The sequence below is a fragment of the Equus asinus genome, chromosome 2 (assembly GCF_041296235.1).
Source record: "Equus asinus isolate D_3611 breed Donkey chromosome 2, EquAss-T2T_v2, whole genome shotgun sequence".
In the NCBI taxonomy this organism is placed as follows: domain Eukaryota; kingdom Metazoa; phylum Chordata; class Mammalia; order Perissodactyla; family Equidae; genus Equus; species Equus asinus.
In genome coordinates, this window is record NC_091791.1 from 99798157 (window position 1) to 99937359 (window position 139203).

At 48.8% G+C, this 139203-nt stretch overlaps 7 protein-coding genes and 1 long non-coding RNA gene across 18 annotated transcripts; 2 read left to right on the forward strand and 6 right to left on the reverse strand.

The window, feature by feature from the left end:
* Nucleotides 1–12388: 12388 nt before the first annotated feature.
* PRC1 (protein regulator of cytokinesis 1) lies at nucleotides 12389–41493 on the reverse strand. 5 transcript variants are annotated; one of them, XM_044761111.2, is made up of 15 exons: nucleotides 41311–41493; nucleotides 27156–27288; nucleotides 26812–26934; nucleotides 25112–25345; nucleotides 24864–25034; nucleotides 24232–24381; nucleotides 23488–23635; nucleotides 22542–22678; nucleotides 20186–20281; nucleotides 18953–19099; nucleotides 18629–18739; nucleotides 16141–16251; nucleotides 15460–15559; nucleotides 15018–15059; nucleotides 12389–13438 (listed from the first exon to the last, which is right to left on the reverse strand). In XM_044761111.2, exons 1-14 carry the CDS (start codon nucleotides 41319–41321, stop codon nucleotides 15040–15042), a joined length of 1692 nt encoding a protein of 563 aa, XP_044617046.1. In that variant the 5' UTR covers nucleotides 41322–41493; the 3' UTR covers nucleotides 12389–13438; nucleotides 15018–15039. The 5 variants fall into 5 exon arrangements, with proteins under 5 accessions (XP_044617046.1, XP_044617017.1, XP_044617039.1 ...); XM_044761082.2 differs by having other exon boundaries at nucleotides 15383–15559; XM_044761104.2 differs by lacking the exon at nucleotides 15018–15059.
* Nucleotides 25404–28886, forward strand: LOC106832044 (uncharacterized). The gene is made up of 3 exons (XR_006521204.2): nucleotides 25404–25528; nucleotides 25892–25938; nucleotides 28776–28886. It is a non-coding gene; the product is annotated as an uncharacterized lncRNA (long non-coding RNA).
* Nucleotides 41494–44615: 3122 nt separating the features above from the next.
* On the reverse strand, nucleotides 44616–62958 carry VPS33B (VPS33B late endosome and lysosome associated). The gene is made up of 23 exons (XM_014842589.3): nucleotides 62458–62958; nucleotides 58920–59000; nucleotides 58501–58562; nucleotides 56919–56968; nucleotides 56655–56722; nucleotides 53160–53205; nucleotides 52014–52108; nucleotides 51610–51714; nucleotides 51096–51192; nucleotides 50796–50873; nucleotides 50520–50593; nucleotides 50148–50234; nucleotides 49865–49955; nucleotides 49570–49644; nucleotides 49246–49310; nucleotides 49066–49120; nucleotides 47791–47837; nucleotides 47081–47213; nucleotides 46378–46451; nucleotides 45788–45889; nucleotides 45523–45598; nucleotides 45299–45415; nucleotides 44616–44987 (listed from the first exon to the last, which is right to left on the reverse strand). The coding sequence occupies exons 1-23, from the start codon at nucleotides 62551–62553 to the stop codon at nucleotides 44908–44910; spliced, it is 1854 nt and encodes a 617-aa protein (XP_014698075.1). The 5' UTR covers nucleotides 62554–62958; the 3' UTR covers nucleotides 44616–44907.
* Nucleotides 62959–67258: 4300 nt separating this feature from the next.
* On the reverse strand, nucleotides 67259–72712 carry NGRN (neugrin, neurite outgrowth associated). Its single transcript, XM_014842588.3, has 3 exons — nucleotides 72488–72712; nucleotides 72016–72126; nucleotides 67259–68357 (listed from the first exon to the last, which is right to left on the reverse strand). The coding sequence occupies exons 1-3, from the start codon at nucleotides 72649–72651 to the stop codon at nucleotides 67745–67747; spliced, it is 888 nt and encodes a 295-aa protein (XP_014698074.2). The 5' UTR covers nucleotides 72652–72712; the 3' UTR covers nucleotides 67259–67744.
* A 166-nt stretch (nucleotides 72713–72878) lies between these two features.
* On the reverse strand, nucleotides 72879–83510 carry TTLL13 (tubulin tyrosine ligase like 13). 4 transcript variants are annotated; one of them, XM_044761154.2, is made up of 15 exons: nucleotides 83267–83414; nucleotides 82531–82801; nucleotides 82133–82173; nucleotides 81617–81735; nucleotides 80108–80238; nucleotides 79701–79857; nucleotides 79164–79307; nucleotides 78707–78792; nucleotides 78160–78391; nucleotides 77496–77689; nucleotides 75890–76075; nucleotides 75413–75593; nucleotides 74943–75122; nucleotides 74046–74364; nucleotides 72879–73662 (listed from the first exon to the last, which is right to left on the reverse strand). In XM_044761154.2, the coding sequence occupies exons 2-15, from the start codon at nucleotides 82788–82790 to the stop codon at nucleotides 73406–73408; spliced, it is 2487 nt and encodes an 828-aa protein (XP_044617089.1). In that variant the 5' UTR covers nucleotides 82791–82801; nucleotides 83267–83414; the 3' UTR covers nucleotides 72879–73405. The 4 variants fall into 4 exon arrangements, with proteins under 4 accessions (XP_044617089.1, XP_070351138.1, XP_014698072.2 ...); XM_014842586.3 differs by having other exon boundaries at nucleotides 72882–73662; nucleotides 77505–77689; nucleotides 83267–83510; XM_070495037.1 differs by lacking the exon at nucleotides 83267–83414 and having other exon boundaries at nucleotides 80108–80370.
* Nucleotides 83511–85730: 2220 nt separating this feature from the next.
* On the reverse strand, nucleotides 85731–94133 carry GDPGP1 (GDP-D-glucose phosphorylase 1). 3 transcript variants are annotated; one of them, XM_044761199.2, is made up of 4 exons: nucleotides 93703–94112; nucleotides 93337–93372; nucleotides 88242–88298; nucleotides 85826–87188 (listed from the first exon to the last, which is right to left on the reverse strand). In XM_044761199.2, exon 4 carries the CDS (start codon nucleotides 87177–87179, stop codon nucleotides 85989–85991), a length of 1191 nt encoding a protein of 396 aa, XP_044617134.1. In that variant the 5' UTR covers nucleotides 87180–87188; nucleotides 88242–88298; nucleotides 93337–93372; nucleotides 93703–94112; the 3' UTR covers nucleotides 85826–85988. The 3 variants fall into 3 exon arrangements, with proteins under 3 accessions (XP_014698069.2, XP_044617134.1, XP_044617145.1); XM_044761210.2 differs by having other exon boundaries at nucleotides 93337–93455; nucleotides 93703–94101; XM_014842583.3 differs by lacking the exon at nucleotides 93337–93372 and having other exon boundaries at nucleotides 85731–87188; nucleotides 93703–94133.
* A 58-nt stretch (nucleotides 94134–94191) lies between these two features.
* Nucleotides 94192–97783, forward strand: CIB1 (calcium and integrin binding 1). Its single transcript, XM_014842585.3, has 7 exons — nucleotides 94192–94460; nucleotides 94565–94599; nucleotides 95702–95810; nucleotides 96720–96870; nucleotides 96985–97103; nucleotides 97189–97277; nucleotides 97523–97783. The coding sequence occupies exons 1-7, from the start codon at nucleotides 94410–94412 to the stop codon at nucleotides 97542–97544; spliced, it is 576 nt and encodes a 191-aa protein (XP_014698071.1). The 5' UTR covers nucleotides 94192–94409; the 3' UTR covers nucleotides 97545–97783.
* Nucleotides 97784–98027: 244 nt separating this feature from the next.
* SEMA4B (semaphorin 4B) lies at nucleotides 98028–134226 on the reverse strand. Of its 2 annotated transcripts, none has more exons than XM_070495054.1 (15): nucleotides 134209–134226; nucleotides 122509–122734; nucleotides 108247–108410; nucleotides 108011–108073; nucleotides 106273–106371; nucleotides 105567–105678; nucleotides 105190–105303; nucleotides 104901–105052; nucleotides 103830–104011; nucleotides 103542–103692; nucleotides 102315–102525; nucleotides 102099–102214; nucleotides 101667–101833; nucleotides 100521–100606; nucleotides 98028–100258 (listed from the first exon to the last, which is right to left on the reverse strand). In XM_070495054.1, the coding sequence occupies exons 2-15, from the start codon at nucleotides 122621–122623 to the stop codon at nucleotides 99519–99521; spliced, it is 2472 nt and encodes an 823-aa protein (XP_070351155.1). In that variant the 5' UTR covers nucleotides 122624–122734; nucleotides 134209–134226; the 3' UTR covers nucleotides 98028–99518. The 2 variants fall into 2 exon arrangements, with proteins under 2 accessions (XP_070351155.1, XP_044617118.2); XM_044761183.2 differs by lacking the exon at nucleotides 134209–134226 and adding an exon at nucleotides 133385–133584.
* Between the last annotated feature and the right edge of the window lie 4977 nt (nucleotides 134227–139203).

Here is a 139203-nt window from a genome sequence, read left to right on the forward strand (position 1 = left end):
GATTTTATTATTTCCTTTTTCTCCCCAACACCCCCGGTACATAGTTGTATATTCTTCATTGTGGATTCTTCTAGTTGTGGTATGTGGGACGCTGCCTCAGCGTGGTTTGATGAGCAGTGCCATGTCCGCGCCCAGGATTTGAACCAACGAAACACTGGGCCGCCTGCAGCGGAGTGCGCGAACTTAACCACTCGGCCACGGGGCCAGCCCCTGATCTCTCCCTCACTTTTGAAGGACAGTTTTGCCACATACAGGATTCTTGGTTGGCAGTTTTCCTTTAGCACTCTGAATATTACAGTAGTTCCCCCTTATCCGCACGAGATATGTTCCAAGACCCCCAGTAGATGCCTGAAACCATGGAGAGAACCAAACCCTACAGATACTGTCTTTTTTCTATACACACATACCTATGATAAAGTTTAATTTACAAATTGGGCACAGTAAGAGATTAACAACAATAACTAATAATAAAATAGAACAATTATAACAACATATTGTAATAAAACTTACTGTAGATGTTAGCAACCTTAGCGCAGGATTTTTTTTCTTTCCTTATAAAGTTGAGAACTTTCACTTTTTCCCTTAAAGGAAGCATTTTACAGCTCCTCTTTTGCATGTCTTAATTGCGAGCAGCACTACTATTGTGCTTTGGGGCCATTATTAAATAAAATAAGGGTTACTTGAACACAGGCACTGTGGTACTGCAACAGTTGATGTTATAGCTGAGACAGCTACTAAGTGACTAACAGGCAGGTAGCATATACAGTGTGGATATCCTGGACAAAGAGATGATTCATGTCCTGGGCAAGATGTAATGAGAGTTCATCACACTGCTCAGATCGGCATGCGGTTTAAAACGTAGGTGTATTTCTGGAATTTTCCATTTGATGTTTTCAGACCATCATTGACCACAGGTTACTGAAACTGTGGGAAGCAAAACCACAGATAAGAGGGAACTCCTGCGTGAGTCCACTGTCTCCTAGCCTCCAAGTTTCTGATGAGAAATCTACATGTCTTATTGAGGACCCTTGTGTCTGATGATTCGCTTCTCTCTTGCTGATTGCAATGTGTCTTGGTGTGGGTCTCTGAGTTCATCTTACTTGGGGCTTATTGAGCTTCTTAGATGTTTATATTCATGTCTTTCTTCAGATTTGGGCAGTTTTCAGCCATTTCTTCAAATATTCTCTTTGCCCCTTTCTCTCTTCTCCTGGGACTCCCACAATGTGTATGTTGGTTTGCTTGATGGTGTCCTATAGGTCTGTTGGGCTCTGTTCACTTTTCTTCAATCTTTTTTCATTCTGTTCCTCAATCTCAATAATTTCCATTGTCCTATCTTCAAGTCGCCAGTTCTTTCCCCTGCCTGCTCAAATCTGCCTTTGAATTCCTCTAATGAATTTTTTTTTCTTTTTTAAGATTGGCACCTGACCTAACATCTGTTGTCAATCTTTTTTTTTCTTCTCCCTAAACCCCCTCCCAGACATAGTTGTATATTCTGGTTGTGGGGCCTTCTGGCTATGCTATGTGGTATGCCGTCTCAGCATGGCCTAATGAGCAGTGGCATGTCTGTGCCTAGGATCTGAACCGGTGAATCCCTGGGCTGCTGAAGCAGAGCATGTGAACTTAACCACTCAGCCACGGGGCTGGCCCCTTTTTGGGTTTTCTGTCCCTTTAATGATACTTCCATTTTGTTCACACATTGTTTTGATTTTCTCCACATCTTCCTTAAGTTCTTTTAGCACGTTAAGGACCATTGTTTTAAAGTTTTTGTCTAGTATATCTGCCATTAAGTCTTTTTTCAGGGACAAATTCTGTTGAGTTACTTTTTCCTTTCAATGGGGTATACTCTCACGTTTCTTCATATGCCTCGTGATTTTTAGTTGAATACCAGACGTTTGAATCTAGTAATGTGGTAACTCTGGAAATCACTTCTCCCCTTTCCCCAGGACTTGCTGTTTTTTATTATTGTTTTTATTGGTGTAAGCTGTCTCTGTACTGAGGTCAGCCTGAAGTGTAAACTCAATGTCTTATGTCTTTTCTGAGCCTTTCCTTGGGCATACACGGTCACTTTCTAATTTTCCCCATATATGTAGATGTTCTTGAATGTCCTAGTCTTTAATGTCTGGCTACTGAAAGTAGAAAAGTAAAAAATGAAGGGGGAACAAAAGGGTGCCAGTCCTTTAAATCTCCTGGAAGTTACTTGAGAGGGGAGAGACTTGTAACAATGGAGGGAGGTATGACAACGATGGCTACCTCTTTGTCTACACCTCTGTGATCAGAAGCAGCACAGTTTCCTGATATTTGGAAGACAGGTTCCTTTTTTCCCCACCCTGGCTCCAAGCTGTTCCAGGAACATGTGTACAGCTGCCTGCCATGTGGCTGGGTTAGGGGATAGAGGATGGGTAGTCACTACTATGCAAAGAGCTGAAATTGCCCCACATTGACCATAATTTACCATCCAGGCCTTCCCCTAGAAGTTGCAAGCCTTCAGCAGACTCCAGAGTCCCAAAATAACTACATGAGATTCTGCCAGTACAACTGTTGTCCAGGTGGGGAGACAGATTCCTGGTGCTTCCCACTACACCATCTTCCCACAGTCCTCTCCAGTGGTCATTTTCATTGTTTCTGATTTTTGGTCATGTGTACAAGTTCATCTGTGGAATATTCAGAATAGAACTGGTGGGTCAGGCTATCTTCAACTTTACGAGATAACTATATAGTCCCACCAGCAATGTAGGGTTTGCTGTGGCTCAAACATCAGGTGTATGTGCAGCGGTTTTAATTTGCATTTCCCCCAATACTAATGAGGTTGAGCAGCTTTTCATTTGTTTATTGGCCATTTGGAGTATTTCTGTTGGAAAGTCCCTGTTTAAATTTTCTGTCCTTTTAAAATTTTCTGTATTTTTCTTCGTGAGTTGTCTTCTTTATATACGTTAGATACAAGTCTTTTAATAGTTATGGGTTCAAAATGTCTTCTGCCATTTTGTAGTTTTTTTGTCTCTTTTATGGTATCTTTTGGTGCTACCAATTTTTATTTAAAATTTGTGTGGTACTTTGTGCCAGGTAATGGTCAAAGTGCTTTAAAAATATCAACTTATTTTGATGAACTTAAGCTCTTAACGTAGTCAGGTTTTTTTTTTTTTTTAATCTGTAAGGCCCTTTATTACCAACATTTTAAACATTGAATGATGAAAAGTTTCAAACATATATACAAATCTATATACAAGTAGAGAGAATAATACACCGTGGACTATTCAGCTTTAGCTATTTTCAACACATGGCCAATCTTGTTTCACCAGCTCAGATGCCTCCATCCCTTCAGCCTCACTTGTACCCCCACTGGATTATTTTTAAAGCAAATCCAAATCATACCATCATTTCATCTGTATATACTTCAATATGTATCTTTAAAATATAAGGGCTTAAAAAAACATAAAATCATTATCATAGCTAAAAATCACTAACACTAATTCCTCAATATCATCAAATATTCAGTCAGTGTTCCAGTTTCCTCAAGTGTCTCATAAATGTTCTCTTTGCACTTGGTTTATTCAAATCAGGACCTAAACAAGTTCTACATGTTACATTTGTGAGATATGTCTCTTAAATGTTTTAACTCTGTAGTAGTTACACTCTTAATTTTTTTTCCTTGCCACTTACTTATTTCTTAAAAAAACCAGGTGATTGATCTTAAAGAAAGTCTGGCATTCTGGATTTCCCTGATTCTCCGCATTGTGTCATTTAATGTATTCCTGTATCCTCTAAGGGCCTTTATATTGTCTGTTCTCATTCTTCTTCCCTCTGGCATTATGTTCTGTATTCATTCATCACTCAACAGATATTGCACAGTTAGCAGGTGGCAGACATGGCACAGGGTACTGGGGATACTTCTTTGGCCTTTTTATTTTTTATTTCATTTTTTGAGGAAGATTAGCCCTGAGCTAAGATCTGCTGCCAATCCTCCTCTTTTTGCTGAGGGAGACTGGCCCTGAGCTAACATCGGTGCCCATCTTCCTCTACTTTACATGTGGAATGCCTTCCACAGCATGGCTTGATAAGTTGTGTGTAGGTCTGCACCTAGGATCCAAACCAGTGAATCCTGGGCCACCAAAGCAGAACATGTGAACTTAACCGCTGTGCCACTGGGCTGGCCCCAATAGTCTAGTTTTTATCTGTCACCACATACGTGTGCCCCTTTAAATGTAGTCAAGTTTATCATTTCTCCTTACAGTTAATTTGTGTGTGTGTGTGTGTGTGTGTGTGTATGTGTGATTTAAGAAATTTTTCCTGACCATGGGGTCTTTAAGATACTTAAAAATTTGTTTTTTTTAAAGATTTTATTTTTTTTTCCTTTTTCTCCCCAAAGCCCCCCAGTACATAGTTGTATATTCTTCGTTGTGGGTCCTTCTAGTTGTGGCATGTGGGACGCTGCCTCAGCGTGGTTTGATGAGCAGTGCCATGTCCGCGCCCAGGATTCCAACCAACGAAACACTGGGCCGCCTACAGCAGAGCGCGTGAACTTAATCACTCGGCCACAGGGCCAGCCCCCCAATTTTTTTTGATTTTAGTAAAATATACTTTACAGTTACCATCTTAAGCATTTTTAACTGTACGGTTCGGTGCTATTAAGTAGGTACACACTGTTGCATAATCATCATTACCATCCATCTCCAGGACTTTTCATTCTTTACTGAAATTCTATACACATTAAACATTAACTCCTCGTATTTCCCACCCCCAGCAACCACCATTCTACCTTCTAATTTTTATCTTTTTTCAAATGGCTAGCCAGTATTCTCACCCTCAGTGATTGGAGATACCACCGTTATCACATGTGTAAGTTCCGTATGTGTTTGGGTCTACTTCTAGACCTTCTCACCTACTGGCTGTACACACTGTGTTAGGTAGGGAAGCTTTATAGTATGTTTTATCCTGATAGGGCTTGTCCCCCTCCCCCTTCTGTAGCCCAGTTGTTTCTTACTAAGTTTTGGGAGTTGTTATATATTTTAAATACAAGTCCTTTATCAAATATGTGATTTGCAAATATTTTCTCCCAGTTGGTAGTTTGTCTTTTCATTCTCTTTATGGTATCTTTTGCAGAGCAAGTTTTAAAACTCGTTAAAGTTCAACTTACCAATTTTTTTCTTTTATGGATCATGCTTTTGATGTCTTAACTAAGAACTCTTTGCCTAACCTAATGCCACTGAGTATTTTTTATGTTTTCTTCTAAAAGCTGTCTAGTTTTACATTTTACATTTAGATCTTTGATCTATTTTGAATTAATTTTTGCATGAGGAGTGAGACATAGGCCAAAGTACTTTTCCTGTTGCACTTGAATATCCAATTATTCCAACACCATTTGTTAAAAATAACTACCCTGTCTTGCCTTTGCACCGTTGTCAGAAACCAAGTGACCATTCTTGTGTAGGTCTTCTTGGACTCGCTAATCTGTTCATTGATCTGTTTTCATCCTTCCACAGAGAAATACCACACTGTCGTGATTGCTATAGCTCTACAGCCAGTCTCAAAATTGGTAGGCCGAGTCCTCCAAGTTGGTTCTTTTAAAAATTGTTTGGCTATTCTAGTTTGAGTTTCCAAATGAGTTTTACCGTAAATTAATCTTGATCTATAAAAGAAAATCTCTTCCTGGTATTTGGATTGGAATTGCATTACATCTATGGATCATTTGGGGGAAGAACTGACATTTTAGTATGTTGAGTTTTCCAATCCAAGAACACAGTATGTCTGTATATTTAGATCTTTCTTTCATCAGTATTTTGTAGCTTTCAGCATATAGATACTATACGTGTTTTGTTTGATTTATACCTAGGATTTCATTGTTTTGGAGTTATTGTAAATGTTACTGTTTTACAAATTTTAGTTTTCACTTATTGATTGCTAGTATGTAGAAATAAGGATGATTTTGTATGTTAACCTTATATTCGATGACCTCGCTAAACTATTAGTTGGAGCTTTTTTGTAGGTTCCTTGGCATCTACTGTCACATTGTCTATACATAAAGACAGTTTAGTTTCTTCTTTCCAGTCTGCGTGTCGTTTCTCTTTCTTCTTGTCTTCCGCTCTGGTTAGGAATTCCAGAACAATGCTCAATAGAAGTGGTGAGAGTGGACCTCATTGCCTTGTTTGTGGCCCTTCTCTGTTGTGGATGATGTTACCTCTAAGTTTGCTTTGGTAGATGGCCTCTGTCAGGTTAAGGAAATTCCCTTTTGTTCCTAGTTTTCTAGAAGTTTTTATCATGCGATGTTGAATTTTGTCAAATGCTTTCTCTGCATCAGTTGATATGATTGTGTGGTTTTTCTCCTTTGGTTTGTTAATATGGTGGATTAGACTGATTTTTTAAAATTATATTTAATTCACATACCATAAAATTCATTCTTTTAAAGTACATAATTCAGTGGCTTTTAGTAAATTCACAATGTTGTGCAACCATCACCATGATCTAATTTCAGAATATTTTCATAACCCCAAGAAGAAACCCTGTACCAGTTAGTAGTCACTATTTATTTACCCCCAACCCCTGGCAGCCACTAATCTGCTTTCTATTTCTATGGATGTGCCTATTCTGGACGTCTCATAAATGGAGTCATACCACATGTGGCCTTTTGTGTCTGGGCTCTTTTACTTAGTGTGTTTTCAAGGCTCATCCATGTTGTGGCATGTAATATTAGTACTTCAGCCCTTTTTTGGCTGCATAACATTCTACTGTATGGATATGATACCTCATTTTGGTTATCCATTTGTCAACTGACGGACACGAGTTATTTCCACATTTTGGTTATTATGACTAATATTGTAAACATGCATGTACGTATTTTTGTGTGAACATGTTTTCAATTGGGTATTAATACCTAGCAGTAGAACTGCTGGGTCCTATGGTAATTTAACTTTTTGAGGAAATGCCAGGCCGTTTTCCAAAACAACTGCAACATCTCACATTCCCACCAGCCATGTAGCCTTGATGGCCAGGAGAAACCCCACTTCGTCATCTTATATTGTTATATATTTTTGGATTTAATTTGCTAATATTTTGTTAAGGATTTTTGTGTCTATGTTCATGAAGGATATTAGTCTATAGTTTTCTTCTTTTGTGTTTCTGTGGTTTTGGTATCAGGGTCATTTTGGCCTCAAAGAGTTGAAAAGTGCTCCAACTACTGTCTTCTGAAAGAAATTGTATAGAATCGGTGTTATTTTTTAAATGTTTAGTACAATCCACCAGTAACACCATCTAGGCCTGGAGATTTCATTTTCAGAAGGTTTGCAATGATGGATTCAATTTCTTTGATTGCTATAGGACTATTCAGATGATTTCTTTTTGTGTGAGTTTTGGTAATTTGTGTCTTTCAAGGAATTTGCCCATTTCATTTGTCAAGTTTCTGTGCATAGAGTTGGTAGTTTTCACTCATTATCCTTTTCAAGTTGGTGGAGTCTATGGTGATATCCCTTCTTTCACTCCTGATATTATTAATCAATCAGTTTTCTTTTTTTCTCTTTGTCTGGCTGGAGATTTACTGATTTATTTTTCTTTTAAGTAGTTTTTGGTTTCATTACTTCCCTCTATATTGTTTTGTCTTTTCAATTTCATTGCTTTCTGCTCTTAGTTTACTTCCTGTCTTGTCAGGTTATTTTGCTTGTCTTTTTGCAATGTGGAAGCTTAGATTGTTGAGGTGAGACTTTTTTTAATATAAGCATTTACTATTATAAATTTTCCTCTAACCATTGCTTTAGCTGCATCTCTCAAATTTTATTGTCATTCATTCAGTTCAAAATATCTTCTAATTTCCCTTGAGACTTCCTCTTTGACTTATGTGCTATTTAGAAGTGTTATGTAATTTCCAAGTATTTGGGTATCTATCTTCTGAGAGCTTTTGTTATTATATATATATCATGGTCAGAGAACATAGTTTGATCACTTCTGAGTTTTGTTTTGTTGAGGAAGATTGTTGCTGAGCTAACATCGGTGCCAATCTTCCTCTGTTTTGTATGTGGGACTCCACCACAGCATGGCTTGATGAGTGGTGCCTAGGTCTGTGCCTGGGATCCAAACCTGTGAACCCTGGGCCACCAAAGTGAAGCATGTGAAGTTAACCACTACACCACTGGGCTGGCCCCTGATCATTTCAATTTTTAAAGAATTTAAGGTTTGTTTTATGACCCAGAATATGGTCTGTTTAGGTGACTATTCCATGTGCACTTGCAAAGAACGTGTATTCTGCTGTCACTGGATGGATTGTTCTACAACTAGGTCCAGCTGATTAATGATGGGATTACATTGATTATTTTTTGCCTAGTTGTTCTATCAGTTACTGAGAGTGAAGTCTCCAACCCTAATTGTGGATTTGTCCATTTCTCCTTTCAGTTCTGTTTTTAGGTGCATAAACATTTAGAATTGGGACATCACTGAAAATGGTGTAGGGAACTCCAGGACACCGTGTCTCCACAAAAGCACCCACAGTAGTCCCCCTTATCCACGAGGGATACGTTCCAGGACCCCCAGTGGATGCCAGAAACTGGGGCTAGTACTGAACCCTAGATAGTTAGTTGTCCCTTGGTATCTGCAGGGGGTTGGTTCCAGGACCACCCCTCCCCGCCCCCAACCAGATACCAAAATCTGCAGATGCTCAAGTGCCTTAGCCCTCTGTATCCATGGGTTCCACATCCACAGGTACAAAGGGCCAACTATATATACTATGTTTTTTCCTATACATACATACCTACAATAAAGTTAAGTTTACAAATCAGGGACAGTAAGATTAACAATAACTAATAATAAAATAGAACAATTATAACACTATACCATAATAAAAGTTACCATAGATGTTAGCAGCCTCAGTATATGATTTTTTTCCTTTCCTAATTAAGTCGAGAACTTTCACCTTTTCACTTAAAGGACAGACTTCTCTGGCGTATCCAAATTACCAGCATCACTACTCTAGTGCTTTGGGGCCATTATTAAGGGTTACTTGAACACAAGCACTGGGATACTGCGACAGTCAACCTGATAACAGATGGCTACTAAGTGACTAATGGAAGGGTAGCATATACAGCTGGATGAAAGGATGCCTCACCTCCCGGGCAGGACAGAGTGAGATTTCATCACACTACTCAGGACAGCATGCAATTTAAAGCTTATGAATTGCTTCCCATCTAATATTTTTGGAACACAGCTGACCATGGATAACTGAAACCGTGGAAAGTGAAATCGCAGGTAAGGGGGGGACTACTGTAAGGAGCTGGCAAAAACTCAGAATCAACTTTTGTAGAACTCTAGAAATCTAGTCAAAAAGTTACAACCACCAGGGGAAGTCTTGGTGAAGAAAGCAGCTGCTGCTTAGCGGTAAGAATGCCATGGTATTTTAAATGGCCCGCCTACCATCTCCTACACTCCATACTGGCAGGGGGGTGCTATGAAGATGAGAGCTCACATTTCTGGTGCAGGTCACTAGTACTAGAGGGAGGAATATGGTCCTTAAAGACCTGTGGTTGTGGGTTTCAGTGTATCTGGCAGCTCCCTGAAGGATCATCACAAGAGCTGGCCTTTGTTTCTCCAGACTCAGTGTTCCCAGGGCTGGGCAGCTTTTGCCGAAAGTATTTAAAGGCACAAGTACTGGCTGCAGCAGCCTGGGCAAGGGACTACAGCTGAGACAAGCAACAGACATACAGAGAACCCGGGAAGAAAGAGGTTGGGAAAGGAGAGATGTAGGAGGAGAGGCGTTTTAAAGCTCCCACAATATACTGGGGAATTGAGAATGCATAACACATGCCCAGGGCTGGATATATGCTCAGAAGTGCCTGAGTAAACACTAAGCTTCACTTTTGGCTAGCCTTCAGGCTCCACAGGAGCAAGAAGTGAAGACTAAGGCAGAGTTGTAAAGAGCCTGGCTGAGCCCTGATGGCGTGCTCCAACACAGAGCCAATCTGTAAACATCTGAGTATTTTTTTCTTTTTCATTTTTCTGTTAATAAGTGAGTTTAGCAAGGTTGCAAGATACATGAGCAATATACAAAAATCAATTGTATTTCTATATGCAGGCAAAAAACATTGGAAATTATAATTTAAAAATACCGTTTATGATAGCATCAGGAAATATGAAATACTTAGGGATAAATCTGATAAAGATGTGAAAGATCTGTACACAGGACCTATAAAACCTTGCTAAGAAAAACCTAAATAAATAGTGATATGCCTTGTCTGTGGGTTTGTCATGTTAGATCTCCCCAAATTAATCTACAGATCCAATGTAATCCCAATGAAAATCCTTGAAGATTTTTCTCTAGAAATTGAAAAGCTGGTTCTAAAATTCATATGAAAATGGAAAGAATCTAGAACAGCCAAAATAACTTTTAAAAGTACCAAGTTGAAAACTAATACCACTTGATTTCAAGAATTAGTATAAACCTACAGTAATCAAGACAGTGTAGTATTGGCATTAAGACAAATGCATCAAGGGAGCAGAAACACATCTACGGATGACTGATTTTTGACAAAGGTGCAAAGGCAAGGCAGTGGCGATAGGACACCCTTTCCAACTAATGGTGCTGGACACCTGGACGGCTGTGTGCAAAAAGAATGGGCTTAAAGCCATACGTGGAACCATACAGAGACAGATACACACAGAGCCACAGTGCATCACAGGCATAAACGTAGAACCTAAAACTTAAAACTGTAAACTTCTAGGAGAAAAACCTTTACCAGTTTGGATTAGGTAAAGATTTTCTTAGAAAAATTTCTTAGAATTTTCTTTTTCTTAGAAAAGCACGATTCAAAGAACAAATGGACATTATCAAAAGTAGACCTCTGCTCTTCAAGCACACTGTTAAAAGAATGAGAGGAAAAACCACCGACTAGATCTTTCCAAAACATGTCTGATAAAAGGACTTGTATGCAGAATAGAGAGCTCTCAAAACTCAACAGTAAGAACACAACCTAATTTTTAAAATGGGAAAAATAGTGAATAGGTGCTTCACCAAAGGAGAAGGATGGCAAATAAGCATGTGAAAAGATGTTCAACATGAACAGTCATTAGAGAAGTGCAAAATAAAACCACGAGATACCACTTCAGATTTCCTAAAATGGCTAAAATTGTACAGACTGACCATACCAAGTGTTGGAGATGGAGAAACTGGAACTTTCATACATTACTGATGCAAACGTAAAATAGTCCAACCACTTTGCAGAACAGTTTAGCAGTTTTTTAAAAAGTTAAACATACACTTACCATACGTATGATCTAGCCATTGCACTCCTAGGTATTTATTCAAAAGAAAAAGAAAATATATATCCATACAAAGACTTGTACTTGAATGTTCATAGCAGCTCTATTTTTTTTTTTTTTTGCTGAGGAAGATTAGCCTTGGGCTAACATCTGTGCCAATCTTCCTCTGCTTTATATGTGGGCTGTTGCTGCCACAGCATGGCCGACAAGTGGTATAGGTCTGTGCCCAGGATCCAAACCTACAAAGCCATGCTGCCGAAGCAGTGTGCGCCAAACTTAACCACTAAGCCACAGGGCCGGCCCAGCAGCTGTATTTTTAATAGCCAAAAACTGGAAATAACCCAAATGTGAATATACATAATTGAATAAACTGTAGTATATCCATACCATGGAATACAACTCAACAAAAAAAAGAAATAACTAAGGATACAAGCAACAATGCAGATGAATCTCAAAATGATGAAATAGTCAAAGAGTCAGACCCAAAACTAATACCTATTATATGATAAAACTAGAAAATGCAAACTCCTCTATAGTGACAGAAAGCAGATCAGTGGGGGGTGGGGGTGGGGCAGGGAGGGAAGACTTATAAAGGAGCAGGAGGAAACTTTTAGGGGTGATGGATGTTAAGTAACTTGACTGTGGTGATGGTTTCACAGATGTATATACTATGTCAAAATGTATCAAAGTATACACTTTAAATATGTGTTTTTTTAATACTAAAAATAAAGGTTATTAAGAAGCCAGGCAAGCCTTACCCTATAGAAGTTAGTCCTGTTAATGATAAAGAGTAGTGAAACCAGAGGTTTCCTTAACACTGCCTCAGCCTCTTTATACATCAGGAATTAGGTTTTTTATTTCTCAAAAAAAACTTCTCTCAGAATATAAGATGTTCTTAAACGAAGAAATGCACAAAAGAATATAAAAATCACACTCCCGACTGAAAATTTCTTATATGTTCTTTTAGCCTTTTCTGTTTTCCGCAGACCAAACCAACCAAAAAGTGATTTGGGAAAAAAACCAAACACCACAATATATCTTTCTGAAATGTAAGTATACACATTTTAATTTATTCTTAAGAATATATTTATATTTTAAAAACAGGACCTGTATACGTATGACTAAACAGCATGGCTGACAAAGATCAAGTCCACACTGGTAAGCTTTTGAGAACCATTTAATGTGCTGACAGAAGTAGTGGCGCAGACAGGATAATAAATAGTGCTTTGGGGAGAGCAGTAGTGATCGACAGGATAGGTCAAGAAGGAGCCTCTTCGTGGACGCCACAGCAGGAACAACTCCCCAGTACTGACATGTGCAAAATTCCAGATCTCCACGACAGAAATGGCCCAACCCATCCAAACAGTGTCCCAACTTGGCTGGCAACTGCAGGGGACAGATGAACTCAGGCATAACGGGCACAGGGATGGGGGACAGGACCCAGAGAAAAACTGAAGAACTCGAGTTCAGACAAGCACGTGTGTTCACATACACATGCCCCCACCAAGGGCACTGCACTATATAACAGAACTGTACACAGTTTAACAAAGGAGCTCCCAGCCGCCCCATCACCTCTTTGGCTGTCTCAGCTTCTGACATGCAGACATCCTCATCAGGTGGAAGGCTGTCGTGTGGTAGGGACAGGCCTTTAGGTGAGAGCAAAGCTATCATAGCTATAGCATTAACTGAATATCTCTAAACAAAAAAGATATTAATTGCTAATTATAAGTGTACAAGCCAAAATTACTTCATGTCCCATACCCCAAGGATGGGCATAGTCAATCATTTTCCTACACAATGGTGAAATAAAACAAGCCCTTGATCGTGCTTTAGCAAGAGGAATTATGGGGCAGAAAAAGAAATTAGATTCAATATGCTAAAATTTGCACTTAATGCTATGAACTAAGTTTTAATGTGTTTGTTGAATCAAAATAAAACCAAGTCTCTAAGGACCCACTAAGCCTATTATGGAGTTTCATCTGTAACACTCATTTACTTCTGTAAGTTAGGCCCATGGTAATGGAACCTCTCGAGGCTTTCAAGGACACCTAAATTTAAGAAAAATGAAAACCACCCCTCTCTAATTAGGTCCAGTCTTGGCACAGGAAGCCACAGCTGGCTGACTGATCAGGGCTTCTCAGGACTGGATGTTGGTCGAATTGAGGATTCGAGAAGTAGCATCAGATTTGGAAGCCTTTGAGAGTTCTCGCTGTTGAGAAATAAATAACATCAGTGGCAGTACTGCCCCTCTCATGCACGCCCTGCCCTTGTAAGCATGGGTGAGTGTCAGCATGAGGTCCCTGAGGGCTGCTTCCCTGAGACAGAGGTCCCTAGCCCAGCACAAGCTGTGTTAGGAACAAAAGGTGAGGGACTCTGACCATTCTTAGTCACGGATTAAGCGTGTGCACATATGCCCTTGACCGTTTCCTCAGCCGGTCCATCCTGTTAAACCCTCACAGACAAGCAATCCCTTATACTTCACAAAATACTCTGTTGTCAAGCTAGGTGGGCAACAAGCTTTGGTCTTCTGAGCCCTTTCTAAAACAATGGGCCAGACCATATATCTACCAATCCCTGGGGCTGAGGGCCTTGTAACCTGCTGGTGATTTGATCTCATGCTGGAGCACATGGTATAGAAGCAGAAGATAAAGCATGAATGACCTTTGAGAAAAACTGATGTTAGTAGCGGTTAGTCTACTGGCTTTCGTGCTGCCTGGTGGCGTCTACCAGTCATAGCAACCAAAACCAGATGAACCTGTCTAGGCCTAGCCAGAGGCAAGCAGGTACATTTAAGCCCCAAGTGGATGAAATGGGGCTTGGCTGAGCAAGTGAAAAAGAGGAAGCTGGACCCTCTGTCCAGCAGTCAGCTCGCCAGAGTGTCACACACCCACTTCTATAGGTAGAAGCACATCAGTCCTGTAATTTGAGAAAAGTGCCAGCATGTGAAGCTAGCTTCAATGCTCAAAATGAGCTATCACCATGGGCAACTGTCCCATTCTCCATCACTGCAGCAACAGGAGAGCTGGCGCCCTAGGCTTTACTCAGTATCCCCGCAAGGGTAAGGAGCAGCTTACCTCTCAACAGAAAGATACGAGGGAAGAGGGAACACACATTGTTAAGTAAAGAGCACTGCAGTTAAGTGTTAGTAAATATGGACTAGGTTACTAGGAGCTGAAGAACATTCTGGAATTTCTTTCTTCCAGTGTCTCTCATATGCTTTTGCAGCTCAATGTGGTAGAAATAGGCAAAGGCAAGGAAATGAGTGATGGCTAGCTCAGAGTAGACGGAAAGTTGGTGATTAGCCCCGAGGGGTTAGTAAGGCATATACTCCAGGAAATAATCAGCACACAGGTCAAGGACCTCATAGGCAGCACACAGCTGGGGCTCCCCTCCCCACGTGATGGACCTCTGTTCTTTCCAGCACATTGGAGGCCTCTGATGTCACAATTGGGGAGGGTGAAGGTTTTCTGTTATGAAATAACATGATAAAAAAGCTTTGCCTGACTTTAGGTGGGGCTGAGAATCCAATTCAAGTCTGAACAAATTTTCCTGTTAATCAGCAGGTTAGTCAGTCTGTTGGAACTTAAGCCAGATATTTATTATTTTTGAAGTCTGTATTAGGATTTTCTGCTTCCTTTGTAAAAAAAAAAAAAAAAAAAAAAGGGTCTGTGATAGTACAGCTGAGATTATTGGTTAGTGTAGCCCTGTGCCCAGATGGAAATGAAGCCAGCAGATGACAGATCAGTTTGGAAAAGGGACATGGGACATGCAGGGGTTGCCATACAGACCTGAAGCCCAACAGTGGAGCTGTCAGAGAGGGATGGATCCTTCTAAGAACAAAGAATTAAGACAATTACCAAGAACTCCACCAAGAGAGCACAGGGCAGCTGATCAGCAGGGTCACCTCCTGCAGCCAGGGAATGGTATTTCTTAAGCAGAAGGATCCAAGGTAAATGTCTAGTTGCTGCTGCCTTCTGTCCTATATACTCCCCTTAAACCACCCCCACCCCACGCCATGGTCAAGGCAGGAAAGGGATTCTCAGCCTCCAAAGAACCGGCCTAACTAAAAAGCTGGGTGCCCTGGGGAAGATACCGACTCTGCCCCAACTGTGTGCTCCCCAGAGACTGGTAGATATTAGAAAAGGTGAATTACCGCAAACTCAGAATAGGTGCTGGCAACAGAATTAATGCTGAAGTTGCGCTGGAGAGGGGCCGAGTTGGGGTACCCACCACTCAGGATGCTGCCATTGAGCTCCAGGTTCTCCTTGTTGGCTCCATGCCTACTGGCATGGGGTGTTTTTTTTCCTGAACAGCTGGAAGTGACAACTGGCTGCAGAGAAAGGAAAGACAGATCAATGTATCATCCTTATAATGACTACAACACACACACATAAATGCAAATTGTCAAAGGCTGATACCATCTTTATATTATTCATGTGTCTGGAATCCTGTACTTCTGGTTTAAAGAAATACAAATTCTAAACGATCTGCAGAACACCTGTCTTGAGCACAGTCTGTAAAATACTTGAAAGACTGGACGCGTTTTAGCACATACTCCCCACCATATGCGAGAGTACCGGACTGTGTCTAGTGATCCAGTGTCACTGGGCTGGAACCCACATGCAGGGACTCCGCTCAGCAGCAACTGAAGACTAGACTTTAAACTGAGCCTAGGGGCACCATCACCTGCTCTTGAGTGTCCCAGTTACACCCCGTGCTTCCCTGATGCTGGTGGGGCTCAAAAGGACCATTCTTTTTCTGATTTAGTTTTTTGACAGATTTGCTAGCTTACATCTGTCATCTCAGCATCTCAATGATAACTGAATCTTAGAAACTGGAACAGATAGGTGGGGCCCCTGGGTAAACAGGGTGGGACAGTGCTGGGGATGTGTTTGTACAGAGCACACTAACCTTGCTGCCAGAAGGTGGAAGTCGAGACACAGGAGAGCGGTAGATCGTCCCCCCAAAGATGGGCCGAATGCTACTGTTGGCCGTAGCATTGGACATGGTGGTAGTGTTCAGCTAAGGAGAAGAATAGAGATTACTGATGTGAGTTACATGCTCAGCAACCCATCCCTACACTACAGAAAAACGAGTATGGGAAGCAGTCTAAGAAAGATGGGTTTCCATGGGGAATCGCTTTGAGGAAATCTGTGAAAAGTGTTCACAGCCTATTTATATCTAGCAGACGGAACTATAAAGTGACACAACCATTTTGTTTTTCAAAGTTAAACACTTAGCATATGACCCAGCCATATCACTCTTAGGTATTTACCCAAGAGAAATGAAAGCACATATCCATACAAAGACTTACACATAAATATTTATAGCAGCTTTATCTGTAATAACCACAAAACTAGAAACAAGCCAAATATCCATCAACAGGCAAATGGATAAGCAAACTGTGGTGCAGTCACGCATTGGAACACTGTTCAGCAAGAAAAAGTGGTGACCTATTGATACATGCAGCAACAGGGATGAATCTCAAAAACAATTATGCTAAAGGACAGAAGCCAGACAAAAAAGGACATGTAATAGAGCCAGCCCTGGTGGCCTAGTGCTTAAAGTTCCGTGCTCTCCACCTTGGTGGCCCACGATCATTTGCTAGTCATGGAACCACCCCACCTGGCTGTCGATTGCCATGCTGTGGCAGCAGCTCACACAGAAGAACTAGAGGGACATACAACTAGGATATACAATCATGCACTGGGGCTTTGGGGAGAAGGAAAAAAAAAAATCTTAAAAAAAAAAAATATGTAACATATGATTCTATTTATGTAAAATGTTAGAAAATGCAAACTAATAAATAGTGACAGAGCGAATTTGTGATTGCCAGAGGCTGAGGGGGAAGGAGGAGAGGAGGGGGAGGCGGAAGGGAACACAGGCATGAGGAAACTTCAGGTGTGACGGATATGTGATCATTGCCTTGATTGTGGTGACAGTTTCATGGTGTATACATATGTCAGAAGTTATTAAATGTTGTGTCAATTTTAATAAAGCTGTAAAATTTTTTTAGTTAACTCTAGGTGGATTAAAAACCTTAAAATGGAATAGCAAAACTATTAAAATCGAAGAGACAAACTAGGAAATAACAATGTAGAAAAATATTTGTATGGCTTCAGGTCATGGGTAGCTTACTTACAAGGTACAAGAAGTACAAATCATAAAGAAAACAGACTAAAAACATTTTTATTATATTAAAATTAAGAACTTTCTGTTCACCAGCAAGACACCATAAAGAGTAAAGAGACAAGCTACACAAGACACACACAAGTACTGCCAATGAGCATGGCAAAAGGTTCAACTTCATTAGTAATTAGGGAAATAAAAACCAAAATCATGAGACATTACTTGATACCCATCAAATAGACAAAAATTTAAAAGTCAAGATTTTCATCACGTGTTGGCAGGGACTGGAGCCACCTCGACACCAAGGTACTACCACTGGGAGCATGGATGGGTACAACCCCTTTGCATCACTGATGGGAGGGTTAGTGCTGCCAGGACTTGAGAAGTGTGTGGATACAGCCCTCTTGAGAGCAAGGGCTGGCTCACTTATCTCTGTATTCTCAGCATCCAGCACAGACGTTCTCAAACTTTTAATTAAAACACACCTTTCTAGAATTGAATTTTAGTGTTTTTAAAAGTTTATTTTCATAATAAAAAATTATGTGTTAAACTACCTAATATCAAACAATATGGAACTAGTTTAATAAAAGTGTGTCAAGAGGATAGAATATACAGCTAATAACGAGCATACATTTGAAGAAAGTTTGATGCTATAAAAAAAATCACAACCAATACCAAAAAGGCAGAAATCAAAATTATATAATATGATCTCTATTTTGTAAAAACACATTATTTTTAAAAACCTTTTTAAAAAGCAAGAAAAATACTCTCAGTGGTTCTCTTAGATGATTTTTTTAAACATTTCATATGTTACAAAATATGAGTTGAAGAGGGAAAAAGGAAATGATGCTCCACTTCCTTTATCAAAGAAAAAGTTAAAAAAGGAGAAACTCCCGATTTCCTGTTCTGGAGATTCAGGAGTATTAAGTATTCTACTTACAAAACATGAAAGTCTTCTTTCACATAGTACCATGGTCACTTGTCGGAATTCTGAAGGTTTATCATTGCAGAATGTTGGCAGGTACTGGCCCCCCTAAGTTTAATCTGAGGACTCAACAACTGGACACATCAAAGCTGGCCATGCCTGACAGTCACTGTCCAGTCTTCTCAGGACTAAACTGCACTCCTCCATTCACTCTCTCATGTGGACTCGGCCTGGGAGGCCAGGATAGCCCTTCCCCATCTCTGCAGGACAGAAGGCAAGAGACAGCCCAGAGCCCTGTCCTCAGCAATCCCTCGTCAGTAGTGGTCCACAAAGCCTCACGCTTACCTTGCGCACTTTGCCTGGCGTGTTGGGTGCCAGGCCTCGCCGCTTGTTGGGTGTTCGAGGAGCACTGCCATACAGCATCTCTGTCTCTGTCTGCTTCTTGTTCTTTAGTTGCTGTGTGAAAATCAGAAGCAATAGTGATAAATCCCAATAAGAGAACAGGTCTGAGATGGGAACAAAAGCAAGGCCAGAAATCTGGTGCCAAGTCTCTGCAACCAGAGCTAAAAAGAGCTGCGGTGGGCTGCTGCTTCCCCAGCCCAGATCCCTGGCAGATGCTGGGCTGCTCACATTATTATCTTCTCCTCTTCGCAAATTGTGTTCACTTACTCTTTCCTGCTTGGCTCGCTCTTTCTCTAGTCGATGCATCTCCCACTGTTCTGTCACATACTCCATGAATTTCTGCCCATTCACCACAAACGCTTTTGAATGCTCCTGTTCCCACATGTCGATCCGTGCCTTCAACTCCTCTTCCAGCTGAGCCCAGACACAAGGACACGTTAATTACTTCCAATCTTTGGTATGAAGCCCAAATGATTCTCCCAAAGAATGGCTCCTTCCTCCCAAGAGCATCATTAGCCTAACTTCAGGTAGCTGGACCCATGGAGGTACAGGTCAGAGTGGCCAGAGATCAAAGCCTAGGGATGGTTCTTTCACAGTACACATGAAGGTGGGAAAAGGCAAGAACCCAGACTCTGCCCACTAAGGTTCTGGGGCCTAAAGCTGGAGGCGGCACTGGGGAAGATGGGTGACATGAAACAGGCAGTGGACATTAGGAGCAGCACTACCTGGGTTCCAACCTGGAAGCTACCTCTCACTGGCTATGAAAAGGGGGCAAGGTACTTAAGTTCTCAGTGCCTCAGTTTTCTCATCTGTAAAAATGGAAATAATACCAACCTCACAAGGACGTTATAACGATTAAATGAATAAATGGAAAGCACTTTGAAATAGTACGTGGCACTTAATTTAATAAATGCTGTTATTACCAAAATAGAGAATAGGAACGAAGCCCACAGCACTTTAAAAAGCTTGCCTTGGGTTACAGGCTGAACTGTGTGCCCCAAAAGTCATATGTTGAAGTCCTAGCCCCAGTACCTCAGAAAGTGGTCCTTTATTTGAACACAGAAGTAATTAAGTTAAAATGAAGTCATTAGGGTGGGTCCTAATTCACATGACTACTGGTGGCCTTATAAGAGAAAATTTGGACCCAGACACATAGAGAAGGAAGACCATGTGAAGACACAGGGAAGAGATAACTACCTCCAAGCCAAGGAGAGAGGCCTCGGAAGAATGCCTCCTTGCCAACCTTGATCTCAGCCTTCCAGCCTCCAGAACTGTGAGAAAGTAAATTTCTGTGGTTTAAGCCACCCAGTCTGTGGTGCTTGGTCATGGCAGCCCTGGAAAGCTAATGAACCTTCATATTCAGTTGCTTATACTAGGAAGGCCTAGTATAAGCTTCCTATCTTTGCCTAAGCTTTGGAAGAGAAGAGTTTTGTGGCAAAATGAGTCAAAGCTGCAAATATACAAAAAGTGAAGTATTTTGGAGCCAAGCAACAATATTACCTTAGGGAGTGTTTTTTGGAGCTTCGCTCGTTGCTTTTCTTCTTTTAAAAGATTTCCTCCACGATTCGTAAATCGACTTGGATCTGAAGCTTTTCTCTGTGAAAAATACATTTTTTTTTTTTTGAGGAAGATTAGCCCTGAGCTAACTACTGCCAGTCCTCCTCTTTTTGCTGAGGAAGCCTGGCCCTGAGCTAACATCCATGCCCATCTTCCTCTGCTTTATTTGTGTGACGCCTATCACAGCATGGCTTGCCAAGCAGTGCCACGTCTGCACCCAGGATCCGAACCGGCGAACCTGGGGCCACCGAAGCGGAATGCGCGCACTTAACCACTGCGCCACTGGCCCGCCCCTGAAAAATACATTTTAATTAGCATAAACCCCTAGACAGAACAATTACTTCTGCTATGATGCCTTGCTCTCATCAACTGATAAATATTATTAAGTAGACTTTCCAGGAGTCTTGCATCCCATCCACTCTCAGCAGTGAGAAATGGTGGCGTTCTGAAGCGGGGGAGCGGAGGGTGAGCACTCCCGGGAATAGGCAAGATCATCCACTGGCGTGCAGGAAAACTGCTGTTTCCTTTTCAGTCTAAAAAGTCTAAGACAGGCTTCCCTATTTAATGCACAGTGTCGCTGGTCCCTTCCTTGGTTTGGCTGTCAAAAGGAAATGAGGTACGCAGAGGGACAAGAGGGGGTTCTACACTCGGAGAGCTTGGTGGTGGCACCCCTACTTGCCCCCTTACTTCTGGCATATTGAGACAACGCAGCTTAAATTAAGGGGTTTGCCCAGTTAAGGGGTTTATAGATAATCTGATATTTATGAAATTAACCCTCAAAATGGACAAGTAAAAAATGTAAAGTGGTAGGTTTCTTATTCTTCTTTTGTTTCTATTCTATCATATATACAGTATATCAGAACATGAGTATATAACTTGTAAATATAAATTAGGTCTCTACACTCAAAAATAGGGTCAGATAATCAGAAAAGTTTAGAAACAATCTTGACAATTTGAGGGCCAAGCTTGTAAAGAAATTCTATTTCCCTTCCAGACTGCTTGTTTGGTGACTGCTTATAAATGCTCACTAAAGGGGATGGTAGTTTCTTTTTTCTTAAATACTGGCATGTCTACAAAGGTTCCTTATTTGGCTCTTTATTGACATTTACTACTCCTGCTGCTTGCTTTCAACCAAAGTAAAGAGTCACTGAAGACTAGGACACCTGTTCTTAAACAGCTATAAGATTTCAGACAATTCTCTCCACTTCTGAGTCCTAGTGTCCTGCCTGTAAACTTGTGGGAGTTGAACTCAGGATTCTAAGAAGGCCCCTTTGAGCTCTAACAGAGAATGAGTCTCCTTGAATTGTGTGCCCTACATGCCTCATTTGCTTCATTCTAGTCCCAGCCCTGAGCTCTAAAATGCCTTGGGAACCAGTATATGCAAAGTCTATCAGAAGAAAAGGAATTCAGAGTAAAAACATGTGCCCCCAGGGCCAGTCCAGTGGCCTAGTGGTTAAGTTTGTGCGCTGTGCTTCGGCGGCCCAGCGTTTTGCTGGTTTGGATCCTGGGTGCGGACATGGCACTGCTCATCAGGCCATGCTGATGCAGTGTCCCACATGCCACAACTGGAAGGACCCACAACTAAAAATACACAACTATGTACCGGGGGGCTTTGGGGAGAAAAAGGAAAAATAAAATCTTAAAAAAAAAAAAAAAATAGTACCCCAATACCCAGACAATGTTCTATGAAAATAGCCAAAGTTGGAATGGTAGAGAATATTAGTTGTGTGCCCCAACACCCATTCTTTCTCCTTTCTTAGTAACAGAACCCACATTTACCTGTGGCAGCAATTCTCCCAGCCTCACCAGCAGCTGGTGTGCATGTAAGCAGAGGTGCTGTGAGGAGAGCCTGGGAGGAGCCCTTAGTGGGGCTGGAGGGGCCACGCCTTCTGTGTTCTTTCCTCTACCACGCTGCCTGAAGTGCTAAGGTGGGAGCTTGGGAGCCACCCTGGCCCTGAGGATAAGGCCCACACATTAGTGGGAGGGGAGCCATGAGAGGGAGAAGCCTGGGCCCCTACTGACTGTGGAACTGCCATACCTCCCCTGCACTACTTACCTCTGGACTTTATGTAAGAAACTTCTACTTTATTTAAGCCATTAATTTTGGGTTTTTCTCTTATATGTTCCTGCATATACAAGCTTAACAAATACAGATAAGTTAGCAGTAATTCAGAGATTTAATACCAATATGGTATTAGAAACTGGTAAGGAGCAAAGGAAACTGGACTCAGACCCTAACCAGGGCATGGTTTCTGAACACTTTATTGTACTCTAAGGAAAACAAAAACTAGGACACTACCTCAAACTCTAAGAAGAGCTTCCAGCTTTCTTCCCATTTCTGGACACCTTCAAAGAGTTCTTTGTGAACCTCATAGTAGTTTCTTAACCGCACAATCTCGGCATCATGGAGTTGGAGCAGATTTTCTGTGTAGTCCTCTGCAAGATATAGGCCCAGTAATTTTAAAAAATTCTTCTAGTGTTTAGTATCCCACTTTACTAATCCTTTGTCCCCCTAAGATGGAAATATTTTTCTTCCTTATAGTAAAAATGGTACAATAAATAAGTCTATATTATGGATAGTAAAAGCCAGGTTTGTCACGATCAGCCTGGGAGTACTAGGGACTAAAGGACTGGAGTGTGGACTAAAATGATTCAGATTCTCAAACCTCTGTCATCTCTTGCCTTGTCTTAGTTTCTTTCATATTGTCCCTTTCTACCCTGCCCAGTAGAGGGTTAGGTCACAGATAATGTCCAAAAACACTTGTTGAATTTAGTAAAGACAGCCTTACATTTATATTCAGTTCAGGTCAGACCAGAATTCCACTGGGCGCTGGGCTCCAACTCTGTGGGCTCAAATGTGGGCTCTGCCATTGACCTGCTTGCTGTGTGCCTCTGGGCTAAGTTGCTCAACATTTATGTGCCTCAGTGTCCTCATCTGTTGATATGAGGATTAAGTGAGATCCTATTGTTAAGGGTTTGACACTGCATCTGGCATAGAGTAAGCACCTGGTAAACTTAAGCTTCACAAGTACAGGTTACAGTGATATACTACTTCAGAAATCAAGAGAGCCCTTGTTTCCTAATAGCATGTGCAAATGGTTCTTTGTACAGGAATGGCAGTTTATGCTGAATGGCTTGAAAAGGTGGCTATATCTGTTCAGCAGAGGAAATACTTCCTGGTGAATGTATGCACTTGTAAAAGACAAGTGAGCAGGCCAGCTGAAGACCACCGCTTCTATACTAACCAGAATAGTAAGGGGCAAAAGCGTTTCTCTGCTCCTGGCTGTAAAAACACTGGTCCCAGTATTGAGCCAGCTCCACTCGAATGGCCTCAATCACTTTCTTCATGTTTTGCATCTTGAGTTCTTCCAACCGATCCACTTCTAATTGCAGCTGAAACAAAGAGACCTGTTAAAGGTGCCTGTCATGCTTTTATATTCATGGAGATTTGCAAAAGTTTCCCCCTCACCTTTTTTTTTGTGCTGGGAAAGATTCGCCCTCAACTAACATCTGTTGCCAGAGGAACATCAGTTCCTCTCTCTCTTTTTTTTTTCTCCCCAAAGCCCCAGTACACAGTTGTATATTCTAGTTGTAAGTCCTTCTAGTTCTTCTATGTGAATCGCTGCTACAGCATGGCTACTGACAGACAGTGGTGTGGCTCTGTGGCTAGGAACCAAACTCAGGCCGCCGACGCAGACCACACTGAACTTTAACCACTAGGCCAGCAGGGCTGGCTCTAAAAGTTCCCCCTTTTCAAATAAAATTACAACACAAAGCCACCGGGGTAAATCAACACTCTATAACATTATAGGAGCCAGAAATCTAAGAAATGTACACAAAAGATAGAAGATGAACAAGCTATTGCCAACTTTCTCTGATGCTTGTATTAAAAACAAACTCACTCAAGGCAGAAGCGGTAAAGACATCAGACTTGACACAGAAGCTCTGCTCATACAGACTGTGGACCCAGCGCCTGTTGGGTTTCTTACCGCTTTCTTGACCTTGGCCTTTGACCCAGTCATAACCGTGGCCACAGCTTCTCTCTCTTCTGCGGGTATCTGCAATCTGTCCCAGAGCTCTCGGATCTGAGCTCGCAGACCCTCACACACTGCTTCATTTTGTGACTTTCGCATTTCTAGCTGTAGCAAAGAGAGCCGTGGTTATAGCAAAGGCAGCAGCACAGAAAATGCTAGCCCTCTGGCCTCCCACAAAGACAGTCTGGACCCACATGGAGAAGAAGCACTTTTACAAGATTGTGAAGAGCCGTGTTTTGATGACTTCTGAACACCAACTGTAAGGCTGTCATTATAGTAGGATCTCAAACCCCAAGACTTGGATTAAAATTTTGAATTAAAAAAGATTTTTTTCAATTAAACACTAAGCTAATTCACATGACTATTATTTCATCCAAAATTTCAATTTCACATTCTTAGAGGTACATACACATTTTTTGTTAAAAAAAAAGAAAGTCAAGTTTGTATATCATATAATACTATTTTATCGTCTCTCATTCTCTTCAGTTAGACTGGCTCCTTATTTAAGACTCAAGGAAAAAAAACTCGATTTTTTCAAATTGCTGGAGATGCTGGAGATCCCAGGCCGTAATCTGAATAGACCTTACCTGCCGCAGCAACTTCTGTAGTGTTGTAATGTTCTCCAAAGACAGGCAAAAGGCATCTTCATCTTCACACACCACATCTCTTTCAAAGCTGGTGTCTGGGGTGTGATCTAATTCTTCCATACACAGTATGATCTGTCTCTTTAGGTTGACAAACTCCTCATGCCTGGACGCCTATAAAATAAGATGATTAGGAGCTACGCAGAGGAAAGTGAGGCGACCTTTGAGGAAGTGCGAATGCAGCAGTATACCTTTGCCTGCCTCAGTGTTGCCACATGCTGTCTGAACTGGCTCAGCTCTTCTAAGCTGGGAACCGAGGTGCTGCCAACATCATAGTGGGGCATGCAAAGAATTTCACACAGTTCCTGATCTTGTTCTTGAAGTAGTTTCAGTTCCTGTTTTCTCTCCTTTTTCTGTTTTCGCATGAGTTCTACCTGAGTGCGCAAATCCTTTTCTAGTTGCAGGATGGTTGTCTCTCCTTCTTCCTGGAATATAAGACAATGTACCACTGTTCTAAGGTTCCAGGTGGATTTCTTCCAAGGAAGAGAAGGACAACGGAAGAAGGCTAGGATGATGGACTTTTAGTTAAACTTACAAATAAGTCAACTCATGGCCAACAGAATATGGCACAAAGAGGATCCCCTAAGGAAAGCATCTAATAAAGAAAGGTACCAGGGCACTTTGCAAGAGGTGAAAATTGGTTGGAAAGCTTGCTTTGAGTCGGCTATAGGGTATTATATTTAGCTCGTAACTAAACGCTCAACCTAATAATCCTAAGAACATCACCTAACGAGTAAAAATTTAGTAGTCCTTGCTCTACTCCTAACTGATGAACAGAAAAAAAAAGTGGCAGTTCTATGTCCTATTCAACACCGGTGAATTAAGAGCTCTCATGTAATTTAAGGGAGAGGGGCTACTGTACACCTAACCTCTCATTAAATTTCACATCGAAATTTAAATTTAAAAAAAAAGTCCAAATGAAACTATTTGTCCAAAATCAATGATATTTATGCCATTTCTGTTAATTCCAGGAAACCCCACTGATGTCATGGTCTGCCTGATTGCTCTTGGCTGCCAGGTATGAAGTGTCCTTAACGCTTTAAAAGCAGTCTCCCTCCTAGGCTGACTCCATCTAGATATCTAGGCAGTTCTTCCTGTAACAGGGGGAGGGACCCAAGAACCTTATGGGTGCCACACCAGCCAAAGTGTGCTGTCCCTGCACCCACATCTGCTCTGATCACCTTCCCACACTCCACGTATGTTTTCATTTTTAGGATTCCAACACTATTTTTACTGGTTCTCCCCAGGGATATGTTTTGGGGCCCCATCTGTTATTCATTTCATCCTTGTTGGTGTCCTCATTTAAGCCCCTGACTTGTGCTGGGCCATAATACAGCAACCTCTCAGCTAGGTCCACGGTAACTGTGGCATGCTCTGAACTTGCCCATGCCCTCCTGATATCCAGCTATGGAGACATTTCTTCTCAAGTAGCCATTTTGGCTGGCTCAGTGGTATGCAGCTTCTGGATATGAAAAAACCCACAAAGGCAGGTTTTTGGGTAACTTTCCCTTGCATCACTAGTTACTTTTGCTTCCTAGGTGGTTCTTTTCATTTTCGTTCAAAGAAAGAATAGTATAGTACCATCTTGCCTGGCTTCTCCTCAGGGTTAAAAAATTTTTATATGCCCTACAAGTTGATAGCCAAAGAAAGCTTGTTTTTGATCAAACCATTGCAACACTTATTAGCTTCTTCACCTCTCAACAGGGTGGGCAACCCTTTACATAAGTGAACATTACTTTGCTGGAACTAATTAACCAGGCAGCGTGTTTCCTCACTTCTCATGTCCAGTACCACCCTACCCTACAAAGAAACTTTCCACTTGCAGCCCTAAGTCAAAGCTCCTTGCTAAATCTCAGACTCAAGCAGGATCCCCGGAGACCCGACCAGGTACCTGAAATGGCTCGACATGTAACTCGCTGCACAGGGTGTTCAGCTCTTTTTGACAGATGGAGATGCTTTTGATGAGCCTTTCCTTCAGGCTTTCCTCTTCAGCAATCATCATATCCAGGAGGTCCTACAAGAGAAAAAACAGTCCTATAAAAATTTAAGGCCAATGGGAAAAAAAAACCCAAACCAATAAATAACACCAAAACCTTCATAAATACAAATTTTTAAGAAAGGAATTAAAAACAAACAAAACCAGAAGAGCATGTGACATCCTAGTGTCACTTCTATATGCTATCTCAGCGATCTTACCCCGTCCCACTGCAAAGAGCCCAGTATTTCTCAACTCACCTTGATATGTTTCTTCACAACCTCGGTTCTTTGTAACCGCTGGTCCTCTGGAATCCCAATTAATTCCCATATTTCCCGAAGGTGATTCAGGGCTTTCTGGAGACATACTATGGACTCCTCTGCCAGCACCTCACTGAAAAGCAAAAGAGAAGTCAGTTACATGAGCCAGTGACTCCAGACTAAAAGAAGTATTTAAAGGAACTAAATAAACTAGTTTCTCAATGGCCTCAAGGATAAAACAAATTGAAAACAAGCATTCAGCTTAATTTATCTTTAACCACTCCCCTCCACTTCTCTCTTAAAACACGACAACACTGGCACAGCAAAATTGAGTATCATATTATATTGTGAAAATTCAATCTTCCTAATAATACTCAGAATCTGGACTTTCATCAATGACTCTACCTAAGCAGTATAAGAGAGAATTATAAATCCTTTTTTTTGAGGAAGATTAGCCCTGAGCTAACGTCTGCCGCCAATCCTCCTCTTTTTGCTGAGGAAGACTTGCCCTGAGCTAACATCCATGCCCATCTCCCTCTACTTTATATGTGGGACACCTACCACAAGTGGTGCCATGTCCGCACCTGGGATCCAAACTGGCGAACCCTGAGCTGCTGAAGCAGAACATAACCACTGCACCACCAGCCAGCCCCTATAAATCCTTTTGTTAAAAAAAAAACGGGCCGGGGGCTGGCCCCGTGGCCGAGTGGTTAAGTTTGCGCTCTCCACTGCAGGCGTCCCAGTGTTTCGTTGGTTCGAATCCTGGGCACGGACATGGCACTGCTCATCAAACCACGCTGAGGCAGCATCCCACATACCACAACTAGAAGAACCCACAACGAGAAATATACAACTATGTACTGGGGGGCTTTGGGGAGAAAAAGGAAAAAATGAAATCTTTAAAAAAAAAAAAAAAAAAACGGGCCGGCCCCGTGACCAAGTGGTTAAGTTTGCCTGCTTCACTTCGGTAGCCTAGGGTTTCACAGGTTTGGATCCTGGGCGCAGACATGGCACTGCTCATCAAGCCATGCTGAGGCAGTGTCCCACATGCCACAACTAGAAGGATCTATAACTAGAATATGCAACTGTGTGCTGGGGGGCTTTGGGAGAAGAAGAAGAAGAAAAAAAAAGAAGATTGGCAACAGATGTTAGTTCAGGTGCCAATCTTTAAAAAAAAAAAAAAACCAAAAAAACAGGAGCTTGCCGGTGGTGTAGTGGTTAAGTCCGAGGACTCCACTTCAGAGGCCCAGGGTTCACTGTTTCAGATCCCAGGCGCAGACACACACACCACTCATCAAGCCATGCTGTGGTAGGCATCCCACTTATAAAGTAGAGGAAGATGGGCTTGGATGTTAGCTCAGGGCCAGTCTTCCTTAGCAAAAAGAGGAGGACTGGCAGCAGTTAGCTCAGGGCTAATCTTCCTCAAAAAAAAAAAAAACAAAAGAAGAAGAAGATGGCAAAACTACAGTGAAAGGAAGCAAATTAGCTGCCTGGGATCAGGGCAGGGGATCAAGAGTAAAAGAGCACAAGGAGACGTCACCAAGATGGCGGAGTGAGTAGTCTTCTTTGTCTCTCCCCCTTCGAATCTACAACTAATTGGACATTCATTGGTTAACAAAGGCTATCCATATAGCACCTCAGGACGCCTGAGAGACCTGTGCTGCTATACATCGGAAGGCTGATGGACTTCCCCCCGGGAGGAGGTGGAGATAGGTGACCCACGGACAGCCTAGTACCTGCAAGTGACTTTCTTCCAGTGGACTCCCCCATAGCATCACCACGCACCAAGGGCAGGAGTGTTTGCACGCCGGCGGAGCGACGGTGGAAACAGGTGACTATAGCCCTACCTAAGCCCCTCGCTATTACACCTAAGCCCAGGGGGAAACTCAAGGGTCCTGCACCGGCGGCAGGGAAAGCCTCTACTCACCATTAGCGGAGAGGCTCTGCCTGGCATTCAGAACACCGGGAGGCTTCTGAAGAGGAGGATTCTGAGCAGGGCAGCAGCCCGCCAGCCGCAGCCAGACTCACAGACTCCGGCTGTCTCCCAGACGGGAAAAGGGCCTCCTGGAGATCCCGTGGGAGTGCTCTGGGGCTGGGTGGAGTTCCAGCTGCCAGTTTCTGCAACCCAGGGGGAAACTCCAGGGTCCCGCACCGGCGGAAGGGAAAGCCTTCACTCGCCATTAGCAGAGAGGCCCTGCCCAGCATTCAGAATGCCAGGAGGCTCCCAAAGAGGAGGATCCCAGGCAGGGCAGCAGCCCGCCAGCCACCTCTGGACTCACAGACTCTGGCTGTGTCTCAGAGGAGGCAAGAGGCTCTACCCAGAGATCCTGTGGGTGTGGTTGGGGGCTGGGTGGAGCTCCAGTGGCCTGGCTCCATGCCCCAGGGGGAAACTCCAGGGTCCCACAGCAGCCTCAGCGAAAGCCTCTGCACAGCACTAGTGGAGAGGCCCCAACCGGCAATCACAAGGCTGGAAGGCCCTGGGGCAAAAGTAGCACAGCTAGGTGAGCTAATCACAGACTGCAGAAGATACCTATAGCTCTGCTGTGACCTATAGTGGACAAGTGAGATTTTGTGGGCTCTGACAGTGACAGAGCTGTGAATATAGGTGATCCTGCTCCCGGCTGCTGGGAAAGCCCATAACACCACTGCAGACCCCAAGGAGGGAGCACGTCTAGGTGGTCTGCAACAGTAGGCACCAGCAGCCCAAAGCCCCCTTGCGACTGCCCCCACAGCTGAAGAGGGACCCCACAGGACCACTGTGACTACGAGGAGGAGCCCAGGTCCAGTCAGCAACAGCTGACAGGGTTCCTGGTTGGTGCAATCTAAACAGCTGCTCCCCCCCACATACCACTAGAAACAAGTGGAAGCAGTAACTAAACTCTCTATGTGGAGGCACAAATCCACGCCATCAAGCAGTATGAAAAAATATATTAAATCTCCAAACCAGAAGGAAAATGACAAGTACCTAGAAAACAATCCCAAAGACCATGAAATCTATAACCTAAATGACGATGAATTCAAAACAGCCATTATTTAAAAACTCAATGAGTTAAAAGAGAATACAGATAAACAACTCAACGAATTCAGGAGCTATGTCACAAAAGAGCTTGATACTATAAAGAAGAACCAAGCAGAAATACTGGAGATGAAGAACACAATGGAGGAGATTAAGAAAAATCTGGACTCTCTGAACAGTAGTGTCGATAATATGGAGGACAGAATTAGTAACTTGGAGGATAGGAATATAGAAATGCTGCAGACAGAGGAGGAGAGAGAACTAAGACTAAAAAGAAATGAAGAAACTCTCCAAGAATTATCCGACTTAATTAGGAGATGCAACATAAGGATTATAGGTATACCAGAGGGAGAAGAGAAGGAGAAGGGGGCAGAAAGCCTGTTCAAAGAAATAATGGCTGAGAATTTTCCAAACCTGGAGAGAGAGATGGAACCTCATGTGACAGAAGCCAATAGATCTCCAAACTTTATCAACGTAAGAAGACCAACCCCAAGGCATACAGTAGTGAAGCTAGCAAAAGTCAACGACAAAAAGAAAATACTAAGGGCAGCCAGGCAGAAGAAAATAACCTACAAAGGAACCCCCATAAAGCCGTCAGCAGATTTCTCAGCAGATACCTTACAGGCTAGAAGAGACTGGAATGATATATTCAAAACTCTGAAGGACAAAAACCTGCAGCCAAGAATACTCTACCCAGCGAAAATATCCTTCAAATACGATGGAGAAATAAAAACTTTCCCAGATAAACAAAAGTTAAGGGAGTTCATTGCCACAAGACCTCCTCTTCAAGAAATGCTCAGGAAGACCCTCATACCTGAAAAATCAAAAAAAGGAAAAGGGTTACAAAACCCAGAGCAAAGGAGATAAGTAGAAGGAGAATAACAGAAAGTAGCAGCTCTCCATCAGAACAGGTTAGCAAAAGTTAAATAAAACATTAAAGATAAAAGGAAAGGAAACACCAAGAATAAAATCTTGTCATTTTAACCACAAACTCACAACACAAGAAGGAAGAGGAAAAAAAAAATCTGACAATAACAACCTAGAAGGGGAAAAGAAAAGGGATGGAACGTTTTAATTTAAGGAAATAAGAGGCTATCAGAAAATGGACTATCTCATCTATGAGATGTTTTATACAAACCACCTGGTAACCACTAAACAAATAACAAGAATAAAGACACAAATTACAAATAAGAAGAAAGCCAATACAGAAATTTACCTACCTGAATTAGTAATCCAAAAATCATGGGAGAAGAAACAAAGGAAATGCAAGAGAACCTGAAAACAAGTGATAAAATGGCAGCGGGAGGCCCCCACATTTCAATAATCACTCTGAATGTAAATGGATTGAACTCTCCAATCAAAAGACACAGAGTGGCAGGATGGATCAAAGAACAAGACCCAACAATATGCTGCCTCCAGGAAACACACCTCAGCCCCAAAGACAAACACAGACTCAGAGTGAAGGGATGGAAGACAATACTCCAAGCTAATAATGAACAAAAGAAAGCTGGTGTCACCATACTTATAATCAGACAAAGTAGACTTCAAAGTAAAACAGATAAAGAAAGACAAAGAGGGGCAGTATATAATGATAAAAGGGACACTCCACCAAGATGACATAACACTTTATATATATATATATATATATATATATATATACGCACCCAACACAGGAGCACCAAAATTTATAAAGCAACTCTTAACAAAACTGAAAGGAGACATCAACAACAATACAATAATAGTAGGGGACCTCAACACCCCATTAACACCAATGGATAGATCATCCAGATAGAAAGTCAACAAGGAAATTATAGAATTAAATGAAAAATTAGACCAGATGGACTTAATAGATTTATATAGAACACTTCATCCAAAAACAGCAGGTTACACATTCTTCTCAAGTGCGCATGGAACATTCTCAAGGATAGATCATATCTTGGGAAACAAAGCAAGCATCAATCAATCCAAGAGGGTTGAAATAATATCGAGCATCTTTTCTGATCATAATGCTATGAAACTAGAAATCAACTACAAGAATAAAGCTGGGAAAGGGGCAAAAATGTAGAGACTAAACAACATGCTACTGAACAAATAATGGATTACTGAAGAAATTAAAGAATAAATCAAATATTACCTGGAGACAAATGAAGATGAAAACACGCCATACCAACTCATTTGGGACGCAGCAAAAGCAGTCCTAAGAGGGAAATTCATTGCAATACAGGCTCACCTCAATAAACAAGAAAAATCTCACATAAGCAACCTCAAACAACAACTAACAGAATTAGAAAAAGAAGAACAAACAAAGCCCAAAATCAGTAGAAGGAAGGAAATAATAAAAATTAGAGCAGAAATAAACGATATTGAAACAAAAAAGACAGTAGAAAGGATCAATGAAACAAAGAGTTGGTTCTTTGAAAAAAATTAACAAAATCGACAAACCCTGAGCCAGACTCACTAAGGAAAAAGGAGAGAAGTCTCAAATAAATAAAATTAGAAATGAGAGAGGAGAAATCACAATGGATACCAAAGAAATACAAGGGATCATAACAGAATACTATGAAAAACTATATGCCAACAAATTGAACAACCTAGAAGAAATGGATAAATGCCTAGACTCTTACAACCTCCCCAAACTGAATCAGGAAGAAAGAGAGAATCTGAATAGACCAATCACAAATAAAGAAATAGAAACAGTAATCAAAAACCTCCCCAAAAACAAGAGTCCAGGAGCAGACAGCTTCTCTGGAGAATTCTACCAAACATCCAAAGAAGATTTAATACCTATACTTCTCAAACTATTCTAGAAAATTGAGGAAGATGGAGCACTCACTAACACATTCTATGAAGCCAACATCACCCTGATCCCCAAACCTGACAAGGACAACACAAAGAAGGAAAACTACAGGCCAATATCACTGATGAACATAGATGCAAAAATCCTCAACAAAATTCTGGCAAACCGAATATAGCAATACATCAGAAAGATTATACACCATGATCAAGTGGGATTTATACCAGGGACACAGGGATGGTTCAACACCCGCAAGTCAATCAATGTGATACACTACATTAACAAAATGAGAAACCAAAACCACATGATCATCTCAATAGATGCAGAGAAAGCATTCGACAAGATCCAACATCCATTTATGATAAAAACCCTCAATAAAATGGGTATAGAAGGAAAGTATACCTCAACGTAATAAAGGCCATATATGACAAACCCACAGCCAACATCATACTCAATGGACAAAAACTGAAAGCCATCCCTCTGAGAACAGGAACAAGACAAGGGTGTCCACTTTCACCACTCTTATTCAACATAGTACTGGAGGTGTTGGCCAGAGCAATTCGGCAGGAAAAAGAAATAAAAGGAATCCAAATAGGCAATGAAGATGTAAAACTCTTGCTGTTTGCAGATGACATGATCTTATATATAGAAACCCTCAAAGAATCCATAGGAAAACTATTAGAAACGATCAACAGCTATTAGAAACGATCAACAGCTACAGCAAAGTTGCAGGGTATAAAATCAACATACATAAATCAGTAGCATTTCTATACGCTAACAATGAACTAACAGAAAAAGAACTCAAGAACTCAATCCCATTCACAATTGCAACAAAAAGAATAAAATACCTTGGGGTAAATTTAACCAAGGAAGTGAAAGATCTATACAACGCAAACTACAAGACTTTCTTGAAAGAAATTGATGACGACATAAAGACATGGAAAGACATTCCATGCACATGGATTGGAAGAATAAACATAGTTAAAATGTCCATACTACCTAAAGCAATCTACAGATTCAACGCTATCCCAATCAGAATCCCAATGACATTCTTTATAGAAATACAACAAAGAATCCTAAAATTCATATGGGGCAACAAAAGACCCCGAATTGCTAAAGCAATCCTGAGAAAGAAGAACACAGCTGGAGGCATTACAATCCCTGACTTCAAAACATACTACAAAGCTACAGTAATCAAAACAGCATGGTACTGGTACAAAAACAGGTGCACAGATCAATGGAACAGAATTGAAAGCCCAGAAATAAAACCACACATCTATGGACAGCTTATCTTTGACAAAGGAGCTGAGGGCCTACAATGGAGAAAAGAAAGTCTCTTCAACAAGTGGTGCTGAGAAAACTGGACAGCCACATGTAAAAGAATGAAAATTGACCATTCTTTTTCACCATTCACCAAAATAGACTCAAAATGGATCAAAGACCTAAAGATTAGGCCTGAAACAATAAGTCTTCTAAAAGAGAATATAGGCAGTACACTCTTTGACATCAGTTTCAAAAGAATCTTTTCAGATACCATAATTCCCCAGACGAGGGAAACAATAGAAAGAATAAACAAATGGGACTTCATCAGACTAAAGAGCTTCTTTAAGGCAAGGGAAAACAGGATTGAAACAAAAAAACAGCCCACTAATTGGGAAAAAATATTCACAAGTTATTTATCTGACAAAGGGTTAATCTCCATAATATATAAAGAACTCTCACAGCTCAAGAACAAAAAAATCAAACAACCTGATCAAAAAATGGGCAGGGGACATGAACAGACATTTCTCCAAAGAAGATATAAGGATGGCCAAGAGACACATGAAAAGGTACTCATCATCACTAATCATCAGGGAAATGCGAATCAAAACTACACTAAGATATCACCTTACGCCTGTTAGAATGGCAAAAATATCCAAAACCAAGAGTGACAAATGTTGGAGAGCCTGTGGAGACAAAGGAACCCTCATACACTGTTGGTGGGAATGCAAACTGGTGCAGCCACTATGGAAAACAGTAAGGAGATTTCTCAAAAAGTTAAAAATAGAAATACCTTATGACCCAGCCATCCCACTACTGGGTATCTATCCTAAGAACCTGAAATTAGCAATTCCAAAAGTCCCATGCACCCCTATGTTCATCGCAGCATTATTTACAATAGCCAAGATGTGGAACCAACCTAAGCGCCCAGCAACTGATGATTGGATAAAGAAGATATGGTATATTTATACAATGGAATACTACTCAGCCATGAAAAAAGACAAAATCATCCCATTCACAACAACATGGATGGACCTTGAGGGTGTTATCTTAAGTGAAATAAGCCAGGCAGAGAAAGACGAACTCTATGACTCCACTCATAGGTGGAAGTTAACATATAGACAAAGAGAACTGATCAGTGGTTACCAGAGGAAGGGGGGCGGGGCACAAAGGGTGAAGTCGTGTACCTACAACATGACTAACAATAATGTACAACAGAAATTTCACCAGGTTGTAAACTATCATAATCTTAATAAAAAATTTTAAAAAATGGAAAAAAAAAAGAGCACAAGGAAACTTTTTTAGGGTGATCAAATGGTTCTAGATCTTGATGGTGATGGTGATTACATAAGTGTATGCAATGACGAAAATTCAAACTGTATATGTAAAATGAGTCGATTTTACTGTATATAAATTACACCTCAAATCTAAAAGAAAAAAAAAAGGGAAGTAAAAGAAATAACTAATGTGGAAAAACAACAAAAAAAGTTGGGAGAGGGGCCGGCCCCATGGTCGAGTGGTTAAGTTCTCGCACTCCACTTCGGCGGCCCAGGGTTTCGCCGGTTCGAATCCTGGGCGCAGACACGGCACCACTCACCGGGCCATGCTGAGGTGGTGTCCCACATGCCACAACTGGAAGAACGCATGACTAAAGATACACAACTATGTACCAGGGGACTTTGGGGAGAAAAAGGAAAAATAAAATCTTGGGGGGAAAAAAATAGTTGGGGAAGAGGAGGAAAAAACAGAGCAAAAGAAGCCAGGCAAGCAAGCATATATTACTATGTGATTCCATTTATATAAAGTTCAAAAACAGGCAAAACTAAGCCATAGTTTCAGCAGTCAGGATAGTAGCTGCCATTGTCCTGGGAGGTGGTGACTGGGAGAGGGCACAGGAGGGCTCTTTACACTGATGAGTGCTGACTTGTGAAAATCCACTGAATTCACACTTGATATGTGCATGTTTCTGTATGTATGTTATTCTTCAATTACAAAAAGTTTATTTAAAAAAATTATTCATTGTTTATCTGAAATACAAATTTAACTGGGCACCTTGTTTTTTATCTTAAAAAATGTTTAAAAATGATAACCATTAGTCTGCTTCACATAACATTTAAAGATTAGAGATTTTCTCTCCTTTCTCTGGTACAACTGGATAACAAAGAGACTGCTCTGATGCCAGAGAAACTAGAGTCTAGATGTTTTTTGCCACTAGTCAGCCGTGAGGACTGGAATAAGTCACATAAGCTCTTTGTGTGCTGTCTACAAAGGATGGGGCTAGAGACTCTCACTGGCCCCCTCTCTCTCCCAGTGTATTCACTGGTTCTGTCAGTCACCAGCCAGCCTAGATCTCCAAGAACATCAGTTTCTCCAGAGGTTTTAATATATTCACATCCGAGACATTTCTCTAGCCAAAAAATCCCAATTTAAAGGTTGCCTGTCCTAGTTGAAGAAAAGCTTTTGCACAAATACCAGTTGCCTATACCAGATGGCTAATATCAATACCCAGATAATGAATAGTCTTTAAAAGAATTTACTGTACTCCATTCATTTTAGAAATATTAACAGGTTATTAAGGCATTTATTTAATATAATCTCAATTAACTAAAGTTCAACCAAAGAGCTTCCCCAGGTGAGTAATCCCTTTGCACTTCAATTTTAAGACAGAATGCACAAATCAAAATCCTAAATTTTGCATTTCATTAAAAATAACCTACAGAATCTAATCTGTGGTCAGTGTTCAATCTGAATACAGAACCCTGGTGTTGAGCCAGACCAGCCTGGGCTCTGGTCCAAGGGTCACTACTGCAGAGAGTGCTCTCCAGTCTGCTCCAGTTTGACTGGCCCAGCCCATCCTGGCCAGTCTCCACAAGACAACTAGGCTGTCTGTCCAGTCAGGTCCCTGCTGAACCACTCCCCTCAGGAAGCAGAGACTCAATCACCTTCAAAGGAAAAGGCCCTCTAAAACATCTCTCCAGGTTTGTCTCTTCATCTCTCCCACCCTGCACTCCCCAAGACTCCAGCCAAGTGAACTTCCTAAGCATTGCCTCCACAGTGCCTGCACTCAGCCATGTGTAGCTCTCAGTTTTTGATGCCAACATGCTTCTGCACATTACCTTCCACTTGCCACCACCTCCCTGGACAGCTGTGGATTTCTCAGTTGTTCCCCCACCCCCAGCCCAGTAGACCATAAACTTAAGCACAGGGACCACCACATCTTGTCCATCTTCATTTTACCAGACCCTAACACACAGGAACTGTTCAATAAATGTAAAATGAATGGCCTTGAATTCCTGCCAACTACCGCTGGTGCAAAGGTAAACTGCTACAGCTACTTTGGAAGACAGTCTGGCAGTTCTCAGTTAGACACAGAATTACCGTACAACCCAGCAACTCCATTCCTAGGTATTTACTCAAAGAAATGAAAACTTATGTCCACACAAAGCTTGTATACAAATGTTTACAGCAGCATTATTTATAATAGCCAAAAAGTGCAAACAACCCAAATGGCCATCAACTAATGAACAAGCAAATAAAATGTGATTTATCTATACAATGGAATAGTATTTGGCAATAAACCTCAAAAACATTATGCCAGGTGAAAGAAGCCAGTCACAAAAGACAACATATGGTATGATTCCACGTATGTGAAATATCCAGAATAGGCAAATCTATAGACAGGGAGATTAGTTGTTGCCTGGGGGTGGGGTAGGGGCAGGGGGGAGGGTGTGAAAAGGGGACTGACTGCTAATAGGTATAGGTTTTCTGAAGGGATGATGAAAATGTTCTAAAACTAATTGCAGTGATAGTTACACAACTCTGTGAATATACTAAAAATCATTAAATTGTACACTTTAAGTAGGCGAATTGTATGGTTTGGCGATTCTATCTTAATAAAGCTGTTATTATTATTATAATTTTTTAAAGATTTTATTTTTCCTTTTTCTCCCCAAAAGCCCCCGGTACATAGTTGTATATTTTAGTTGTGGGTCCTTCTAGTCGTGCCATGTGGGATGCTGCCTCAGCGTGGCCTGATGAGTGGTGCTGTGTCCGTGCCCAGGATCTGAACCAGTGAAACCCTGGGCCGGCAAAGTGGAACACGTGAACTTAATCACTCAGCCATGGGGCCGACCCCATAAAGCATTATTTTTTAAAATCTGACACATAATTTGAAGTTTTCTAAATCTGTGACTTTGTTGAAAAACTTAGATATATTTACTAATTAATTTAATCAAACAAATTACTTCTACAAACTAAAATGATATGATTGGGACAAATGTATAGACCTCAAATCCAATTAAAATCAAGACAAGTATCTGCATAGCGAATGGACTGCTACACATTTAAAGGGTCCTCTGAACTCCAGTAGATGGGCCACTAACAAAAAGCAGTATGCACATAATTTGTTACAAAGAAAAAGTTAACCATCCCTTGGAGCTGATTACTTTAACAAATCTTATTTGGCCTGTTGGAGGATAGGTGTTTGGAATTACCAATCTTCTAGTTAGAGACAGTTCTCATGAGTACCATTTTCAAAGAATTAAAAACTAAAATGTTCCACTCTTCACAACATTCAAACTGTATGAACTTAATTCCTATATCATCCTAACACCTCTTTCTTACATTCCCACCATTAGCCTACTCTCAAATGACAGCCAGAATCTCACTCCTCCCCGCACCTGGCGGTAGCCGCCCTGGTCCAGGTCATCGCCATCACCTCTTGCCTGTACTGCAGTGGCCTTTCACTGGTCTCGCTACTTCTGCCTTGGCCTCCTTGAGCTTGCTGTCAACAGAGGAGTTGACACCCTATCTTCTTGAGAATCCTCCGGTGATTGCCCGTCTGCCTGTACAGAGGCCTCTGGAGCCCTGTTTCAGTACTCCAGTCACAACGGACTCCTTTGCTCTTTTTGGAACCTACGAGGCACTCTCCTACCTCAGGCGCTGGCATTTGGTGTTTGCTCTACCTAGAACCCTCTTCCCCACGTCCACACTCATCCCCTCACCTCCTTTATGTCTTTGCTAAGATCACCTTCTCAGGGAGGCCTTTGAAACTGCCATTCCCCTTTCCTACACCTTCAGTACTCTTTATCCCCTCTCTCTGCTTGATTTCTCTCCACAGCACTTATTACCATTAATGTAAGATTTGCTTATTTATTACCTTTCTTCCGCTATTAGAATGTAAACTCCAAAAGGGCAAGGATGTCAGTTTCGTTCACTGCTGAATCCCCTCCCTATACTTGGCATGGCACCTTATATACATTAAACATTCAAGAACTTTTTTTGAGTAAAATAACTTGACAATTCAAAAAAGTTGTATGATCATAAGATGCGTCAGCACAATCACGGTGAATAATTACCATGGTACATATACTGTCTTGCTAAATGGTTTCAGGTAGTTCCCAAAAAGGTGCAAATTTGAGACTTTTTTCTTATAATACATCACTGGAAAACTGAGGGTGCTTACAATACTGCCCAAGACACAAAGGTTGTAAAAAGGACCAATTTTCCCAGTCTCTTGAACCTGTCACTGGGCTGGAAAAGCTCTCAAATGGTCCTCTAAATGATTTCCAACCTTCGTGCAGCATTCACTGATCCACTGTCCTATTTTCTCCTAAACAGCCCTCCAGAGAAGGAGCTTTGTTAAGCCTCATGTGTGCAATCTGTCTGAAGAATCAATAACCAATAGTTAATTCAGCGACCAATCTGATAACCATGATATTTCTCAGGTCTATTTCTCATAGTCCTTTCTTTTTTTTTTTTAACGATTTTATTTTTCCTTTTTCACCCAAAGTGCCCTGGTACAGACTTGTGTATTTTTAGTTGTGGGTCCTTCTAGTTGTGGCATGTGGGATGCTGCCTCAGCATGGCCTGATGAGTGGTGCTGGGTCCACACCCAGGATTCGAACTGGCGAAACCCTGGGCCGCTGAAGCAGCGCGCGTGAACTTAACCACTCAGCCACGGGGCTGGCTCCTTATAGTCCTTTCTAAATATAAACACCTGAAATCCAGATTACCCAAAAGTCTGGTTTTGTTCGTAGAGTAATCCCAGTGGCTGTTTTAAAGCCTAATTATATCTGTTGATCTACTGGTAACCCTTTCTCCCCATTCATTCACTGTCTTGAAAGTAGAAGATGCCTGAACAATCCTAAAACTGTTAATGAACTTGAATTTGGACTAAGAGTTTCCTGTAAGATGTCGTCTAAGGTTTTACTCGTCCTCAGAACGCATCATTACCTTAAACGCACGGCAGCTTAAATACGCTGTCCTTTAGATAATAAGATATTGTAACCCACAACCTGATACCGTTGTTTTTCCAACGGTACCAGCCATCTTCTACCCAATTCCCATCCTCCCGAAGGTGAGCATTTGGAGAAGAACGGTCTGAATCCCTAATCATGAGAGACGATGACCCTTACAAAACCATAAGGCAGTCGGTTTGGCCAATAACTACAAATTCTTCAGTAATGAATCATCACAAGTCTTCACCCACCACTTTCAGAAAATAAGGTTAACGTGTGTATCACTCTTAACACACAAGTCCTCTGCACCGATATTCTTATTTCAGAGGCGAGGAGACTGACGTTCAACATCTTGCCCAAAGTCACCGTGCTGGTGAGTGACAGTCCGGTCGCGATATCAAGTCAGACACTCCCCCAGCGCCACCCGGGGAGCTGTTAAAACGCCTTATTAGGACTTTCTTAACTTGCAAGGAGACCAGGCTCTTTCCCAGTCAAGGGAAACGTTACCACTGCAGCCCGGATACGTCGAAAAACAACGATAATAATAAAGGCTCACGGCTGTATTTAGAGAAACGAGAAGCCCCGACATGAAGCCTCCGCACTTAGAGGAGGCCGGCGGGGCCAAGCAGCAGCACCTGAGGCTCAGCGCGGGCCCCGAGGCCGCCTGGCCGCCTGGCCTCCACGTCCGGGAGTCGGGGCCTGCGGGAGCCCGGCCCGGCCTCCGCCCCGCTCCCCGGCCTCGCTCCGACGCGGGCTGACAGGACACCCCAGCCCCGGCCGGGGGCCTCTCGGACCCCGCACCGCTGACGGGCGTCGCTCCCTCCCGCGTCCCGCCGCTCCCCGCACCTTCTCCTCATGGCGGACGCTCCGAGCAGCCTGCGTCGAGGCCCCCGACCTGCTCCACGCGGGCCCGAGCGCGACAACCAGCCACAGACACCGGCGACCTCACTCCGGGTCGCAGCTCCGCGAGCCGTTAGGCCCCCGCGGAATTTCAAACGGAGCCCGCAGGCGGAGCCGCTGCTCGATTGGTGGACCGCCCCGTCGCTCCTCGCCAGGCCCCGCCCCACCCCGCCCCCGGCGGCGCGTCGCGTCGCGAGTGCGCACTCAGGTCCCAGAGCGCCCGGGGGCGGGGCGGGGCTCGTGCGCGGGCGGGGGCTGTGGGCGCCGTCTGTGCGTGCGCCGGGCCGCGCCCGAGCGATGCTGTTGGGCGGCTCTTTCCTGCAGCCCGGAGGGACGTTACCCCGCCCCGCCCCGCCTGGGCGCGACTTGGTTCGAAGCGCTCGCCGCCGTCCGGGACTGCCCGACCTCCCCGGCGCGAAAGCCGCGTCGCTGCCGCAGCCCCGGGCGGCAGGCGCGGGCTTAGTAGGAAAGCCTGGCGCCTTAACTTGTCTCCTCGCTCATCAGGTCGCGAGCCTGGGACTGATCTTCGTGGCTGTCTTCCCAGATGTAGGAGACCATCCCCTCCAGGGGAAGGGAAGGAACGGAACCCTGCTTGCGGCCTGGTGCCTTTCCGGACAGTGATCCCATTTAATCTCGACCACAATCCTGTTAGCCGAGTATTAGCGCCATTTTACAGAGGAGAGACCTCTCTCAAAAATGCTTGAGTGACTTGCCCGAGGGGCACGGTTGGTAAATAAATGGAGATCACCTGGGCGTGGTTTTCCTGTAAATTACATGGGTTTATGTAATTGTTATATGAAAATTTGTGCGTGTGTGTGTGAAGAAGATTGTTGCCGAGCTAACATCTGTACCCGTCCTCTATTTTGGATATGGGACACGCTGCCACAGCTTGCCCTTATGAGCGGGGCCTCGGTCCACACTGGGGATCTGAACCCATAAATCCTGGGCCACAGAAGGGAGTGCCCAAACTTAACCACTACACCCCCGCTAGCCCCTAAAAGTTTAGAATTCAAAATCGACATCAAAATAATTTTGTACCCTTTTTTCACCGAACATATTCTACATCTCTAAATGCTTATATACTTTTTTTTCAGTGATTCATGGTTGCGTAATGTCCTGAGTGTGTAGATATCTCAATAATGCAACTATTTTGCTATTGATGCAGATATAGATCGTAATTTTTACAAATAAATGTCTTCATACATAAATCTTTGGGTCTTGCATTATTTTCCTATAGTTGATTCCTAGAAGTGCACTTACTGAATGCTCCTTTTCCAGGGGCTTTCCCCACCAAGAACCCCACTGAAGAGAACCCCCTCTTACCCTCAGCAGGCAGAAGACTACTGGCCTTTTAAACCCCTTTGCTAGTTTCACATGCAAAAAGTGGCATTTCCGTGTTTGATTCGCACTTGCTTGATTACAACTGAAATAGCACATTTTCCGCAGTTGTATTGGCCACCTGTAACTTCGGTGAATTCTCTTGTCTTTTCCATGAAGAAAAAGTGAAGGATGCTTGTTTGCTTCACCTTCAGGACCATGTTTTTTTCCATTTTTAGAAGAACTTCATTGTGCTTGCAGCATCCTCTAGCTTGTCAGCAGTGTGCCAAACATTTCCACCACTAATATGGTGGACCGCAGGCACCACTTTTTAAATTGAATTGCATTCTTTGTTGATTAACTTGAGAGTTTTTCAGAAAGCTTCAGACATTTGTGATCTTCACACATGTCCCCAGGGCCAGCATTGCAAGTATCCAGAGATAAAACAATTTTGCTCTCGTGTCCTTTACGCTGTAGTTCTGAAGCTGACACAGTCATAGCATCATTGGAAGATAACCATTCAGAGCAGGTACTCAGCATGTCAAACACTGCGTAATGTGTGTATATGACCCTTTTACAGGGTCATGTTGTATTTCTATTGGACAGCGTTGTTCTAGAATGTAAATGCAATGCATTGCCACCGTTTATTCACTTGGCCATAGAATCTTTTTCTGACTGCCACATATTCTTAATACAAACTGAGAGCCCTGTCAGTAGTGTCTTTGATCTTACACTCTAGCTTGACATAGCACTGTCAAAATTCTAGCTAGATACTTGAAGTATGCATTTTCTTTGGAATATGCACTGATACAGCATTATCATTCTTCTATGGAAAGAATACTCTTGATGATCAGACAACAAAGGTTTGGATCTTTCTTTTGATAACTCTCAGCACTGTGGATTGAGGAAGAGATGGGAGGCAGAGCAACTGGGAGGGTCAGTATTGCAAAAACCGGTAAGTACCTCTGCCATGGGGATGGTGAGGAGAGGATGAACCAGAAGCATTTAGAAATAATGGGTAGGGGGACCAGCTGAACGTGGGGCATAAAAAGAAAAAACCTGAGGTCAAGGATATAATTTCTTGCAAGAACAAAACTTGAGTAGATGATGAGAATGTCAATTAAGGGAATAAAGGAAGAGGAGTAGGTTTAGGGATTCAAAGTGGGGACAGGAGGTTTGAGTTGAGAGTTTATTTTAGACGTGGAGTCTGAAGTGCCTGTGGAACACCCAGGTTGGAAATGCTAGTGTGAAGCTCGGCAGTGAGACAAAAGCTTGGGATCTGGAAGTAGATGACAAGGACAGAGAGAGGGGAGGTGTCAACAAATGTGGAGAGGCAGAGAGGAGTAATCACAGGGGACAGAAGTACAACCTAGGATCCTGTAGGAGGACAAAAAAAAGTGTCATGGTAGCTGAATACGAGAATTTCAAGAAGGAAAGGTGGTTATCAGTGAGATGAAGTTAGAAGAAGACTGAAAAGAGACCACTAGTAGATGTGGTTATAGTTCACAATTTTTAAAAGGTAAAGCAAGAGAGAGAGGCCACTAGCATCAGCAATTAGGGGGGCACTGGTGACCCTTACAAGAGCACCGTTTGCTGATGCCTGAAATTGCCCTAACAGTGGGGACGGTCTTTCACTCTGCAATAAGAAACAAACGCTTAAAATTAATGTGTCTCCTTAAGTTAAAACAATAAAACTCATTTTTCTAAAGTAGAATGAGTCAAGAATTTTAGAATTGGAAGGGTGCTCACTGATCCTCTACCTAATCCATCCCCTCCTTTTATGGCTGGGGAATCTCTGGTACAGGGCAGGTTTCAAGGAGGAACCAGACCAGGCGCAGAGCCACCAGAGTGCAGGCCACAGCACACACGGAGACCTGTGTAAAGCCCCTGTGCTTCAAAGCTGGACGTGCGCGTCCAGAAGTAAACATCCCACATTTGAGAGTAGAGGCTTTATTTACAATGATACTCAAACAGGATTTAGCAAAAGATGCCTCTTCTTCCTTGTCTTATCAGCATGGGCTGTCCTTCATAAACAAAAAAGAGAAATATCCTGGGGGCAGCAAGTGAACTCTCCTCAGATATGTTCTCTAAGTCCCAAATAAGTTCCGTGCTGCCCAGCTCTTAGTAGAGTAGCTGGCAGAGACTTTGTTAGCAGCTGGGAGCCAGACTCCTGCATCCCACTGGGGAACGTGTCCTGGGAAGACTTCAACATTGGCAGGGAAACCTTCAGGCTTTCACCTCACTCATGGCCTCCATAAGGCGAGCGCTGTTTGTGACTGCTGTCGTCAGAAAAATGAACCGGTACCCTAAGGAGTCAAAAGCACCAGCGTACGTGACTAAGAGTAGATCACAGGCCCCCAACACTAGCATATCAAGCCCCTCCAGTCCCACAGCCCTGGCTGGATCAGAGCACCAGTTTACAGACATACATGTAGCCATACCATGCTGTTGGGCACAACGACTTGACAAGCTTGGTGAAACTGGGCTCCCTGCTATTCAGCTCACAGCAAGACTACAGCCAGTGGTACCCAGAGGCCAGCAGAGAAGCCTTCGTGAGTGCTGGCCTGTGTCCCCTGGATCCCATGAGGCCTGTTCTCAGCTTTCTGCTCTCTCTTACCTTTTTCTCTACCCAGGAACCGGAGGGCTGAGATCTCAGAGAACGTGCAGCCACCTAAGAACACCACCAAGATGAGGCGCAGGGACTCGCTGGAGGCCTTGTCTTCCTTGGTCATGTCTGCGAAGACGAGACCAGACTCAGCTCTTCACTGGCATGGGAGTACTGGGCGATGCACCCAGCCCTCCTGTCGTTCCACCGTGCCCCCACCTGTCAATGCCACGCACCTGTGAATGCCAGCTCACTGCAGTTGAGCAGCCGCACCACTTCGTCCAGACCCTGCCAGCTTCGCCGCTCCAGCACCTGGGAAGGCGAAAGCACTGGTTTCAAGTCTAAGACTGTATCCGGCTTAGGAAAGGGAGGTCGCAGCAGCCAGGCTGTCACGTTTCTTGCTAGTTACTAGGGTAGTTAAAAATTGGGATAGGCCAGGGACCAAGAGAAAGCAGAGAGAGTGATGTAAGAATGGGAGCGATGGGAGTCACCTGTTCTCACCTGCTCAATGATTCGGCAGCTAAGGGGCACGTAAGCACCACTGAAGACATATGCCATGTCCCGCGGCACTTTCAGATCATACTCGCCATCCACACGTGGGATCTAGAGGGCAAAGGGGCCTACATGAGGCAAGTAACAACTCATCTCTCCTGTGCTTTACTCTATATCCCAAAGAACATTTCTTATTTCAACTGAAGGGAGAACTAGCAAGAGCCCTGAAAAAAAACGACTCCAGAACCAAAGATGAAGGCTTCTGTTCAGTACCCGCCAACTCTCTTGAATGAGTCCCCATGCTCCCTATTGAAGGGCTGGAGGGAAGGGTGGCCCTTGGCTGGCCCCTCAGCGACACGGGACACGTATGTCACTGAAGCAGCACTCAGCCTACTCTCTGGCATTGGTAAGTGCTTGTAACATGTTTATTAAATGAATGAGTCTTTGTGTCATCTCATTATTAAATTAAGCTCATGCTATAACGCTACCAAATGAAAGGATCTTTATAAAAAAAAAACGACAAAAAGGTTTTGTGGATTCAAAGTGCTCCACAAAGGGCTGAACCCGCTGCCTCCCCTAGCCATCTCGGTTCCACATACCAAATTCAGCTTCTTGCTGATGGCACGAAAATTGCTCCTCTTGGCCAGAGAACTGAAAGCATCAGTAATCTTTCCTGGGGAAGAAATCTGTGCTAGGTTTCATCTAAGGTCTAGGGATTCATGACACTGCCAGAGGCGACACCATTCATGAAATGACAGGACCGCCTCTTCTCAAATAGCAGGACCTATCACATCTGAAGACCCCCCGCAAAGCTGTTCACCTACAATTCCCTGGAACTGATCAAGACATTCACCACCCTTCTACCCACCCCAAGTCTTCCCCGCCTTCAGGGTACCAACTATTCACAAAATGTGATCTACAGGATGACCCTCGTTTACTGGTTAAGTGTGTGGGCTCTGGAGTCCATGTGACCTAGGTTCAATTCTAACTTACTAACTGAGGGACCTTGAACAAGTCACTAACCCTCTAAGCCTCAGTTTCCTCATCTGTAAAATGGAGATAATAAAACTTACCTTTGCGAGGATTAAGAGAAAAACTGTATCTAAAGGGCTAGCACATGCTTAAGTGTTCAGTAAATGGAAACTGCTCTTACTAGCCGGAGTAGCAGTAGTAAGGGTAGTAACAGGAAGGAACCCCATTCTCCTTCCCAGCTCTCTCTCTCTCCCCCAGGGTGCTCTGCCTGTTGAGAGAAGCGGGAACAACAGCCGAGGAGGGGAGGGGTTACCTGTGCTCCCTGCTCACCTGCAGCCTTGTCCGTCACCAGCTTGCTCACTTTGCTCTCTACAGCTGTGAGGGTGTCCCCCGGGGCCTGCTCTGTCAGGAGCCCAGCGCGCCGCAGGTTGGAGAAGGTCAGCAGGTGCTCAGGGCCGTAGCTCTGAAGAAAAGGCAATTTGGCTATTAACTGAGTGCCCCCCAAGGATCCTGCACTGTGAAGTAACAGAGAGGGAGGGAGAGGGGGATTATGCAGTCTGCGCCCAAAGAGCTCACACTGTCTGTGTGAAGGACTTTCATGTCAGAAATAACCAAACACCAAACAAAGAATAAAAGCAGTACGAAACTACTACAGAACAGAGAAAGCTACTGACATGAGGATGGTGGGGAAGGCTTCACAGATGAGGAAGGACCTGGAAGGAAAGCTGTATCACTGCCTCGCAAGGAGCTAAAGTGAGGGAGAGTCCCAGGGTCACCATCTGGGTCCAACATCTAAATTGTTCAAACTTTCTCAGCACCGGCCACCCACATGGGAGGGGAGCAGAGTGAAATAGGGCTGTGGGAAGGGTCTCTGCAATGCTGAAAGCTGACTCTCCCTCGGACCTCTAAGAGGGAGACCAGATGGGAACAGGATGATGACGGGGACAGGAAAGGGGCCGTTTCTTCCCTTCCCTCTTTCAAAAATGTCCAGTGACCTCCCTCTACCAAGATCCTTCAAGAATACACTCTCCTGGCCTTACCTGCAGGTACTGAGTTTTCAGGGATCGGTAATCCTTAGGGATCAATCCTGAGGGTAAGGAAGATATAGGTTCATGGGAACTGGTTGACGAGCCAGTTGTGGTGTCCTAAAATGGCCAAACCAACCAACCCTCTTCTCCCTCCAACAAAACCTTAATGAGATGGAAGGATTCAGTAAATGATGTTAACCCTGCCTCCTACACAGTTGACTCTGGACTGACTCCTAAATTCAAGCTTGCCTATGGAAAGGGAAAGCCTGGTTCTGCAAGTTCCAAGGAAGAGCCCTGAACCACAAGGGTGCTGAGGAAGGGACCCTGCAACGACTGCTGATCTGCAGTGGGGCTGGGGTGGCACGCAGCAGGAGGAGGAGAAGGGACTTCCTGTGCCTTTCTTCCTGCCTATGTGCCGGGTCTACTGGGAACTGCTTTATGGCTCTTGAGGAATAGAAATAGTGTTCATATGAGTTCCAAAAGTGCAGTCTGGGATGTTTTTCTCCACAGAGGTAAGAAGAAATGGGCTTCCAACTACAATAAAGGAGATTTAGAATAAGCAAACTACTTCTCTGGGTAGAAAGCAACCTTAAAGAATATTCACCAACTGCAAGACTTCAACAGTAAAAACAAGTTCCCATAAAAGGTTGCAGAATCTGGGTTTTTAAAACGTTTATGCAGGGCTGGCCCCATGGCCCAGTGGTTAAGTTCTTGTGCTCCGCTTCCACAGCCCACGGCTTCCCTGGTTCAGGTCCTGGGTGCAGACACAGCACCACTCATCAAGCCATGCTGAGGCGGCATCCCACATGCCACAACTAGAAGGACCCACAACTAAAAATGTACAAGTATGTACTGGGGGACTTTGGGGAGAAAAAGGAAAAATAAAATCTTTGGGGGAAAAGAAAATAAATTTTAAAAAATGGTTATGAAATTGGTTAGCAGTCCCATTTTCCTGGACTCTATCTTTATTATGAAATCTTGTTGACAGTAGGAAGCCAGATAGAATGATGAGAGAAAGGCCACTCAGCTTACCCCTCTGCAGTCCTAAGATGTGGCAGGCCCTGTTTGGGGTGCCTGGATGTGCTCCTGCTTAGGGCTGGGACAGTAAATTACCCCACGACCTGGGGATATTTTGTCCGCCAAAAAACTCCTTTATTTTACAGGGGAAAGAATTCACAAAATTACAGGGAAACGTTCTGTCTGCTAAGATATTTATGTCTGCCTTTCAAAATGACTTCTATCCCTGAGGGAGAGGCTTCAGTCTGAATCTCTGATCCTGAGACTCACCATTCTCAGTGATGGACAAAAGGCACATGAGGCGAAGGCTTTCTATAGGTGACACCTGCACAGGAAGAAAAAGCCAAGGAGAATTCGAGTTTCATAACGCACATTCTTCTCTTCCCTTCCTCCTGCTGGAGGCCGGCCCCACCTCTAAACACCTTCCCAACACCCCGCTCTCCTGCTCACCTGCCGGTCTATGTGCTCTTCAATGTAGCTGGTGCTCTCCCGGATGTTGAAGCCCTCCAGCAGTGCTGTGAGTAATCAGAGGACAGTCTGTTACTGGGCAGCAGCTCAGCTGTTGCCATCTATGCTAATAGGCGTCTGTCTCCCCATCTCTTTCTCCATCCTTAGGGTGGGTTAAGGGAACCCCAGGACTTCTGGCAGGAACCAGCATTCCACACAGCCAGCCTCAGCTGGAAAGAGCCAGAGAGCATCTGTTCAGGATGGGAGGGGGCCGGGGGGCAGGGAAGCAGAAGCACAAGAAGTAACGGAGCAAGGCTGCTGCAGTACCGTGCTCGGTCTTGATGAGCTCCTGGAAGTCCTGCTTGGTTTTCTTCTTCATGATGGATTCACAGGCCCCAATATCTGCAGACAGGGTGAAAAGGGAGCTGACATATTCCTGGTTCTAGAAGGATATCCTTTCATCATTCAGAAGCATAAAAACCTCTGAAAGCAAAACACAGAAGCTCTTCTTCCCATTTTAGACCAAATAAGATCATCATTTGGCAGATGAACAGGGATCTCCTCTCAGGAGGCAATGCTCCTCTGTGGCTTTCCCCTCACCCTCCCCTAAGCTGAAACTTACGGAGACTCAGCAGGCGGTGCTCCTGTTTCAGTCCCTTGAGCTCCTGGGACACGAAGTTCTTCATCTGTTTGATGTCCATGCCCCTCCGGCGCTGTGGGGAAGTCCCCACAACGTCAGCCTCTCCCTGCCCTCAGACAGGAGAAACCACTACACTCCCTCAGTTGCCACCCATCCAAGAGAAAAGACAGGGGGCCTGCTGTAGAACAGAAGGGGAGTCAAAGGGCAGCAGCCTTGGGAAGCCACTGAGGAAACAAAACAGAGGAGCCCAGGCTTGGAGCCTCACATCATACTGGGCCTGCAAGTTCCGGGCCTTCTGGCTCAAAAAGCCGAAGACATTGGAGAAGTGCTCGTTACGAATCTCATTAAACACCTGTGAGGGGAATAAGACAGGAACAACTTACTACACAGAACTGTAACTTGTACCTTCCTGCCTCACCAGTGTAACGACAGCACAGGAGGAGCGCTCGGCCATTCTAACAAAAGTACAAAGAACGCTGAGCGGGTACTGATAAGTCTACGTCAAATCCCTGCCGCGTGCTCTGGGACGCGCTCTTCACCCACCGGCATCCCTCTCTCCTGTGGACTCAGCCTCCCCTCCCAGCCTCACGGGAGCAGTGGCCCTGGGGAAATCCACTGCCAGCACCCACACCCTCACCTTGTCCTCAGCATTGAGTAGCACCTTCAGGCTCTTGTCAGAAGATGTGACTTCTGGGCCAAAGTCGACACTCCCTTTGAGAGCAGAGGGGACAGCTATGAGGATCTCCAATGAGGCCTTCCTTCTCCAACACTCTCCTGAACTGCCATTAAAGGTCCCCTAAACTATTTGGAAGCCAGGAGGTTGCTCAGAGTCTGGGTCTCTCCCACAAGCAGGGGCCCACTGCGGGAGGCCCAGGGGCTGATGACCACCTCCATCTTGCAAGATGCCACTTACCACACTTGATGCGAAAGGTGTCATCCACCAGGCCCTCGTAAACCACCTGGGAGCAAAGTGCCGTCACAAAGTCCATGTCTGAAACCAAGATCCCCGACCATGAGGGTCCTCCCCGATGCAGCCTTCTACCCAATTTGCTCAGTATCAGTTCAAAGGCCTTCTAAAGGGTCCAAGGCCCATGCTCCAAATAACGCCGGCATTCACAGCCCCAACTTGAGGATCCTAACTGTGCCACCCCATTTTCCATATTCCCATGTCTTCTAGGGTCCAAAGATGAAGGGAGTGCAGAGCATAATTTACCTCTATCCAGCAAAAAGATATGTCCAATTTCTGGCCTTCGGCCCTTGGTTTCACCATCCTCCTCATCCTCCAGTTTCCTCCACAATTCATATGACATCTGCCAGGACCCAAGACATTCTCAGTCTCATGTCCAGGTCCCTACTGCAGCCCCACACCTACAGAAGCCAACCCCTTTCCATGTGACACTTCTCCTTGACCCCACAAGGGGAGCTAATTAGTAACAATTACTGCCTATTCTACTCCTGTCTGTTGCTATCCCTCCCTGCCCCCCCATACCAGTGAAGGAGCATCTCCGTACCCAGAGATCAAAAGAGGTTCAGGAACGCTACCCAGGAGGCCCTGGCTCTTGCCTTTCTGTTAGCTGCACAAATCCTCCTCTCTGAGGAACTATTCTGGGGCAATAAAAGCAAAGTAGAGAATATACCTCATATCACAGATGCCCGTGGACAAGCCTTGGTGGGGTGAGAACAGGTGAAAGAGGGGCTAGCGGGACAACAGCACTGCTCGTGCTCACCTTGGCACATCTGCCAATCCCATAGCAGTTCGGAAAGGGTCCATAGAGAGTGCTGAGAAGATGCAAGGCCTGTGCCACCGTGTTGATCCAACGCTGATCTCCTTCCTGCGGGGACCACATGGGCCACAAAGATACGGATCAACCTAATCAACCCATCTAGAAAGTGCTGAGCCCTAGAAGCCCTGGAGGAGGAAGGCAGGGTCTGGGGAGTGCTTGAAAGAGTTCATTTTGATTGGCCCCAAAGGAAGTCCATGGACATCAATCAGTAGCACTCAGTCTCTAAATCACTATCACTCATAATAAATTATTTAAGTTGGATGAAGGTTACATCTACATGTCTAGCCCACTGGACTCCAAGTGCATCCCCACCCACTGATGCCAAGACCTAAGGACCCCGCATTTACCAGGAAGTAGTCCCTGAAAAATTCTGGTAGTTCCATGCTCAGCAGATCCACATCAAGAGGCAGCAAAGAGAAGGCCCATTCGTCACAGCTCACATCTGTGGGGACAGAGAGCATCAGCCTCCCTGCAGAGACTGCTTCCACATTAAGAGGGAAGGTCCACCACAGTCATGCAAAAAGCTCCAAGTGCCTGCCACATGCCAGGTACCGCGCTAAGCATGGGACACTCAATGAAGACACAGTTTGTGCCTGGAGGAGCTCAGTCTGGCAACAAAAGGAGACCTGAACTACAACCTGTAATACAGTGTGATAAGGGGTGTTTTTCCATCAGAGCGCCGACCAAAAATGCCCAGGAAATGAACCTTCATTGTTACATAAACACTGACGGAAGCTGCACACTGGCAGGCACTAGGGGAAGCATTAGGTGATGGTGGTGAACAAAATGGACACACTCCCAACCTTCCGGAGCTTACAATCTAGTGGGAGACAAATTCAATTATAGTTGTGCTCCAAAGAAGTCAAACAGCCGTCCATGAGCACAAATATTTCAGGGATCAACCTCAACCAGGGGTACAGGAACAACTTCCCTAAACAAGTGACACTTCGGCTTAGAATTTGAGTAAGATTTGGGTAGACAAAGATTTGTAGGGTAGAGGATATTCTACACAGCAGGAAAAGCATGTGCAAGGTCACGCAGGCTGGAAGGTAGTGAGTTAGGAGGAAGGAGTAGCACATGATGAAGCTAAGGGGCCAGACTGCAGGAGGCGCAAGAGGCCATGCTGAGGTTTCTGGGCTTCAGATTGAGCCACTGCAGGATTTTCGGCAGGGGGAGCCATGATCAGGTTTGTGCTGCACGGTGAACGGAGTGAGGAATACACAGGGGAGGGAAGGTGGTTTGTCCGTGTTGGTGTCTTGGAAGGTCAGACTAGAGCAGTTGGTGAATTCCAGCTCTAAGCCTGGCGTCCCCTTCACCCTACCCCACTAGTGCTCTAAGTGGGGTCCTACTCCCATGCCCTTCTCAGGAACCTGTCCTCCCACTAGGCCAGCAGGTCTGAGACAAGGCAAAGGAGGAGAGGGGGCAGGGGAGCAACAATTCTATCCTTCTTCTATATGTTCTCCCCCTTCCAACACACATTCACCTCCTCTCACCTCCATAGATTCCTTCTTCCTCAAGCACCATCTCACACGCATAAAACTGAAAGAGAAAAGGAAGCTCATGAGTAGCCACCCTCTTCTCCATTCCTTCTATTTCTCTGGCGTTTCTCTATACTCACGGAAGAGGACAACACTTATTGAACCCAGCGACAAAAACAAGAGAACTCAGTTCCCACTGGAATCCCTTTGTTTCCCTTTCATCCATTTTATTTATGTATTAAGTCAATTGCTTTTTTCTCCCTGAGGGAGTGGGAAAGCTTTACAAAGGAGAAGGTATTCAGCTGTCACCGAGGGCTGAGTCCCACAGGCAGAGATGGCAGGAACAGCCTGACAATGCTATAGAAACAGTGGAGGAGGAGCAGGCGGGAGGTGGAAAGCAGTGGTGTGGAGAGGGCGTCCTGGTTAGGACATGTCCATGGGACCTCTGGAGACACTGAGGGAGGTCTGGAGACACAACCTTGGGGGTCAGTGGCACATGTGTTGTATTTAAAGTGGTTGGTTTGTCCAAGAGAAAAGAACACAAAGGGAGAAGAGAGCTAAGGACAGGACTCTAGGGATCCCCAAAATTAAAGGGATGCACAGTGTGAGAGCTGGCAGAGAAGACTGAGAAATAATAGAGAGAGGAAGGAACAGGAGAAAACAGCAGCTCTAAAGGGAGGGAAGGTCAGAGATTCAAAGAAGAATGAACAACGTGTCAAATGCCAGAGAAGTAAAGCAGGACGAGCATGAAACAGACATTCTTGGATTTGACAAGAGAAGTGTTAGGGGACCAGATTAAAAGATGATGAAGGTGGAGGTGAGGAAGCAGAAGCAGCGGCAGCAGATAATTCTTCACAGAAGTCTGGCCATGAAAGAAGGGAGCCCTGACAGAGAGAAGAAAGGGGGAGAACGGTTTAGAAGGGAGGGACATGGTTGGAGACAAGAGAAAGTCTACCCGACGAAGCAAGAGTAGAGAAGGAATACAAGGACGGTGCCAAGAACAAGGGTGAACTGGCTGATCTTAGATGGGACAAGGTCACGTCTCTTCCTCCTCCAAGACAAGAGGGGAGAGGAGGTAATGAGGAAGAAAGCTGAGGGCATCCCATTGGATAATGATGACGACAATAACAGTGGATGTACATTAAGCATTTAACATGCACTAGGCATCGTTCTTAGTGTTTTACAAGGATTAAGTGTCTTAATCCTCATAAATGCTATATGTTCCTTATTTCACTATTACACAGAAGAGTCCGATTTATCCCTCACTCATTTCTGCCAGTGAAACTGAAATCTATAGGCCTACTTTTTTTTAAGGTACACTTTTTGGTGAAGAAGATTGGCCCTGGGCTAACATCTGTTGCCAATCTTCCTCTTTTGTTTTTTTTTCTCCCCAAAGTCCCAGCACATAGTTGTATATCCTGGTTGTAGGTCATTCTAGTTCTTCTATGTGGGACGCTGCCACAGCATGGCTTGATAAGCAGTGTGTGGGTTTGCGCCCAGGATCTGAGCTGGCGAACCCTGGGCTGCTGAAGCAGAGTGCATGAACTTAACCACTCAGCCATGTGCCGGCCCCTAGTATAGGCCTACTTTTAACTTTAATGCCAACTAACGGAATTCTGGAGTCCAGTTTAAAAACTGCCCATCTTCACAGTCAACAAAGAGTCTCAGGCAGAGAGAGTGATTTTCCCTTCCCTACGGCTACCAAGGGAGAGAGCTTCCTATGACATGAAATAGGCCAAAGAATTTTATTAGATGGGGTGTTATATCAAGAAAATTCATAAAAGTAACAATTTTGGTTTTGTGTGTAATATGGAGGCTTGTAGGATTATTTGAAACTGTTACCAACTTGTTCTAATCCCTGTTTAAACAAATCTGTCCTTGAAAGCGTATCTTGAAGAAAAGACTAGAGCCTCTAAAAACTAAAAATTCTTGCCATAGCTCCTTTAGTAACACTCAAAAGTAACCTTTACTGAAATGAATAGGATATTGTATGTCAATAATACTTGAATAAAAAATAAAAGTAACCTATAATTCTGATTGATTGTCTTACTCAATAATTTCTTGTCCTAGTAATAATCTTAGACTTGACATCTTTGTATTCCTAAAAAGGATAAATAGCTATAAGACTGTGCTATCAATCTTCAAACGATCTTCAAAGGAAGGTCCCTGGCTCCTTCCCCTTATTCCTTTTACATGATGAGAAAACAATTTTAGCCTATGATTCCACTAGATTTCTTTTTTGTTTTTTTTTTTTTGAGGAAGATTAGCCCTGAGCTAACATCTGCTGCCAATCCTCCTCTTTTTGCTGAGGAAGACTGGCCCTGCGCTAACATTCGTGCACATCTTCCTCTACTTTATATGTGGGACGCCTGCCACAGCATGGCTTGACAAACAGTGCATAGGTCCGCACCCAGGATCCGAACCAGCGAATCCTGGGCCACCAAAGAGGAACGTGTGAACTTAACTGCTGTGCCACCAGGCTGGCCCCTCCACTAGATTTCTTAAAAGAGACTGAAAGTTATCTCATTTAAATTAAAAGAGATAAATACTATTATCGACTCCATTTTACAGATTAGAAAGTTGAGACACAGAGCAGTCAAGTAACTTACCGAGATCACACAGGTAACAAGTGCTAAAGCAAGGATTCACATCCAGACAGTTTGACATCAGCGTCTTTAGTTTTAGCTAGTGCTTCTATTTTCTCTAGGATTTTCTTAGAAAAATTAAGAAAGAATAAACCCCTGTCCTTTCGATTTTAATTCCTGCCTGCTCTAAGTGTGGCACACACTCCTTGGTACAGCTTGACAGGCCTGCAGCTGGCAATGTCGAGGCCTGGTGTGTCATTCTTCCAATCAATGAGATTGAGGACGCACCTACGACACACCTCACTGATGCGGAGGTGAGAGAGGAGCCTGATGGAATCAAGAAGCGGATACTATAACAGATCACCAAGTACTTCCCGCAATTATTGAGGCAGACACGGAGGAGACCTGGCCTGGCTAGGCTCACTCACCGTGTGACTGTGAGATTCAACTCCCTTGTCTGCTCAAAGCTGAGGTCGAGTAAAATGGGCTCTACGGTTCCTCTTCTGTGCAAGAAAAGGCTTTTCGAAGTATGCTGGTATGAGCCGGGGAGGTGATGACTTATTGTGTTTATTATTAAAGAGATATAGGGAGACGGTCACTGAAAAGCCATAATATCCTGCGCCATTACTGTGTAGCAATTAGTGTTAGAAGGGATACAGAGCAGATTCTACTTCAGAAGTGTGAGAACCTTTCCATTTAAAGAAATCTATGTCGAGGCTGCCTCTCACGATTCTACAGTCTTTATCTGGGACAGTTTGAGGCGAGACCCTCTGCTAAACAATCAGGGCTGCATTAGTGAAAAGACAGTGACAGGCATTTTGTTCAGTTAGATATAATTTGTTAGAGGGAGATATAAACGCTGACTCCTTACCCTTTCCTAGTCCTCAATCCCATTCTACCTTATCCCACCAGGATCCAAACTCACCTTCTGAGGGCTGAAGATCACTTTGTATTTTCGAGTTCGGCCAGCCAATTTGTCAGCATTGACGAGATCTACAGACAGAAGGAATGCAGCCCAGAAAGCCCCGGGCCATCTGTTAGACCAGAAGCTGGGAAGGAGATATCCCCTAGGAGTGGTATGGCAACTCCAACAACTCTTTTCTTGTTAACGGGTCCTTAGGGCCAAGGCCCTTGACCTTGCCCTCCCTTTCCCAGGTCTTAGTTACACGCAGCACCGCAGCATACTCACTGGCAATGTATCGCATATTCTTGATGCGTGGTCTGACCAAGAAACACAATCTACGGGAGAGAAGGGGGAAAAAACAACTCTGAAGAAAAATCATGAAGTTGGTGATAGCAGCTTAGAAGAAACTGAAACAACACTAACTTTTTCTCCATTTGCCCCTGTTGACAGGCCTACTGTTCGCATCCTAGCCAAAGCTATGCCAGCTCTCTTAGCCTACCACACGCTGACCACAGCAGACTCCCTCGGTACAACAGGTAACTGCAGTGAGCTGGGGGCACTCATTGGCCCTATGGTGGACCCAGGAGCCACTGCTCTCCAATAATTTATAGTCTATTGGGCAAAATGAGATGCACATGTGTATGGAGTATATTAATAGTCAAGTGCTAAAAGACAATACAAGAAAGTAATAATCTAAAATAGTGTTTTTCATCCATTCCCAAGCCTGCAGTCTATGGTTGGTGGCTGAAGAGCGAGGAACGCATGGAGGTTTGTGAAGGCATTTAAGCAGCGACACCCCATCACAATGAACATGAAACCTATCAACTCAAAGTGTATACTGTAAATAGAAATAAACTTATATAATATTTTTAAAGAAAAAAAAACGTCAGGCCAGCCCTGGTGGCCTAATGGTTAAGTTCAATGTGCTCCACTTTGGCGGCCCAGCGTCAGTTCCCAGGCACAGACCTACACCAGTCTGTTAGCAGCCATGCTGAGCTGGCAGCCCACATACTAAAAAACAGAGGAAGATTGGCATGGATGTTAGCTCAGGGCAAATCTCCCTCAGCAAAAAAAAAAAAAAAAAAAAAAAAAATTGTCAAATTGGGGTCTATGGATGTATTCTTCACATATCCAGGAGAATTTTTTTCTCTAAGGGAAGGTGTACATTACTCAAGTTTGAGAAATATTAAAACAAAACAACACAAATCCCCAGGCAGTATGTGACTGTGTGCCAAGTGAACAGGACAAATACTGAACCCCATGGGAATCCAGAGGAGCAGAGAATCTGCCTGAACCGGAATGGCAACAGAGAGCTTCACAGAGAGGGTGGGGCTAGGCTCTGAAGACTGGGTAGTTTTTTACAAGGGCAGCAAGGACAGAAGAGAATTTCAGGAAGAGTGAATGGAGTGCTTAGAAGGGCAGAGGCACACACACATAGGTGGGAAGTGCGCGGAAGCGTGTGTCAAAAGAGGCTTGAGGGGACACGTGAGACCGGGCAGAAAGGCAGAGTGAGGCCTCACTGGAGAGAGCCTGGAATCGACGATGAGCGATCTGGGCTTTACTGCTACTGCTAAGTGATGGGAAACCTTGAAGGTTCTTGAGAAGAGCACAATGAAATATTTTTGCAAGATTAAGCAATCTGGTTAGAGATGGCAGATTGGAGTAGAGAGAAAAGAGGGCAAGGGAGGGAGAAACGGCAGAAAGGAGACCAACGAAAAGGCAAAAGCACAAGGCAGGCCTGATGTGAAAGTGCAGGGCGGTGAGTACATCGTCAACAGGGTGCCAGATCTGAGCCATGGACGGAGCAAAGGCAAACGTGCGGGACCCCTCCAGCCTGGAGCCGGGACCGGCTCTCCCAGACACTCACTGTTCACTGGAGCTCACGGCCGGCTTGCTCTCCACCTTGTAAAGCTTGTCTACTTCGTGTTGCTACAGAGAGAAGCCAACAAGACAACGGACATAAGAGTGCTGGGAAACCACGAAGCATGACAGAAAGACAGGGGACTTCTGCAAGGGCTCCTGGTTATGCTAATTCTAGGAATCAAACTGCCTCCCCAACAACCACCCCACTGAACCTGCCTCAAACTGTCAACAGAAAACCCAAAAGTAAAACAATTCAAAAACAATACAAGCAACAGCATCAATCCCCCTTTGGCCGCCCAAATAAGGCCCCCTATATTCACCCTGTAAGGGTGGTCACTCTAGTAATTTTTACTGTTCATCAAAAGAAAAACTGCTTCCTGAGCAAAGAGGGGCCTGTGTCCACCTGGGACAAGAGGCAGGTACCTTTAGGATGGAGACATTGGCAATTCGATCCAAAGGGCTCATGAGATCTGCCTCAATGAACAGGTCCTTTTTTCCTGGAAGCTGAAGGAGACACAGTATCTTGGGTCACTCATAGGTCACACAACCCACCTTGGCTGAGAGCTCCTCCAGCCATTCGTTCAGCAGAAGTCGAGCCTCTGCCCTGGAGAACATGGTCACGATTTCCTTCTATCAGGCCATGATGTGCTCAGGTGGTGGAAACTCCAGATGCTCAACATCACCTATCCCAGCACCGTAGGTGGTGCTTATCTCCACAGTCGACATTTCTCTATCTATTCACCTTTTTGTCTCTTCTGATTTTCTGTACCAGTGGAAAGATTTTTCACCTTCTTTCTAAGGTTAAGTCCTTGTCACTCAACTCTCCTACCCGCCCATGACCTTGTTCTGCACACTGCTCCTCTTCTCCACCGCCTGCTCCACGCTGCGTCCCAATAACCCCGAGCTCCTGCTGAACCAAACCAAACCCAACCAAACCCCACTGTGCATTCCTGCAACCCTGTACCTAACTGCCAAATATCCTTTTAAGCAGCATTTTTCTTCTAATTACAAAACTAACCCATGTTCAATGCAGAAAACTTAGCCCAGGACAGTCCTCGCCCACCCACCCACTCTCCTACCACACGTCCCTGTCATCTGACTCCTGCATCACCACTCCTGACGCTGCTCCCTCACCTGTCCAGAGGAAGTAGAGGTCACGCTGAGCGGCAGAGAGGGGGAAGTCGTTGAAAGTTTCCTCTCAACTAGGCCTTGACAGATGGGTGGGGTGTTGGCAAGGACATATTAAGATGGCATTCCAGCAAAGGCCAGGGAAAGAGAACAAGCTGAATGGCAAGGGCAGAACAAGCAATTCAGTTTGGCTAACGCATAAGGCTTACAGTGGTTCTCAACTAGGGATGACTTTGCCCCACAGGGGATGTGTGGCAAGGTCTGGAGACATTCTTGGTTGTCCGACTTAGGCAGGGGGTGTTACTGGCATCTAGTAGGCAGAGGTTAGGGAAGCTGCTAACCAACCCACAACACGCAGGACAGTCTCACAACAAGGAACTATCCAGCCCAAAATGTCAGTAGCACCAAGGCTGAGAAAGCTTGCTGTAGGGGAATGGTGGGAAAGAAGACTGAAACAGGTGACTGGAAATGGAGCACGAAAGGCCCCAAATGCCAAGTCAGGGAGTTTGGGGTTGATCTTCTACGGAAAAAGGAAAACCAGAAAGCTTGTGTGCACTGAAGCATCCAATTGGCTGGGCATTTTAGTTAGGTAAACCCGGGAACTGTGGGCAAAACAGACTGGAGACTGAGAAACTGGAGGCAAGGTTCTGTGGCTAATGCAGCAGTCCAAGCAGCCTAAGCCTGTGGCAATGAAACGAGGACCTGATTAAACTGGTGGTGCTGTGAACAAAAATAGCTTATTTAAGTGATACATGGAATGTGTAACAGAATTTTTTACACACTTGAAAGAAATTAATGGTGTTGGGGCCGGCCAGGTGGCACAGTGGTTAGGTTTGCACGCTCCGCTTCAGTGGCCTGGGGTTTGCAGGTTCGGATCCTGGGCACGGACCTCCCACTCATCAAGCCATGCTGTGGCTGCATCCCACATACAACATAGAGGAAGACTGGCATTGATGTTAACTCAGCAACAATCTTCCTCAAGCAAGTAGAGGAAGATAGGCAACAGATGTTAGCTCAGGGCCAATCTTCCTCACCAAAAAAAGAAAAAGAAAGAAAGAAAGAAATTAACAGTGTTAGTGCTTGTATCTTATGGTAGGATTATAAATGATTTTTTTCTTTATACTTTCCTTTACCTTCTACGTTTTCTATAATGTGTGTTATTTTATAACCACTACTTAAAAAGTCAGCTGTAAGGAAATATCCATAGGATGCAGCAACTGGTTCAGTAAGTATGAGGAGGGAAAGGAAAGCCAAAGATAATTCCGAGGTTTTAAGCATGAATAGCAGTGAATAGCATTAACAAGATTTAAGTCAAAAGAAATTAGTTTGAAGAGGATATTATTACACAGAAATCCACTTTGGCCCTGTTGAGTCATCCTTGTGGGCAGCTCTTCCTCACCTACACTCCACTTACAAGTTTCTATCCTTGGTCTCATTTACTCTTTTTCATGTGACTCTAACTTGAACTAGTGGCCTTAACTATCGTCTCTCTTCAATTCCTCAGACATTTGTTGAGTGTCTTTTATGTGAAAACCACTGTGCTACCAGCATGGGGCACAGAAAAGAGAAACAAAAATGGTCCCAGATCCCCTGAGGTTCTCCCAAGACCCCATCTTCATCCCAGCTGCAGCTCGACATTTCTATGTGCTGGATGTTACAGCAGTACTTCCTACCAGCATCTTAACCTCGCCCCATCCAAACCCAAGCTATTCAACTCCCCCCACCAAACCTGTTCCTCTTTCTAATTCTTTTTTCATTGCCATTCATTGTTCATGCAACAAATATTTATTAAGCATGTGCTATGTGCCTGACTCTAAGCTAGGTACTCACTGGGTACACAGTACTAAACAAAATAGACATATTCCTTGTCCCTAAGGACCTTCCAATCTAGTGGGGAACATGGACGTGAAATAAATAACTGAACATGTAACCCACTACAATTATTGTAACAGCATTATTTTCCTATTAAGCGAAGTCAAAAATCTCAAACTCAGCTTTGCTTCTCTCTCAACCTTCACAAGCAATCAATAAGTCTTCGAGTCTTCTTTCACCATGACTTAAAAACCCATCCCTCCCCTTCATTCCCACTGCCACTAATTTTGTGTGGGCCTTTCTTACCTTAGTCTGATCTATGGTCTCCCAACTGGACTTCTTTTTGCCCCTTTACCCCACTCCACGCATGGCTATTAGAATCACCTTCAAGTAGTGCTTCATGCCACAAACAGGGAAAAAAATCTTCAGTGGCTGCCTAACGCCTATCGTGTAACTTCTGATTGCTCTTCCCTGTACATCTTGTCCTTCCCTCATTCCTCAACTTTGCTCCTATCAATCCATCTGTCTCGAACATGCTCTGTCATCTCCAAAGAAAATATGCTTATTCTTCACGCTCCAGTTCCTCAAAATTCCTAAGTAACTCTACCAAGAAATGCTGGCTTATTCTGACTGCTTAAGGCACCCTAGCTATCACTCGTTTACCACACGATACCCTGTGTGCGGTGATCTGTGTTTCATACGGCTCCTACTGGAGGGTAAGATCCACAATCACAAAGATGTCTTAAGCACCTTTCCATCCCCAGTGATGCCTGGCACCAGTGGTGCTTCCCTTGCCTGTATGAAAAGAAGTAATTTCCACTAGCCCTCTGGCCGGGTCCCGGGCAGCTCTTATTGCCCTCTGGTTTTCCCCCGAGGGCTGCATTTCGGACCTGCCGCCGAAGCTCCTAGGACAACATCAAGGGCCAGGAACAAGATCAAGGGATCTCCGCAAACAAGAACTGTGCGTCCAGTGAGTGCTGACTGCTGACGCCCCAACGGCCCCAGGCGCGGCGGCACTGACCTGCTCCAGCAGATAGATGAGCTGGTCTCGGGCCAGCCTCTTGAGCATGGAGAAGTCAGGTAGCTCCGGGGCGTCCGGCCGATGGGGAAAAGCCATGGCAGCGGTCCCCTGAGCCGCGGGGTGGAAGAAGGCGGACGCTCCCCGCTCCGGGAAGGCCGGTGGCAGCCCAGGGTCAGCGCAGGGTGGCTCTCCCGCAGGCCTCCGAACGGACTTCCAAAGAGCCCCCGAAGGGGCCCTCGGTCCTCAGCTCTACGCTCGGATGAATGGCCACCTCCCGGCCAGACAGCCGCAGCCTCGGGGGGCCCTCGCCTCACGCCTGCAGCCGCCGTGTCCCGCCCCGCCCCTCCCCTCCCCTCCCCTCCCTGCTCCACTCTGCGGCTCAGCAGGATCTGGTCTACACCCGCAGACTTCGCGGCGTACGGGAAAACCCCATCTCCTGCCAGAGAATGAAGCGACTTCCTGGACCTCCCGGAAGTGCCGTTCACTGGTCCAGCGCTCAGCGCACCGGGAAGGGGACGGCGTCTTGGAAGGGACATTTGAAGACGGATGGAAACGCGTCAACGTTCCTGTCTCGTTCCTGGCCAGAGCGGGTGTTCTTCTGATCAAAGGATTATACCCTAAACTAATTTTAAGGGTACAGCCAGATCTCCTAGCTCACTCAAGCGAGGGTTGGGCACTTGCTCGATTTTCAGAACTTTGTAAAATGGGCGAAACCAACTCGGAGTACGGAGGACACTGATCACTGGAGATCTTGGCTGTCAATCAAATCTGCTCCTCCCATGTAGCTGAGAGCCTGGGACCCCCTGGCTTCCCAGATGCACGAGGAGAGACGCGTCGAGATGGGGTCCCGGGGGCGGCGGAGGGGAGGTGTTGTGGGGCGGGCTGAGGGGTTAGTAGTGAGGGAAGAGGAACGCGTTAGAAGCCAATGGGAGCTAAGACCGGCCAGCTGTGACCTTTGGATACTGGAGTTTTGACTTATTAGTACCCTTCGTAGGGAAATGAATAGATAAACTGTGGCATATTCATACAATAAAAACTGAATAAGTGAAAGAATCCAGACACGAGAGTGGCATCTGTGTGATGCCATTTACATAAGATTCTAGAACAGGAAAAACTAGTCTATGGTGACATTTCAGAAAAGTGATTGACTTTGGGGATGAGAACTGGGCAGAGAAATCAGGAAATTTTCAGGGGTGATGGTAATGATCTAGATCTACTTTGTTTTTTAAAAAAGCTTATGAGAGACATTGCAATGGTTAGATCTGGCTGACAATACCTGAATCACTCGTAACATCACATCTTCATCTCCTGGTGAGATGCATAGGAAGTACAGAGCATCATCCATTACCAAACACTGAACCTGATCAAGCCTCAAGATCTAACTACCAGTTCAAAGGAAATATAGAGGGTAGCAGGAACTTGATAAAAGACATCATAAGGATGAAATCAACCAAATCCAAAACGCAGGAAATTATATGGGTCAAACAGTAAGGAGAATAAAGTGGAAGGGAAACCATTTTAGAGTAAGAGACTTCTGGGAAATAACACAACGCAATGTTGCAAAACGTGGACATTCTTTGGATCCTAATTCAAAGAAATCAACCATGAAAGTCACTTATGAAACAATCAGAATACTATCAGTATTAGCTGATATTAAGGAATTGCTAAAACTTTTAGGGTATAGTAATGGACTATATATGTCTATGTTAAAAAGGGGTCCTTATCTCTTTGAGATACAAAGTTGAATACTTACAGATGAAATAATATAATGTCTGGGATTTGCTTTAAAATAAGCTGGGGGGAGATGTGGGGCAAGTATGCAGGATAATGAAAAAAGATTGGCCATTTGTTAAATGTTAAAGCTGGGTGATGGGTACACAGGGGCTCATTGCATTACAATATTCTATTTTCATGTTTGAAAAATTCTATAATACAGGATTAAGCAAAAAAACCCCAAAAAACAAAAAAAACCCAAATCAAAAAACTTTGTGCTCACACTGGGCTTCAAGAGCTCATCCACTATTTTATAGTGAGCTTCCGCCCCCCCCCACCCCTCCACCCCCCCACCCCCCTTAGTTAGATCAAATCTCGGCTGCACAGAGAGATGGAGGCTGCCCTGAGCAAATGAGTAACACATACCCTCCAGGGTACAGGGACCTAAGTCCCTTCTGTTGTACAATATGCCAACCCCTTGGGCTTGGCCCCAAGGTTGCTGTAAGGTGCCCCTTCCACCCACAGCTACTTTCTCTCTAGCTGGGGCAGAGCCCTCTCATCTGCTGCTGCACCTGTGCCCTAAAGCACAGCTCCATCTTATGCAGTGTGATGTCAAAGTCCTTCATGGTGTCCTGAAACAGGACTCCCTGGGGATAGGGCACTATGGAGTCCTCTGACCCCCAGCCCGATGGAACACAGGCTGGGTGAGTCCCTCATGCCCCTTTCCAGCCTCCTAGCTTGGGCTGAGTGGGGAGAGCAGTTTCCTGAAACACCAGTTTCGGTGGGTTAGGACCCAAGACGCACTGATGGGACAGAGCAAGAACAGCTCAATCTGGAGGAAGCTTAGGCCCTGTTGTTGGCTGAGGTCTGGATGGGTAGGCTGGCAAAGGTAAAGGGCAGGCCTTTCTGCCATTGTGGACTAGCTGACCGGTATGAGGTTCCCCAACCATTTCTTCATTCACTCACCCAATACTGAAATCTACCTTGGGAGCTGGAACTATAGCAATGAAAAGGCAGGTCTCCTGCCCTCACGGGGCCTACATTCTAATGGGCACAAGGTAGATGATGACAAAGAAAACCCCAGTAGTAATATATTTCAAATACTGGAGGAAATTAAACAGGGTGTGGTGATAGTAGGAACATGAAGAGAGCTGCTTTACATCAGGTGATTAAGGAAGGCCTGAGAAAATAACATCTGACACCTGAATGACAAGTAGCTAGCCATGTGAAAATCTGAGGACAAAGAATCAGTAAATGCAAAAGCCTTAGATTGGTATTTGCATAAAAAAAGATTTAAGCTTAATGAGCAATAGGATGGTAGAGGATGAGGCAAATGGAAAACACAACCAAGTTTGTCAACAGCTTCTAGTTTTCCCTAGCTCACTGGGGAAAGAGCATGGTCAAATGATTTGCAGGAGTTAGAAATGCAAATTTAGGCGCCAGCCCTGTGGCCAAGTGGTTGGGTTCACGTGCTGCCCTTCAGTGGCCCAGGGTTTCACAGGTTCCAATCCTGGGTGCGGACATGGCCCCACTCATCAGGCCATGCTGAGGCATCATCCCACATGCCACAAGTAGGGGAACCTACAGCTGGAAATACACAACTATGTACCAGGGGGCTTTGGGAGAAAAAGGGAAAATAAAATCTTAAAAAAAAAAAAAAAAAGAAATGCAAATTTAAATAGTCGAATAGCATCTTGCACCTCTTAAAAGATTAAAATGTTCTAATGACAAATCACCGTATTTTTTAATCATAAAAGTGCTGATTAGCTTTTATTATAAACTACATGATAGCAACAGAGCAGTGACAAGGGCCTTATCTGCCCACTGGTGTATTATCAGAATCTGGATTCCCTAACTTTGACTGGCATGTGGCAGGGCCTTGCTCTCTATTCTGAACAAATGCTCAATTTAACAGTAATCAGGGGCTGGCCGTGTGGCACAGTGGTTAAGTTTGGTGTGCTCCACTTCAGTGGCCTGGGTTCATGGGTTTGGGTCCCAGGTACGGACCTAAACCATTCATCAGCCATGCTGTAGCGGCAACCCACATACAAAGTGGAGGAAGATTGGCATTGATGTTAGCTCAGGGCTAATCTTCCTCAGGAAAAAAAAACAACCATTAATCAATGATACTGTAATTGCTACCCATGGCATTTGAAATAGTAACAAGACTCATGAACAGAACATCAATGACAAGGCTTGGAATATCAATGTTTTCATTAAACATCCTGCAGATATTTAAATTCTGAACAACCAATATTTGCTGGTAAATTGTTAAAATGCTAGATTCCTGGAATTTTAGAAGCTTTAGATTAAGGATCAAGCCTGGGTTCAAGTCGCAGTACTGTCACTCACTAACAGCCATGTGGTCTTGGGCACATCCAAAAACCTTTGAGACTGCCTCATTTGTAAAAGGAGCCTATTATCTGTTCTTGCCTACAACACCCTTGTAAAAACTGTAAAATAAGATACAACTTAAGCTTTTGAAAGTGGCTGGGGATTATGTTGAGGGCCCTAAAGTCTTTGCCTGGTTTTGTTGGGTCAAACCTCCATACCCCAATCTTTTTCAGAACCCTAGCAACTAAAAGAAACTGCATTACATCGAGTGATGATGGCCTGATGTCCAGTTTTTATTTACTTATTTTTAAATTATTTTATTTTTTATTTATTTTTTAAGGAAGATTAGCCCTGAGCTAACTGCTGCCAATCCTCCTCTTTTTGCTGAGGAAGACTGGCCCTGAGCTAACATCCGTGCCCATCTTCCTCTACTTTATATGTGGGACGCCTACCACAGCATGGCTTGCAAAGCGGTGCCATGTCCTCAGCCCGGATCTGAACCGGTGAACCCCGGGCTGCCAAAGAGGAACATGCGAACTTAACCACTGTGCCACCGGGCTGGCCCTAATGTCCAGTTTTCAGCTGTCAAAATCCATTACTGAGCAGGGCGATCTGCACAGAGCTCTTTGTTGGGGATTGATCTGGCCCCATCTCTCTCCCAACGTTTAATGATAAGGGACCCTTTGCCTCTTCCCTTCTCACTCTCCAAGTTCACAGGTAAACCCTCCCATCCCAGAGAGCACCAATCAACACAGACTGCCACATTTTACTTTATTTTGCACATAATGAAAACAATCAACTGACTAAGCAGTTCCAGAACTGCTAGCACTCATTAATCCAAAAGTAAATGAGGTCAGAAGGCAAACTTTTCATTTCCTCCCAAACATATTCCAGGTATCACAGAAACTCCTAACAACACATGCAACACAGGCTGGTTTCAACTTACAGAGAGCCCAAGCAAGAAGGGGGAGCTCCAAAGACCCACATGGGTCAGAGAGGAGTAGCGCTCCAGGAAGCTGGGGTCTACCCAGCACATCACTCACCCTGCCCCCACACGCATTTGCCCCGTGAAGTTCACTGCCATTTGTCAGATTCAAATCCAAGCAATTCTTGCCTCCCACATTCCAGGCTCATCATTTCCTCCTATTCCAAGGTAGATAATCCATATGCAGAAACCAGGCAGCTCCAAATCCACTTTTCCTGCTGTTTCACATGGCATCTCCACAAGCCAAGTTCCAGCTCAAATTCTGTACAAGAAGTTCCCATTACTGTCAAAGAACTCTCGCCCCCTCTGCACTACTTTGCTGCTGAAGTTCTGGTCACTGGGCTCCCCTGTCTGGAACTCTCCTAGCTTCTTGTCACTTGGCAATCCGCCACTGTCAGCTCCTCTGGTGCCCTCACGATCACTGGTGGAGTACTTCTGCAGCTCTCTCCGATGACCCAGGGCTGCAGCAACAGGCACAAAGCTCTCCTCCTCCACGACCTGGATTCCTTTATTCCTCCCTTTCTGTTTCCTTGGTCTATTTGTACTGTGAGTGTTTGATTCTATCACTTTCAAAGAGGTGCTGTCACCCTGGCCTTTGGATGAGGCTTCGCCCCTTGGCATCAACAAAGGGCCTGACACAGAGTGGCCCGCAGAAAGCAGCTTTGAGGTCTCCCCAGAGCCAGGGAGCTGCCGGAGGGAGTGGGCAAGCCCAGCTTTCTTAAGGACTTTTTGATCCTGCTTCAGTTTCTGCTCCAATGTGGGTACAAACTTGCTTTTTAAAACCCTTCGGATAACATCAGTGCTGACATCAAAGCCTTCAGCCAACCTGGGAACTGACCAGGACTCTGCAAATTCCTTATGTAAATACCTGTGGAAAAAAGGAGCAGGTTTTCAAATTGTGAAGAAGTCTCCTATCAGAATAGCTAAATGATAATACTAGTGATGAATATGTGAAAAGAACAGGGCTTGGGAAAACTGCAAACATAGTCTCTATCTCGTGCCACTAAATGGCTGTGTTCCATTCCTGTGTGCCGTCAGCAACACCAAACCACTGTTCATCAGGTCACTTATTTCAGAGCAATTGAAATTCCTCCCACTGCACACTGCACCCAAGTTAGATCCTGGGATGCATGAAGACTGTCCTTCCCACCACAATCTGGTGACGGAGACAGGTACATTAACATATTATAACACTGTGCCAAGAGTTACAGCAGAGGATGCTGTGACAGTACCCAGGAGGGAGACCCAGGGACAGGCTATCACAACACTTGCACCATGGCCCAGGAACTGTTCAAGAAGTCCACACTAGAGCTGGTCTGCAAGGATGAAAAGGAGTAATAAGCTGGCAGAGAGGAGGAGAGGAAGAGATCAAAGGTATTGACAATAGAGTGAGCAGCATGTGCAGTGCAGAAGCACATCACCTTTGCTGGGAACAGCTGTACTTCTCTGACAGTGAGGACAGGAGCAAGATCACGTCAAGCTTAGGATTCTGGAGTTTATCCCAAAGCAACAGTGGACCAAGGAACGATTTTAACCAGTGGAACGCCATCAGCAAATTTTCATTCTGAAGTTCAATGCAATGGTAGTTTTCAGTGGCAAGGCTAGAGGTGGAAAGACAGGGCAAGAGGCTGTCATAGTCATCCAGGCAGTCTGAAATGAGCGGCAATGAGAGCAGAGGAGGGAACAAACTTGAGAAATATTTCAGGAAGGCCTGATGGTAGAACTTGGTAAGAGACTAATATTAGGGGATGAAGGAGGTCAAGATTCTGGATTTTGGTTTGGTGATTGGTGGGACCATTCAGAGTTATAGCAAAAATAGCAGCAGAATCAAGTTATCCAGGAACAAGGATGAAATCCATTTTGTACACGTTGAGTTTGGGGAACCTGTGTGACATCCAAACAGAGACGTCTAGGAGCCAGCCCGGTGGCACAGTGGTTAAGTTCGCACATTTCGCTTCTCGGACGCCCGGGATTCGCCGGTTCAGGTCCCGGGTGCGCACATGGCACCGCTTGGCACGCCATGCTGTGGCAGGCATGCCACGTATAAAGTAGAGGAAGATAGGCATGGATGTTAGCTCAGGGCCAGTCTTCCTCAGCAAAAAGAGGAGGATTGGCAGCAGTTAGCTCAGGGCTAATCTTCCTCAAAAAACAAAACAAAACAAACAAACAAAAAGAGAGACGTCTAGAGCACAGATGAATATAGAGTTCAGAAGAAAAACACGGACTGGAGATGACAGACCTGGAAGTCGTAAGCCAACAGCAGGGGTGGTTAAAGCCAGGTGAGCGGCTGGCATCAGGCAGGGAAATATGCAGGGAGATAAGACAATGAAGGACGAAGGACACTACTCTAAAAAACAGCAATACTTAAGATACAGAAGGAAGACGGGGGTGCCCAGGAAGAAAACTGAGAAAAGGGGCCCTAGAAACAGACGTGAGTGGTCCCCTGCGTCACGGGAGAAGAATTTCAAGAAAGGAGACTATAAGGTCAAATGCTGCAGGAATGTTAGGGAGGCTAAAAACTAGAGCGTCAGTTATGCCTAGCACTGGGGAAGTCGCAGATGGATTTGTGGAGAAGTTTCATCGTAGTGATCAAAAAACAAACAAACGAGGGTGGACAGCCAGGGAGCCAGCTGGGAACAAAAGGATGAGGGAGAACCTTAAGTTGACAGATGCAGGTCCCTCAGGAATTAGGCAGGGATTTGACCTAGAGCACACAGAGGATTGGCCCTAGACAAGTGAAGGGCTGCCAGTTCCTGAGATGCGGAGTAAAAGATTGAGAATGAAGGCAAGGAGCAAGACAGAGAAGCCTCAGAGGGTTCTTACCTAACAGCCTGTTTTCTCTTTGAAGTAAAAGGATATTCACTGACCACAAAAGGAGAGGTGACAGGTAGGAAGCTGGAAGGTTTGAAAAAGCTATTGTTCAAGACAGGAGAGGACGGTGACAAGAGAGAGGTGCTACAGGCTCACAAAACCAGCTCGACAAAATCCCCTTTATTCTAAGTCTCAATTCCAGAGTCATTCTGATGGGAATGGAAAACGGTGCATAACCTATGGAGGGCTATTTAGCAATATTTATCCAAATGCAAATCCATTTGCCCTCAGACCCAGCAACACTACTTCAGGGAATGTATACAACAAATAAATACACCTGGCAAATATGTGGAATGATGTGTATACAAAACCATTCACTAGAGCACAATTTGTGATAACAAGTCAATGGAAACAACCCAAGTACTCATCGTAAAAGATAAACTAGGATTTACTACAACTTCTATAAAAAAGAATGAGATGCTTTCTCTTTTAAAGTAGAAAGACCTGTAGAATACATGAAGTGAAAAAAGAAAAATGTACAAGAGCATTTACAGTATTCTACCGTTTGTGATTAAGGACGTGAAAACAAAAATCTATATTCATATTTGGTCCTTTTTGCATAATGAAACCTGGAAAAAGGCACAAAAAACTATTAAAAATAGTACCTACAGGAGACTGGCTGGGATTAATACTTCTCAATGTGTACACCACTTTATACCGTTCTAATTTTGAACCATATGTAATGTATTATCAAAACAAAAAAATTTTTTTAAAGGGTCTCCTTAAGGTTTTCTAAGATACGGATCCTCTCTTCAGAGAAGTGTACATAACCACGGAAGCCCCCATCCCTGGACCTTAGATTAAGAATATCATGATCCAGACAAATACTGCATGATTTCACTCATATGTGGAAGATAACAAATACATGGATAAAGAGAACAAATTAGCGGTTACCAGACGGGAAGGGCGTTTGGGGTGGGCGAAAGCGATAAAGGGGCACATATGTATGGTGATAGATAAAAATTAAACTACTGGGGGGCCGGCCCCATGGCTGAGTGGTTAAGTTCGCAGGGCTTCCGCACCCCAGCGTTTTGCTGGTTCGGATCCTGGACGATAACATGGCACCGCTCATCAAGCCATGCTGAGGCGGAGTCCCACATACCACAACCAGAAAGATCTACAACTAGAGTATACAGCTATGTACCAGGGGGCTTTGGGGATAAGAAGAAGAAGAAAAATAGAAGATTGGCAACATATGTTCGCTCAGGTGCCAATCTTTAAAAAAAAAAAAATTAGACTACTAGGGGTGAGCACGATGAAGTGTATTCAGAAATTGAAAACAATAACGTATACTTGAAATCACACAATGTTATAAACCATTATGATCTCAATAAAATTACTTGGAAAAAAATGCCAAAAAAAATAAGATAAATAAAAACGTAAAAAACCAAAGAAGATCACGATCCACTATATTTTACGGGTTAAACGTCTGATACCTGCAATTTACTATTTTAAAATTTCAGCAAAAATGAACCAACTATGTCACCTTAAAAACTATTAAATCTAGATGATGGCCTTACAGACGTTCGTTATATTACTATACTTTTCTTTTCGAAATCGTAAGCGATAAAAAAAGTAAAACAAAACGGAGAAACAACGCTCTAGACCCCAGGATACTTCTCATCACAGCAGAACCAAACCACCCCGGGTCTTACCTGATCTGCTCCATGGCTTCCCAGGTCAGGGTCCTGGGCGGGGCACCCGGTGCCTCCATTTGCCTCCGAATTTTCTGGAACCGGGCGGCTTTCTTCTGTCGTTTCAGGGTGCTGGAGGAGAGAACCAACGGCTGGAGCCATGCGTGGGAGGCAGACGGGTGGCTGAAGAGCCTCAGGCTAAGTCACGGAGCGCCCAGCCCCCTGCTCTTTGACCTGCTCGCTGCACCGCCCCAGAATCCTAACACCTGAACGGCGACAGCCCGTAAGCACGCTGAACTTTCTAAACGGGGGATGAAACACGTCACTGGTGAAGGGACCCGCACACCTGCCCCTGCGCCCCTGACAACAGCTAAGAAACAAGGGCCGCGCGCGGCTGGTGCGGCGGCAGGACGCCCGGCGCCAAGGGGCGCGGCCTGGAGCGCCGGGGCGCGAAGCCCTGCTTCAGGCCGAGGGCCCAGGAGGGAGCCGGTACCTCTCCACCTCCTGCAGCTCCCGCTCCTCCGGCTCCCAGTCGGAATCGGGGTCCGGCTCGCGGCCCACGGAGCCCGGGCCCGCCACCTCCCGGGTCGCGAAACCACAGCGAGCGACGGCAGCACGGACACGTCCCCCCAGCAACAAGCTAAGAGCCAACGCCATGTCGACAAATAGCCCTCAGAAGGCCAAAGCGCGATGGCGCCGGAAGCTGGGGGGCGGGGGCCGGAAGTGGGAGGGGCGCGATGGAAGTAGACGTCGCACGTCTTTTCCCGCTTCCGGCCGAGGGCGGGACATCCGGGCTTGACCCGCCCCCGCCGCCCGCCCTTCCCGGATGTCACTGTGAAGGGGCTTCCCTGAAACGGGAGGACCGCAATGAGGGAGAGGACGCTCCTGCAAAACGGCATAAACTTTAATGAAAAGACGGGTTCAGCTGCCAAGAGCCGCCCCTCCGTCCCAACGGCCTCCCAGGCCGGCCTGTCTCCGCCACGGCGGCGGGAAGGACGTCCCCTCGGCGGTCCTCCGACGGCCACAGCCCGGTGCCTCGGGCACTCGGCTCCTCCGGGAAAGGGGCTCCTGGCCGCCGGCGTGGCGACCAGCCCCGGGCCGCACCCGGGGTTCAGACCCATCACCCAGCGGGAAATCCAAGCCAAAGTTTGAAGGGCGAAGACGAGCGCCCGGCCGGCCCTAGTTCCTCTTCATCTTTTAGTCTTTACCGATCCAAAAATAATCTTAGGGTATTGAGGAATTGTCGGTGTCTTTGCATTTTGCCTTAGGCAGACAGGGTTCCTGGCCAGAGCTCTTCAAACTGCAGCTTGGTGGCAGTCTTTCATTTAGCAAAGATTGGAGGCCCTTTGCCCCTTTGGAATCCTCGGGGATTTCTCCAGGACAGGTTGAGCACTGGGCTGGCTTCCTGCATTTACCTGTAGTGGATGATGTCGAGGAGTGCAGTGGTGCGCTGCAGCAGGGGGGCGGAGGCAGGGCAGAGGGGCAGGTCCCGGGCCTTGGCTGCTCTGGGTTCAGAGTCTGCCATGGAGGGCAAGGTGCGTTCAGGCCATGAGCCACTTGCCACTCTTTCTGGTTGCAGAAGATAGCCCTGCTTCGGGGTCAAAGAGGATGGCACTGATCCCGCCAGGGCTCGGTTTATGGCTTCTAGCCTTCTGCTGGCTTGGCCTTCTGCAGTGGAAACATGGGTGCCCCCGAGTTGGTACTCACGGAAGAGATTTGCTCACCTCTTTCCCAACCTTTGCCAATTACCAACACAGGGCAATGGCATGCCATGCTTCCCTCCAGCGTGTTTACCACACTGTTGTGATTGCTGTGTTTACTTGTCCCTTTCCCTGTTAACCGTGTGTTGAGTGCTGGGACTGTATTTCTGCCATTTCTGTCACCAGGGTCTAGTACATAGAAGGAGGTAAATAAATGGGTCCTCTATCCCCCCACCCCTTCCCACACTTGCTGGAAGTGCCATATTATATTCGGGGAGCATCCCAGCTGTAATATTAGCCAGGGGGAATTTACACAAGTCAGAGGGACCAAAGCCAGTTTTGCATACTTACGCCTAGTTAGCCTGACTCTGGCGCTGGGAAAATAGCGCCTTCCAGATTTCTTCACTGACAATGAACAAGGGCCGACGGTTGCTGGATCTCTTATCCAGTTGAAGTTCTTGGGCTGTAGATGGCACTGGGAATGATGTGGAACTGCAGCATTCATGCTTGACAGTGGCCCTAAGATCCTGGGGATCAATTCGTGGGGCCGAACTGGATGCAGGAAATGAGGAGGGCCCTGCTCTTTGGTGACCCTTCTCAGGAGGACCAATGGGACCAGATTCACAGAATGCAGTTCTTGACTGCCCAGCCCGTCCTGGTGAAATCTAGGCTAGAGGAGAAGAGCAGCCCCTTACCACATTTTTTGTGAGGCTGGATGGAGTGGTGTAAGACATAGGTAATGGAAAAATCTAGACCATAGCCACTATTTAACTGTTACTCCGTTGGGGCTCAACAAAAACAGGGGACCCAACAGGTCTGCTCCTAGCCCAGGGAATAGTGAATGCGGCAGCTGTTTTGTTGGCCCAAGACTGTTTACTCATATCCTGTTAGAGCCACGGCACTGGCAGTGCTAGGGAGAGATTACACAGAGGCCATTGAGGGTGGTGGCCTTGTTATTTGTCAGTCACGAGTTTGGAGTTATTGTAAGACAGGAATACAGAGAACAAGTCTCTTGTAAGTGAGAAGGCTGGGAGCTGCACTTTGCTGGATGTCATTACTAAGAACAAGGGAGCTTGGGAACAGATGCAAAAGGAACCAACAGACCTTTTCCCAAGGCCCAGCATACACCACCTTCCCAGGCTCCACTGCCAGATACCATCACATTAGCTTCCTGTGCTGCGGCCACCACCTTGTATTGGTACAGCCCTTGTTCCCTTGTTCTGTGAGAGGCTGCGTAGGGACGCTCACCCAATACTCATGAAGTTTTCTCTGGCCCCGTTGGGTAGGGTGCAGCATGCGGGTGAGCTGCTCTACAATACCCAGGCTACGGATGAGATTCTCCCTTTGTAGCAGGGCCTTCATCCGCTCCAGCTCCTCCTCTTCCACAATATCTTGGGGCTGCATGGTGTCCAGGTGTACTGGTAGCAGCTACAAGGTATGTGAGAGATGAATGGAAGCTCTCCTAGGATCAATCCCAAACCACCAACAAGGATGACTGCGGGTCTCCTGCCCCCTCTACCTCCATCCTTTCCCTGACTCTAGTGGAAGGGTCCCTTTGCTATCCATTCTCTCACCTCCTCTTCCAAAAGGTCAGATTCAAGGTACTCATTAGGAACTCCTCTCTGCCATGCAAGAGGAGAGGACAGCAGAGATTCCCTTCTCTAGTAGTCCCAACCCATTTTCCTGCAGAAAGGCAAAAGCCACAAAAGCCCTGACACCTCTTTCTCCTGGTTCCGGATGCTGTAAGCCAAGTGGGTAGAAACGCCCCGGAGCCTGGGCCTGGGCCGGCTCTTCTCACCGGCTGATTCACCCTGGTTCTGGTCTTTGTTTTCCTTTCGCCTCTTACTGCCCAAGGTCTCCTGCTGTTCCTGCTTCAGGCGGATCTCTTCCAGTTGTTGCCTGACAAGACACAGCAGCTTCAGACACGAGAAATTGTTTGGGGGAGAATGGGGAGAAAGAATAAATGGGGCTGGGGAAAGAGTAGGAAATTATGATCTGTTCTGGGGACTGATGGGAGAGGAAGGAGGGGGAAGATGGGAAACCTACTAAACTGAGTCATTAAGAATCTGATAGAATTGATAACTCCACTGCACTTTCCTCAAGTGTTGGGCTTCCTCTCCACCCTACTGGGGAGCAATTCAGCTTCAGGAGTTGCCTCCACCCGCATGGACAGAGGAGAGTGCAGGGCAAACTACCTGGCACACTCCTCTCTGGCCTTGGAAGCAGCAGTCTCCTGGAAGAGGGAGCCATTGTGTTTGAAGAAGGGTGCATACTTCTCCGTGTCCGGCCCAGGGTAGATCCGCCGGTATCCCCCAAGGTGGGTATCCTCATAGTGTTCCTGGTCCAGCATCGCTACATGGGACGATTCAGTTTGTTCTCGCCTATGGAAACCGAGGTCAGCGTGTGTCAGGGGAGGACTGTGAGGAGGGACAGGAGGGCTGGCTAAGGCTTTAAGAACCTCCCACCAGCTTTGTGGCCTTTTGGGCCCCTGCCCTTGTGAAAGCTTCCAAGCCCATCTGTGGCCAGTCCCACCTGTGCATAGACATGAAAATAGGCTTGACTTCCAGAAACCTAGTTTTCATCTTAAGGGCTGGGGGGTCCACTCGTAAGCTAGCATTCCCAGTTATCATAATCTGTTAGGTTTCTGATTATAAAGTAACATATGTTAATTACAGAAAAATTTAGAAGAGCAAAAAGCTGAAACCTTCCCTAATCTTGCTATGCGGTCAGCACGGTGGCTATGAGCAGGGTCTCCTGGGTGGGACCTCCTGAGTTGGGATCCTGGCTCTGCTACTCACTACCTTACTCTTTCTTTATTCCTGCCTTTCTTGTTTTAGATGAAAATGAGGTCATACAACAACATTTTAAATGGGTATCTAGTATTCTAGTGTATGACTGTACTTTTGTTTATTAAGTCCAGTAGTTTTCAACCTTTCTTCCCCATTGAAAGACATGATACATAACAGCCACGTGCACGATCCTATCTCATGGGAATCTCCAGGGTATTTACAGTTCTACTTCACCTCCATTTGCACAAACATTTGAGTGCATACTGTGTGCCAGGCCCTCAAGATATCATGGCGGATCAAATACACACTGGCCTGGTGTATTGCATTGCAAATGGAGAAGAGGGATGTGATTATAGGAATAATCCTAAATCTACTCCAATTCATTTTTATGTATCATTAACAAATTGTAATTTAGTGTCACAAGAAACGACCATATTTGGGACCCATCTTACAATTAAAACAACAGTAAGTAAACAATGTTGATTTCAACAATCCTCTATTATTGAATGACTAAACTTTTTTCCGTGTTTCATTTTATAAACTTTCTTAGGAAATGGTTTCTAGAGGAGCTTTGTTTAAAAGAAAAACCAGCTAATCAAACCACATAAAGCTCTTTATGTGCTGATATGAAATAGCTCTAAGATACATTGCTAAGTGGGATGCACAGAGTATGAAATTTATGCTACTGTCTGGGTAGATAAAAGGAGAAAAAAATTTGTATGAGTACACATGTATTAACTATTTGTGAACGTATACACATGGCCCTAGGAACATTGACTGGCTCCAGAGAGGAAAACTGAGTAGCTGGAGAAGGGTAGGAGAGACGCTATTCACTGTATCTTTTGAATTTTGAACATATTATCTATGATATGTGACATTTTATCTATGCAGAAAAGATGTTTTTAAGAGCTCATCAGCCCCAGGCTGCCTTCTCCATCCAGAGGAGGACTTTCACTCTCAGGAAAGTGATAACAAAGAAGGCAAGTTGCGCAACTAAACACACGTCAGACACCTGGAGCACCTGGCTTCTCGTGGCTGTTGATGGCACTGAAAAAGCCGCTCCTTGACTCGCCGCTTGTCCTCCTCTATCACCTTCCTTTTGTCACAGCCCCGGAGGTTGACAAGGGTCATGGCATCACAGAGAAGTGCATCCTTCACTTCTCGATCAAGCCGTGAGTCCGTGGTGAAGCTTGGAGAGTGGTTTACCTGCCAGGAGGAGTCATTATCCACCCCCTTCCTGGACACCTGAGCAGGTGGTGGTCTCAGCAGAGTACCTGGAGGGTCTAGGAGAGACATCCCCCTCCAGAGGCCTCAGTCAAGGAGGCTGGATGTTCTGACATCCAAGGCCACAGACTCTGCCACAGAGATCGCTCCCATGCACAGGCTGGCGAGAGCAAACCAGCCAGCCTGACTCTACAGAGAGTGTCCTTAAAGGCAAGGCTTACGTGAAGAGCACTTGGGATCCAAAACCTGGATTCCTGTAGTGGAGGCCAGAGACCACCAGGATTTGACTCAGCAGGTCAAAAGTGTAGAAATCATATGCCTTCTGTCGGTTCCCACCCGTCCCAGTGCTGCTGCGTCCCCCATTCTCTGCCTCAGTGCACTCCTACCCCAGGTGTCCTGTTCAGGAAGGCCTCTGGACCTTGGTTATGCAAAGCCCAGGAGATAATCCTCACCTCCAGCAGCCAGGGCTTCAGCTTGTGGTCCAGCAAGATGTCAAAACCAAGGATCTCAAAACAGGCACATGTACCTCCACTCAGGTATTGGGGAAAACAGGTTCGGTAGTTGTGGCGAAGAACAGAATGGGCCGAGATGATGGTTTTGATGATGATGTCCTCGATGTCACCCCACAGCTCTCGGGGGTCGTAGCTGTGCTCTCGCAGCCAGGCATTGAGTGTCGATAGCTTCCTGTGAGGCCCAGTGCTCAGAGGAAGACCAGTTTCTGGGCCAGTGGGGACGGGCTGCAGGAGACTCCCTAATACTAACCCCAATTCCCTGCCAGGGCTCCTTGTGCTTTAAAGGGCTGCGAGCAGCGTGGAGCAGGGCCTAGTCATCAGGGTGGGGTGTGGGGCTGCACTTAGAGGTCAGGCACAGAACAAGGGTCGGTCTGTAAAGCTTGAGTTTTCCTGAGCAATTAGCATCCCAAGAACCAGCTCGCTTTCATGGGCTGCTGAGACTGGGGCTAAGGGGAGAAGAATTAGGAGAAAACAGAGTAGAGAGTACCTCTTACTGCCCACAGCATCGTCCCGGACAAAATTCTCGTTGTGTTTGTTGATAGCATAGTTGGTCAGGTGCATGCAGACATCATCCTGGGAAGAGATGGCCCTGTGGTCTCAGACTGCTTCCATGCAGCTCTCCAGTACTTCCCTGGCTTTGGATTACCCGCCCCTCCCCAGGACTGCTTGTCTCCTGTCCCTCTTCACTGGAGGACTGTCCTGTGAGCTCCTGGGGAAGAGGGTGTGCCATTCCTCCAGGGATGACCTTCCGCAGTCACCACCCACCAATGCTGTTCCCCCAGCCAGGGGCTGAGGCGCTTACTGGCTTCATTCCCTATTCACGGGTGACAGGCTAGCTGTGTGACAAGCCTCTCTGCCTGCTTTCCCCATAGACCCTCAGCCTCATGGCAGTGGAGGAGAAGAGGGTGCCACCCTGCCCCCAGGGCCGCTGGCTGGGCCCTTACCAGGTTGCTGTGGCTGGGCTCCACATAGGGCATGGTGGCAAAGCGGGCCAGGCCCTCCTCATACATGAAGATCCGAAGTGGGTCACAGGATGTGATCAGGACGTATATTCGCATATCAAACTTGAAGCCATCAATGAGGAAGGGCTGAGGGCACGCAAACCCGCCAGGGAGAAATAATGACACTTTTGAAGTGCTTACTATGTACCACGCACTATTCTATGTGCTTCAAATACATAATAACTCATTTAATTTTCACAATAACCGTATAAAGTAGTTACTGTTATTATTCCCATTAACAAGTGAGAACACTGAGGCACAGAAAGGGTAAGAAATTTGCTCAAAATCACACATCTAGGAAATGGAAAAACTCAGATTCAAACCCAGGCAGGCTGGCTTGGACCCATGGCTCCATGCTGCCTGCAGGGTAACGGGACATCGGAAGGGCAGAAACCTAACACTGGCCTCCTCCCCGGCTTCGGGAGAGACGAGGCCCCCGGTGCTGGCTGAGCAGCCTGGCGGTCCTGAGGCGCCCTTCACCTTGGAGATGTATTGCTGGCAGATCATGTGCTCTCCTGGCTTGATCTCCCGGGGGTTTCGGGTGATGAAGATGCCACGTCCCTGACAGCCACTGTCTGGCTTGCAGATATAAGCGCGAGTTTTTCGCTGACGACCGTAGGACTGGAAGTCCCCATAGCTGTGTGTAGAGAGGGGCTGGTCAGAAGGTTTCTGTGCATCACGGCTGGCCCACGGCCCTGTCGGGTGTTCCCTGCCATCCAGTCCGTGCTCTTCCTGGAGCACTCAGTCTCAGAGCTACTTTGCTTTGACCCAGCTGAAACGGTCCTTCCCCTTCCGTCCTCCTGAGAGGTTCTAGGCCGTGAGGCCGGAGTCTGGAGGGAACTCCTTCCTTCCCCAGTACCTCAGCCTGGGGAGCCAGGCTCACTCACTCTGCAGGGAGGCACCAGGTGCGGGGGAAGATGTTGTACTCAGTAGGATAGAGTTTCTGCATGCGGTTGAGGTTCCGAGCCAGCAGATCTTTGCGGCAGATTTCTGTCATGCCAGGGAAGTGGTTGATTTTCTGAAACACAGCCAGTTGGTTATACTACCCCACAGAGCAAGCAGCAGTTCCTGGGGCCTGGGACTCCCAGGAAGCAGTGGAGAAGGACTGGGAAGCTCAAGGTAGAAGTCACAGTGGAGGTAAACACTGTACCTAGCACCCCAGGGGAGAAAAGGAAGGTTACCTAAGACCGGTGAGACCCCTGCCTGGCCTTTCCCCAAAACACACATGCGCACCGAGGCTAGGGGCAGTGAGAAGGCCAGCCAGGACCTTGGGCCTTCTAGCCACCTTGTAAGATCCCTCAGACCACCAGGGGCTAGTCCTATCAGAATAATTGGTGCGTGATAGCACAAAGCAAATGAGAAAACCTTTCCCAAAAGAGAAGAGAAAATAAGGAACCAGCCCCAGGGAATGCACGGCCACGGCACCCTCAAAGGGCATGGCATTGCCCTGCAGCCTGCTGGAAACCCCCACTGCTCTGTCCTCAGCACGGGGAGGCAGCATCTCAGGATGGGTCAGTGCTCTCTCACTGGCTTTCTCACTCGCTAGCTCTGTGAAGTTGGTATTTCTGAGCCTTGGTGTCTTCTTAACAAAGGAGTATCCACCACTCAGGGTTGTTTTTGAGGATTTAATGAGGTAAGAATGTAAATGCACTTAACACAGTGTCTGACATACAGTAAGCCCTCAATCAATGCTGTTAATTATTGTTACCCTCATCTTACAAGTGCTCCATGCATGCCCCTTCTTTGGGGCTTCTTGAGTGCTTCTAGCTCTCTCTCTCTGTCTCTTTCTGGCTGTTGTCTCATGACTTGTTGTGGGACAGGTTATAGTCTCCTCAACTCCCTTCGTAGCTTCCCCTCAAAATAACCTTGCAGACCCTTTTTAATTATTTTATTGCTAACCACCACAAAGGCCCAATTAGAGAATAACAAAAATACCATGGAGAAGTTTGGTTTGTCTTGTGGACCCTGGTCCATCTTTCTTGCTGCCATGCAGGACCCCACACTGACTCCTCATGAGTGTGGGGTGCTAGGCTAGGCAGCTTAGAAGGCTGGATCATTCAGCTGGCTCTGCTGTTAGCTCCAAAGCTGCCTCTCAGCCTTTCCCCTAAGATGGACTCACATGCCCTGGAGGGGTCCAGCTAGGCACAGGTGCCTCAAGACAAACAGCAAATATTGAGATAGGATGTGCCCAGCAGACACTCCTTCAGATAAGAGAAGTTCCAGAGACCCAAGAGGAGAATATTTGCATCGGAGCAGAAGACCCTGGCCATGGCGTTTCCTGCTCTGCACAGGGGTATAGCCACACAGGGCAGCAGCCTCGGGTGCCTGGGCAGAAGGGTGGGAGTAGTCATTCTGAGGCCACAGCCCCTTTAGGATCTTGGGCCAGGAGGTTGTACCTGAAACCTCTTCATCTCCATGACTCGTTCCAGTGAGACAGAGCAGTCTGTCCAGTACACGGTCCACTCTTCGTCCTCCCCCACTTCCTTCAGGCCACACATTTGGGCTGCCCGACGCACTGTGGAGAAAGGGAAGCCAGTGATGCCAACCTGGGCACCCGCAACAAGCCTTGGGACTGGATCTGGGTCAGGTAAGGAACGGACCTGACTGGACAGCAGCTTGATGAGGGAGACGGTTCTTAGCTCTGCAGTTTAATTACCACGTGACAATTCCAAGTTCATGAGGCTGTCGGGGCCCTTCCAAAATCTGTGACAAACTCCTACCCTCCCACTAAGGTAACTGGAACAGTGATGTCTCAATTGCCAGTAGCTGAGCCAAGGGGCTCAGTGCAGGTGACAGGCCAGCCTAACCAGATCCAGGGGGATGGGAACCCGATTGGAGGACCATCCCCAGAGGAAAAACAACAGCTGTAGGCGCCCTCTTATGCAGTGGTGTGTGATGAGCCAGGCACTTACCACTGTCATACTTGCAGTTGGTCAGGTTGATGGCCAGGGGTCTGGAATGGAGGAATAGCAGAAATCAGGCAGAGTGGGAGAGGACAGACCCTGAGCTGCGGGGCACCCAAATGAAGAGATACCCAACAAATTCATAATACAACTCGTTTTCTCTAGAAACCACTAAAGGAAAGACCAGGATGATATAAATGTGCTGAAATTCCAAATTAACCCAACCCAAAGGGTTCTGAATTTTGTTTGCTTTTGGCTTACCAAAAGGTTAGTGATGCTCCCGTAATCCCTGTCCTCTTTTGCAGACTAAAGGGAAGACTTGGATCCCAGCACCCCAAACTGCTGCAGGGAAGCCAGGGGGTGACTCTCTGGAGATGGGCAAGTGAGGGGGTCCAGGGAACGGTTACCTGCGTTTCCGCCTTCTCTTTCTCTTTCCAACTTCTAAGTCATCTGTGTCATTTGGAGCAATGATTTTCTTGGGAATTTTCTTGGCTACAATGGATAGGGGCACTCCATTCCCAAATGGCTTGCAGTCAGCCTTTGAGAGTGCCCGCTGAGAAGGGTTAGAAGGGATGGCAGCTTCCCCTTTAACACCTTCCTCCTCTGATTCCTCTTCTTCAGCATACTCTTCCTCTGACTCACTGGTCTTACAGGTCCTTGGCTCCATCCTCTTAGATTCTGAGGGAAGAGGACGGGAGTGAAATATATATCAGACCTCCCTCCAGGCCTGCAGGAATCCACCCAAGGGACTTTCACGGTGTTATCCTTCAGAGGAGGATAATCCCACTGCAGAATGGGATGTTTCCAAGTAGGTAATGGGGGCCGTGGGATGTCAATGAGATGATGGATTCTCTGACAAGCCCCAGTCATCCAAGATCACTCCATACAACCCACTGGGGTGCATGCAGGAGCTGAACAGAGCCGGCAGGGACCATGACCATAGCTTTTTTGTTTTTGAATGGGATGGGGGATGGCTGGGAGCACTGGGGGGACCTTCGCTTTTCAGATACAGTCCCTTAGGCTGGCCTTTTCCCTGTCCCATGACTCAGTTTCTCCACGTGTACACACTGGGGCCAGGCACCGGTGGCTAAGACCCCTTGGGCTCTAACGGCGGAGGAGGAGTCTCCGGCGGACACTGCCCACCCGAGGTTCCGAGGAGCGCGGAGGGGCTGCTGGGTTCGCCTCTAGCGGCCCGGGGCTCGACTCAGCTGGCCGCTCATGTCCGCCCTTCGCCCGCCTCCTGCTCCTTCTCGGGCGTTGTTGGGGCTCGGGGACCGCCTCCTTGTTCCACAGGACTGGCTGTCCCCGCCGATCGCGAGGGGGAGCCCGCTCCCCCCGCGCCTCCCCCTGGGTTCACTCCTAGCTGGGCGATCCCGGCGGCGGCGGCGCCTCCTTTCGCAAGCCGGCAGCCGCCGCCGCCGCCGTCGCCATGGACACGAGGGCGGCCCCCATTGGAGAAGCGTTCTGGGGGCGGGGCCTCCAGGGGCCACGCCCACTTGGGCGCCGGCCAAGGCCATCTTGAGGGGGACCCTGAAACGTTTCGCAATGGGGCCAGCGGTGGGAGCCCCGTGCGGCCCGCAGCCCCGGAGGCGGGGTTCAGGCTGCAGCGGACAGGGTGCATGATGGGACTTGTAGTCCCGCTCTGACGCCGGTGGGCACAAGCCCTACCCTCATCCTTCCTTGAACCCGCAGATCAAGCCCGGAATTTGGCCAACTCTGTGTTCCGGACAAATATCTGCTTGCCTTTGTTTTTAGCAACCATACCTTGAGCACAGCCCCTGCCCTCGGAATAGCCGTGCTTAGGACGCGTGTCCTGGAGGCGCTCACCCAGGTGGGCCGCGGCGGCTCCATTGACTGAGGAACAACAGGAGCGCCTCATCAGACTGCTCCTGCGCTCTCCCCTTCTTCCTGACGTCCATCCACTTTGTCTGGCTTCTGATCGCCACCTCCACCAAACTCAGCCCAACCTGTCACCTTAAAAGTACCATGTGGCTCAATCTAGGGGACACTTAAAAATTTTCCCTCCTTTAAAAAGACATGGACATTTTCTGATTCATAGACTTCTTGATCTTTCTTCATCATGACACTCTCGATTACCTCCTCCTTGAAATGCTTCGGAGTCTCTTGGCTCCTAGGACACTCATTTTTCCTCACTGTTTTGACAAATATTTAGTGTTCCAGGCACTGTTCTAGGACCTGAACCATCATTTTTTTTGCCTGCATTGCCACCATTCAGCAACCTCTTAATTGGACTCCCTGATTCTGTTCTTCTCTTCACCCATCTATCCATCCATCTGTTGCAGCTTACACTCTTCCTAAAATGCAAATGTTACTCCCCAACTTAAAACTCTTCAAGGTTTTCCATTAGATCAAGTCCAAAACCCCTTAGTACATGAGACACTCCATCAAAAAGCAAGCAAAGAGGTGGAGAGGCTCTGGACCCCATCAGCCCTTCCCATCGTGCTCAAAGCCCAGGGCTCTGAGAACAAAGGGTCCCCTAAGTGTTTCATACTCAAGCTTAGAAAAGCTTCCATCTAAATTCTCTTCTTGGTGATTCATAGAGTATATAAATGGCCGAGAAGTACCACATAAAAAAAAGCTATTTGACTTTTTTCCTCTTTTTCACGAAAGCTTTTTTGGGCCAGAGAAGGCTTTGCTCTGAACATCAGTCCTAGGGAAAAACTAGGAAAACCCTGATATTTGGGCTCGTCACCTTGGATACAAAATCCACTTTGCTGTAATGGCCATCTGCACTCCCTTCAGAGCGTGAGCAAGCAAAAGAAAGTGATGTTACTGGAACTTGTACATGCAAAGGCTTGCAGAAAGAGGCATGAAGCTAAAATTACTGCAACGTGCCAAAAACACGAGGGTGACCAGATTTTTTGGAGAGAAATTTCAATATCAAACATATCAGTGTAAACATTTAAACGTGAAACTGGTTTTCTTATGAGATGGGTTGTGCTGCATATTCTACCTTATCCCAGGGAGACTTTATAACGTCTTTTCAGGTATAAAACCTCTAAAATCCTGTATAAAAGCTTCATACGGGCCTGGGCAGAGAAAGCCAACTAGCTGGAGAGCTGAGCCTCAGCTTGGGGCCTGAGAACTGTCAGGACAGCACCACCACGGTTATGGGAGCCGCTGCCTGGAGGAGTGGTCCCAAGTGCAGACCCAGCTCGGCTCCTGGCATCTCCCTGCCTGGGCTACGGTCCTGATGCCACTCCGCAGGAGCTGTCTGACCCTGGACAAGCTATTAAATCTCTGTCAGTCTCGTCTCTTCATCTGTGAAGTGGAGTTTTCAGAGGACCTGCACCTTCAACGCTGTGAGGATCCCTTGTTTACACAGGAGATGGCGGACGTGAAGAACGCTCAGCTCAGTGTTGGGGGCTGGAGGAAAATTCAAGGTGGCCAAGTAGGTGAAGAACATGCTATAAAAGGGCATCTGGAGAGGGCTGAATGTAGGGGAGGGATGAAGGAATAAAACTCCAGTGGGCAAAGGCAGAAAAAGCAGGGGCGAGAACAGAGGAAGTGGGGGCATGATGCCAGAGGCACATAAACTATCATTTTGCTAAGATTTGATACGAAAGGAAGACAAAACTCCATATCTAAAGTCAGGAGTATGTAACTCTCATGCACACGCCCTTAACAATAGGTTTGACATCCCTGGGGCTTGTCCAAGAAGACAGGAGAGAAGAAGCAGATACATCCACGAGGGCTCATTCATTCGATTTATTCCAAGGTTTCTCCTCTTTAAAGAGACCACTTATCAGATCTTTATCCCTCCCCTTAGGCTGAAACAGATGAGAAGGCAGTCGTGAAAAATGCCCAAATGACCATTATGGACAGCTCTCTAAAGGGACTTAGATCAGTAAGAAAATAAATACTTCTGGAAGGATTCCTGCTCCTCCTGGGCTGTCAAAGCGACCAGTGCTGCCTGTACCTCCTCTGCTTGGGCTGGGGGCAGCAGGCAGTCTTGGATGAGGGCCAGGGCAGCTGCCTCTGTCAGGCTGCTGAAGTCTTGGGACGTTTTGACAGGGAGGTGCCCAGCCAGCTCACAGAGGGCAACATTGAACGCCCCACCTTCCTTTATCCCAAAGCTGGACTTCCGGGCCCACAGAATTACTCGGACCCCCGTGAGGGCTGAGGAAGGTGATGTTTTTCCCGGTGGGGCCCCCCTGGTCACAAACAAGTTGTGTGCAATCTCGTGGTCAGTCAGGTAGTCAGTGGCCCGACACACCCTGCTTATCAAGGCTTCCAGTTCAGGCCCCGGCCCGCTGGCGTAAAAGAGGAAGCCGGGGGCTGGAAGGGCCTGGAGCAGATGCAGGCGACCCCCAGGGTCCAGGGGCTTGCTGGGGGCTCCCTCCACGGGCAGTCTGTGGGCCAGGTAGTAGCCATGCAGGTGCAGGTGATTCACCGAGGCCAAGCCACCCAGGCTGTTGAAGCCAACACGGAAGCCTGGGTGTGAGCTCAGCAGCACAGCCTCAACCCCGGCCTGCAGCGCCCCTGGCAGCAGGCGCTGGGGGAGCCCGCGGGCAGGCTCAGGCACCAGCAGCACGTGGCCCCACTCCAAAGGGCTGACGTTGATCATCACGAGGATGTCCTCTTGCTGGAGAGCACCTGGGAGACCGGGCTCCCGGTGCAGTCGGAAGAGGACTTCTCCTGGCCGGATCTTGTTGAAGTTAAACTGTTCAGGGTCGAACGCCTGCCTCACGCTCCTGATATTCTGGGGGCGCCTCCTCTGCACGCCTCGCTCCACATTCAGCTGAGCCACAAAACCCACAGCACCAGGGAGGGTTTGGGTCTGCAGCTCCCCCAGGTGGTAGCGGAACAGCCCCAGCTCCATCCGCTGCCTCCAGGCAGAGCAGAGCACACAGTCGAAGCGGGACAGCGGTGGTGGCGCGTCTGGGAGGCCCGGTGCCCTCCTCGGCCACTGAATCCCTTCCAGCAAAAGCTCCTCCTGCCGGTAGACAAAGTCAGGAATGCCGTGCCCTTCCCAGTCCTCGCTGTTTGCAGGCAGCAAATAGGAAGTTTCATTTGAATCACATGGAAGAGCCATAGGGTGGACCTGAAACAATCATAAGAGGTGACAAATACATGATGCCACCCCATTTCCAGAGATTTTTTTATTTTGCATTAACCCTTACTTTTTTTTCCTGATTACAAAAGTAATGTATGCCTTTGGTAAAACATTTTGAAAACACAGAAATCACTCATAATTCCATCACTTGAAGACAAGTGTATATTTTTGCTGAATTAAAAATATATATCGAATTTTTTTCTTTCTAAAAATTATATCTATTGAGTAAACTTTCTTAATGGAGGAAAAAATAAAGATAAAATACAATCCTTATTTCAATGCCTGGGGGACAAAAACAATTTACATTTAGCCTTATTTTCATATATAGTCATGTGTCACTTAATGACGGGAATACATTCTGAGAAATGCGTCGTTAGGCAATTCTATTGTTGTGCAAACATCATAGCGTGCACTTACACAAACCTAGATGGTACAGCCCACTACACACCTAGGCTCTATGGTACTAATCTTATGGGACCTCCGTCATATACATGGTCCGTGGTTAACTGAAATGTCATTATGTGGCACATGACTGTACAGATGGGTCTTGAGTTTTTCAGCCAGTCTTTAACTGTTGTACATAGAGGTTGTTGCCAGTTTCATATTATACACAATGTTCTGATGAACATCCTGTGCATTTATTCTTGCAGACATGTTTTTATGTTCCATTAAAATAGAACGCCAGTGGACCACTGGGTCAGAGAAGGCTCACAGCTCAGGCATTTGATACAGACTCTACCAAACTGCCCTCCGGAGAACCGGACCAGGGTTCAGTGTACGAGAATGGCCAGGGTTTCAAAGGTGACCACTCCTTTTGTGGGAATAGCTTTCCTGCTGTTTGGTAGTGATTCCAAACAGCCATGCAGACAGCCATTTGGGTGAGGATGGCCCGACGTGTGCACCAGGGCTCAGGGCCAATCCTTCAAGGGGGAAGTCAGTACCCATCTTCACCTCCCACTGTGCCCTGGAGCCCTGTGGAGCCACAGGGCCAGGGCCAGGGGCTTGCTGTTGGCCCAGACACGACTTCTGAAGGAGGCTTACCCCAGGGGAGGTGCTGCAGTCCACGTTTGGGTTCCCTCAGCTCTGCTGGTCCAGAAACTTCACAATGACAAAAAATAGAGTAAACAAAGACATACAAAATGACATTTCACAAGTCCAGCTGAGTTTAATGAGTACAGTTTCAGTCTTGCGAGATGAAAACATTTTAGAGATCGGTTGTACAACAATGTGAATATACTTAACACTAGTAAACTGGACACTTAGAAATGGTTAAGATGATTAATTATATGTGTTTTTGACTACAATAAAAAAATTTTTTAGGGGCCAGCCCCGTAGCCGAGTGGTTAAGTTCATGCCCTCTGCTTCAGTGGCCTGGGGTTTCGCCGGCTAGGATCCTGGGCGTGGACATGGCACCGCTCATCAGGCCACGGTGAGGCGGCATCCCACATGCCACAACTAGAAGGACCCACAAGTAAAATATACAACTATATACTGGGGGAACTTGGGGAGAAAAAGCAGAAAAAAAAAAAGAAGATTGGCAACAATTGTTAGCTCAGGTGCCAATCTTTAAAAAATAAAAATAAATAATTTTTTTAAAGTCAAGCTAGGCATAATTTTGACAATAAAATGTAAAATCTTAAATTATTCTATGGAAAGTGAGTCTCAGATATTTGTCCAGAGAAGATACACAAATGGCCAATATGCACATGAACAGATGTTTAACATCACTAATCATTAGGGAAACACAAATCAAAATCATAATGAGATATCTCTTCACACCTATTAGGATGGCTACTACGAAAAGACCAGAACACAATGAGTGGGCAAGGATACAGTCATGTGCCACATAACAATATTTCAGTCAACGACAGGCTGCATATATGACAGTGGTCCAGTAAGATCAGTACCATAGAGCCTAGGTGTGTAGTGGGCTGTACCATCCAGGTTTGTTAAGTACATTCTGTGATGATCGCACAACTACGAAGTCGCCTAACAACGCATTCCTCAGATTGTATCCCTGTCATCAAGTGACATGTGACTGTACAGAGAAACTGGAACCTTGTGCACTGTTGGTAGGAATGTAAATGACGCAGCCACTATGGAGAATAATACAGCAATTCCTCAAAAGAGTAAAAATGGAATCACTATGCAATTCAGCAATTCCACTTCTGAGTATAGAAGCAAAAGAAAGCAGGGTTTCAAAGAGATATGTGCACCCCCATGTTCATAGCAGCATTATTCATAACATTCAAAAGGTGGATGCAACCCAAGTACCCATCGATAGATGAGTGGATAAACAAAATGTGGTTTATCTATATAAGGGAATATTATTCAGTCAGGAATATTATTCAGAAGGAAAGAAATGCTGACAGATGCTACAACATGGATGAACCATGAGGACATTATGCTAAGTGAAATAAGCCAGACACAAAAGGACAAATATTGTATGATTCCACTTAAATAAGGTACTTAGAGTGGTCAAATTCACAGAATGGTGGTTCCCAGAGGCTGGGAGTGGGGAGGGAATGAGGAGTTGTTTGTTGTTTAATGGATATAGAGTTTCAATTCCGCAAGATCACAGAGGTCTGGAGGTTGGCTGCGCAACAATGAGAATATACTTAACACTACTGAACTGTGCACTTAGAAATGGTTCAGATGTTAAATTTTATGTTATGTGTTTACCACAATAAAAAAAGTCAAGATGGTAAATTTTATGTTACGTATATTTTACCATAATTAAAGAAAATTTTTTTAAGTGAGTCTCAAAATAGATTTAAGAAATGCAACAATTTCCTGAGTCATATTTAAGACAGTATTCATTACTCATTCATTCATTCAGGGTCAGTGCCTACTCGTGCCCACTCCTGATGCTCTTCTGTGCACCCTGCTCCATGTTCAGCTGTGTACAAAACCCACGTATTTATGGAGTAACTGCTGCGTGTGGGACAATGAAGACACAGTGGCGAATAAGGCAAACAAGGTCCCTATCCTCATGGAACCTACATCCCATGGGGGAGTCAGACGACAAGCAAAATGAACATGTTAACCACCCAAGCTCACAGCATCCTGTGGGAAATAAACAAGCGACACCATAGAGGGTAACTAAGAGTGGGATCAGGGCATCCTACTTCAGTAAGAGGGCAGGGCTCTCTGAGATGACAGCTGAGAAGACATGCAGGATGAGAAGAAGCCTGCCATGAAGAGCTGAGGAAAGTGTGTTCGGGGCAAAGGAAACTGCCAGTCCAAGGCCCTGAGCCAGGCAGATGCTTGGCCTGTGCGAGAAACAGAAAGGAGGCCAGTATTATTGGAGCATGGCCGACAAAGGGGAGAGGGCCCCAGATGAGGCCGGAGAGGAAGGCAGCAGCCAGATTAGCTGCAGGGCCTTACACATCATGGTCAGGAGCTTGGATTTTACTCTAAATGGAATAAGAAATCACTGGCAGGTTCTAAGCAGAAGGACCATCTGATATTTCATAACTTTTTCTAACTGCTATGTGGAAAATGGACTGTAGGGGAGCAAAGGGGAAGCAGACCATTTTGGAGGCCACTCTGGTGACCAGGTGAGCGACGAGGGCAACTGGACAGTGTAGTTGGCAATAGAGATAGAGGGGAGCAGGGGATGCAGGTCATGTTTTGAAGGCTGAACCAACCGGGCCTGCTGACATGCTGGCTATGGGGACTGAAGGAAAGGGAAGAACTGGGAGTGACTTGGCTTCAGGAACTAGGTAAACTGCAGCGGCATTTACAGAGAAGAAGAAGGCTGGGGAGGCGGGTGGGAACAGGTTGACTAGAGGAAGGGGGAATCAAGAGTTCAATTTTGATTAGAGTCATGCCTAGTTCAATGATGGGGATAGGTTCTGAGAAATGTGTCATTAGGCGATTCGTCATTGTGCAAACATCATAGTGTGTACTTACACAACCCTAGATGGTACAGCCCACTACACGCCTAGGCTCTATGGTACTCATCTGGTGGGACCACCATTGTATATGTGGTCTGTCGTTGATGGAAACATCGTCATGCGGCACATGACTGTGTTGAGTTTGAGATGAGCCTGGGCATCCAAGAAGAGAAGTGTTGTAGGCAGTCGGATAGTTCAACCTGGAGGTCAAGGGTAAGATCTGGGCAAGATAGAAACTTGGAGTAGCACTTAAAGCCAGGGGCTAGGACGAAGGACCCAGGACCAAGATGATACCAAAAGGCTAAAAATATGAGTAAAGAGACATCAATCAACAGCATCAATAAAAAGTGGGTATGGTGATATATATGTTACAGTGAACTAGTACACAAAAAGCATTACCTAGGAATACCTAGGAATGTCACTTTAGAGTGACAAATCACTAGTGACCACGTGACAGGATTCAACATTTACAGGAAAACCTGGAGAAGGGGAACACTAGTTGCATGTCTATATCATGCCAGGCATGGGTAAGAAATTAGTTTTAGAGGCTGACAAGTGTTTGAATTCTAGCTAGACTACTCACTAGCGATGTGACCTTGAGTCCCTAGAAGAAAGTCCATTTCCTTGCCTCGGCCTCTGGGCTCTCGAGGCCTAGCTGTGCCTCCCTCTCTCACCTCATCTCCTACCACTCTTCCCCTTTCCCGCTCCCCTCCTCATTTTCACTCAGCTAATTCCTGCTCATGGCCTTGGCACTTAGTGTTCTTTCTGCCTAAAATACCCTTTTCCCAGATTTTCTTCGCATGGCTGGCTCCTTGAGGTCTCAGATCAAATGTCATTGCCTCAGAGAAATCTTCTGTGGCCCTCCTATCTAAAGTCCCAAGGAAAACAGGGAGAAGGAAATAATATTACAAGCAGGGAGAAAAATGTCTTGGAAAACAAAAAAAAGTGGAATACATAAATCCAAGAGTTGGTACATTGACAAAAAACGGGATCTAGGAACAAGCCTTTGAAAAACCTAAGAAACAAAACAAAATTTTACAACAAGCAGCACTAGAAGCTATTTTTAACAGTATATCAACAACTCAGTTTATCATTGTACCAAGAGATGATCAGGGACAGGAAGGACAATATGCTAACCAGACTCACCAGGGACTACTGGATGACTCAGAAGGCCTATTTAATAATTTATGAGAAGCACGCCACACAGCACAAAGTGTTCCTATTGGCTGGTCACTATCGTCCTTCCTCTATACAGAAATCTACCAGGAAGCAAAATTATAATCAGAAGGTTGTCCAATGAAGAAGGGTTCGGAGCCCTGTGAGGTGGCTGGGAGTGCCAGATCACAGCTGGTCACCATGGCACAAGGCCGATTTCCCCTCTTCCCCATGAAGAGATACAGTCTCCCCATGAGTCCAAGGATTCGCCTTAGGGCCAGCGCTCCCTCTGCGCAGTCTAGCACAGGAGACACAGTAACACCTTCTTGCTCTTTGCCTACCCTTTGACTAACTGAAGAACAACCTTTTCTTGGACAGAAAGAGCCCACTATCAAGAGAAAAATTATCCTGCTGGGACAGGACTAGACTCCAGTCACTTTGACTGGTTTTGGTGTTCGTACTGCCGTGCAGCCTCCCCTTCTCGGAATGGAGTGTTTCCACAACGGTGGGGCTCACATGTTGATATACTGAGTCTGACTAACGTCACTCTCAGACGATCCCCTTATTATGGGGTGCTGGGAAAACTAGTCACTCAGCAAACATTTACTCAACAACTGCCACATATCAGGTCCTCGAGATCACGATTCTCATAGCTCACGGGGTTTACAGTCTGGTGGTGGAAACAGACAATAACCCAATCATCACCCAAGTAAATATAAACTGCAAACATGATACATGCTCTCAAGAAGCAGCACTGGGTAATCAGCAAGTGTGAGACAGATTCCTAATCCAGGGAGTCAGGAAAGGCTTCCCTGAGGATGAGATGGCAGAGGAACTGAGAGCCCAGAGTGGCTGAAACACAGAAAGCCTGAGGGAACAGCAGAGATGCTGAAGTCAGACTACAGAGGGCCAGGATTTGGGTTTTTAACCACTTAATGGTTAAATGGTTAAGACTAACATGCTCAGATTTAGACTTTACAAACATCAGAATGGAAGAATGAAATGGAAGAATCCTAAATTAATTCCTCTGATTTTGTCAATTATACTTCAATAAAGCTGAAAACAAACAAAAAGAGTCTCACCTCCTCCTTCCCCTCTCAGCAGCCTGGAATGCTCTCCTTTTGAAATAACGCAGGTTCATTCATTCATGTATGCATCCAATAAATATTTACCGAAAGCCTCCCAGGTGCCAAGCAGGGTCCTAGCAAACAGGTCAGCCTCAGCCCCTATCAGCCTCCTGCTCCCCGCTCTACCTGAGCCGCTATCGCCCCGGAGCACGCAGCCTGGGCGCAGGGTAGGGTCAGAGGAGAGCATGCAGGCAGGAGGGAGGAGTACAGCAGCGGGGAGCCTCACACGGCAGCGACCGCTGTCAAAAGGCCGGAGCCTAGACAACTCAGAACCCCTCTCGACAGCCGTAAAATTTCCACACTTGTAAGATGGGCACCTACCTTGCAGGCCTGCGTAAGATCGGACATAACTATGCACAGCGCTTGGCATCCAGCTGGCCATCAGGAGACGGCCTCAGCCGGCAGCAGGGTTATGGTCATTTCTGGAGCGGTGGCAACTCGCCACGTGGGGGCTGCAACACGTGCGGCGCGGGCCAGCTGGCAACGTCTGGATGGAGAAGCCCTCGCTGGGCAGAGGGCAGCCGACCGCCTCTGGCCACGCAGCCAGCCTCCAGTTTCCCGGTTGCCCCGGCTCCAGAGACTTCCCTGATGCCCCTTACCGGATCCCGCCCAAGGTCGCCCCCGCCACCGCCTGCGGCAGGTGAGGAGGACTCACCGCGCGACTCCGCCCAAGCTGCCACCCGGCCCATAGCAAGCCCGCGGCGCCCTCCACGCATGCGCAGCCTGCTCACGGGGCGCGGCGCGGCCCGCCCACCCCGGAGGCGGGGCCGTGCGGCCTGGGCTCCGCCCCGGAGCGTCCGGCCCCGCCTCCAGCTCGCCGGGGCCCTCCCGGAGTTGGGAGCCGGCCGGCTGAGCCCGGCTGGAGCGCCTGGGCGCTTTAAGGAGGGGGCGGGCCCCGGGGCGGCGGCCCCAGGAGCGGTTGCCGCGGGGACTGGACGGGGCGGGGACGCGGCCCGAGGGCGGAAGTGAGAAAGTTGCCGGCGTCCCGAGACGAGTCGGCGGAGCTGTGCGCGCGGCGCGGCGCGGCGATGGGGGCCTCGGGCAGTCGCCTGTCCAAGGAGCTGCTGGCCGAGTACCAGGTGCGCGGGACGGCGGCCCCCAGGGAGCGGGCGCGCGGGCCTGCCCTCGGGAGCGGGGTCCCCCGGCGGGCGGCCCGCTGAACCCGCCTCCGTTTGCCTTCCAGGACTTGACGTTCCTTACGAAGCAGGAGATTCTCCTGTAAGTGCCGTCTCGGTCCTCGCCTCTGCGATCCTCGAGGGGCGGCTTCGGGGGGCTCCGTCTCACAGACGGGCAAACCGAGGCCCCCCCAGCGGAAGGGGCGGTGGCCTGCCCTCAGAGGTCAGCCGCTGATCCGGAGCTGCGGTCCCGGGCCCCGAGCGCTCGGCTGTGCCCTGCTCCCGCCACGCCTCCCCGCCCGCGAGAGGGGCCCCAGCTCTGCACCGCGGGGCCGCCTCGTAGTCTCCAGCCCAAGTTAGGCGCCCTTTGCCACTTGCGCCGCGGGCTTCTGCAAAACCGAACTTCCGCCCCAGTACAGCAGAGAGTGCTGTGGCTCCTGGATGGCTTTGCCGACTGGCAAAGCCGGAGATGCCTTGGGGAGCTTGGCTCCTGCTACCCGCTCTACCTGAGTAATGCAGTAACCGTTAACGCTTACTGAGTACCTACCCTGCCCAGGAACTGTGCTAAGTGATTCCTACGTTACCTAGATTAATCCTCACGGGAGAGCTACGGGGACAGTGAAGCAGGTTCAGAGAAGGTTGGTAGCCTGCCTAAGACTACACGCCTGGTACGAGGCCTTGAACTGGGGCTGGAGCCCCGCTCTAGTCGTGTGCCAGCTCTCTGTGGCCAGGGCACTTGAGGAAGGAGGTTCCTGGGCTTCCCTTGGCAAAAGCGATCCCAGTGAAGGAGGTGGGGGCTGAGGAGGGGGTAGTTCAGGGGGCTGCTAGCCAGAGGGGGGCTTTGAGGAGCAGGAAGTCCCTGCAGTGAAATGCGAATGAGGTTTCGATTTTGCTCTTTTCTCCCTGTTCTTCAGGGGCAATTTCTGGCTCCTTCCCCAATCTTTCCATCCCTCAGGGAGCTCTGGAATGAGAGTCCAGCACGGTGCCTGGTGCACAGTAGGCAGTCAGTAAATACCCATTGCAAGAATGGACTCCCAGCCTGTACTGTCTTGTGACGTACCTCCCTTTGGCTTATGCCTGATGACTGAGAAGTTCTGTGCATGTGGCTCAGCCCCTCACCTGGTCTGCAGTGGGTAGCAAGGCAAGGACTGGGGGATGCAATACCCACAGGAAGGCGCGCCAACAGGTTCCCCTCCTTCTGCCAGAGCCCACAGGCGGTTTTGTGAGCTGCTTCCCCAGGAGCACCGGAGTGTGGAGGAGTCACTGCAGATACGAGTGTCCTTGGAGCAGATCCTCAGCCTTCCAGAGCTCAAGGTGCTAGCGCCCCACCCTCCCTCTGCTGCTCATCTTGAGATCGTGTGGTCACTCATCCCCATTCTTTTTTCTTTTTTTGAGGAGGATTAGCCCTGAGCTAACATCTGCTGCCAATCCTCCTCTTTTTGCTGAGGAAGACTGGCCCTGAGCTAACATTTGTGCCCATCTTCCTCTACTTTATATGTGGGACGCCTGCCACAGCATGGCTTGCCAAGCAGTGCCATGTGCGCACGCGGGATCCGAACTGGTGGACCCAGGGCCACCGAATCGGAACGTGCACACTTAACCGCTGTGCCACTGGGCTGCCCCCACTCATCCCCATTCTGGTCTTTTCTCTGTTTAGCCCTAATCTCGCGGGGGCAAGGACTTTACCAAAATCACCCAATGGAATTATCTAGAATGGTGTTTCTCAAACTGGGGTTCTCAGACGTATTCTTGGAGGCTCCAAGTTTTGTCCTTTAAGAGGACTTACCCTATTAAAATTTGAGAAACCCTATTCCAGAGGCAGATTGTTTCTCTGTAGGGCTGCTGCGGAAATTTCTATGCAAAGGGCCTGGCCTCGTGCCAGTAACAGTACATACTCAAGTAAATGTTTGTGTTCTAAAATAACCAGCCCATCTTGTTCTCTTTGCTTAGGATGGCTTCCTCTTCCTTCTCTGCCCCTTTTGGGCAGAGAAGGCCTGCTTTTGGGTTAAACCCTACTCCTAGGAAGCCATCCTGTCCCTTCCCCAGCTGGGTCATCGGTCCCCCTGCCCTCCCTGCCAGCCCCAAAGTGCTGGTGGTTCTCCCTCCTGAGCCTGAGCTCATGGTGTGAATACCGTGAGCTGCGCCTCCAGTTCCTGGGAGGGTTTGGTGAGTGTGCGACCTGGCCTGCGTCCCATGGCGTTCACAGAGCGCTCTCTTGCCTAGGCCAACCCCTTCAAGGAGCGAATCTGCAGGGTCTTCTCCACATCCCCAACCAGAGACAGCCTGAGCTTTGAGGACTTTCTGGACCTCCTCAGTGTGTTCAGTGACACAGCAACCCCAGACATCAAGTCCCACTATGCCTTCCGCATCTTTGGTAACACCACCCCTTCCCACGTGGTCTTTGTGCTGGTCCTGCTGGGGAGCTGGGGGTCATCCTTGGAGCTCATCTTGACCCTATCCTTTTTGGCCTCCTGTGACTGCTCTCTAGACTTTGATGATGATGGAACCTTGAACAGAGATGACCTGAGCCAGCTCGTGAACTGCCTCACGGGAGAGGGCGAGGACACACGGCTCAGTGCTTCCGAGATGAAGCAGCTCATAGACAATGTGAGCAGCTGGGCCGGGCCGGGTCGGGTCAGGGGGTGGGAGGGTAGGGGTGGGGCTTTGGCCTGAAGCTCTCTCCCTTTCCCAGATCCTGGAAGAGTCCGACATTGATAGGGATGGGACCATCAATCTCTCTGAGTTCCAGCATGTCATCTCCCGTTCACCAGACTTTGCAAGGTATGACGGTGATCCCCATCTGCTGCATCTGGGTCTGGGACGTTATTATGGGAGGTGGTGTCCAGGGTGAGAGAAAGCCCCCCCCACTTCCTCTGAAGGTATCAGGGTAGCTCTTCTTCCAAAGGGACCAACAGGGGTGGGACACAGCCCATTCCCAGGGGTCATAGGGGAGAGGTGGGTAAGTTTGGGTTTAGTCTCTATTCTCCTCTTCCAGCAAAAAACCCAAGCCTCTCTTCTCTTGTCAGCTCCTTTAAGATTGTCCTGTGACAGGAGGCACAGCGTGTGCCCCAGCACCCTGCTGAAGAACCTTGCCACTCCTGGGCTGTGACCAAGGTCATGCCTGTGTTGCCAGGGCTGGCCAAGCTGGCCTGGCCTAGAGCTGGCACCGCGCAGTCTCGCCCCGGGCAGGGGAGGGGCCCGCACATCAAGGCCTCTCCCCTTCTCCCTGCCACTGTCATGGCTGTTTGTGTTTCTACTAATCAATAATAAAGGTTTAGAAGTTTTGACCCTGTGTGTGACACTAGAAACACTGGTATGAGGCAGGACTGGACTTCTAGGAGCCTTTGGTCATACTGGGAATAAACAGGAGCAAAAGGAGGGGCCAGCAGGAAGTCAAACCGCACCCCGCCCCTCCCGCCCCTTCGTGGGGATGTGAGGATGAAGGGCAGCGTTGGGATGGAATCCTTCTGTATCCCAGTCGTGATGGTGGTTACAAGAGTTTCTACAGGTGTTAAACTTTACAGAACTGTATACCAAAAGAAAACAACCAGCTTTACTGTGTGATCATTTTCAAAACAGACATTTTTTTGGAGAGTTAAAAAAACAAACAAGCCTGTCGCCTGTGCCGCCACCGCTGAACTGGAGATGCAAAGTAAGGGGGGTCAGGGAACCCGAACGTCCCCTGCCCCTGCCCCATGAGTGCGTCAGTCCCCACCTTAAGAACCATGCTGCCCCAAGAGAGGTGCTCAGCCAGCCAGGCGAGGCCAGCTCTGGCCCACTAGCCCCTGAGAGAGGTGGCCTGGAACCTCCCAGATGTCAGAGAACTAGACCAACCTCAAAGAGCAAGTTTTTTTTTTTTTTTGAGGAAGATTAGCCCTGGGCTAACATCCGTGCCTATCTTCCTCTGCTTTATATGTGGGACTCCTGCCACAGCACGGCTTGCGAAGCGGTGCCCTGTCCGCACCCGGGATCCAAACCGGCGAACCCCAGGCCACCAAAGTGGAACGTGCGCACTTAACCGCTGCGCCACCAGGCAGGCCCCGCAATAGTCCTTTAAGAGGAAGGGCCAGGCTTCAATTTCAATTCTTTAGATTTTATTAAAAAAAAAAAAAAACAGTAAAGTGCATCTTATTAAAAAAAATATAAAACCCACATAAACTCAAGGGCCCTGTGCCGGGCAGTATCAACATCCCTTAGACGGGAGGCAGGCAGTGTGCAGAGGGACTTGGGAACTGGGCTCGAAGAGGCGGCTCGGGTGGACGTGGGGAAAGGGACACACAGGCTCTCAGGCTGGGCTGGAGGAAGGCAGGCAACGGTTCCCTCCTTGAATTCAGAGGGAAAGGTCTAATTGTCATGAACTCTCTTCTGGGCTGGTGCCCCCTCTCTCATGTGGCCACGGCCTGATGCAGGCCGGAAATGTCTAGGAGGTGGGTCTGAACCCCGGGGCCTGGTGAGGGCTGCAGCGCCGACATAGCCCTCTGGTCCCTGAGGTGACGGGATGATGGCGGTAACAACTTGGCCAGTCGGCAAGGCAGGACCCATGGCGCTGGCGCCGCCGCTGGCCCCTGGCTCTGCAGTGAGAGGGCAGGCTGTGGCGGCAGGACAACGCCGAAGGTGGAAGAGGCCAGCTGGGGAGGGATTTCCAGCTGTCTGAAACATCCACTTTGGATGTGGCCCCAAGGCCCCTGCAGGACCTTAAGGCTAGGGGCTGTGAACCGGAGCGGCTGTTCGTGTTGCATTCTGTGTCGTCTCTCATTCTTCTCACTCGTAATTCACATTTTCATTTGTTTTTTAAACAAAGGGCTCAGTTTACATAAGGAGCACTGTTCTGCCCACCTAGGCAGGCCCCCATCTTCAGCCAGGACCTCCGGGGCTGTGGCTGGCTGGGTCGGAGGGGGCCTCGCTATTTGGCTGAAGAGCAGCGGGCTGGCCCCGTTGCTTCCAAGGACTGGGCACCATGGTTGTGTTCCATGGGGAGCACTCCTGGCCCCTGAAGCCAGGGTGGCCTCTAGAAGTCTGCTCTCACACCACGGAGTCCCGGATCTCAGAGCCCAGGCGGACGCGGGGCCGGGGGCACACTGGGGACACCTCCACGAAGCTGTCCTGGATGCTGAGTGGCCTCTTCTCTGATTCGGTGAAGACCCGGGGCACTGGGGAGCTATCTGACAGGGCCTGATAGCCTCGGTGGTCGAGTGGGGTGCTAGGGGGGCCCACGCCATTGAGCGGCCGGGTCTCAGGTGGCAGCACCACAGGGCGGGTCTTGGGGTGCACACTGGCGCACTCTCCCTGCTTCAGGAAGACTTTCATGCCTCCCCGGTGCCGGTAGAGGAAGAATAAAATTAGGAGCACCACGGCGAACACGAACAGCGTGCACATCACCAGGAACTCGGTCCAGTAGGACTTGTCCACGCTCCAGCTGACCTTGCCACTGGCTGGCGCACTCACCCGCGACGTGTTGATGATGACAGGCACGCTGCCGCTGTGGTCCCCTTGGTCTCCCATGTCCTCTATGACCTTGGGGCAGTAGCTGGTTACCAGCTGCTGGAAGCTCTCCTCCAGAGACCAACACTGGAAATGCCCCAGCTCCTGCTGGCTGCCCACCAGCAGCAGGTCCCCAGTGGGCAACACACGGCAGGAGGCTGAGGCATTGATAGGGACCCCATTGTGAAGCCAGAGCCGGGTCGCCAGGTTGGAGAGGAGGGGGCAGGCCAGGGTGTTCACCGTGTTGGGCTGGAACAGGACTTGCTCACATGGCTCCTCGCCTACGGGCAGAAGAGGCACAGGGTAAAGGGGGGCTGGAGTCCTGGTGTGCCCCAGGCTCACCCACCTCCCTCGGGGCTGTGCTCCTCATGCCATGACACGCAATCCTGGGGACTTCAGGGCCTGAGTCTCACTTCCCAGGGCCCTGCTTGCAGGGCTGGAGGCATGAGGAGGATGTGAGGAAGGGCACTTACAGCCACCAGCACCTGCAGTGCCTTCTAAGCAGACTTGGCCCCACTTTCCTCTCCGCCACGGGCACCGTACCTGTTGGTGCAGAAGACCTGGGCCTGGCCGAGGAAGTGTTGCAGAGGTCCCTGGTGTTAGCCCCCTCGATGTCCTGGATCCACGGCCTGAGGACCAACCAGAGTGTGCGATAGGCCGGGAGCCCCCCGTGAGCATGCATCCCCCAACCCTCAGCACTGCACAGGCCCTCATGCAGCCCTGTAGACACAGGCCTTCCAGGGGAAGGGTCTGGGGCTCAGGGACCACCAGGCCCAAAGCAGGCAGAGGCAGACAGCTCCCCAAGGCTGAGTCCTCCCCCTGCAGGGTCTGAGCCTCATCTCCTCTGTCTACACAGTATGTATTTCAAGAAAAGCTACTATAATACTTCCCTGAATTACAAAGGAGTGTGAGCCTTTAAAGAGTCTGGAAGGACAGCTGGATCTATACATTTCCGTCCCTTTTAAAGCAATGCACACGCACTGACTTGTTTAATAAAACATAACAAAGAAGAAAAGTAATTCTTGATGCACTCAGAGCACCTGAAAATCTCAAGCAAGCACAAAGGCTGAAGACACTACAGAAACCACGCACAATGGGCCACCAGCGACTGGCACGGGGAGACTTTTGGGTGTCCGTCCAGGTGTACTCACACGTGGTTTTTTGAAATATAAAACTAGCACCAGGTGTCCCTCTACGTGAAGCAAGGACACTACAAATGAGACAGGTCTTACTTTTACTTAAAATACGTATTTGTTTGTTTTACACATAGGTAGGAAAATCTGGGAGGATATATATATAGCAAACCTCACTGAGATTCTCTCTTGGCGGTAGGATTGGGGGTAGTTTTTATTTTGTGCTTATCTCTGTTTTCTAAGTTTTCTATAAGAACATTTTATAATCCAAATAGGTTATTCTGAAAACAATTTTTAATGGGTTTGTTAGTGGACCTATGCTGCCCTTGTTTTTTGTTACCATATTTTGAATCAAACATGTTCTCCTTCAAGGCCTGTCACAGCTGTGCCGGCTAGGCCGGACATAATTTATTGTCTGAACTACGGCACTTTTGAATCAGAAAGGGAGCTAATTAGCAGTTATGCTGAGACAGTGGATGCAAATCAGGCTGTGTGGTGATTCTCAGGGAAGGTGCTGAGGCCAAGTGCACAGGGAGGGGCCTGCAGGAGCTCTCACCTGGAGGCCGCCTCGGGCTGGTAGAGGCTGGCGAGCCTGCAGCTGGAGCCACTCCAAGCGCAGTAGGGGTCCCGGGCGAGGAGGCAGTCCCCACAGCTCTGGTACAGGCTGCAGTTGGCCACGGGCACCTGGACTACACCCGAGTGGGAGGCAGCATACAGCAGGCCCTGCACAGACACAGGGGGATGAGGGGCAGGTGTGGGCAGCCAGGGCCACCACCCATTGCTGCACTTGGCTCAGGGGCCCACAAAGCCACTCCCCAGGAGGCCTCCTCTCATGCTCCCAGGCTCCCCACTGTCTGACAGCTCACACCATGAGCCTGGATTTTTCTATCCTGAGGGGGCAGAGGAGGAAAAGCTGGGTGGGGACTGCTTGTTAATGATAGAGGGGCGCCCCAAGCCCGTTGCCTGGCCTCCTCCTCTGCCTGCTCACCCCGTTGGTGTCCAGGAGCAGGTTCTGCACGGGCTGTCCTGGCGAGAAGATCTGCAGCTCCTCAATGATGTGCATCCTGGGGCCCACGCCCACCGCCTTATGCAGCCGGCCATCACCTGGAGCAGGGACACCACTCAGGCCCTGGGAAGAGCCGCTGCCCATGACCCAACAGCCACGCCCCCTCGACTCCGAGCCTGTCTTGCTGCAGGTACTCACTGGTGCCCAGGAAGAGGACATCGTAGGTGCGGTGCAGGCCAGGGACGCGGTGTACGGCCACGCGCTGGTAGCGGGCTTCGGGCTGCAGTAGCAGCAGATGGCTGCGGACCTGCCCATCCATCAGGAAGTGGTCCTTGAGGAAGTTCAGCACGCGGTCGGGGAGCTGCAGGGATGAGCTGATCTTCCTCTCCCGGGCACTGTCGGTGATGCACTGAAGGGGAAGGCGGCGTGTGAGGCGAGCGAGTTCAGGGCAGCAGGCAGGACAGCAGCCCGAGGATCCTGCCAGGACTGCTGGCCAGCCTCCTTAGCGGACAGCAGATCTACCCACCCTCGGAAGCCATGGCACATCACGTGCGTTCTGGAGAGAGCCCACACTGCTAATCTGGTATGTGGGCACCGAGGTCCCTGGTTGACAGGGTCTCCTCGCTGTGCCTCCTCCCTGCCTACGCCCTGGCCCTCACCCAGGCCTCAAGAAGCATGACCGCACGTCCTGCTCCTCTGGCATCCTTTCGCCCATGCTCCCAGGAAGCCCTGGCTGAGTGAGGTTCTGAGTGGAGGGGCAGGAAGGGGCCTGCAGTGAGTGCCCACATTGCCTGGGGCTTCCTAGTCTCTCTGCCCGAGGGTGTCCTCTGTAAGAGCCCTGAGCGTTAAAGCCCCCGAGGGACCCTCCACCACTAGGGAGGCACAGGGGTGGTGACAAACATCCCAGCAGGACAACTCAAAGATGCGCTCCACACCCCTCTCAAGGCCCCAGGGGCCCCAGGAGGGCCAGCTCACTGACACACCCTTTCTGGCTTGGCTCCCTCCTTTTCTCTTTCCAACTCCCTCAGGCCACCTCCTGGGATCACCCACCAGATCAACTGCTGGCACTCACATCCCTGCCTCAAGGTCTGTTTTGGGAGGAGCATTATGCTGGAAGGAATAAAGGACTATTTCCCCATGGCCTGGCCATTTGGTCACTCGATAACTAAATAAGGAGCTCACAGCCAAGTGGAGGAGAGGCACGAGGCAACAGACAATTACAAAGGCATGTGAGTGCCGGGAGGGGGACATGGCTGCTCTGCGGGACAGGTCTGAAGGCGTCCCCACATTCACGGTCACACTTAACCCAGCAGGACATGCAGGCCTGAGCTTTTGCCCTCATGTTCAAGATGAGAGAACAGACTTGGGGAAGCCAGGTGATGCCCGTGTGGTATCTTCCACCCTGCAGCAGGCAGTGGTCCTCACCGCTCCGGGCCGAGGCGTGGGCACTCCGTGGGTCACCGTGTACCACTGCTGCGTCTCACGGTTCACCTCCTTGTAGAGGCCGTTGAAGGCCCTCTGCACATCCTTCATAGTGAAGACACAGACGGCAGAGCCCTCTGTGGTCCCCCTGTGCCTACAAAGGAAATGGCTACATTAACTCAAGAGCCCTGGAGCTCAGGATGAGGCCTCCTGGGCGCAAAGGCCAGCTCCTGGGCCCCAGGCACAGCCGCCCCTCACCCTCCCATCCCCATCGAGGTCCTGGGGCCCTACCACTGGGATGTGAAGACCCCGTAGAAAAGGGTGTCATGCCACTCCTTGGGGCTGGGGCTCAGCGTGAAGACGTCCTGCAGCACGTTGAACGGGAAGCCGTCGTCAGGCCGCGAGCACAGCAGCTGGGCCTTCAGGAAGGATGTCCAGCGCTGCTGTAGGACCCGCTCGCCGCCCTCGTCACCCTGGGGGAGGGAGACAGAGGCTGGGTCCGGGCTCAAGTCGGGCCAGGGTGGCAGGCTCGGTGCCCCGCACGGTTCCCTCCCCAGTGGCAGCTGAGACAGACACCAGGAAGGAAGGGCAAGCCAAAGTCAGGACTGAGTTCCAAGTAGAATCCAGAAGCCTTGCAGGTGGCATAGGGGTGCCACCCCAGGAGAGCGCTCTCCTTACTGCGGACGGCCAGAGAAAAGCAGGAGGGAAGTCTGTCTACAAGCACGGAAAGACGTCACGACTCGCTGGTGAGCAGAAGGGGAGGCTAAAGTACTGCGTTACAGTACAACTCTTGTTTGTAAATAGTTTTTAAGTAATATAAACACATATATATTTATACATACGCAACAAAAAAGACTAGCAAGGAACATTCTAAAACGTTAACAGCGTCACTTCTTGTGGTGGGGCGGCAGGATCATAACACTAATAGTAACATTTAGTTGTTGTCTACCACGTTTCTAGAAGCTTGACGTGGATTAATTTAATCCGTGTAACAACTCTGAGGGAAGGTTTGTTATTATTGTCACCAGACAGATGAGGAAGCTGGACCTGAGGGGAAAGGACTTGCCTAAGATCACACAACCAGCCGGGCTCCAGACTCTATGCTTTAATCGCAACGCTATATGCCTCTTTATCTTACAAGAGATTTTTCTGTGTACTTTTCTGTACTTTCACATTTTTTAAATAAGAAAAAAGGATGAGCTATTTTAACTTAAGAAGAGAGAAAGAGAAGCCGTTAGCCAAGCTGATCCCCTGGAGGACAGGAAAAGGCCATGGGGCTGGGGGTAAGGGGGGCCCTCCTGGCATTTCCTGATCCAGTACCCGGGGAGCCCTGGGGGGTCTCTGGGTGACCCGGCCCCTCACCTTGCAGATGCGGGCGATGCGGGACACGATGGTGTTCTCAAAGAACTCAAACTCCTGGCCAGTCTCGCTGAAGAAGAAGTAGATCTTGTCGTCATCCCCTTGCGAGCTGCCCAGGCTCTCGGGAATATGGGCCGAGGCCACAAAGGCTGGGTCTGTGGGGGCCCATGGGGAGCGCAGAGTCAGCCCAGGAACTGGACAGGCAGACTCTGCTCTCAGGCCCTGCGGGGGAGGGCGCCCCCTCCCTAGGGCTCCCAGGACGGTCACTGGGTGGGTGGAGGGAGGACTTCACCTTGTAGCCAGTTGAGGGAGCTCTCGGTCTTGGTCGGGCGGTGGCTTTGGCTCCGGGAGATGGCCGGGTCATTCCCCTGGAAGCTGCTGACTGTTCCAGTGTAGAGCTCGCCATCTGCCAAGACAACATTCCCATGGGAATGGCCCCTCTCCCCGCTCAGGGCCCGGAGTGACCCCAGTGCTGCCCATCTCACTTGAAGTGGGCAGAGAAGGAAGTGGGAGCCGGGAAAAGCCAAAACCAAGGGCAGCCCGGGGTCACTCCACAGCCCCTGGGAAGCAGCGCAGCGTGGGTGTACCCGCTCAGGCCTGGGGCCCACCCTGCCCACCCAACATGGAGCCTCAATGAGCCCACCCTGCCACCCTGCTCCCAGCACTCACCAACCACCAGGGCCGTGGACTTGAAATTGGGGTCGAAGGGACAACGGCCCTTGCCATCTTCCAGGAGGATGTTCCCCGCCTCGTCCCGGGCTGGGGTGAAGTTCTCCACGTTCTGCAGGGGGGCAGACAGGCGAGCTCAGGGCCACAGCAGGCAATGAGTGGGCTCAGCAGGAAAGGAGGGAGGCGTGCCAGAGAGAGCGGAGGTGTTGGGCCGGCCGTCTCACCCCAGCACCCAGGGCACGGTGCTGGCACCCTCTGGCGTGGGCACTATTAGCCCCAGTGCGCAGAGAAGAGACGAGGCTTAGAAGGGTGATGTGGCCCACAAAGGGGCAGTGACATGACTCCATTGCTGGTGCTCTAACCCACAGCCTCCGAAGGCGGCCCTTCGCTCCGGTGCGTGTAGGGCATAACGGCAGGGTGGTGTATGTTGAGGAGAGGGTATGCGGGGTGGGCTGGCGGGAACTGGTGAGAGCAGGGGAGGGAGCTGGAGGCAGCACGAGTCTTGGGTCAGTCAGGATCTCCTTCCCCTGCAGGGCAACCTGGCCATCAGGGCCGGGTCAGGGCCCTCAGAGCCCACTGCTGCCAGGAAGCCTCCTGGGCCCCGCCCTTTACCAGGGCTTGGGGCTAGAGAACAGCGCCCTGGGGCAGAAAGCAGGGCAGCTCCAGGCTGGTCGCAGGGAGCCCGAGGCCGAGGACGGGCACTCACGATGTAGGTGCACACGGGACTGAAGGCCGCTGTGCCGCAGGTGAACAGGTGGCTGCTGTTGAGTGGCAGGAGGATCTTGATGTAGTTTTGACAGTCACGCTGGGGAGGGAGGGAGGAGGATGTCAGCTCAAGCACGCCACCGGGGGCACCGCTGAGCTCGACCCAAGGCCAGTCCTGGGCGTGCGGCCTCTGCTCTTGGGCACTTAAGTCCAGGAACAAATGAGAAGCCAGGAGCCTGCCGGGGCAGAGTAGATGGGGGACCACAGAGCGTGTGCTCTGGACGGAGGACCTTGGGGTTCAGCCAGCTCTGTCGTTGGCAAACTTCTCTTCAGTCTGTGGGTGAAGGCACAGAATCCCTCCCCCTTGGGCTGTCTGGCCCCATGAGGGTCCTCTTCAGGTCCTCGGTGACCACAAGTCCCTCCCAACCCAGCTGGGGAGGAAGCCCCACCCAGAGCAGGCGGGAATGCAGGGCCCTGAGCCCTGGGCCCCACACTCCTGTATCACCTCTGCGAGGGTGTCTCACGGGCATCTCCAACCGAGCTTCTGACTGTCCCCCAAAATCTCCTCCGAGATCTTTCCCTTTTCGTTAATGACAGCACCATCTTCCCAGTTGCTGGGGCCCCAAACCTCACAGTCAGCCTCGACTCCTCATCTCTCACTTCCCCCATTTTCCATCAGGAAATCCCAGTGGCCCTATCTTCAAAATACCTCCAGAATCCAACCAGTTCTCTCCCCCTTTATGGTCCCACCCTGATGTGAGCCACCATCACCTCCCGCCCCTCACTGGTCTCCCTCCCTCGGTCCTCACCCCCCAGAGGCTGCGCTCCACCACGGCGGCCAGAGGGACCCTTTTAAAACACACGCCACACCATGCCACCCTCTGCTCAGCCCTCTCTCCAGTGGACCCCCAAGTACGTCACTCAGAGTGAAACCCAGAGCCCTGCTCCTCCAGGAAACCCAGGGTCAACTCCCTCACCGCCTTCCAGTCTTCGCTCAGATGCCACTTTTTTAATGAACTGTAACCCGACAACCTTTTAAACGGACTGATCTTTGCCTGTTGTTCTTCCTTCTTTCTCACAATTATACCTCCAGTGTGTAAAAGCACCTGGGCACAGAGCAGGTGATCAATAAGTGTGCGCTGAGTCTCAGAAGTCAGGGGCAGTCAGGAGTCGACCTGCGTCCTGACCCCAAGTCTGGTGCTCTTTTGCCCTCACCTTAGCCACCACCTGCTGCACACAGGACCAGGGGGTCCCTGGGGATGGTGGGGAGTCCTCCAGAGAACCCCAGGCTGGACCAGACCCCACCGAGTGGTCTGGCCAAAACCAAACCAGAATCTGTCAGACTGGCCATGACAGGCAGCCCCGAGCGGGATTCGACCCCACCCCACCAGTCGCTGGTCATGCTGGGTGCTGGCCTTCATGTGGCTCTTAGCATGTACCAGGTGCCTTATCCTGTTAGCTCAGTGAATCCTCAGGGTAAGCCCATCGAGGTAGGCCTCATGCTCCCCACTTTACAGGTGGGGATACTAAGGCTCAGAGAGGCAGAGCGACTTGTCCAAGGTCAGAGAGATAATAAGTATAGGGCTGAGATCCAGACGCAAGTGTGGCCATCGCAAAAGCCTATGCTCTTTCCATCACAGCTGGCTGCAGCTGCCCCACCCTCCTGCCTCCGACCCGGGTCCCAGTCTACCACCCTCCATCCCTCCTTTGGCCCAGGTCGCCTCCAGGTGCTGGCTCACCTGTGGGTCCTTGCCCTTGAAGCTGCACTGCTGTTTCCTGTCTGCATCTGCGCTCCACAGGAGCTGGGGAGGAGAAGAGGAAGGTCAGTGCGCAAGTAGGATGGAGGACACGCCGGGCCTCTCCTCTCCCCTCTCCTGTCTGCAGCATCCTCAGACCCAGAAGACCCATCTTCCTGTCCATCTTCCCCTCTGCCATCCTCTGCCCAGCCTAGCCAGCCCCGGGCATCATCTCTCACCTCCTGGTACCCTCCGTCTGGCAGGAAGCTGATGCTGCTATTGAGCGCAAAGAGGGCCTCTCGGGCACCCACATACAGGGTCTCACCATCCTTGCTCAGCAGAAGGGCCGTGTAGTTGGAAATGTTTTCAGCTTCAAATCTGAGAAATGGCCGCTCTTCAGAGCCTGGGGAGAGGAAGATAGACATTACCTGGGGGCCACCTCTCCCACGAGAACCCTCTTACAGCAACCTCTAGAATGGGCCAATCTGATTGAACGCAGATCAGCAAGGCAGTGGGTGGCAAGGGGCTGGGGACAACGGAATCAGGCTTAATGGGGAGCAGCATTCCTGGACTCTCAAACACTATGTAGGAAACAAATGCACAAAGATGAATGTGAAAAAACATTAATTAGAGCACCATTCATATTAATGAAAAATTGAAACGACCGAAATGTCCAACCACAGGGGACTGGGTGTAAATAAATCCTAATACTTCACTTGATGGAATACTATGCAGCTGGTAAAACTGATGTTGTATCAGAAACCCCAGAAAAACAAGCAAACAAAGTTATATAAGAAAGGCATGGTCAAAATAGGAAGTGAGCTAAAATATGAAGAGACGGTGTTTGAGCACATAACAGAATATTAGAAAGTACATTTATCACTCTCCTTTGAGTGGCACTAGACCCACAGAGAGGGACTTGCAAGGACAGCCCACTCCTTGGCCCGACACGATTTACACTGGCAGAAGAATGCAAACACAGGGCACTAGTCTTCAACTCTTAACACCACCACACAGTCACTCATGGAAGACTGATGGGTATTAAACAGGATGTAAATGTTATCATCCTTGACCTCAGAACCTTGAATGTACAAGACAGACACAGTGATGCAGGGGGTGGGGGAGTTAAGGAAACAGGGGACTCTCTCTAACTTCCTCTGAAAGCAGGTGGCCACAAGATACTGTCAATGGTCAATGGAACAAGAAACTAAGCTTTTGGTGTACTAAACTGTGACCAAATATAGTGGCTGAAAATGTTAGGAGGGGTGGGGAATGGTGATGGATGTGAGGGAAAGCCTTATTTTTCTCAGTAGCAAATCAGTAAGTCAGATAATCCAAGAAACAGTGGTATAAGCATTTTTCCTAAATATACAGAGGAAACTACTATTTAGCAAGAAGTCTAAATGATTAAAAGTTGCCCCTTTTAACCAGGCCTGGGTTGGGGAAACTGAGGCAGTTGTTGCTTTTCATAATAAGTCCTTCTATACTTAAAAAAAAAAAAATTATGTGCATGTATCATTGATAGAAATTTTAAATATCTTTCTTGTTGTAATAACAAGGAAAGATACTAATTATCTACTGCTAAGTGAAAATGAAGGTTATAAAATAGTATGTACAGTTAGAGTCTATTTTTTTGTGGGAAAAATACAAGCATAGAGAAAAAAAAGCCGTGGGGCCAGCCTGGTGGTGTAGTGGTTAAGTTTGCGCACTCTGCTTGGGCGGCCCAGAGTTCGTGGGTTGGGATCCCAGGCGCGGACCTAGCACCACTTGTCAAGCCACACTGTGGTGGCATCCCACATAAAATAGAGGAAGATGGGCACAGGTGTTAGCTCAGCGACAATCGTCCTCAAGCAAAAAGAGGAAAATTGGCAACAGATGTTAGCTCAGGGCCAATCTTCCTCACGAAAAACATAAAAGAAAAAATATCCAGAAAGATGAATGACAAAATGCTGAAAAGTGGTATCCCTGGAGGGATTTGAGGTGGTTTTTTTCCCTTTTCATTTGTTATCATTTTTGGATTCTACAGTTTATACTCATGTAATGCTAAAGAAATAAATTAGAGAGGTGGAGAGGAAGAAGAAAAAAATAAACACACACAGATCTATCCACCAGGGTACTGTTTGTGCTTTGAGTGACTAATGGGTTTGGAGAGAAATTATTTTAAAAATTCTAAGCAGCTGATAAAGAAAGAAAAACAAGCAGAAAGCAGCACGCTGCAACCTCAGGCACCTCTGACTGACCAGGGAGTGACCACCACGCACACAAACAGGCTCATGAAGCTGAGGAAGCAGAAAGTGCCACATGCCAACAACGCAGTCGTGAAGGAGGCTCCATGTGTGTTCACACCGTGAGTGTGTTTACATACCCCCGGCCTGGTTCCACAAACGGTGAGGAAACAAGCAAAGGAAGGTAGTGAAACAGACAGACCAAAGTCAGGAGCAGAGGAAAAAAACAAATCTGAAGAAAACATCTAAACCAGAAGGGAAGGGCAGAGTCACACGAGCAGGTGATAAGGTCCTCACACAGTTAGCAGAGATGGGCTGCACGATTAGGGCTGAGCCTCCCAGTGGCCAAAGAGAAAAGGGAAAAGAAGTTACCTTGTCCTTACTGTCTAAGAGGAGGAACACACACCAGCCTTTCTGGGGAAGCTAAGCTTTTTACCTAGCCACTCATGCTCAGGTGGGACTTCCGGGCAAATGTACCGGGATATGGGATGGACCAGCATCCCACCAGCAAACAGGATGAGGGAGTTTGCAAGGCATTCCTCACAACGTCTCCTGGTGAGAGAAGGTGGTGCCATAAAGTGACCAGTGCAGGAATCCACGGGGGAACGTGTGCGGCTCTGCGCTGGGAGGCTTATCACTCTAGAACCAGAGTTAGAACTGGGGCTGTGCTGGGAATTCACAGGGAAGGTCCTGCCTCATGTCTAGAGCCCAAACTCTGCTCCTGAAACCACACAGGGCAGCTGCGGTTGGAGAAGCCAAGGCCTCTCTGAACTATAGTCCGGAATCACACTAGACTCTAGGTCTTCTGCCTCAAATTCCCGACTCCTCACCACTTCCTTTTGGCACTCAACACACTGGGAGGCCCAAGGAAAGTTTCCGGCACTCACCCCCGACCTCTCCTAACCAGGAAATTTCCCAGCACACTAGGGCCCAATTATGTTGCTTGTACTTTGTGCTGATGAGCTCATGAGTCTTCTGGAACAAGCAGCCTGACCTTCTGGTGCTCTGTTCCTGGGAAGAACCCCCCACTGGCCCCCACAGGACCTCCTGAGACGGTGCTGAGCTAGACACGTTGTGGATTTAACTCCCCACCAGCCCAGATGACCCTCTGAGGCTGGGACTGTGGGATCCCCGTTTACAAGTGAAGAAGTTAGCGCCCAGAGAGACGAAGCAGTGTCCACACAGCCCACGGTGAAAAGGAGCTCTCCTCCCCGAGCCCGTGCTCTGCCAACGGCAGGACGCAGCAGCGTCGCCCGCCTGCAAGATCTAAAGCCCAGAGCTGGCCCGCCCCTGGGGGTTTTGCCACTGCTGACCTGGAAGGGGCCTGGGGAGGTGCGATGTCACAAGCTCCCGGGGGTTCTGAAGGGGGACGTCCAAGAACCACACGTGGGGAAGAACCGTGTAAACCCTTCTGTAGGGCCGTGTTGACGTCAGTCATCTCACTGAGCTGCAGTTTCCTCATACGTTTATCATGGGGATAATGAAAAAATAAAACCCACAGGGGTCTCCCGAGGAGTCACTGAGACCAGGGCCACTGCTACTGCAGTTCCCCCCTTATTTTTCTGAAAGCGGGGGCTGGTTCAAATCTGCCAATGCTTATCTGTCTGCAGAGGAGGGATGTTGCCACCCCAGGTGGGCGGGTCTGTAAGTCCGGACAGGTTGGAATCTGTCCAGATACAGAAAGGCCCAAAGGTCAGAGATAAGCCAAGTCCAGGAGGCAGCTCAGCCCACTCAGGCCTGGGAGGGGGTGGAAATCTGGGAGGACAGAGCACAGCCGGGCTGGGGGGCAGCCAGGGTGCCAGCCGCCCATCCTTGGTCCAGCCCAGCCCTCCAAACAAGCGAGCTGCTCAAGAACCCCCCCATCTCCTCCTGTCACATTGGGAGTACAGTCAGTGAAACGGCAGAGGGATAGAAAACGCCTCACAGAAGTGGGTGAGGGGCCCCTTACGCCACACATTCCCATTCTGGGGAGTCCCCTCTTTCGTCCCTCTACCCTGAGCTGCTCAGACCCAGAGCCGTGGCGTCCTGAAGGCCTTGCGCCCCACGATCCCCTTGCCCTGTGGACCTCACCGGCACTAGTCAGCGGGGCTGACTTCCCAACTAGCAGTCTCAACGAGACAGAGTCAGAGTGCAGACTCTAGAGTCAGAGACCCAGGTTCAAATCCTGGGTCTGCCACTTCCTAGCTGTTTGTCATCAGGACAAGCCAATTAACATCTTGGAACCTCACTTTCCTTATCTGTGAAAGGGTGATAATGGCACCTTGCCTCACAGGCTTGTTAGGAGGAGAAATGAGATTACGTATGTAAATAATAATATACATAATAACTCACATTTACTGAGAGCCTTACTCAAAACAACTGTGCACACGTTAGCACAGTGTTGGCATGGTGTCTGGCACGCGATCAAAACTCAAGTGGATCAAAAATAAAATCCAAAAGCCCTGTAGGAAATCCAGGCCAGCGAGAGCCACCAAGGAGCATACAGGGCTGCCTGGAAGAACCGGGCCCCCCTCGTCCTCATGGTTAAAAAGCCCCTTCTGGGCGATGTGAACTCAGGCCTGGGGGTCACGCAGGGTCTCATGGCCAACCAGAGGGCATCAGCTCAGAGGCGGGGCGGGTGTCAGGCACGTGCGCTGTGCGTGAGCTGGTCCCTGCTCAGTGGTGTTCCGAGTGGCGCTCCTGCGTGCGCACCCAGGTGCCTGGGGTCGTCTCCAGTCACTGCACATACGTCTGTGCGGGCCCTGCCTGAGCTTGCCCGTGTGTGTGTGTGTGTGTGTGTCCTACTGCAGGGCCTGCCCGTGCTTGTGTGTTTGCTCTGGGGTGCTATTTGTGCAGAAGTGACTGGGAGGGCATGTTTGTGCACTCTGTTTCCTGGGAGTGCTGCCTCCCCTTAGGGTCAGTCTTAGCTTCTTGCTGTTCTGTGAGGCTCATGTGGCAAAGAGGGTGTCTCGTGGGGGCTCCCCGGCTGCCTGTGCTGCTCAGACATCCTGCGCATCCACTACCCGCCAGGCAGGTGAGCGCAGGATGGAGAAAGCCAGGCTGCCCGAGGCTGTGGCCGCTTCTCCCAGGAGCGATGAAACCTGTCCACCTGGACAGGCCTGAGCTGGTGGCGTCCACAGGTCTCCAAGAAGGCAGGGCAGGGGCTGGCTTGGGGCTGTCAGGAGCCAAGCCTCCTCCGAGAGGGCATGTTTGGTTGGCCATGTCGGAGCCACTGCAGGGCCACACGCTCCCAACCCCGGGGCCTGGGGCTCCCAGCAGGAAGTGATGCGGCAACAACTCAGCCCCTAGCCTCACCTAGAGCTTCGCCCCTTCCCTGTGACTCAGCAGGAAGCTTGGAGCTCTCTGAGGTGAGACAGGAATACGGCTCAGCACCGTCCCCACCCGGGGCAGTCCCCACCCAGGGCAGGCCAGCCAGAGAGCTGCAGCAGCTGTGACTCAGAGCCGCACCCCACCTTTCTTCACCGTGGCTGCCAGCGCTCCAGCAGACGCTGACCTGGCCCTGACGTCCCGCCCTCCACAGGCCCCAGCAGGATTAGGCCAGAAAACAGCAGCTTCCCCGTGCAGTCGGAGCCAGGAAGGTGCCCCCACTGGGGAAGGCAGCCAGCTGCCCCTCAGCTCAAATCACAAAGTCCCCAGAGAGGGCTCTGGGCCTGGGACAAGTCCCTGGGAGCCACCCCAGGAGGCCCTGTTGGGGCACCTCTTCCCTAGGGAGTCACACAGGACCCTTGGACCCACTTGTACCAGCAGGAGCACCACTTCCAGGATGAGTGCTGACTCGGCAGCAAACCAGGGCACAGCAGCTGACCTGGCCGCACACCCTCCCTCCTCGCCGCCCAAGTACTGGGGAGGGGCAGGCTGAAGGGCCGGAAGCGGCTGGCCAAATCCTGCCACCACCAGGCCAGTGCCAGGCCAGAGTCCCCAGGAACTCACGGCAGGGGATGGTGGGGGATGAGGGTCTGTGTGCCAGAAGTCCTCCCCATGGACTAAGGGAACCAAGAAAGGCAAGAAGGCAAGGGACCCCAGCACAGAAGCATCCAGCGTTCCTGGGGCAGGCACCCTCAGGGAAGCCTGCCTCCCAGCTGGCCGCTGCCACGGCCCCAAGCCCCAACCGAGCAGGCCAGGAGGCCCTGCCAGAATCACCAGGTGTCCCCCAGCCCCTCACAGAACCTCTCCCTTGTGCCCATCTGGCCAGCAGACCCTTAATCTGGGACGTGTCACGAGCTGCCATCACCTTGGGAACCTGACCTCCAGCCAGACCTCCCAGGACCAAGGTCAGCTCCCCTGGCCCTCGGCTCAGGGGCTGGCTGTTCCCAGCGACCACTCTCTCTCTCCGAGGTCTCGGCCCTGGGGTCCACCTCCTTGTCTCACAGGGGTCCCTCCTTTGTCTGAGGAAATTGGGGCCATGGGCATAAACAACCTCAACTTCCTGTCAGCCCCCCATCTCCTCAGAGAGCAAGTCCTATGTCACTGACCTCTGCCTCCCAGAAAGCACTATTCTCCTTCAATGTCCATCCTAGAAATTTGTGTGCCTCCCTCCTCCCATCCTCAGCCAAATTCCTGAAGAGAAGAGCTGCCCGGTGCCGTCTCCACTCCTCACCTCCCACTCGCTCCTCCACTGGGGGTCAGGCCTCGACCAGCCCACGCTCGCCCGGGCCCAAGCATCGCCTCACTGCCCAAGCCCGGATGCTGAGGGACACGGCCTCGGTGGCATGCGGCCTTGTGGAGGTCCCCTGTCCTCGAGGTGTCTGCCACACCGGTCTCAAGGGTCACTTCACGTCTCCCTCCTGTTCTTCTCGGCCTCCACCCCTGCAAGAGCTACCATGCTGTAGCGCTCACTAAGCACTTCAAATGGGTCCACGCGGGGAATCCTAGCCAGGCTGCTGTGAGGCAGGTGTCACCACCTGTGTCTTTCAGGCGAGAGAACTGAGGCACACTCGAGCAGCTCGCCCTCGGTCACCCAGCTGGGAAGAGTGGTGGGGCTGGGATCTGAACCGGGGCCGCCGGCTCTAGGGTCCCGTTATTAGCCACCCTTCAGCCTCTCCAGGGTTTGCTCCTGAATGTTCTTGCTCCCTGGGGTCTGCCCTTGGGCCACACATTCATGCTCGTCGCTTCAACGATCCTGATGCTGGCAACCCCAGATCTCTTCTCCCAGTGCCGATCTTGCTCCAGCACACCAGAGCCCCCTCTGCGGAGACCCTCCACGGCTCCTGCCACCGCCGCCTCCTTCCAGACTCACTCCTTGCCTGGGGGTCTTGCCTTTCTGTGTGGCGCCACCGGCCTGGATAAAAACCTGGATGTCACATTTCTCCCTCCCTCTCCCTCAACCACAGAGGACATCTAATCCATCGCCAAATCCTGCCCATCTTCCTCCTCAATATTTCCCAAACTCATTCCCCTCACTATCCCCCCTACCACAGTCCTGAACCCACCTCCTGGTTCGCCCTCTCCCCGGGGTCCCCCAAGCTGCTGTGCTGCAGCAGAGGGCTCTGGGGACTCACTGTCCTGTGTGACCCTCAACTGCGTCCCAATGTCCAAGCCCCAAACCCACCAGCCCCTCCACAGGCCCTCCCGTTTCAACAGAGGGACACCGGACAGCAAACTGCCACTCAAGGTCCCACCTCCCATCTCCAGGTTTTGCTCAGACAGCCCTCCTGCCCGGAATGCCCTTCCTTTTGACTGACTCCTACTCATTCTCTGAGATTCAGCTTGGTTTCACCTCCTCCAGGAGCCCTTCCCAAACCCCCAGCTGGGCGAGGGCCCTTCTCTGTGCGCCCAGCACTTCCTGTCGACACCTCTCACGGTACGCTGGCCACACTGTTGGATGACAATGGGCTTTCTGTGCCTGTCTCTTCCACCAAGTGCCTTGAGGATCAAGACTGTCTCATCTATATGTGTATCACCTGGCCAGGTGAGTGCCAAGGAGTTGTTCAATAAACATCTGTTGACTGAATGAATGACAGACAGAATCCTAAGCTCCAGTTCGGGGTGCTCTGGTCCAGAGAGGGGCCCCAGATTCAAATGGGGGCAGTCTGGAGGTCCCGAAGCCTCAAGCTCGCACGCAAGAATGTGTCTGAGCACCTCCCTGCTCCACCCCTCCCCAAAGCCCTGACCGCTCAGTGCTGGAGCCCCAGGGCCCAGACAGAAGTGTGACAGCTGAAAGTGCTGAGGGAAACAGGACAGAGGCCACAGGGACCGGAAAGGGGAGTCACAAGGCTGGTGTGTGAGCCCTGATTTTTGTCACTGACCAGCTGTGCAACCCTGGACAAAGTAGCTGCTGTCTCTGAGAGGGAGCCCTTGTGGGGCTGCTGGGAAGACCAAGTAAAATGCAGCATGTGGAAGTGTCAAGCCCCGCTCCCAGGTTAGGGCATCACCAACAATCAGGATTGGCCCTACCCATGCCCCCCACCCTTGCTCTGAGTAAACACCCAGCACCCTGGCCACACCAGAAGCTCACCGTGCAGGGAAGAGGAGACAGGGCAGGAGGGTACAGCCACCGGGAGGCAGGAGCCCCCTGAAGGGGTGGCTGCTCCTTAGCCCCAAATGCTGGCTGCTGAATGGAGTGGGGGCCATTTCATTCTTCAGAAGAGCTGGAAACCTGGCTTTTTATATGAAAGTTCCTGAGTTTTAAATATCAGCAACTAATTAAAGTTTTTCTAAAACACTTGGAGGCCAAACAAAATAGACCTCCAGGCTGGCTCCAGCGACCGCTCTCCTGTCGGTGAATCTCCGAGACATTGGTCCCCAGTCTCACGCACCCGATTCCTGAGCAAGTCGGCCCTACCTCCAAGCGTGGCCATGTCATCAGGAGCCTCCGTTGCATCCCTCGCCCCATCCAGGGAGTGAGCTCAGTAGATTTCTTTACCAGATGGAAATATATAACCTGTCAGTTACTCAAGGGCTGAGCTGGGTCATTCTGCTGCTTTTGCACATTTCACAGGTGAAGCAGTAGGCAGCTGTTCTAACGGAAAGAACGTGCTTCTTGAGTCAGAGAGTTTGTGGTCCAAGGCTTGGCCCCAAACCTTTCTAGCTGAGTGACCTCGACAATATGAGTTAGCTCTCTGAACCTCACTCCTGCCTCTGTGCGAGATGGAACAATACTGCCTCCACGGCCAAGGGCAGCGCCCGGCACACACAGCGCTCCATCCTGAGCGGCTTTCTGATAGCATCTCTCCTCCTGATAGCATCTCTCAGAGGACGGGTAAGGGGGGCCAAAAAGGGGCAGAGAGTCAATCCACTTGGCCCCTCTTTAGGAGTTACAATAGAATAACAGGTTTCTGTGGACTATCTACCGTCCCCACTGGAACCTCCTCGTCACAAGCCTCCCCCCTCTCTGAACCCCACTAAGCTGCCAGGATGGGCTTCTCACACGGACCCACGAGTGCAGACCAGAGAGGTCCCATGGAGAGCAGGGCAGGTCACAGGCTTGGGGGGCAGAGCTATATGACTTGGACAGAATACTTCCCCTCTCTGAACCTCAGCTATCTTATCTGTAAAGTGGGGCTAATTCTATCTACCACGTAGTGGAAACATGACAACTAAATGCCTGGTGCCCACAGGAGCTCTGTATCTGTCACCTCACCTTCTACCTTCTTCTAGGCACTGAACGCTAGAACACAAACATAAGGAGGCCAGCTGTGCCACCTGAGGGCTGGAAGGCTGGCTCCTGCCCTGCAGTGGAGATGGTTGCATGGGAGTGGCGGTTAAAGAGTGACCAGGGAGACTGCACAGGGCGAGGAGCAGGGGAAAGGCTTGGGAACGGCAGGAGATGGAGTGGGGCCCTGATGGGACCTCAGGTATCTGTCCCAAGATAGCTATCTCTGAGTAAGCCACTCTCCCTCCTGGACGCAGGAGAGCACTGCCAGGACGGGGAGGTGGGCTTGCAACAAGAAGGGGCAGGGGGCAAAGCAGCAGGGGCTGCTGAGGGCAAGCCGGCCTAGACCACGGGAGTCTCACATTCTGTTCCCCCTCTTCCCCCTCACCCGCAGGAGGTCCACATAAGACGCTCTCCACCGATCCTGAGCACCCATGGGGGTGGAGGGTGGGGCCACAGGAAGGAGTAATGGACAACATGGCCCGTGTCCAGCCCTTTCTCCAGGCCCGGTGCCATCCTCTCCATCTCCCTTATCTGGAGGATGAACGTGCAGGTATATCCAGATGTGCCCCAAAAGTTGTGCAAGCTTAGAGTTTTGCTAGGCCGGCACGCAGGCGTTTTGACACCCAGCTGAATGTAGGTTATGCAGAGGGCAGAGCGGAACGGGCGAGGGGCAGGGAGGAGGAAGCGGTGCCGTCCAGCCCCAGGCAGAGGAGGTTCCTGGGGCAGGGGACTGTGGAAGAGCTGAACCAGGAGCACTTGAAAAGCGGACTAAATGAAGCAGGACCCCTGGGGACGACCTCCATAGCCCTTGCGGGACTTGCTTTGTCTTCCAGCCCAGGACAGGGGGTGAGGGCTGCCCACTTCGTTCCTGGCCTGGGAGTCTTGGCCCCTAGCAGAGGGCCTGCATACAGCCTGGCTCAGTGTCTACCAAAGTGATGCAAATAACCTCACGGAGCAAGGCAGGCAGAAACTTCCACCGCAGAGAACAGAAGCTGCTACTTTTTACTGGGGACGCAGCACGAGCCAGGCCCCGTGCCAAACGCTTTACATACGTTATTCCACGTAATCCTCTCAGGCCCCCGAGAGATGGCCCTGCTGTCATTCCTATGTGAGTCTTGCCAATGTGAGGAATGGGCTTAGAGGCGGCCGGAAGGGAGGTGGTACAGGTGGGAAGGGAGGCCAGCTAGTCTTCAAGGCCGGGCTCTTGGCACCCACAGTCACAGCTCTTTCCACTGGGTTCTGAAGGGCCCTGAAGATGCGGGACCACAGGACAGAGCAGAAGACAAATGCTCACGTGCAACTGAGACCACATGGACGAGGGAGGCCAGTACCACCCAGGGAAAGACTGGGAAAGCGGCCTGCACCGGGGGCTTCTCAGGACAGCCGTGACCCTGGGTGCCTGCTGTGGGGTCCGAGGACAAGCAGCTGATTTGGGCCAATGTCCCGTTCTCTCAGCTCAACAGGGTTTTGCTGACTGCAGTGTGCAGGCCTAGGGATTGATTTCCAATCAGTTTAGAAACACTGTGTCCACAGCTCTCCAGCCAGGCACTTCTGGGGCGGCAGAAACGAGCGATGCCTTTTAATTGCCCAAGGGAGGGGACTCAATGAGATTTTGTCCAGCTGGGAGCTGGTGTCGTTTCTTCCCACCCGGCCAGGCTGGGAGGCACTGAGCTGCACAGCGTACCCACCTGGGCCATCGCCTCCACTCGGCACCTCTCTTGCTCCTGACCAGTGCAGTGCTGGAGCTCCAGACCGCGGCTTCCCACGCAACCCAACCAAAACTCCACACACTTCTTTGGAGCGTTCCTTTCACAGAGACAAGTAACTTCCTCTTAAGGCTTCTGCTTGTCCACCTGACCCTGGAGCCCCCTCCTGGCCACTGAGTGAGACCAGAAGTGGGACACCCCCTCCTGATGGCCCCAGGAATCTGCTGCTGATCAACAGAAACAAGGATTCTACAGGAAGGACCCAGGCGCAAACTGGACACTCCACGTCCAGGGACTTTGTCTTAAACCACGGACGTAGCCCACTGTCCCTAGGCATCCACACCCTCAGGGGGGTGGGTGGGGACTCAGTAGGGGAGGGCAGGTGACAGGAAAGGGGGCGCGTGGTCTCCTGTGAGGGAGCAGCCCTGGGGCCTCATGCCAAGCATCCCACGGTCACCGCGGGCCTGCCCAGGATGGGCACACGGCCAGGAACATCTAACAAGCCCCCAGGGATGAGGCAGGAAACCACCTCAAGCCACGCTCGGAGGCTGAGCCTGTTCAGGCACCAGGGCATTCCCCTCTGGGGCTCCCAGCCCGCCGGGAGGACCTGCATGTAGATGGGAGGGGGGCAGTAGGTCTGAAGGGCCAAGAGGAAGCCCAGTGAGGCGAGCACTGCAGGGTGTGGTGCAGCTCAGCGAAGCATGGCTATGTGCTCACAAGTCCGGGTGTCGAGGTGCTGCTGAACTATCCCGGGGCTTCAGTGGGACTGGAAAAAGGGGTCCCCTCTGGGCAGACCCAGCCTTGAGAACACAGCTTGGAGAGCAGAGGATGGACGGCATTTCAGGGCCTCTCAGTCCCTCAGCCGGGCCCCTTTGCACAGTGTGCAGGATGTGTGCTGTCCACGGCAGGACTAACAGGAGAACCCGAGTGTCTCAGTCCTTCGGGGGTTAGGATTTTAACATACGAATTTGGGGGGGACACAGACATCCAGACCACAGCACCGAGTGACCTGTGCAGGGGGTGCTGGTGTGTGACAGAGCCTGTCCCATGGCCTGGTGAGGGTCACGAACTCGTGGAAGCAGGCCGAGCCTTGCAGCCGGGTGGCTAACAACAGCCAAGTGTTTCAGCAGCTCTCACGAAACAGGTCCTCTCAGTTCCTCCTCACAGCTCCCTGGCTCTGCCTTTTAGTCACCCGATGAGAGGTCCCCATCCAGTTTCAGAGGTGGACACAAGGCCTGGTGCATTTGGCACAGCCCCGTGAGCTGGCCCAGCTTTCCCAGGGCCACATGTGGAGTCCATCGGAGCTTCTGTCCCCACTTCATCTCACCTTCTCCCAAAGCCGAGAGGGTCTAAGGGCGAAAGGCGTCGTGGCCACAACAGAAAAAGTAGCAAGGCAGCAGGTCTGGGGCCGGATACACCTGTTTATCCTCACTTAACCAGCTGGAGCACCCAAGGGGCTGAGGTCAAACTAAAACCAGCACCGCCCCCCCTCCCCCGGGGCAGAATCACCCCAGTTCTGTGCAGGATGTGCTGGAACGAGCCTGTGCTCAACACACAACAGTGATAGTTAACACTGAGCAGTGCCTATGCATCGAGCCCCGTCCTGCAGACTTTGCAAACATAACCTGATTTAATCCTCACAACCCTGAGATAGGTGCTATTATTATCTCTATTTTACAGAAGAGGAAATTGAGGCCCAGAGAGGTTAAGCAGCTTGTTCAAGGTCACCAGGCTAGCCAGTGACTGAGGCAGGATCTGAACCCAAGCCATCTTCTCAGTACTATCCCGCAATGTTTCAGGTAGGGTTACTCAGGGCCCTGAATTAATTTAAGTGCGGATTCTGCCACTCTTTGCTTTTGTAAACAGAATGCTTTTAGGGGTGGGGATGCTGTAAAGAGAAGGAAGTCTGGTACAGTTTTAGTCTGCAACCTCTGATTTAGATATCCTTTATTCTAATGCACACAGCGTGACAAACAAGTTAAAGGGCTGGGGAAAACAACATCTATTGAGTACCTACATACAGTGTGCAAATACTACACCCGGTTTCATGAAATCTCCAGGAGAGCCTTGTATACCTCCGACTGCACCCCTTCTACAAATGAACAAACTGCAGCACAGGGAGAAGGGACTGGCTTGCCCAGCAGTAGAAATGGGTTCAGAATCAAGGTCCCTCTGATTTCAATGAGTTGAAGAAGCAACCAGATAAAACGGGGCAAGGAGAGGGGCGAGCTGAGGGCCGGAAAGGGAGGGGTCACAGAAGCAGGTGTGCTCACCAGGCGAGGGGCCCGGCCAATGAGGACGAAACTCCCGGGTCACTCCGAGAAGGAGTCCCTCCCGGGGCCTGGGAGTCTCGGCGCCCAGAGCTGCCCTATCCATAGCCCTATCCAGTCGCTCCCAGGTGCCCGGGGTCGGGGAGTCCCACCGCGTCCGGGCCGCGGACTGCGCCGGCCGCCAGAGTAAAGGGGTGGGGAGGGCGGATGGGGCGCCGGGCCCGCCGCGGCTCCCGAGTCCTGCTGCAACTTGCTAGAATACCAGAACCCCAGTGTTTACGGGACGGCGGGCACGGCCCCTCCACCCCGCGCCGCCCTCGGGGGCGGCACCGCGGCTGGCTCTGGTCAGCATCAAAGACAAGCAGATGGGCAGGCGGACCGGCGGGGAGCCAGCACCGGGGGCGTGGGGGGGGGGGCTGCCACTGCGGAAAGGGCGCCCGACCAAGGGGCGAGCAGGGACGACAAACCCCCTCCCCGACCATTAAAAGAATGGAAGAAAGGGGCCCGCGGCGCCACAGCTCCCTTCTCCTCGCCCTCCCTCCCTGCAGCGCTTGGAAAGGAGGAGGGGTCCTAATGGACCCCAGCCCTCCGACAGGCTCCCTCCCGCCCTCCTTTGTCACCGCGACCTCGGCTCGAGGCGCTGTCCGGCCGCCTCCCCTCCCCTCCCCCGACCGCAGCCCGCGCCCGCGGCGTCGCCCGCACTCACCGAGCGGCAGACTGATCCGAGGCGCGAGCGCCCGCGTCAGCGGCGGCGGCGGCAGGAGCAGCAGTAGCAGCAGCAGCGCGCCCTGCGGGGCAGGCGGCCGGCTCCCCCGGCCCATCGCGGCGCCGGACTCGGACGGCGGCCTCCGCGCTCCGGCTCAGGTGGCTCAGCTGGACTCGCGCGCCGCGGCTCCGCCCCGAAGTCGCTCGGCGGGTCCCCGCCTCCGGACCTGGGGGTGGGAAGCGGGCTCACGTGGGCTGCCGCGCGCTGGCCCCGCCGCCCAGCTCGGACGGAGCTCGCCCGCGAGCGGGGAGGGAGGGGCCGAAGGAGGAAGTTGGGCGGTTCGTCCTGCCTCTCCCTGCTCCACTCCTTGCCCAACCCGCCCCTTCCCCCTTCCCCCTTCCCGCTTCCCGGGCGCTGGAGGTACGAGGGGCGCCCGCTCGGTGCACCCAGCTTGGGGCGCGCGTGGAGGGGGCCAAGCCCGGGATCAGTAGCCGCCGAGGCCTCCGGGACGCGGAGGAAAGCAGACCCCCAGTACCCCGCCCCCACTTCTCAGACCCTCCCCCTGCCGCCCCGCCCCCTTCCGGCTCCTCCGCGACCCTCTAAGGCGTCTGTTTGGGAGAACGTGGGGGTGTCTCCACTGTGCGCCCGGTGAGGGTCAGGCTCGGTCTCCCGCCGCCTCCCCTGCTAACGCTCCTGGCACCCACTTGTCCATGACCAGATGAACTGGGCCGAGCTCGCGCCCACGCCGGGGCTGGGTGCTTCGAAGTCTAATTTCTGCACCGGTCAGTCCCCCTTAGGGCCTGGCCGGCGTTCCTTGCAGGCTCGGCCTTAGTCTAGGGGTCGTCCACGTCTAGAATTCTGTCCACACGAAGCCCGAACCTTGGGTAGGGGACGTGGGGCAAGATTAGCTTAAGTGGGATAATAGGATTTCACGTACTGCCGAGGAGGTGGGACCTTCTCCACAACCTGCACGTGCCCCGGGGGAAGCGCTCCCTAAGGCTGGAGTGGAATCCTTCACCCCCAACCCCTCTAGCTCCTCACATCCTCAGGGGTGGAGCTCAGTTCTGCTGAGACCAGGGGTTTCAAAATGCAGACTGGACCCTTTAGTGGGTCCTGAAATCAATTTAGTGGAACCCTGTCAGCATTAAAAAAGAAACAGAAACAGAATAGAAAATACCAAAATGCAGTGATCATAGAAAGGATAAATAAGCTTTGGGAAACCTGTTTCCACTTTTCCTAAGTGTGCACAGGATCATAGGGAAATGTACTTCCTGTAGTTGAAGGCAAAAGGAGCTGGAAAACCTCTGCTAGTCATTTCCACGGCAGCGGGGGCAGCTTCTCTAGGAACTGGCTGCAATCACAGGAAAGTTCCTCTTCACCCCCAGCCAAAATGACCCACCACCTTTTGCTCTCATCCCACCCCTAGGGCCTGCCACATCCTCTCCCATAGGGTGGCTGTCAGGGGGTGGGCACAGTACCCACATCATCCCAGGTCTGCTCTCTTGCAGCCAAGTTTCCTCATACTCCATGATTTCTGCACCTCCACCATCCCGACACCCTCCTCTGGGCGTGGCTCAGGCTAGCAGCACCCCTTTTAAACGGGCTCCCGCACTGGACACAGAATTCCACACGGGACGTGGGCAGCACCACCCACCCATAGTTCTAGCGTTGGCCAGGCCTTGGACACTTCGCTTCTATTAATGGTGTTGATCCATCTTTAGCGAATGATGCCCAAGCGTCTATCTGCAGCCAGGACATCTGTCCTGAACTCCAAATGGGCTCACACTTCTACTTGGCTGTCTTGTCTGACAGGCATCTCAAATTCAACATGTCCCAAACTAAGCTCCTGATCTCTCCCCGCTCACTCCCCAAAATGTGCTCCATCTGTGTGAGCCTCCCTCATCTCCTTTAATGGCTGGTCCATCTTAAATTGCTCAGGTTAAAAACTTGAACTCCTTTCTTTTCTCTCCCTGCTCACGTCCAATCCAGTAGCAAATCCATAATCCGACCACTCAGCACCTCCCAGTCAGCACCCTCTTCCTCCTGGTTACTGCAAGGGCCCTCTGACTGGTCTCCCTGCTCCACGCTGGCTGCCCTGCAATCTGTTCCCAACTCAGTAGCCAGAGAGAGTCAAAACAAACGTCAGGTCATGGCAGCCCTCTGCTCAGAACCCTCCAGCGGTTCCCTGTCTCACTCAGAACAGAAGCCAAAGACCTTACACTGGTCGGCAAGGCCCTCTGTTATCCTCACTCCCGGCACCACTGCATCCTCCACGGCTGCCCTCTCCCCGCCCAGGCACACCTGCAAGCACTCGGGGTTAGGACCTTGGCACGGCTCCTCCCTCTGCCTGGAGCACTCTTCCCCCAGAGCCAAATGACTGAGTCCCTTGCTGCCTTCAAACCTTTGCTTAAAGATCACCTTCTTGAAGAACCTGAACTTCGCCCAATACTCCCCTTGCCCTGAGATATTTCCTTCAAAGCACCTATGACCTTCTAACATACTTGTGATGTGCTTATTTGCTGTGGATTTGCTTTACTGTCTGAACTCCCCACCCACCCCTACACCCCCAAGAATTCAGACTGAGGAGGGCAGGGATTTTAGCTTACTTGGCTTGTTAAGGAACATATCCCAAGCCTCTGGAACCTGTCTGACACGTGACAGGCCCTCAGTAAGGACTGGCTGAGTGAATGAATGAACAAACGCAACCTAAGAGTCACGGAATACTGCTAGCTCACGTCAATTAATGACCAGAGCTACTTTCTGCTATTGACTGTGGTCTAGAAAAGATTTCTCCCAAACCTGACGTTATGCAATTCGCTTTTTCAACCTAACCACAGGACTTTGTATTGAGCTCTTTTAAATCTATTGGTTCTGGTCCAGATTTCATCCTATTGAGGTCATTTTGAATATTGATTCTATTATCATACACTTGGCAGGCTCCCTTCCCAGTTTCGAGTCATCTGTACATTTGTAAGCATTCCTTAGCCTTTATTCAAGGCGTTGATAAGAATATTGGGTGAGCAGACCTAGCACCCAGTTGTTGGTTTCTAAATGCCACTGTCCGATAAAAAGTACCAGGAGTCCTGGGGCGGGGGGTGGGGGGGAGAATGAAAGGGAAAGTACAAGGTGCAGCCGGGACATTTTGTTAGGCCAGAAAACAGGAAGTGATTAAAAACTAATGGGGTCATGTCAAAAGGACATAGGGCCAGCTTGATGACCAAGGACTTGGGACGATCAAAAATGAAGTAATGGATTCTAATGCATCAAAAGAGAATAATCCATTAGTCCAAAGTGAAACTCAGAGAAACACAGAGAGAGAAAGAGAAGGGGTAGAAAGGAAGCTTTTCTTTATAGAAAAATGCTGGCTGGTAAATGTAGAAGAAATGGGAGATTTAGAACATCTAGATTCAAGCAAAGATAATCAATGGATGCTAAACCATTGGGTGGAGGATTGTCAGGAAACTACATATTAACGAGGTCTCAAAGGCGGTCCCACAGATGACTCACTAATCACCAAAGGGAAAACGTATTTCTAAGGGGGAGCTCTGGCGGCCCCCATCTTAAGCAAGTGGTCAAAAGCAGCATCACCAGTTCTGGGACCACCTGACATCGTTTACCTCCTGATAGGACGCAATAAGAAATACACAAACATCATCAGCCCTGGTAGCATTCTTATCAGAAATGTCTGACCCAGATCTGATAATGAGGACACAACCAGAGACATCCAGCATTCTACAAGACAACAAGCCCGGACTCTTCAAAAAGGTCAATCTGGTGAAAGGCAAAAAAAGCCAGGGGAATTATTTTAGGTTAAGAAACTAAAAAGACAAGATAATCAAATGCAATATACGAACCTTGATTGAATCCAGGAAAAAAAAGCAACTAGGAAAATTGTAACATGCACTGTGTATTAGATGACATTATGGCATTATTGTTCATTTTGTTAGGTGTGATAACTGTATTACGGTCTCAGGAGAATGTCATTGTCCTTCAGAGATGCCTGCTGAGGGCTGCAGAGGTGAGGGGTCATGACATCTGCAACTTACTTTCAAATGATTCAGCAAAAACAAATGTGTGTGTATTAGAAAGAGTGTGGGTGCGACTGTGGCAAAATTTTAACAACTGGTTAATATAGAAAAGTTTGGGGTGTTTTTGCATCAGTGTTTTGCAAATTTATGGGGGAACAAATTGAGTGAGTCAGGGCCAAAAACAGAGCCCGATGCCACTAGAGACTTCCCTCAGGGTTGAAACTGATCAGTCTCCTTTGCAGGCTGAACAGCTGGCTGAGCGTCCTAACTGCGTGCGCTATTTGGCTCACATTTCTCCCTATCATCCGTAAGAATATTATGAAAAAAAATTACAAGGAATCTTGTTGAAATCAAGGTGCTAGCTGCAGCGTTTCCTTCTGTCTGCTGCTTGCTGCTCTTGCTTAGAACAGGCCTGATGAGTGGCATGTGCTCAGCTAGTATCTGTGGAGGGCCTGCACCTCCGTGGCAGGAAGGCTGGCTGGCCCTAGCGTCTTGGCAACACACGGGTTGTCTGACTGCTGTGCTCCTCCCTAAGGAGAGGAGGCAGGGGCTGGTGCAGCCTCGCTTGGTGGTTAATTATATCCTGCTCACGGCTGCTCAAATGCTTCAGGTACGTCTTAATGCCAACTGGGTGGCAAGTCCCTTGAAGACAGTGATAGGTCTTTCTATGGAACCCCCACTGCCTGGCATGGCACCCCAGTAGGAACTCCAGAGGGCTGACAAAACGAGGGACCCAACTGTTGGCCTGGAAAAAAGCTCTTCGATCCACACCCCCAGCACAGCACGGCGGCCCTTGTGGGCTCCACTCTCTTCCGTTCTGTGCTCATTTGTTCTCCCCTGACTGGAGAAAACAGGACGACTGACAGAGAAAAACCTCATTTGAGCTGACTGCCTGTGGGCTCAAGAGTGGTTCCCAAGCCAACGCTGTGTGTCCCACTCCCTTCTGCCACTCTTGGACGTAGGCAAGGCTTTCTTGGCCAGAACATCGGTGTTTATAGAGAGCTCAGGGGGCGGCTTGGAAAGAGAGTATAAAAAGAGACAAGAGAAGAGCAGCGCTTCCTCCATGCCCCCAGCCAGCAAGATGAAGTCATCATCAAGCCAGGCCCCCTCTCCCCATCCATACTCACGCAGTCCCGGCCCTTCCTCCCATCCTCAGCCGCCTCCCTCTGAGGTTCTCTCGCTCATGCACACAGACACACATACATACAGACACACACACAGACACACACACACACACACACACACACGAAGGACAAAGATGCAACCAGGAGAGGCAAAATGTGCATAGGGAGACCCACAAAGAGGCCAGAGCCAACTTCCCTCTGGTGAGAGATGTCAGACTAGGGGTCACATGGCCCGTTGGCAGACAAGGAAACTTTAGGGATGACGAGAATATTCTGTCTCTTGGTCTGGGTGTCGGTTTCCCAAGTGTATACAAATGTTAAACTGTTTCGAGCTGTACACTTAAGATTTGTGCATTTTCCTGTAGATCAATTTATACCTTATACCTGTTATCATGAGGGGGGAAAAAAGCAGAGGCCAAAATGTTAAAAAAAAAAAAAAAAAAACTCACCTGTAGGGTCAAGTGGAAGAAGAAATAAATGAAAAGAGCTACAGAAGAGGGAGAGGATGACGAGAAACAAGAAAGGCTCTAAGAGAAAGAGAAAATAAAGGGAAGCATGACTAAAAATGCAGAGCAAATGAACACATGTGCCTGCTGCCTCTCGAACTTGCTCTTCTCAAGGAAGGTGGCGGTGAACGCAGGCGCGGGGCAGTGCGGGCAGTGGAATGCTCCATCCGGGCCACGGACGGCCTCTTGAGCAATCAATACTCATTAATCATCTATAGGTCCGGCCCCTGCCCAGGTCCAGGCCGGCTGGCCATGCCCTTGGGCATGCATGGCTCCTGCCAGGTGGCCCCCAGCCTGGCTGCCTGCTCTCATTCCCCCCCCGCCCGGGGGGACCTGGCTCCCTGACTCCCACAATTCTACTCGGGGAGTCGCTGCTTTGTTTGCTGGCTGTAGGGGAGGGGCCTCCTGCCAAGCCCAGTGGAGCTTGAACCCGAAGGTCCCGCCACCCCCCACTGGAGTAGCACCCAAGCTCCTCCCCTTCCCGGGTTCTGGCTGGCAGGTTGCCCAGCAAGGCCTCACAGACACGAACTGGCTGCAACCCAGCTCCCCAGGCCTTGGCCCCCTGCCACCACCCCTCGTAGCCCTGAGCCCTCCTCTCATGCCAACCTGCAGCTGCAGCTCCCCACCCTGTCCTGGCTGGGCACGCTGCTGGTATCTCCTCCAGGGGCTGGGCAGCAGCTCAGCTGCAGCATCAATACATTTTGATGAGGAAGCCACACCAGCTGGCACACCCCGTGTGTGCTTTTAAATCAGCCAATGACTTCCAGATCCTGGGGGCTGGGAGCTTCTTTGGGGCTCTGCAGCAGAGGGCACTCACAGGGCTGGCACGAACACTGCCTTCAAATCTCACAGGCAGCTTTGAACCAGGGTCTGCCAATAAATGTCAACGGTCTCATCTCTGTTCCCCAAACTCTCTTCCCCTCCGTGGGTCCCTTGTGTTTCTCGGTCCGGGAAGTGGCAGGGTCCAGCGGTCAGGCACACCAGTTCTTCTGTCAGAAGAGGAATCTCAGGCCTATCCATTATTTTGTGGACTGTGAGCGAGCCACACCGTCTCTCGCAACCTCAGCTTCCTCGTCCGTGAGATGGGAAGACCAACGGTGCTTCCTGGGGCCGTTAGGAGAACTGACGAGAGGGGGCGTAGAAAGTGACGGGCAGCGCTGGTATGTAGTGACGCTCCATGGACAAAACCACGCTTGTTATGTTCTCACTTCACCTCCCCTGGCTGAAAGCTGCCGTGACCTCAATAACTTAACCATCTTAGGTACCTGACCCTGAGGACCCCCTTCTGGGCTCTTCGCTCAGGTTAAGCTGCCTCCTGAAAACCAAGTGCTGAGGCTGCAACTCTCACAAGGAGAAGGAACCGGCCTGCCCAGCCCAGGCCCCGGGTGCGCCCGCTGTGGCGGAAAGCCCGCCACCCGCCCCAGTGCCACCCCCGCTGGGGCCTGTTGGGGCTTGAGCTGGCCGCTCCCTGGGAGGTGATCCCCCTGCCCCACAGGGCTGTGGTGCAACCAGCAGGGCTCAGCCTCTCCCCGCCCCGACACGGTAGAACATGAAGATGCCACTGTCACTCCCCTGCCCCAACACAAGTTTAGGAGGGGCTGTCTGCCTGTGCCTGCAGGCCTGCTCACCTAGGGGCCTAGAGGGCATGGGTAACTGGCCTGGCTGATGCTTGGCACCTGTCACCCCAGAGGCACACAATGACTGCTCAGCGACTCTTTCCTCTGAAACCACCGCAGCCACTCACAGGTGGCAGGTAGATGTTCCAGCCAGGTGAGGGTGGGGAGCAAGAAGTGTGACAGTCTAAGAGAGAGTTCTGGTTTCCAGTTTGGCTCATCAGACCTGAAGGCCCTCCATTCCAAGACCCCAAGAAATCGGGGACTCTGTCTCTCCATTTGCCACCAAGTTCTTCCTCCTTGAATCCCACTCGGAGCCCCAGACCCCTGGCCATTGCCCCATGAAGGGAGAAAGGCCTGGGCCGGTGCCCTTCCTCCATCCCAAGCAACTAACTTTCCTTTCCAGAGGCCCAAGGCTCTCCTTTCCCAAAGAGGAGGGGCTCTCTGACCCCTGTAGTTCCCCAGTCACCTCAGGTCACCTGGTGGCTGCCACTCTTTTCCCCAGATGGAGAGCCTTGCTCTTGAATCCAGCACTGTCCACAGAGAGTGGGGGGAGACAGGTGAGCCCATCCGGGTGGTGGGGGAGGGGCAGGGGGGGTTCCACTGACTTCTTGCAGCTCCAAAGACTGCACTGTCACTCTGCTTTGTCAGGGTAGAGGGCGGAATGCACTACCTGTGGCTGTATGCCCACTTGCCATCCTAAAGCAATGACATCAGGAGACAATACTTGCAGAAAGCTGGTGTGTGGGTGGCACCAAAGATCCACGCTTGGATGAGGATTTTGCACATCAGCCACCCAGGTCTGCGACTCCTATGCCTCCTGGCAGCACTGTCTATGCACTGGGAGTGAGTGTCGGGCTGGAGGATGCCATCAGGTTTTGACCCACTGGAGCCTGACCCACCCAGCTGCATGGCGTGTCTACAGCTTCTCCACCTTGTGGTTTCCACAGGGACCCCACAAACCCCTTGAAAGGCAGCAGACCCACCTCGCTCCTCCTAGACGCTTCTGTGAATGCTGTCTTAGTTCTTTCATTAGAGCCTGTGAGTAGCAGAGCAGAGCAGGGAGCCCCGTAACCCCCAGGGTGGGCTTCAGGGAGCTGTGAACCCCAAGAATGATATGCCATTTCTGATGAGAGGGATCAGAGCTTTCATCTGATTTCAAAAAGACTGCCCCCACCCCACCCCCAAAAAAGGTGCAGAACCATTTCTTTGACGTATGCTAATCTGCAACCATGGGGAACTTTCAAAATTAGCCTTTATCAGGTAAAAAGAAATTATTCCTCATTTTGGGGTAGTTATGTAAACTTGACATAAATTATTTGGCAAACTATTCCACCTAAAGCAAAGCTGACATTTATGAGGCTAACATTTATCGGGCACTTACTCTAAGTGAGGCACCGTGCTGAGCTCTTTACAGTCAATCATTCGCTTACTTCTCACAACAGAGCTCGATAGGAATTACAGTATTCCCACTTCATAGATGAGAAACTGCAGCACAGAGAGCTTCAAGGACTTGCTAAGGTCACGCCGGTGGTGAGTCAGGGCTAGGACCAGAACCTGGATCCGACTCCAGAGCCCACAGAGGCATCTCGAGTTAGAATTTCACCCAGGGTTTGTCTATAGCCATCCTCCTCTTGACAGTATCAGCTGCTTCCATTTCCTCTCCCCTTCCATCCTTTCTCCTCCCCCTTCTTTCCCTTCCTCTCTCCCTTCCTCTTCCCCTTCTCCTCTCCTTTCTCCTTCCCTCCCTCCCTCCCTTCTCCCCTTCCTTCCTTCCTTCTTTTATTCACTCAACAAATCTTTCTTGTGCACTCGCTGCTTGTTAGCATTGCTGAAATTGAAGGTCACTGACACAGTGGTTGCTGCCTTCACAGAGCTCACAGTTCATCAGGATTCCTAAAACTCTTCTTTCCAGAGAATACCCATCCTAGTCCACATTTCTCTAGACACTTTCACTCACTCATTCCTTTGTCTCCAGCACCAACCTGGCAGAGCTCCAGAAGTGCTCCCAGATGGCACAGGCTAGAATCGGGCCGTTTTCACCTAATTTCTGGAGTTGCTCCTCTGGGCTCCCTCTGCACCCCGCTCAGATTTCCATTAAGGCACTCGCTGTGCTGTAGTGAAATACTCATGTACACATCACATCCCTCTTTTCCCGTCTACAAGGACCAGGCCTGCCTAACCCAGGTTTTTCATCTCCAGCCCGACTGCAGAGCCTGCAGGCCCCCAGTAAATGTTTACTAAATGAATGCATGAGTTTTCTGCTCTAGATGACTGTCTCAAATCATTTCCCAATGATTCATTCAAGTGTTCCTTCCTGGATTTCTTTCCTGCCTTCCTCTTATCCTTTTCAAAGGAAAAGGCGCCTCACTGGTATGGGAAGTCCCACTTCCTTGCTTTAGGGCAGCCAAAGGGTTTCTTGCTCAGACAGTCTCAACAGATTTACTGGCTTCAAAAGAGATGGTATTTAGGAGAGCTGCTGAATGCTGGGCTCCTGGGGATTTATCGGGCAATCCTGTCAGACACTACACTAAAGCAAGGGCCCCAAGGCATGGGACCCACACACCAGGGAGGCAGGCTCTTTCCGTTCTCCCCAAGGCTTCAGCCTTCATCCTCCATCTTTAGTTCACCTGTTGCCAATGTCCCCATCTTTAGATCACGTGTCACCAAAAGTTTGAGCCCCAGTTGCAAGGAGACATATCCCAGATTTCCCTAAGCTTCACTAAGAATAATCAGCAAAGGAAACAGCCATGGCCTGGAGGTCAGGGGACTAGGTTCAAATCCTGACCCTCCCGCCAACTCACTGTGTCATCTCGGGAAGTAATTTAACCTCTCTGGGTCCAGTTTCTCCTATGAAAACGAGGGGGTGGGGCCAGGTGGATTTCTAAACCTCTTCCAGTTCTAAAGCATCTATGGAAAAACAAAAAATGTTTTTCAATTCTGAGCTTCCCTGTCCCTCCGGCATTCGACCCTTACGAGAATCTTGTGACTCATAAGTCAAATGACATACACCACAGGTGCGGAAATGTGAACAGAGGTTGACGACCTTCCTCAGGTGACCCTGGGCTCCTGAGTCCTTTGGCCAGACCGGAATGGCTCCAGAGAGGCCACTAGAGCAGCCTCATTTCCAGTCCCGAACGTCCTTTCCCTGCTAACCCTGGCATCCGCCCTGTCACTTAGAGAGAAGAAGCCATGACAAAGAGCCGAACTCAAAGGTCACGACCATGACCATTCTGAGGAGGGGCCCAGGACTTTCCCAAATTCCAAATGATTTCCCTCCCGAGCAAGGATTCCCGCCTCTCGGTTCCAGGTTTGGGAGTAGGGGCTGCTGCAGAACACCGCCAAAAGGATTCGGAGTAGGGCCCCGGGTTGCCATGGGAACGTGGGCCCAGCCTCCTGCGCTGCCATGGCAACAGGCTCCCCCGTGGCGGGCGCCGGTGCCCATCAGAGCTCGCAGGTGGCGCCCTCTCGGGAGCCAGCCCGGCAGGAGGCGGGGGTGGGGTGGGGCGGGGGTGGGGTGGGGACGCGGGCTGCCCCCTTGGCCCCGCCCTGGTCCGCCTCTTCCCCCGGCCGCGTCTCCCGCCCGCCCTGCCCCCCGCGCCTACCTGAGAGTGTCACGGCCCACGCGCGACCACTGCCCACAGCAGGGCCACCTCTGCGGCACGGCCTGTCTTCCCGGAGCGTCCAGAGGCTCGTCCCGGCTGTCGGGCCTGCCCGACGCCCTCCCTGGGGACCCAGAGTGTCCCCGCGAACACCCTCGGTCCGGCGCGACGTCCCCGGAAATGCGGGGCTGCGGCCAAGCCCCGCCCCGCCCCGCCCGCGGTTAAGGGATTGTCCCGAGGCGCGCTCGCGCCACTACCATCCGCCCCCAGCGTTGACGGCCGTCTAGACTCGCTGCTCTGCCCGCTCCCCGCGTCGGGACCTGCCACCACGACGGCTCTACGGCCCCTGGAGGCTGCGGGGACTGTGAGGCTGTGCCCTGCCAGACCTCAGGAAGCTCGGCCTCGCCTGCCCTGGGCCCCGCAGGGGACAGTCTCTCTAACTGGAGTCCAGCCGGCCTGGGCTGGGGTCCTAGATCTACTACCACCTAACTGGCTGTGTTACCTAGGACGAGCTCCTTAGCCTCTCTGAGCCTCGAGTTCTTCACCTGCAAAGTGGGCATCAGAACCTTAGGGACCTCACAGGGTCGTGGTGAGAAATGAATCATGCAGGCACACACCTGGCGCACGGTCAGCTCCCTAATGGAAGTATTGTTTACAGTAGGAGGCAAGTGAGAGCCGGCGCAGAGCCGCCCTCCAGAAGCCACCCACGTCTCCGTCTGCGCTCACCGCGCTCCTGAACCCGTAAAGGACCGCCCTGGGAGAGGGAGACGAATCCCGGGCATCTGCGGGCGGGCTGAGAGACATGGTTATAAATATCTAGCATTTACCCAGTGACCTTGGCTCGTCCCCTCCGGTCCTTGGGCCCCGGCTCTCCTATCTTCCAGGAAAGCAAAAGCTCTTAGGGCAGTTCCTGAAACAGCCAGTTCCGGGCGTGTCGGGCTGAGCTGGCCAGAGCTGGCGGGTCAAGGGCCTGGAGAAAGCAGAGGCCCAGCGTCAGCCGCTTCCCGGGCTGGGCTTAAGTGCATGCTGTTCTCCTACTGCAGAGCTGGAAGGGGCCTGCCGACTCCCCCGGATAGAGCTCCCCCATGAAACGAAAAAAGTGGCTATTCACTACAAAAGTGAATACATATTTACGAGAAAAAAGAAAACAACAACAAAAAAATGTAAAATAGCACCCATAATTTCACCTTACCCAGAGACCACCAGTGTCAATATTCTCTAAAACTTTTTTTTTGAGATGTAATTTACAGGTAGTAAAGTGCATAAATCTTAAGCCCATGGATGTTAATACTTTGGTAAATATCCTCCTGTCTCTTCTATGCATAGTTACACATTTATATCTTTTAGAAACAGGATTAGTTGGTACACACTCTTTTGTAACTTTTCCTTAGGACAGGAATAGATCACAGACTTTTTTCCATAACATTAAAAATTCTTTCATACCTTCATTTTTTAATGTGTTCTATCATATGAAAGTAGCATACATTTTTCACTAGGTCTCTACTATTGGACATTTAACTTGTTTCTAATTGTTCCTTATCATAAGTAATGTCCAGATGAGCACCCTTATCAATAAACTTCCTCAGTTATTTCTTTTTGTTCCTTGTATTCTTTTTTTTTTTTTTTTGCAGAGGAAGATTCGCATGAGCTAACATCTGTGCCCATCTTCCTCTATTTTGTATGTGGGACACCGCCGCAGCATGTCCACGAGCCCACAAGAGGTATAGGTCCCTCACTGGGAATGGAACCGGCTGCTGAACTTAACCACTAGGCCACGGGGCTGCCCCTCCTTGGATTCTTCCTTCCTCCTCATAGTCATCCAATTAGTAGTAAAACATACTATGTTTATAGCTAAGGTAGTGCCCTTCACTTGTGCAAATGGCTTTAAAAATCCTCCAGTCATTTTATTGGCCCTGCCTTCCAAACAGCGCTGGCGGGGTGAGGGGGGGGGGTTGGGGGGGGGTTGGGTGGTGGGCCAGGGGTCATGCTAAAATTCGGCACTTCCAAATTCCCAGGACACAGAGCACATTGTGTCCCGCTGAGCACAGAGCTCCCGGAATTTAGGCCTCCTCTGTTGGGCCTCACAGCTCCAGAGGGCTCGGGCAACCGTGACCTCTTCCCTCGACCAGCCCGGAGCCCTCAGGGAAAGAATGCTACCCACACCCTCCCCTCCCCTCCTTCTCTCTCCCCCTCATCCTCTCTTCTTTCCTGTCCCTCCTTCCTTTTCCGCCCCTTCTCCCTACCCCCTTTTCCTGCCTCTCCTCCTTCTCCAACCTTCTATTGAAAAAGGGGAAAAGGCTTGTATTGAACAAAGGCCTTATCTTTAATGTCATTGATCCCCCATCCCCACCCCCTTTCCTGGCTGTGGGACCTCAGGTGCAGAGAGGCTGGAGTTAATCACTTTCTCGGTTCACAGCACGTTGCCACCATGGGTCTGCACAGAGTCCCCTGGTTAAGGGAGGATTTCCTGTGATCCTTTCACTCCTCCCACTCCCTCCCCCATCCCAGGGTGTTTAATATGCATGCTTTTGTTCCTATGCGTTCTTGCAAAATGTGCATTGTAGAATTGTATACACGTACTTTTTTTAAAACTTTTTTTGGAAATAGTTATAGACACCCAGAAAGTTACAAAAATGTACGTAGTGTCCCACTTTCACCCAGCTTCCCCTAATGGTGACGTTATACATCTGTAGTACAAGAGGGAAACCAAGCAATGGATATTGCTGTAATACTGTTAAACAGGCTACAGACCTTACCATTGAGTTTTTACATGTCTTTATTCGTGTTTGTGTGTGTGCACAGTTCTATGCTATTTGATCCCACAGATTTGTGTAACCACCACCACAATCGAAATCCAGAACTGTGCCATCCACCCCAGGGGGTCTCCTTTGTGGCACCTTTTATAGCTACAGTCCCTCCACTCAGATCCCTGTGCCCTGGCAACCACTAATCTCTTCCCCATCTCTATAGTTTTGTCATTTTGAGAATGTTACATAAATGGAACCTTTGGAGATTGACTTTTCTCACCAACCATAATGTCCTTGAGATATGTGTGGGTTGTCACGTGTTTTTGTTGCTCAGTAGTATTCTGTGGGATGTCCCAGAGTTGAACTATTCACTCAGTGAAGGATATTTGGGTTGTTTCCAGTTTTGGGCTATGACAAACAGAGCCGATAGGAACATTCACACACAGGTTTTGGTATGAACGCTAAGTTTCCATTTCTTTGGGATATATGCCCCAGGAGTGCCATTGCCAGGTCTTAGCGCATGTTTAGTCTTATAAGAAATTGCCACACTGTTTTCCAGAGTGGCCGTTCCACTTTACATTCCCGTCAGGAAGGCATAAAAGACCCAGTTTCTCCGCAGCCTCGCCAGCATTTGGTGTTTTCACTGTTTTATAGTTTAGTGGTTCTAATAGGTATTTAGTGATATCACATGGTTTTAATTTGCATTTCCTTGATGGCTAATGATGTTGAATGTCTGTTCATGTGTTTGTCTGCCATCCATATCTCCTCTTCGGTGAAATGTCTGTTCCTGTCTTTGGCTCATTTTCTACTTAGATTGTTTTGTATTTTTAATTTACATAAATGGCATTTTGTTATACGCCTCATTCTGTTTCTTAGTTTTTTCCTCCGCAGACCCATCCATGCTGCTCTGGGTACATCTAATCTGCTACTTCTAGCTGCTACAGGGTACTCCAAGCTGCGCATCCACATTTTATCCATCTACTCCCCCAGGAATGGACACCCCAATTCCAGACAACTCTCCGAGCCCATAAATAACCCTGCAGTGAATGTCTTCTCGCCTCTCTCCCTTATGGGCCCTGTGAGAACGTCTCGGAGATTGTATGCAGGATACGCCTTCTCCGGGTCACAGGCTGCCCTGTCCACACACGCACCAGCCGTGGACCCCTGCACCCTGCCAACTCCTGGCATTATTTAGCTGTCTAATTTTTCCAATTTAAATGATATAAAATTAAAACATTTTTATTTTTTAATCAACATTACCAAGGTATTACTTACATACAATAACACAGTTTACGTGCACATTTTGACAAATGTGTACACCTATCAACACAACCTAAATCAAGACATGAAACATTTCCATCACCCCAAAAAGTTCCCTGTGCCCTTTGCCCTCAGTCTCCCCTCTCTGCCCACCTCGACCTCTGATCTGATTTCTGTCACTGCTGCTGTCTCTATCACTATCAGTTACTTCTGCCTCTTCTAGAAATCTGTACAAATGGAGCCATACAGTGTATCCTCTTTAGTGTCTGGCTGCCTTCACTAAGCATAATGTTTTGAAGAGTTGTATCAATAGTTCATTCTTTTTATCATTAAGTAGAATTTATTGTATGAATATCAATTTGTTTCACCTACTGATGGACGTTTGGGTTGTTTCCAGTTTGGGAAGTTGGGGGCTACGAGGACTAAAGCTGCCGACGACTGTTGTTTTAATTTATATTTCTCTGATTTCTAGTACATCTTAACATTGCCTCTTCTATTTATTAGCTTTAAAATTTCTCCTCTGGCAACAGTTGTTAGCCCAGGTGCCAATCTTAAAAAATAAATAAATAAATAAATAAAATAAAATAAAATAAAATTTCTCCTCTGTAAATCACCTATTTATATCTTTAACCATTTTTCCCCCATTTGAGTCCCATCTTTTTCTCATTGATTTGCAGAAGTTTCTAGTATACTCTGAATCTAGATATAGTCCTTCATCAGCTTTAGATGTCACAAATATATTCTCCCAATCTTGTCATCTGTTAACCTTGTCAGTGTATGTTCCTTGGGCAGAAATCTTTAATTCTGATCAGTCAAACTGATCAATTTTTTTGCCTTATGGTTCGTGCTTTTGAAATTTTAAGAAGTCAGCTCCTGCCCCAGGGTCACAAAGATATTCTTCAAATTTTACCTTATTAACTTCATAGTTTTATGGACACATTTAGATTTTTAATCCATGTGGAGTCCATTTTTTCATGTGATGATAAGTTTGGGATTCAGTTTTATTTTTTTCCCAGTACCATATTCCTGTGGGTCTCAAACTTCAGCATCTATCAGAATCACCAGCAAGCTTGTTAAAGCTCAGATTGCTGGGGCCGACCCCATGGGCGAGTGGTTAAGTTTGCTCGCTGCGCTGTGGCGGGCCAGGTTTTCACTGGTTTGGATCCTGGGCGCGGACACGGCACGGCTCATCAGGCCATGCTGAGGCAGAGTCCCACACGCTACAACTGGAAGGACCCACAACTAAAATATACAACTATGTACTGGGGGGATTTGGGGAGAAAAAGCAGAAAGAAAGAAAAAAAGATTGGCAACAGTTGTTAACTCAGGTGCCAATCTGTAAAAAAAAAAAAACAGAGGCTGCCCCGTGGCGCAGTGGTTAAGTTCGCACATTCTACTTTGGCAGCCCGGGTTTTGCCGGTTCCGATCCCGGGTGCGGACATGGCATCACTTAGCAAACCATGCTGTGGTAGGCGTCCCACATATAAAGTAGAGGAAGATGGGCACAGATGTTAGCTCAGGGCCAGTCTTCCTCAGCAAAAAGGAGGGGGATTGGCAGCAGATGTTAGCTCGGGGCTGATCTTCCTCAGAAAAAGCAAAACTATGGAATAAAATTTCATCACACTTTGAAAAAAAAAGCTCAGATTGCTGGGTCCCACACAGCTGATTCAGTAGGTCTGGGGTGGGACCTGAAAATCTGCATGTCCAATAAGTTCCCAGGTGGTGAGGTGGTGCCACTGATGCAGGCGGAGAGAGCGCACTTCAAGAACAGCTGCCATAAACTAAAAACCTTTAACCTCATTGATTTTATTTCTC

What these genes read in the sequence shown, in the direction of transcription:
- NGRN (XM_014842588.3), bottom strand. Translation starts at nt 72,651, where the DNA reads ATGGCGTTGGCTCTTAGCTTGTTGCTGGGGGGACGTGTCCGTGCTGCC. An exon ending in GAGCTGCAGGAGGTGGAGAG is followed by an intron (nt 72,127 to 72,487) that starts GTACCGGCTCCC and finishes TCTCTCCTCCAG; the next exon opens with CACCCTGAAACGACAGAAGA. An exon ending in GAAGCCATGGAGCAGATCAG is followed by an intron (nt 68,358 to 72,015) that starts GTAAGACCCGGG and finishes TTTTTTCCACAG; the next exon opens with GTATTTACATAAGGAATTTG.
- SEMA4B (XM_070495054.1), bottom strand. Translation starts at nt 122,623, where the DNA reads ATGGGCCGGGGGAGCCGGCCGCCTGCCCCGCAGGGCGCGCTGCTGCTG. An exon ending in TCAAGGGCAAGGACCCACAG is followed by an intron (nt 106,372 to 108,010) that starts GTGAGCCAGCAC and finishes CTCCCTCCCCAG; the next exon opens with CGTGACTGTCAAAACTACAT. An exon ending in CAGCCCGAGGCGGCCTCCAG is followed by an intron (nt 100,607 to 101,666) that starts GTGAGAGCTCCT and finishes GTTGGTCCTCAG; the next exon opens with GCCGTGGATCCAGGACATCG.
- GDPGP1 (XM_014842583.3), bottom strand. Translation starts at nt 87,179, where the DNA reads ATGGCTCTTCCATGTGATTCAAATGAAACTTCCTATTTGCTGCCTGCA.
- PRC1 (XM_070494974.1), bottom strand. An exon ending in AGCGAGCCAAGCAGGAAAGA is followed by an intron (nt 18,740 to 18,952) that starts GTAAGTGAACAC and finishes ATTTTCACACAG; the next exon opens with CAACTAAAGAACAAGAAGCA. An exon ending in CGCCAGGCAAAGTGCGCAAG is followed by an intron (nt 16,252 to 18,628) that starts GTAAGCGTGAGG and finishes TCTTCTCCTTAG; the next exon opens with CTGAACACTACCACCATGTC.
- VPS33B (XM_014842589.3), bottom strand. Translation starts at nt 62,553, where the DNA reads ATGGCTTTTCCCCATCGGCCGGACGCCCCGGAGCTACCTGACTTCTCC. An exon ending in CACCTTTCGCATCAAGTGTG is followed by an intron (nt 50,594 to 50,795) that starts GTAAGTGGCATC and finishes CTGCTCTCAAAG; the next exon opens with GGAGTGTCGACTTTGGCCCA. An exon ending in TGAAAACTCAGTACCTGCAG is followed by an intron (nt 47,214 to 47,790) that starts GTAAGGCCAGGA and finishes CCTTTTCTTCAG; the next exon opens with AGCTACGGCCCTGAGCACCT.
- TTLL13 (XM_044761154.2), bottom strand. Translation starts at nt 82,790, where the DNA reads ATGGAGCCAAGGACCTGTAAGACCAGTGAGTCAGAGGAAGAGTATGCT. An exon ending in CAACTGCAAGTATGACAGTG is followed by an intron (nt 81,736 to 82,132) that starts GTAAGTGCCTGG and finishes CTTTCTCCACAG; the next exon opens with TGCGTCGGGCAGCCCAAATG. An exon ending in TGGAGATGAAGAGGTTTCAG is followed by an intron (nt 80,239 to 81,616) that starts GTACAACCTCCT and finishes GCTGTGTTTCAG; the next exon opens with AAAATCAACCACTTCCCTGG.
- CIB1 (XM_014842585.3), top strand. Translation starts at nt 94,410, where the DNA reads ATGGGGGCCTCGGGCAGTCGCCTGTCCAAGGAGCTGCTGGCCGAGTAC. An exon ending in AGCTGCTGGCCGAGTACCAG is followed by an intron (nt 94,461 to 94,564) that starts GTGCGCGGGACG and finishes TTTGCCTTCCAG; the next exon opens with GACTTGACGTTCCTTACGAA. An exon ending in CTATGCCTTCCGCATCTTTG is followed by an intron (nt 96,871 to 96,984) that starts GTAACACCACCC and finishes ACTGCTCTCTAG; the next exon opens with ACTTTGATGATGATGGAACC.